The sequence below is a fragment of the Engystomops pustulosus genome, chromosome 1 (genome assembly GCF_040894005.1).
Source record: "Engystomops pustulosus chromosome 1, aEngPut4.maternal, whole genome shotgun sequence".
NCBI classification, from domain to species: domain Eukaryota; kingdom Metazoa; phylum Chordata; class Amphibia; order Anura; family Leptodactylidae; genus Engystomops; species Engystomops pustulosus.
The window spans coordinates 50,387,600-50,531,778 of NC_092411.1; positions in this window are offsets into that span (position 1 = coordinate 50,387,600).

Below are 144,179 nucleotides of genomic sequence, written 5' to 3' on the forward strand. Positions count from 1 at the left end.
CAATTTAAGAAAAAAAAGTACATCAGTATGATGGACGCAAATTACTCTACAGCAAAGGATGTTATTTTGATGTACCATTGTACGCTTCAGGCAAAAATAGAATGTCTTGTTTGTAAAACCACACGGAGATATTGAAGGAATCAAGCAGAAAAATATCCAGATATTATAAAGGTCATAGGAAAAAGGAAACAAATCAATCTGGGCCAGCTAAAGCTTTCATACGCTGTGTAGTACTCAAAGAAATTATTGCCACATCTTTTGAACACTTAGTCATTGACAGAATTCATAAAACTATACACATTACCCTAGAGACAAGGATAATGAAACTCCAAGACCTACAAATCATGGGTAATCTCTAGAGTACATTCACTCATGCTGTGCTCATAATATTAGTATATAACCTGAAGTTTTTCTTCACTCACTGGGTTGAACTGCATATGTGCCTGTAGAGTTCTGTATCAAAAGCAGGTTCTTCATTTAGGCTCTAGGACAATATTTGGAGGACTAGAGGGACTTGTAACCAATGGGTCAAATAGAATTCTCCTTAAAGAGAATATATCACCAATTTCCCTATGGACTCATTTAAACCAGATAACAAACTGTCTCAATTTTATTTTGATCTATTTTTCGAAATGTAGGGGCTGCTGTCTAGTAACTGGTGCGTTTAGTGTTGTAGTTTACAGCAGCCTCATGGCCATAGGTAGCAAAGGTCTAGAGCTGACTCACTGAGCTCTGTGAAGAGTGTTTTGGGTATGTTTTGTGCATATAGAAGGTGTACATTTGCTGTGACATTACCAATAGTCAGTGATAGAAGCAATGATGGTGTTACCTAAAACGCTACCTGCCTTGTTCGTAATGGAAATGAGGTGACTACTGCATTGAAATCTACTACAGAATTAACTTGTCAATCTGTTATTCAGTTTACAAAGACATTAACCATTCCTAAAAAATATGTTTGAATAAAATAGGTCACATTCTGATTACATTTTTGAACCTGTTTTTGTTTCTGAATGGTTTTCTGGAAGCTGTGACATTAATAACTTGGCACGCCTTAGAGGTAAATTTTCTTTATTTATACAAAAGTATGACAAACCAAATAGTATATGCAACATTTTGGTCTTAAAAGGGTTGTCCACTTTCAGCAAATATTTATTATTATTTTTTTTTGTAATGAAACTCTCTGCTTGCTGTCCTTCTTTAGGAAGCTTCTATGTTTACTCCAGTGGATAGAAATCTGTCCATTGTTATGTGATGGACAGGCAGGTGCAAGAGCCGTTATTATCACACAGCTCTGATGACTCAGTATGATAATAACGGCTTCTGCACCTGTGTGTCTGTTATATGACTATGGACAGATTTCTATCCACTGGAGTAAACGTAGAAGCTTTCTATGGAAGGACAGAAAGCTGAGATCCAGAAAATCTTGAGGAATTGATAAAGAAAGTATATTGGCAAATTGGATAACTTTTCCTTACACAAACAATATCAATTATTTGCTAAAAGTGGACAACCCCTTTAACAAATCAAACCTATGCCAGGCACTATAAAAGTATAAAAGTACAAATATAACATAAGTCAATAATAGTGTTTTTGCCCAGGCACACAATATATATAATGGTGACTATTGAAGATCGGCAAATTTTTAAAAAATTCAATTCACCGAGTTCGCTGAATTTTCTGGCAAACTTCGATTCGACCCAAATTGAATCATGTCGAATCATGTTGAAAAACAGGTATCAGAGTGCACTCTTTTTACATCGACATCAGATGATTCTATAGATTACGACAGAACCTGTTCTGTTAAACGCTGATACATGTAGAAACCACCCAAAATAGTGCAGAGAGTTTTAGTAGTAATTTAGTATTGACATCACTGATCATTTTGCCCTTCTTTTCATCCGTCAGGGTCCGCTTTCAATCGGTCAATAATCCATCAGTGTTGCTAAAGCCAAAAGCAAACAGGAGTTGATCCAAAACAGAGATACCAGTAAATGGGATACTTGCATGTCCTCTGTGTTCTGTGTCCACTCCTGCTTTTGGCTATCAATCCTGAGGCTTTTCATTCCTTCTGACAGATGAAATAAAGGGGAAAACCAAACATAGTAGCAACTTCATAGAGTGGTGGAGGGTGAAAAGGGGTGTTCCAGGGAGACAGCGGTCAGTTGGCAGCAGCCTGAATAGGTCGCAGAGTGGCACAATGACAAATTTTGGAGGTGACAGCAACATCATAGGCCACAAAGTGGCAGAATAACAGAGTGTGGAGGTGGCGGCAGCAGCATCATGAGGTCAGAGAGTGGCACAATGACAAATTCTGGTGGCGGCAGCAACATGGTAGGCCAAAGTATAGCACAATGACAGAGTGTGGAGGCGACAGCAGCATGTGGTCAGAGAGTGCAACAATGACAAATTCTGGCATTCTGGAGGTGGCAGCAACATGGTAGGCCACAGAGTGGTACAATGACAAAATGTAGAGATGCCGGCCGCAGCAGCAGCATGAGGTCAGAGAGATTGGCACACTCACAGTGTGTGTAGGTGGGCGGCAGCAGTAGCAGAAGCCTGAGACCAGAGAGTGGCACAATGACAAATTCTGGAGGTGGAAGCAACATGGTAGGCCACAGAGTGGCACAATGACAAAGTGCGGAGGTGGCAGCAGCAGCAGGAGGTCAGAGAGTGCCACAATCACAGTGTGTGTAGGTGGGCGGGAGCAGTAGCAGCAGCATGAGGCCAGAGAGTGGCACAATGACAAATTCTGGTGGTGGCAGCAACATGGTAGGCCACAGTATGGCACAACGTTTGGGAGAGGCGTCACGGCTGATCTAATCTGTTGAACAAGGCATTGGTGTGTTGAAATTCTTGCTGATCTATGCCTGATTCATCTTGACAATGATCAGTCTTTCCACATTACGGGTGGACAAGCGGGCTCTCCTTGGGGTAACGATGGCCCCTGCCTCATCTTCTTCCTCCTCTGGATGCTCCTGCTCCTCCTTTCCTGTCATCTGAGTAGAAAAAACACTAATTTTACCAGATTCTGCTTGTGTTCCAATGTCCTCCTCCAGTTAAGCCCCCACTGGACCACGTGGCCATGAGATGTAGTCGCCACTTCTCCAGTGCCCTAACCAGACATATTTAGAAGCATCTGTTCCAGGAAATGAAACAGTGGAATGATGTTATTCATCCCATAGTCCTGGCAACAAATAAAGTGGTCTCTTCAAAGGGCCCGAGCAAACGGTAGGTGTCACGCATGAGCTTCCAGTGGCTGACATCAAAGCTACACAGGGGAGTACTCCTGTCCGCTTGCATCATCAAAGGCTGGAATTCAGCCTATGTTATGGGGAGCTCGTTATGCCGCTGCAACTCAAGGAGGGTGGCTTGGCTTTGTAAGAATGGATGAAGTGCATGCACAGTTTTCTGCCAATTTTTCATTTTTAGCATGACACAGAGAAGTTCCTCCCATGTGTTCCCTGCACATGTGGTATGATTAGGCATCATTTCGACTTGTGGAGGCTGAGGTGGTGGTGGAGAAGGATGTGGACGTTGGTGCAGGAGCAGCAGTTTGACAACGTGGAGGAGAAAGCAGCATCTATTATTGTGGCTGGACACATACAGTTGTCTCTTTGTAATGTGGCCTCTCCCAGGACATTGGATGGTGATACTGCATGTTTTGACGCAGTGCCAATGTTAGCTCCCTGGCCCTGCTTCACTTTTTTCCTGCAGATTCTGCATATACACATGCTCAGCTCCTCGGTGTCTTAACAAAAAACTGCCACAGCGCCATGTTGGTGATTTTACCGCTAACACTTTGTACTGAGTGACTATTAACACTGATGCCTCGCTGAGTCCCTGTGTCACTGCTTACTTGGACCTGCAAAGCGGGTTTTGTACCCCGCGGCTGTTTGGCTCCTGTCCTAGCACTGCTGCCACCCTGCTGACTCGCAACCACACTAGTGACTTGTCGCCTGCTTTGCTGCCTGACGCACAAGCTGACACCCTCTTCTCCCGATGATCACCATCGATTTGTGTTTCCCTGTGACTGCTATTCTCCTCAACGGTCTCACTATGTACAGCCTTACTACTTGCAAGTGCAACATAACCCTCCGTGCCACTCTCCACATCTCTAGTTTCCCGCCTACTGCATGAAGCAGCGGATGTCTGCCCCACCTCTTCACTGCCAAGCAGCTGCTGACTGTCCTCAAAGAGTCCATCCTTGCTGTATAGTGGCGCTGAGCCCAGACCACCTAGTAGATCTCTGGCTGAGGAAAATGAACAGGACAGAGGCTGGTTGAGGACAAGTAAGGGCTGCTGACCGGCTCCTGGGCCATGCCATCAAAGGGTTGTATCTGATGGCTGTGGTTGTCAGATGTCATTGAGGAGGAAGTTGATGACCTAGTCAATCAATCAAGGACCTTTCGGTTGTTGATCAACACACTGCCGCTAGATGACACCGGCAATTCTGGCTTCACAGTCACCCCTGCTGCGACGTCCTCTTACTGTGCTGTGACCTGTGCCTGCTCCACCTTCCACATCTCTGCCTGACATATTGGTTAATCAACTATGTTGATTTGACACAAAATGTTTTGATATCTACTTTAGCAACTAAAAAGAATTGAAATTATGGAATACAGAACCCCAAAAACTGATACCCTGGACTTTGCAAAAATATCACTCCATCTACTATGCTGATTTGACAGAGATTTCTTGATATCATCTTTAGCAACAAAAAATAATTGAAATTTGGGGAATACAGAACCCCAAAACCTGACACCCTGGACTTTGAGCAAAAATCACTCCATCAGCTACTGAGTACAAGCAGCTGTACGCTAGAGACAGCACATGCAGTGTGAAATGACAGGTTTGCAAATGGCCGTCTGTTTTTATAGGGCTGTGACATCGCATAAGCCTTCCGGTCGCCGATTGGCTTACATGTCTGCACATGTGAATAGGGGTGTTCCTTTCTTCTTCCCAGAGTTCTCTTCCCCATGTAACACTTTGTGCTCATGGCCATTTTGCTAATAAAGGGGAAAAAAATTAGTTCCCATGAATCACTGTAAACTTCGGATTCATGCCGAACCAAAGTTTTCCTGAAATTCGAAACGAATTCCACTTTGTTCAAATCGACTTGCCCATCTCTAGTGACTATGATGCCAGGATATAGATGACAGTCACCATTATATATTGTTTGCCTGGGCAAAAACACTACTATTGTCTTATGTTGTATTTGTATCTTTGTTAGTGATGAGGAAGGAGTGACATCATAGCTAAACTGGAAATATGTAAATCTCCGTCTAAAATATAAATAGCTTGTATGTAGTAGCTAAGTTTACAGGTGTAAGTAGTTATTACTATTCTGAACCTAACACTATTTTAGTCCTTCTATTAGCTCATTCACACTGGTGACTTGTTTGCTGACTCTCACCCTGTGTTTCTAGTGCTTCTAGGAAGTGCTTCATCAGGGGTCACGATTCTGCCCAAAAATAATTTCTCAAGCCTGTGTACAACATGGCAGGATCACTGATGGTGTGATCCAGCAATACACTAAAGCAGCATGCAGCCCCTTTGATCAGAGCTATGGCAAATTGGGGGGTTGTAAATATTTAGTGAAACAGGCATGTAAGAAAAACTTGGGGTAATACATAGGAATATAAATTACTACTAATCATATCATGATTTTCGATGTTATAGCTCAAAATATGATTTGAAATGATTACTATTTCATGTGCTCTCACAAGGAAATATGGGAATGACAAGTAACTTTTTATTGCTGGACACTATAATAATTCCGCCAGCTCATCATATGGTAAATGGCGTATTTCCAAGTATTAATTACTGGAGATATGACATTTTCTAAAATTATTCCTTACATTCTGGGAAATGTCTCCAATTATCCCATTAAAATTTAGATACGATATTAATAACTATGTATTATTGCCTTTCTATCTTTAATGGTAATTTCTAATGATATATACAGTATATCTATATGTAGCCAATGAGATGTATATCTTGTCTTTATTTTTTCACTGGGCCATTGGAATACATGCCTGTATTTGCAAAGTAATAGATTGATGTCATTGTAATAGATTGATATAAGATGTATAGTCCAGAAAACAGGGATACCGCACTCCTGAGAAAATGTGGGTGGTGCTTACGTCGGGTCCTCAGCCCCAATATGCAGGAAAAGAAAACGTAGCACACATCCTATTTAGATTTTTATGCTTTCATTTTTATTTCTTATACATATGTTTAGTATTTGTAGCTCCACCAAAACGGTTTTACAAAAATCATATGATGCGATAATAGATCATAGGTTATTTCTAGCGACGTTTCGGTCTCAAACGACCTTTGTCAAGCGTGATCTAGGTTGAGGTCCGTGTGGGCTCAGGTGGAGTAAGCTCCCCCTGAGCCCACACGGACCTCAACCTAGATCACGCTTGACAAAGGTCGTTTGAGACCGAAACGTCGCTAGAAATAACCTATGATCTATTATCGCATCATATGATTTTTGTAAAACCGTTTTGGTGGAGCTACAAATACTAAACATATGTATAAGAAATAAAAATGAAAGCATAAAAATCTAAATAGGATGTGTGATATAAGATGTATGACATGTTTAAGCTTGCATGTGCTAAGATTTTATCTGTTGTGCCTTTTTGCTGCCCGTTTGGCCAATTTATCTAGATTAATCTGTGGAAGCTGAACATCCAGAACTCTGTAATGGACTGGGGGCAATGGATCCACTATGTCACTAGATCTGTTTGACTTTGAGCTAATTGAGATTCTATAGAGGTTATCCAAGTGATCCTGTGGGTTTTCAAACTGTAACACTTGTACACACACCAGGACACTGAATGATCACTCACCAGTATTGGTGGTACTGATGGAAGCAGGGACAGGTGGGAATGACGTCACCAAGCCATGGCACCAAGGTTCTGGAAAAGACATGTTAAGGAACAATCATGGAAAGTAGAGATTGAGACATTGATCATAGTCAAAGTCCAGGCAACTTGTCAGAGCGGGCAAGGCAGAAGATCCAGCCTCAAAACTGAGCATCACAAAACAGAAATAGAACACAAGCCAAGAGCCTTTGCTCAGGCTGTTTTCTGTGGGAGAATCTATAGGGTTGGAAATTGGTTTGAGAACAGAAGCAGAGTATATTAAACCAGAAATGATAGAATAGTCGGCAGTAGAAGACTGTAAGTGATCACATATAGATACAGTTATAGTCATCTGCAAAACAGTATTCACACTATACTTCACATATATAATGATTGCTCATTATTAACCGGTTAAGGACCGGGCCCTTTCCCGTTTTTTCATTTCCATTTTTCACTCCCCACCTTCAAAAATCTATAACTTTTTTATTTTTACACGTAAAAAGCTATGTGATGGCTTGTTTTTTTTGCGTAACAAATTGCACTTCATAGTGATCGCAATGAATATTCCATGCCGTGTACTGGGAAGCGGGAAAAAAATTCCAAATGCAGTGAAAATGGTGAAAAAACGCATTTTTGTTGTATTCTTGTGGGCTTGGATATTACGGCTTTCACTTCACGCCACAAATGGCGCATCTAATTTATTCTTTGGGTCAATATGATTACAGGGATACCAAATTTGTATAGGTTTTATAATGTTTTCATACATTTACAAAAATTAAAACCTCATGTACAAATTTTTTTTTTATTTTGCCGTCGTTGTATGGAGTTGAGGGTGGTATCATCTTTTGCAACTTTTGATGATGTTTTCAATGATATTATTTTTAGGACTATACGACCTTTTGATCACTTTTTATAGAATTTTAAATTTTTTTTTAAATGGCAAAAAAGTGCCAGTTTTGACTTTGGACGTGATTTTCCGTTACGGGGTTATTTTGATAGATCAGGCATTTTCGGACGAGGCGATACCTAATGTGTTTATGATTTTTACTGTTTATTTATATTTATATCAGTTCTAGGGAAAGGGGGGTGATTAGAATTTTTAGGTTTTTTTATTATAATTTTTTTTTTTTACTTTTTTTTTATTTTTATTTTTCCTATTTTTCAGACTCCCTAGGGTACTTTAACCCTAGGTTGTCTGATTGATCCTACCATATACTGCCATACTACAGTATGGCAGTATATAGGGATTTTACTCCTCATACATTACAATGTGCTGACAGCACATTGTAATGAATGGGTTAACCCGAAGTAGCTTCGGGTCTTCGTGAGACCCGAAGCTACCATGGCGACATGGTGCCGGCACCGATCGCGGGTGTTACCGGTAAGCCTTTGCTGCAATATGCAGCAGAGACTTACCGGCTATGGAGAGGGCTCGGCCCGCGAGCCCTCTCCATGCATCGGAACGCGACCATCGCCGTGAATACACGGCGGGTGGTCGCGAACCGGTTAAAGGGGTATTCCCATCTCAGCATTCAGTTATAATTTAATTCAATTGCCATATAGAAACATTTCAACTGCATGTTATTAATCAAAATGTTCCTGTGTGAAGATAATTTCCTATAAATCTTTTCATGTTGTCCCCTAGAAACGAGATAGCTGTCCTTGCATATGACTACCAACATATCCTGGCAGTGGTGGCCAGATATGCGCTACTGAGGCCGACCTCCCTGACTATCCAGATTCAGTGTTCACTAGCACAGGATTGCTGTGGGACATACAGTAGCTCACGGCCATTTCATATGAAAAAAAAAATGTTTCGTTGTACACTCATTCCTGCATCAGTGGTGGAATGCGAGGAAAACAGTGGCTGCATTTATGTTAAAATATCTTCACACATGCACATTTTTTTTATAACATCCAATTGAAGAAATGTATGACTATTGCAGATGAATTCAATTAAATGTGAATACCCAGATGAGAAATACCCATTTAATTCTAAAGAACTCTAAATATTTAGCTACTATAAAATCTTTGTGATCTCCATTCAATTCCATTTTCATACAGATACTGATAAAAATGTTCTCTTGTGACCACAATGGTGTTGAGACATCACATCAATGATTGGCTGCAGCAGCCACTTATCAGTATTGATGTGTTATAACTGGACTTACAGATAAAAATTCCAGGAGGCTAGAAATTTGAGTAACAGGAGATTACTAAGTTCACTACATATTGAATTTTTGTATTTTATTTGGCTATTAAATCCCTTTATATAAAATAAAATAATAATTCAAATACAATAATTTTCAATGTGTCAAAAACTTTCAAGGAACATAAAAGCTGCGGATCTTAAATAAACTATTCAATGGCCATGTGTTTCCTTGAGGTTTTGGTTGTTTAGGTAGTGGGCCATTTCTTGGTATTAGACAGCTGTTTGTAACTTTTTATTTAATTGTAAGCTATGTAGTGAATCTCTATTCCCAAAACACTCTGACATTTTTATAGAAAGTTGTGCTTTGAACTGCTTCGATCAAGTAACTATAGCCAAAGGAATTAATTAAACCCTATAGAGAGACAGATATTGATTAATGAGATCACAATTTTGACACATGTTGCAATTGCTCATAAGGTTAGTTCAGACTAGTGTGCTCTGTACCAGAAACAAGTACTCAAGGGTTCAAGTTTTTCACATCACTGTCATAAACAAACAATATCAAATCAATAATGGGACAAAGATACAGCTAAAAGTTTTCAGACAAACAAAAAAATTGGAAAAACTTTGATCACCTAGTAAGCTAAAAACATAGGACAAGTATATATGTGTATTTTCCATTATTTTTAAAAATAATAAAATAAATAAAACCCCCTAGAATAGATGGTAAAAGTGGTCACTAACTTTTCAACAGGCTTTGCAACAGTGAAAAGTGCAAATGAATATGATAAAGTTTGCAATAACAACATCTAGGACTCCCCCAGCACAGAGATGACTTTAAAGGGGTTATCCAGAAATGTAAAAAATGTACACACTACCGCTCAAAAGTTTGGGGTCATTTTCCCAGAAATGTCCTTATTTTTAAAAGAAAGGCATCTTTTCTGTTAATTAAGCTAACATTAAATTAATTATAAATATACTATATACATTGTTAATGTAGTAAATGGCTATTTAGCTACAAATGTCTGATTTTTAATGCAATATCTAGATAGGTGTATATATGCCCATTTCCAGCAAACCATTTCCAGTGGTTTAATGGTACATTGTGTTTGCTAACTGTGTAAGAAGGCTAATGGATGTTAAGAAAACCATTGAAAAGAGAAGCTATAAAACTGACCTTCCTTCAAGCAGGTTGAGAATCTGGAGAATCACATTTGTTTGTTCTATGAAACTATCACATTGGCCAGAAAAAAAGAACTTTCATGTGAAACTCGACAGTCTATTCTTATTCTTAGAAATGAAGAAAAGGAAAGCACAAACAGGCTTTAACCAGAGTATAAAGCAGAGTGGGAGCCCCAATGCTCAACTAAGCAACAGGACAAGTACATTAGAGTATCTAGTTTGAGGAACAGATGCCTCAACTCCTCTGATTCTCCCATTCAGCCACTGCACTGTCTGTCACTGCCAATCTCTGTTTGTATACAACCACATCTGCGTGTCTGCTACAGAATGACTTTCACACTGAAGCAGGTGTGTGCTATGGACAGGATGGCACTGTCTGCCTTCATATACAGAGACCAAAAAGTGACATACTGTGCAATAAGTGAACGGGAGCAGGGAGGGAGGTGAGTATGAAAGCTTTATTATTTTTTCAGTCCCCCACAGCTATATAAAAAATTACTTGTGAGCAACACCTTTAAACTAGCGATATGGGGCCAGCTGCATTACAGTTTGTGCGCACTTGTTCCATTTTTGTTTCATCTGTGATTAGTTGAGTTCCTGCCTCTGATTAATCACTTGAGGGATTGTGTGACTGCACTTTACTTTAGGCACACTTTAGTTGCAACTTACTCGTAATGTTTGATTCAGGCATTCACATGTAAGCCTCCTACAAGCTTTACTCTGCTTCTCTCCCACACCCCTGCATGAAAATAACACTCAGACCCCTAGTGTGTGGCAAGCTGCACCGAGAGACCCCCCGCCGAGCAGGGGCTTCTCCTGGAGAGGATCCTTCAGTACTGATCTTCTGCTGCCCCCTGTAATTCAGGCCAGTATTCCTCTAGTGTGGCCATCCTGCTACCGGACACTTCTCTGTACTATCTGTAAAATCCTACACACTTCTCCTCTATCCTGCTCTGAACTCCTGTTTTGCAGATTGGTTGTAAATAGAAGGTCATGAACTGTACACAGAGGCTGCATGTAGTGTAAACACTGGCTGCTGTACTATAAAGGGGATACACTGCTCTGCAGAAGTGTTTTTACGCTTAAATTACGCAAAAATGAAGTTGCTAATAATGAATCATTAGTAGGCACAGCAAAACATCTGGATTGATAGAATAAATGAGGAAAACATGGTTATTTTTGCTGAGTTGCTAGTTTGGTGTTTAGGTGTAAAACTGATACAAAAACACTGCAAAAAGGCATATGAAAAGGCACAAAAGTTACAAAAAATGTAACATCTGGACTAAGGGTGGCATTGGAAATGTGCTATATTTTTAATTGTGCTGTAAGTTTGTGGTGCAAGGGATTAATGATTTGGCGAGTAAACCAAAAAGATTTTAGCTGCTGTACTTGTGTGACAAAAATTGTGCCACAAAACAAAACAGTGAAGGACTCACAAGCAGTGCCATAATTTTGCGCCCAAAAACAGTAATGAGTGTAGGAAAACCGCAAAAATTGTGCCACAGACACTTCATAAATAAGGCACAAAAAAATTCTGCCTGTTTTCCATTTGAAAGGCGTTAATAAATACCCCCATTATGTTCCTTTCTGGCTTGACAACAGACTAACAAATGTAAACTTCATCTAAGCTTCTGCATGTTTTATGTAGTACGTATTGGGGGACATGTATTTTAGCTTTTCTTTGGTATATAATTTAGACTTTTGAAAGGTCTTTTTTGCGCTTTATGTATGAACATGTCTTTTTTCTTTCACGTTAAGATTTTCCTGTCCTGGCAGGTGCAACTTTTGGCTTTCTTTTAAGATTTTTGTTGCAAATGTCTCAAATCCACATGGACACATGTGAGGGGGTTACATACAGGAGTGGACATTACTGTAAATTTTGGAATCAAGACTGTGGCCTGCATTTTTAAGCATTGTAGTTGGACCCCGGGGAGATAAAAAGAAGTGAGGCTGTTAATACATGTTAACATTAATAAATGTGTGTTAACACAATGATAACTTATATTAAGATTGTGTTAACTCATGCTTTTTATAAATACAATGATAACACCAATGTAATTTGGCCAATCTCCTTTTTCAACTGTTCTGATGCGTTTGAAAACACATGTGTTAACACTAGAGATGAGCGAGCACTAAAATGCTCGGGTACTCGTTATTCGAGATGAACTTTTCCCAATGCTCGAGTGCTCGTCTCGAATAACGAGCCCCATTGAAGTCAATGGGAGACTCGAGCATTTTTCAAGGGGACCAAGGCTCTGCACAGGGAAGCTTGGCCAAACACCTGGGAACCTCAGAAAAGGATGGAAACACCACGGAAATGGACAGGAAACAGCAGGGGCAGCATGCATGGATGCCTCTGAGGCTGCTTAATCGCACCATTATGCCAAAACTATGGGCAACAGCATGGCCATGACAGAGTGACAGAATGAAGCTAGATAGCATCTAAAACATCCAATAATTGACCCTGACACTATAGGGGACGGCATGCAGAGGCAGCAGCGGCAGGCTAGAGAGTGGCATGGCGACATACCCTAAATGGACTCAGGCTTCAAACCAATGGGTGGCAGAGAGGAACCAAAGGAGGTGAGCAAGAAGCGCTCAAATAATATCGGTACATGATAAAAGTTTGCCAGTATATTTTGTGGATTACACAGCAGGGTGGCGACAAAGTTAACATGGAAGCCATGAAAACAACCCAAAATTCTGCCTGACACAGGTTGTTTGATAAGGGGACCATGTATGGAGGCAGTGAACTAGTAGTAGATTAAAGGTGCTGCAGTTAAAACTATGTTAGTTGGATCTTGGCATGGAGCTGGCGCTCCGCTGCCAGGCGAGCTTTCGCCAATCCAAGCCCGTGTCTCTAGGCTACTCCCCAAACAGCACTTCTAAGAACCTTTTGTATAAGATCAAGTGTAGTAGCGTTCTTATAAGTTTAGGATATGGCGGGTGAGGGGAATGTAAACAGATGCGCAAGAAGCGCTGAAATAATATCGGTAAATGATAAATCCATGAAAACAACCCAAATTTCTGCCTGACACACCTCGTTTGATAAAGGGACGATGTATGGAGGCAGCTATATGGACGACTTTTGGAGGTAGCAATGGAGACAACGTGTGGAGGCTGCTATGGAGACAATTTAATTTGGATAGTGCCTGTATGTGGCAGTCCAAAAAAGTTTTCAAACCAGAGGAGCAGGTAGGTGGCCCTCCAGAAAAATGAAATAGATTGAGTGCCTGTATGTGGCAGTCCAAAAAAGTTTTCAAACCAGAGGAGCAGGTAGGTGGCCCTCCAGAAAAATTGAATAGATTGAGTGCCTGTATGTGGCAGTCCAAAAAAGTTTTCAAACCAGAGGAGCAGGTAGGTGGCCCTCCAGAAAAATGGAATAGATTGAGTGCCTGTATGTGGCAGTCCAAAAAAGTTTTCAAACCAGAGGAGCAGGTAAGTGGCCCTCCAGAAAAATGGAATAGATTGAGTGCCTGTATGTGGCAGTCCAAAAAAGTTTTCAAACCAGAGGAGCAGGTAGGTGGCCCTCCAGAAAAATGGAATAGATTGAGTGCCTGTATGTGGCAGTCCAAAAAAGTTTTCAAACCAGAGGAGCAGGTAGGTGGCCCTCCAGAAAAATGGAATAGATTGAGTGCCTGTATGTGGCAGTCCAAAAAAGTTTTCAAACCAGAGGAGCAGGTAGGTGGCCCTCCAGAAAAATTTAATAGATTGAGTGCCTGTATGTGGCAGTCCAAAAAAGTTTTCAAACCAGAGGAGCAGGTAGGTGGCCCTCCAGAAAAATGAAATAGATTGAGTGCCTGTATGTGGCAGTCCAAAAAAGTTTTCAAACCAGAGGAGCAGGTAGGTGGCCCTCCAGAAAAATTGAATAGATTGAGTGCCTGTATGTGGCACTCCCAAAAATTGTTTAAAACAGAGGACCGGGTCGGTGGCCCTCCAGAAAAATTAAATGCATAAAGTACTATAGCTAGAGCCAGTGGGCCCTGTCAAAAAATAGCCAGTTTCCTCTGCTTTACTGTACAAAGAGGAGGAGAAAGAGGAAAATGAGGAGGAGGAGGAGTGGATAAATTATTCAAGTTGAGCTTCCTTCACCTGGTGGAGATTGGAAATTATGAGAAATCCAGGCTTTATTCATCTTAATAAGCGTCAGCCTGTCAGCGCTGTCAGTCGACAGGCGTGTACGCTTATCGGTGATGATGCCACCAGCTGCACTGAAAACCCGCTCGGACAAGACGCTAGCGGCAGGGCAGGCAAGGACCTCCAAGGCGTACAGCGCCAGTTCGTGCCACATGTCCAGCTTTGAAACCCAGTAGTTGTAGGGAGCTGTGTGATCATTTAGGACGATGGTATGGTCAGCTACGTACTCCCTCACCATCTTTCTGTAAAGATCAGCCCTACTCTGCCGAGACTGGGGACAGGTGACAGTGTCTTGCTGGGGTGACATAAAGCTGGCAAAAGCCTTGTAAAGCGTACCCTTGCCAGTGCTGGACAAGCTGCCTGCTCGCCTACTCTCCCTCGCTACTTGTCCCGCAGAACTACGCACTCTGCCGCTAGCGCTGTCAGAAGGGAAATACTGTTTCAGCTTGTGCACCAGGGCCTGCTGGTATTCATGCATTCTCACACTCCTTTCCTCTCCAGGGATGAGAGTGGAAAGATTTTGCTTGTACCGTGGGTCCAGGAGAGTGAACACCCAGTAATCGGTGCTGGAATAAATTCTTTGAACGCGAGGGTCACGGGATAGGCAGCCTAGCATGAAATCTGCCATATGCGCCAGAGTACCAACGCGTAAGAATTCACTCCCTTCACTGGCCTGACTGTCCATTTCCTCCTCCTCCAACTACTCCAACTCCTCTTCTTCTGCCCATACACGCTGAACAGTGAAGGACTCAACAATGGTCCCCTCTTGTGTCTCGACAACATTCTCCTCCTCTTCCTCCTCATCCTCCTCCACCTCCACCTCCTCCGATATGCGCTGAGAAACAGACCTAAGGGTGCTTTGGCTATCAACAAGGGAATCTTCTTCCCCCGTCTCTTGTGACGAGCGCAAAGCTTCCGACTTCATGCTGATCAGAGAGTTTTTCAACAGACCAAGCAGCGGGATGGTGAGGCTGATGATGGCGGCATCGCCACTGACCATCTGTGTTGACTCCTCAAAGTTACTCAGCACCTGACAGATATCAGACATCCACGTCCACTCCTCATTGTAGACTTGAGGAAGCTTACTGACCTGACTACCAGTTCTGGTGGAAGTTGACATCTGGCAGTCTACAATCGCTCGGCGCTGCTGGTAAACTCTGGATAACATGGTCAGTGTTGAATTCCACCTCGTGGGCACGTCGCACAACAGTCGGTGAGCGGGCAGTTGGAGGCGGCGCTGCGCTGCCCTGAGAGTGGCAGCATCTGTGCTGGACTTCCTGAAATGCGCACAGATGCGGCGCACCTTCGTGAGCAAATCAGACAGATTGGGGTATGTCTTGAGGAAACGCTGAACTATCAGATTTAACACATGGGCCAGGCATGGCACATGTGTCAGTCTGCCGAGTTGCAGAGCCGCCACCAGGTTACGGCCGTTGTCACACACAACCATGCCTGGCTTCAGGTTCAGCGGTGCCAGCCACAGATCAGTCTGCGCCGTGATGCCCTGTAATAGTTCTTGGGCGGTGTGCCTTTTATCGCCTAGGCTCAGCAGTTTGAGCACCGCCTGCTGTCGCTTAGCGACGGCACTGCTGCTGTGCCTAGAGCTACCGACTGATGGCGCCATGCCCACGGATGGTAGTTCGGAGGAGGAGGTGGAGGAGGGGTGGGAGGAGGAGGAGGCATAGTAGGCCTGAAACACCTGGACCGAGGTAGGCCCCGCAATCCTCGGCGTCGGCAGTATATGACCAGCCGCAGGGTCAGACTCGGTCCCAGCCTCCACCAAGTTAACCCAATGTGCCGTCAGCGATATATAGTGGCCCTGCCCGGCAGCACTCGTCCACGTGTCCGTGGTCAGGTGGACCTTGTCAGAAACGGCTTTGGTCAGGGCACGGATGATGTTGTCTGACACGTGCTGGTGCAGGGCTGGGACGGCACATCGGGAAAAGTAGTGGCGGCTGGGGACCGAATACCGAGGGGCGGCCGCCGCCATGAGGTTGCGAAAGGCCTCGGTCTCTACTAGCCTATAGGGCAGCATCTCCAGGCTAAGCAATCTGGAGATGTGGACATTAAGGGCTTGGGCGTGCGGGTGGGTTGCACTATATTTGCGTTTCCGCTCCAGCGTCTGGGGTATGGAGAGCTGAACGCTGGTGGATGCTGTGGAGGATCGTGGAGGCGACGATGGGGTTTTTGTGGCAGGGTCCTGGGCAGGGGGCTGACTATCAGCTGACACAGGGGAAGGAGCAGTGGTGTGCACGGCCGGAGGTGAACGGGCTTGTTGCCACTGAGTGGGGTGTTTAGCATTCATATGCCTGCGCATACTGGTGGTAGTTAAGCTATTAGTGGTGGAACCCCTGCTGATCCTGGTTTGGCAAATGTTGCACACCACAGTCCGTCGGTCATCCAGTGTTTCCTTAAAGAACCTCCAGACTTCTGAAAATCTAGCCCTCGCCGCAGGAGCCCTTGCCACGGGAGCTTCACTAGTTGACACATTTGGCGCTGATGCACCAGCTCTGGAAAATTGCTTAGCAGCAACCGGACAAGTGGTTTGTGACTGTGGGAAGGGTCCAGAAAACAGTTCCTCAGAGTATGCCGGTTCAAATGCCAAATTTTCCTGGGAGGGGGCAGACTGGGGGGGAGGAGGCTGAGGTGCAGGAGCTGGATGAGTGCCAATTTCGGTGACATGGGTGGACTGCGTGGAAGACTGACTGGTGGACAAATTGCTCGAAGCATTGTCGGCAATCCACGACATCACCTGTTCGCACTGTTCTGGCCTCAACAGTGCTCTACCACGAGTCCCAGTAACTTCAGACATGAACCTAGGGAGTGTAGCTCTGCGGCGTTCCCCTGCTCCCTCATAAGCAGGTGGTGTCTCACCCCGCCCAGGACCACGGCCTCTGACCCCTGCAGTAGTTGGACGCCCACGTCCCCGCCCTCGTCCTCTACCCCTAGCCCTAGGGTTAAACATTTTGAAAATGAGAGTTATAACTTTAATTTTTTTTTAACTTTTTTTTGTGTTTTTTTGTGTTTTTTAGTTTTTAAAACCAAACGATGCTATCCTATTGCTATGGCTATTTTCTAGCCAAGTATGAAAGCACACTGCTATGCCAGATGAGATGACGCTGAGTTATTAAAAAAATAAACGTAAAATAAAAAAGGAAATGGCAGACTGTGCCTAATTGAAATCCAACCCCTAATAAATTTTCCCACTTCGGTCTTTGCGATGGATATGTGCGTCACTAAGCGCAAAACACAGCGGTCGCAAGTCTCACTACAAATTGCTCACAATTTGCTAGTAGATGCACTGCAGCAAGGACAGCCACCAGCAGATCAACCAGAAATCAAATATATATAACGCTACTGTAGGCGTAAGTAAGCCGTTTGGATTCTCCGATGGCTATTTTCTAGCCAAGTATGAAAGCACACTGCTATGCCAGATGAGATGACGCTGAGTTATTAAAAAAATAAACGTAAAATAAAAAGGAAATGGCAGACTGTGCCTAATTGAAATCCAACCCCTAATAAATTTTCCCACTTCGGTCTTTGCGATGGATATGTGCGTCACTAAGCGCAAAACACAGTGGTCGCAAGTCTCACTACAAATTGCTCACAATTTGCTAGTAGATGCACTGCAGCAAGGACAGCCACCAGCAGATCAACCAGAAATCAAATATATATAACGCTACTGTAGGCGTAAGTAAGCCGTTTGGATTCTCCGATGGCTATTTTCTAGCCAAGTATGAAAGCACACTGCTATGCCAGATGAGATGACGCTGAGTTATTAAAAAAATAAACGTAAAATAAAAAGGAAATGGCAGACTGTGCCTAATTGAAATCCAACCCCTAATAAATTTTCCCACTTCGGTCTTTGCGATGGATATGTGCGTCACTAAGCGCAAAACACAGTGGTCGCAAGTCTCACTACAAATTGCTCACAATTTGCTAGTAGATGCACTGCAGCAAGGACAGCCACCAGCAGATCAACCAGAAATCAAATATATATAACGCTACTGTAGGCGTAAGTAAGCCGTTTGGATTCTCCGATGGCTATTTTCTAGCCAAGTATGAAAGCACACTGCTATGCCAGATGAGATGACGCTGAGTTATTAAAAAAATAAACGTAAAATAAAAAGTAAATGGCAGACTGTGCCTAATTGAAATCAAACCCCTAATAAATTTTCCCACTTTGGTGTTTGAGGTGGATATGTGTGTCACTAAGAGCTAAACAGAACGGTAGCAAGTCCCCCTGCAAATTCCTCACAATATGGTACTAGCTGCACTACTAGTGCCAGCAAGCCCAGCCACAAGCAAACAAAAAAAAAAAAGTATAACGTTATTGTAGCCCTAAGAAGGGCTGTTGGGTTCTTGTTGAATCACTCCTGCCTAACACTATTCTAATAGAACACCCTAACGCTTTCCCTGACCAGCAGCAGCTCTCTCCCTAGCGGCATCCAGACACAGAATGATCCGAGCAGCGCGGGCAGCGGCTAGTCTATCCCAGGGTCACCTGATCTGGCCAGCCAACCACTGCTATCAACGTGTAAGGGTACCACGTCATGCTGGGTGGAGTGCAGAGTCTCCTGGCTTGTGATTGGCTCTGTTTCTGGCCGCCAAAAAGCAAAACGGCAGGAGCTGCCATTTTCTCGAGCGGGCGAAGTATTCGTCCGAGCAACGAGCAGTTTCGAGTACGCTAATGCTCGAACGAGCATCAAGCTCGGACGAGTATGTTCGCTCATCTCTAGTTAACACCACATGTGACCACACCTTTAGATGTAAGCAGTAAATTTCAATAGAATGTGAATGTAAAATCTATACATTTAAAAAAACAACTGCCCAAACTTTTAATGTCCGACAGGTTTATGTGCAAAATTTAAAACATTTAAAGCATGTGAAACAATTTCAATTTACATGTTAAAAAGGCCCCCTGAAAACAAATTTTTCCTCTGCACCTGCCCTGGACCAGGTGCACATATTCACCTAAAAAGTCACAAAAATAAGCAAAAAAAGTGATACATAAGTGTAAAGTAGCATGGAACATCTGGAAAATAAAGATACACAGGGCACACCACCCTTCCCATAACCCAGAAAGAAAACCTAGGTGCTTAAGTGCGTTTAATTATATTATAGGTTTATATGGAGCTGTAACGGGGTTCTCTTGTAACACAGCACATTTATACACTGAGACAGTCAGAGGTTTTCTTTCATACAAATTGGACTGAATAAAACTTGTACAATTTATCTCTAGGCATATATCTCCATACACACAGACTGAGTCTCATAGACAGGTTGTACAGGCTTCATACAAATGCCGTAAGTTGTTAAGGATATGCTGGTCGTTGATTTTTATCAATTATGTTATTTCTATTATATATTCAATGTAAATTAAATACTCTGGAAAATAGATGGAAATGTTAAAATAATGAAATATTAACGCCATTAAAATATACTAAATTGTAATGACATTAATATAAATTATTATTAATTTTATTTGATAATGTACTAGCTTACATGAAGTCATTTAGCCAGAGATTCTAAGATATTATCACACAACGCAAAGTAAATATTTTTTAGGTTAGAGTATTATTTTTTTTGTACAACCCATATTTTGCTGTACACTTGTTGTAGACATTTTTTTCACTTGTTGTCTCGTGCAAATTCACGATAAGAAACATTGGGAGCTCTATTGAATATCACATTGTGAGTTATATTGGTAGGAGAGAACATGTGTAATATACTGTATATAGCTTCTAGTATTCTCCAGCCCACTGAGAAATAACAAATATCCAACATACTGGTCCAGATTCATCAAAAGTAATACAGTTTGCTTCACTAACATGCAAACACACTAAATGTAGGCCATTTTGTTGATAATTTTTAAACTTCAGATTATCACCAATATTTTGAGGATAGGACATCATCATTTATTTTCGGATAACTAGAGGTTCATTTTATTTTATTAATAGAATTCATTAAACAAATACTACTAGTATGCCAAAATAGATGATTACATTACAAACATTCTGAACTCTTAGCAAAAAATTACCCCAGATCCACTGAGAATGAACCCTATTCTGCAAGCCATATCATAAACATCGACTGCAATTTGTTACGGATGGCCCATAAAAAATTGAACTGTAGCATAATAGTAAGTACAACTTTTCAGGGTTTGTGGGCAACCAAACTAAGCATGGAATTTGAGTTGGAAAGCTTTACATGGCATATAAGTAAGGGGTTCAGACATAACTATACTTAAAGTATACTAAAATTTGACATGGAATATATGCAATGCATTGAAATATATGTAGTCTATAAGTAATTATAGAAGAAGATCTGTGTTTTCATATATTCTAATTAGAACAAAAACTATTTCCCAAAATGTCACAGTTTGGATCCATACAAAGAGGTCAGGGTTACGTGATGTAAGTGCTACAATATGTGATAAAATTAACAAAGAACCCACATTCCTGAAATACAGGCAGTCTCCGGGTTACGTACAAGATAGGAACTGTAGGTTTGTTCTTAAGTTGAATTTGTATGTAAGTCGGAACTGTATATTTTAACTTTGTAATTCCAGACAGAACTTTTTTGGTCTCTGTGATGTTGGGTTGTCATAAGAATCAATATTAACGCTAAAGCTTCATTACAGACACATTTGATAACTGTTACAGTTGTTTATTGTAGCCTAGGACTAAAGTACAATAAATTACCCATATCCAGAGGTCCGTTTGTAACTAGGGGTCGTATGTAAGTCGAGTGTTCTTAAGTAGGGGACCGCCTGTAATCAGTTTCACAATACAGGTGGTCCCCTACTTAAGGACACCCGACTTACAGACTCAGTTACAGACGGACCCCTCTGCCCACTGTGACCTCTGATGAAGCTCTCTGGATGTTACTATAGTCCCAGACTGCAATGTCCAGCTGTAAGGTGTCTGTAATGAAGCTTTATTGATAATCCTTGGTCCAATTACATCAAAAAAATTTTAACTCCAATTGTCACTTGGGCAAAAAAAAAAAATTTGTCTGGAGCTACAATTATAAAATATACAATTCCGACTTACATACAAATTCAACTTAAGAACAAACCTACCGAACCTATCTTGTACGTAACCCGGGGACTGCCTGTAGTAGTTATACGTAGCATATATAAGCAGGGGGTTAAAGGGGTTCTAATTAATTTTAAGGATTCACTAAATAGCAATTTTCTCACAAAAGGAAAAACAATCCGGCATAGGTTGTTTTCTTATATTTTCTTAAATTTGTATATCTTAGCCTACAAGAAAGTAACCAGCCTTTACTATTTGTAGTCATGTCATTGCCTCAACCAATTACTTCTCAGTTTCTTGTACACAACTTGTAACTGCAAGGAGCTACATTTTGGACAATCTATAAAATACAGACTTTCTCATCCCAATATCTAAGTATATTTGTGTTCTTGCATGGATGTTTGTAAGTAGTAAATAAGATTTGGGCAGCAAGTAGTAGCATTTCCAAATGTGTAATGCATGGGTGTGGACCCACTGGGGCAGATTTATCAAGCTGTCTGAAAGTCAGAATATTTCAGAGATCTGGACTTTGATTTAGGAAAACAATCCATTACCACCTCTTTGAAAAGACTTCATATAGTGACAGTTGACCCTGGTGGATATTGAGCGACATTGACATAAGGGACCAATGATACAAGATGACATGTGGTGAATGGGGAGTCCAAGGTTGGAGCAGGCATAATTACTGTATTTAATTTAGATACTCAAGTATGGTACCAGGATAGGCAGGACAGATTCAGAGCAATAGAAACAAATTTGCAGAAACTAGCAAGTTTCTCAGACAAATGTCTGTGGTGGGCGTTGTGGCTCTGAAGGGGAAGATTTTCTTGCAGTAAATTAATTTTTTGTGTAGACTGAACAGTCATAAATTGAAACAATTTAAACATAGACACATGTATCATTCAACATTAGGCCATAGGACTTAGTTTGGGGCTGTCTATCTTCCACAATGTTTCGCATTTGAAAGTTGATGGAGTAATATGAAGGATATCAGCCTTTGTGCTAACTCCCATATTTATTCTGAAAGGCAATAACAATGCTGCACAATACTTCTCAATACTTCCAAATACTTCCAAATACTTCCAATTCCAGCATGACTGTATTTCATTGCATAAATGGTCCATAGAAATATTTTTGGTCAGATTGAGAACCATATTAGAACGGAGGACAAAACTCCATCCTAATTAATTAAATCAACTTAATTTGATTAAAGCAAATCCAAGCACATCAATTGAGTTGTTTGCCAAGTGATGCTTTTATGGGGCCCAAGACACGTGGCATTTTGGCTTGCTCTAAGTCAAACACGAAAGCCACGCTCTATTCTCTGCTCTTAGCCCAGTGGTGTTCTGTGTTTGACAAAGACCTAGAGCAGTGATGGCAAACCTTTTAGAGACCGAGTGCCCAAACTACAACAAAGACCCACTTATTTATCGCAAAGTGCCAACACAGAAATTTAATTTATGATTTATACTCCCTGCTCTGTCACAGTTTTCATTGATTCCAGCACCCTGAGGACACCAATAAAGCAGAAAATAGTCCCAGGTAGCACTGTCACTTTAAAATAACTCTGTGCACAGCAAGTCCTGGGCTGTCTGGGACTGCAGGAAGATACCTGGAGTCATCTCTGGTGATGGCCTGAGTGCCCATAGAAAGAGCTCTGAGTGCCACCTCTGGCACCAGTGCCATAGGTTAGCCATCACTGACCTAGAGTAAGTCGAGACGTAACATGTTTTTGGTGTGCTTGGATATCCTCTGAATATTTATCCTTGCATTCTCCATAATTTTTTATTATTATTTGTGCCATTATGAAATTACAGAAATGCATGATGGATAAAGGGACTGGGAGTTAGTTATGTACTGGAAAATGCAGTGCACAATATGGAGTAGGGAAGCTCAGTACATTTTATTCAGTGGAGTATAAATTTGGCAATTATTGCTCTCAACAACTCCAATCACTTTATGTTCGATAATTATCGGGGAGAGTAAATTATGGATTTTGTACATTATTTTTGAGGCTTGAAAGAGCATAAACTTTCTCTGTGATTGGGTGATAATAATTAAGAAAATACATTTCCTTTGCTGCAGTTTGCAATGAAGTGACATTTGGCAGTGAACAACCTTTTTAAAGTTCAAGAGCTGCATTAAAAGAGGAATGATAAAGGGCATCATTAGGTGAAAACTGTTACTCACTATTTCAATTACTTAGCTACACGAGTGCTTGTGAGAAATAATAGACACAAATCATTGCTATTGACTAAGTATCTATTCAGCTGCCTGAAAAAGCAATTTAGATCCAGATCCTTGTCATAAATTTGGGGATGTTAAAACAAGTGTATATGTAAGAGCATCTCTGCATGTTGCACATTACATATTCCAGAGAACTTCCTCTAATCCAATCAGAAAATGATGGACCTGGTATATTCACCTTATTAGCCTGATTGGTGTCTCATTAGTTTTGCCGCAACCTTTTCCAAAGATTTAGGTATAAATAATGCATTTAATATTTCCTAATATAGGTTCTCAATGTTTCTTTCTATATAATGGGCAATGTTTAATTAGCCCATAGTGACTGTTGTTACTCTATCAGATCATGTTTAATGCAGTTTGTAGCATTGTGATTTGTGCTGATTATTTTACAGAAGATAATGGCCACTAATGCAGTTCCGAACAGACATCAGTAGGAATATAGGTGCAGATTAGCAATCTTTCCAAACAATTTGTGCAGATTTTAATATGTGCTTAGTTCCATTATTCATTGGTTATGACGGTTAAGATGTTAAATGTTGTAGTTTTACACTTGTTTCTAAATACTTGTTCAACACACTGGAAGAAGACATTTGGATAAAGCAGTACAGTACTTCAAGGACTTTAGGTTCTCCCTATGTTATGTAGATATCATCCAAAACCTAATTCTGGTGTGAAAACTCTATAGTAAAGCAGGAATCCATTTTCCATTTTTCTTGAAGTTTCCATTTAATCAGTTATTGCAATTGACATATTGAACCATGTGTCATAGAAGACAATTTTTATGGGGGCAATGTGTGCCTGTCATAGGAGGGTTGTGGAATAGTAATAAGCCAAACATACGTAGGTGTCCCCCTTAGGGGGGAGTCAGTACCTGCAATTATGAGCTGTAGATATGAATGTTCATCTTTGCATGTTTTTGTATATTCTGCCTTTTACGATTATATATTACCTTGATTCTATTTTACTAACTTATAGATATTCCATACATATTTAATATAAACAAACTATTTTTGAGTGTGGCTAATGATTTGATTTATCTTTTAGGGGGGATAAATCTGGCATTTAAATCGGCGGGGCTTTTGCAAGTTGAAAAGTTGAATTATTGAGCTACCCCTTCTAAACTTTTTCCTATGATGGCAACTTTTTGCTGCATGAAATGCCTACCTCTGGATTCTAAAGATATATCACCAGGGGCATAACTTGAGGGGGTGCAGAGGGAGCGGCCGCAACCGGGCCCAAGAGGTTTAGGGGGGCCATAAGGTGTCACTTTCCCATATGAGAAGTCTAGTGCTATATACCATACATTGTAGTCAGGGACCCCACATTCACAGCCAAAAAATATGTTTCCTTCTGATATTTAATATATAAGATTCTTATATTTTGACAATTAGCATTTTTAAAAAATCCTTGTTCTCGCAAACTTTTTAGAACATTTTTTAATAATTGTTTTTCATTCTGCACTACCATTGTTTTACTTTTTTTGATAGAAGCATCTATTGTACCACTAGGACACATCCTATTCCTCCTGGTTCAGTTTGAGGGAGGCTCTCTAAAGCATAATAGAAAATTCGGGTATTAAGTGACTTACCCTAGACACTTGTATGTCATACTCTCAAATAATCAGGCACCTTCTCATTGGCTCCTTATTGCAAAATTGTATCTTTTTTGCTTAGACTGGCTAAACCTGCTCAGTAACTGAGATCTATAAACGAAACTGACAGCTAACCAATACCTTACTGTTCAAGCAGCCACAATGATAGGCTCTCAAGACCTATCTTGTCTAAAAAAAATCAATTTCAGTCAAATATGCCCAGTGCGAGCTATCATAAAGTTATAACTTTAGCCAATTCGGGACAGATATCCCTATCAAGGGAAAGGGATGCATCAACTCAATAATAATGCAGTGCAGTGTACAGTCATATAATGATTTCCACTCTAGTATTACTTCTCAACACTCCAAAACTACGTATGAGATAAGTAATAATTCTTCATTGAAATACCACGTCCACCATCTTCTTAAATCCTAAATCAGTTTTAGCAACAAACAGCTCATCTTTAGGGACAAAATGATGTCTATCGCATTAAAAGAGTTATTGCTCTATTGATTTGCATAGTACTTAGCTGCCACATTTACTCACATGAACTGATAAATTTGCAATAGGTGACAGACAGAAAAAGACAGAAATTGATTTATAAGTTTGTGTAGAATAGAGGCACTGAAATGCCTCTATTAAAAATCTGCAATTTTTCACAAGGCCTCGCTTGCCTTAATAAATGTGAGAATGGGTTTGATTTCATTCAGAATTAATGTAGTTTGAAATTGAAATGAGTCGCTCTTCCTGCCTTTAGGAGATCTGCTGACATTTCCAGTGTGATCATTGCTGCCTGGGAAACAAAAAATATGAAGAAAAAGGAAAATAAGATAAATTCTCCATAATTTGCAAAGTGAGTGCTTAAGATCAATTTTATGAGGTCAAAAACAATTATATTTCCAAAATGTCAGTTCACTATGGGCAATCACTAATGCAATATATGGAATATCAATAATTATTAACCTAGCTTGCAGCTGTGTATTAGTGGCAGAATTATATACCTGGGAATTATGGCAGGTTCATTCCAATTTTCATTTAAAATTTAGTTTTTCCAAAGGAAAAGATTGTAGTAAAAACAAAACAGAAAAACGAAAGAAAACAAGTAAAAAAACTTTAAAGTTTTTTGTAATAACCTTGAGGAACTAATGGGTGGCAATTGAAATTTCTTTCTCCTAGATATATATTTTATTAAATCTTTCTATTTTTCTTCAGTTATGTAGTTTACAATTACTAATGCATTTTAGTAATATCATGCCACACTGAAAATCCTCTTTATTGCAATACTTATAAGTTTTATTTTAAAATACAAAACTACATAATAGAGTAAAAATCACTGAAAATACATATATAATATTCCCTGAAGTTCTACAGGCGGTCCCCTGCTTAAGGACACCCGACTTACAGACAGCCCCTAGTTAAAGACAGACCCCTCTGCCCCTGTGACCTCTGGTGAAGCTCTCTGGATGCTTTAATATAGTCCCAGACTGCAATGACCAGCTGTGAGGTGTCTGTAATGAAGCTTTATTGATAATTCTTGGTCCCACTATGGCAAAAAATTTTGAAACTCTGATTGTCACTGGGGCAAAAAAAAAATTGTCTGGATCTACAATTATAAAATATACAGTTTCCACTTACATACGAACATAAGAACAAACCTATGGACCCCATCTTGTATGTAACCAGGGGACTGCCTGTATATAGTTCTATGGCGGGGCCCACACACAAGTATAAACATGTAGAGTAACATAAAATATATGAAAACAGTATATATAATACATACTCAATAAACACAGAGGTATTAAACCGTTTGCATTATGATCAAAGTTGCCTTCATATAAAAAAAGGAAGCTTTGTGTATATTCTCAATAATGAAAAGTCACCTGCATATGCATATAAGTATTAGCAGCAAAAATTGGTCCCGATATGTGTTTTCAATAAGAAACAATCCCAATATGTTTTTTCAGTAAGAGTCAATCCTAATAAGCTGGTAAAAGTGCTTATATAATAGATCCCACAGAAAATTATGTTCATATGATGCCACTCTCTGTAGTCATATGTAGATCTTTTAAAGCCGCCTTTGGATCTCCGTGTGTAGCCGTCGGTATATGCCTCTCCCTCCTCCTATTCCTTGTTGGTACTTACAGTTGAGGCTTAGTATCTTGGTACTAATGCATTTTGTGGTTAATATTTGATCACCTAAAAAAAAGACTTCTAATATGTGCAGGGGCATGATGTCCGGTCCTCCATGCTGCTAATTATTCACAAATAATTAGCAGTAGCCGTGTGCTCCAGGCTGCTTTTTATAAGTCTTTATTTCAGGTGATCCTGGCATTGGGAACAAAACTATAGTTTTTCTAAGATTATACAAAAAAAGTGATACAGCTGATACCTACCCTTTATGGAGAGGTCTCAGCTTTTCAGCTCTCTGTATACATTCCCTAGCACATGACAACGTACCGCAGAGTCGTAATGCGCCTACAGGTTTAGGGCACATTTACACGACCATTGGGGCAACATATGTACGGCCACAAGCTTGTATAGGTTTTTGTATAGGTTTTATAATGTTTTCATACATTTACAAAAATTAAAACCTGTACAAAAAGGACTGTATGGCCTTTTGATCACTTTTTGTGGAATTTTTTTACATTTTTCAAAATGGCAAAAAAGTGGCACTTTTGACTTTAGGCACTATTTTCCGTCACGGGTTAAACACAGGGAATAATTGCTATTATATTTTGATAGGCTGATTGAGGGTTGGTATTTAGAATAATTACATTTTGGGACGCGGCGATACCAAACATGTTTATGATTCTTACTGTTTATTTACTTTTATATGTGATATAGGAAAAGTAGAGTGATTTAATTTAATTAAAAAAAAAAAATCAGCATTATTTCAGACCCTCCAGGGTACTTTATCCCTGCAGGGTCCTATTGCTAATACTATATGCTGCAATACTACTGTTTTGCAGTATATAGCAATATTGCTGATGGTTTTTAATGGCATGACATCTGCTGGCTATAAGAGATCATTACACATATCAAGCCTTTGCGCATTGGCACACAGGATTATCTGGGAATGTCAAACTTTAATGTACTTAATTTTTTTGAATACTTGTACATGCAAAATGACGATGCTGTTATAATGCAAAAAGTGTAGATATTGCATTGATTTTACTCAAATTATTTTGACACATTATTTGGTTTGTCTGTAAGAATTCTAGTATAAAGAAATCTATCCTGCAGTTGTGCTGTTCTCAAACGTAAAGTTAATCCAGATTTGTAATGTCTTGAAAGTATATACATTGGTCACCAGTGGATTGGAAGTTTACCTATTCCAATTCTAGAGACCATCATGTTTACAAGGCTTGGAATTAACTCTACAGCAGCTTGAGAGCAGCTTGTATTGTGTTTGCTGTGTTTTTCCTAAGTGACAGTGTATGGTTAATGTTTAGAGATGAGCGAGCACTAAAATGCTCGGGTGCTCGTTATTCGGTACGAACTTTTCCCGATGCTCGAGTGCTCGTACCGAATAACGAGCCCCATTAAAGTCAATGGGAGACCCGAGCATTTTTTCACTAACACAACACATTAAAAGAACAGTAAATAATAACACATTCCACATGTTTCCAGATGTTTTAATTGTAAGAATACATTAAAAAAACACTATTCTTCACTTTACAGGTGTTCGCGCGTGTCTCCCGCTAAGTTAGGAGATGTGCGCCGAACATCTGGATGTGAAGAATAGTGTTCTTTCAATGTGTTCTGCAATTAAATGGTCCTGTGTTCACTGTTTTCACTGTTTTAACTGTTTTTATTCTATTCTTCACTTTGCAGATGTTAGCACAAGTCTTCCGATAATGTCGGAGATGTGCGCGCACATCAACAATGTGAAGAATAGTGTTATTTGAATGTGTTCTGCACTTAAATGCTCTTGTTTTCACAGTTTGCACTATTTTTATTCTATTCTTCACTTTGCAGATGTTCGCGCATGTCTCCCGCTAAGTTTGGAGATACGCGCTAACATCAGCAATGTGAAGAATAGAATAAAAACAGTGAAAACACGAGCATTTAAGTGCACATTGCAGAACACATTCAAATAACACTATTCTTTACATTGCTGATGTTCGGCGCACATCTCCGAACTTAGCGGGAGACACGCGCGAACACCTGTAAAGTGAAGAATAGTGTTTTATTAATGTATTCTTACAATTACATCTGGAAACATGTGTTATGTGTTGAAGAACAGTGTAAACACTGTTCTTCTGTGTCTTTTATTAATTTAATGCTCGAACTCGAGCCGGCGAGATACTCGTCCGAGTAACGAGCCGGTCCGAGTATGCTAATACTCGACCGAGCAGTATACTCGGACGAGTATACTCGCTCATCTCTATTAATGTTACATCGGATAAAAACCTTCTATAAAGATTGAAAACCTTCTTAAAAATAGCCATGTAGCCACAGTAATGAGATGCATGATATAGGACATTGTAAGTAGTAACAACTGTGTTTGAATGTTTTATTTTTATCATTATATAGCATATTCCCATAGGTAAAACATTGCCCCCGGACACCTTCATCCCGTAGCCCATTCACACATCATTCAGAGCACAAATCGCCTCTCGCTGTAACAATGCTATATTATATATGTATTATTTTGCTGCAGATTGACACATGAGAAGTAATCTTCCCTTTCCCTCGTACTCTCATTTCTCTGCTCTCTGCTTGGCTATACCTTTTCATGCTTTCTCATCTCCATAATTTTCTATTTTCTCACCATAAGAAAGCATGAGAATATATTCTAATTTTGGCTTGAGTGAATAGAACCTGATAACAAATGCATTGTGTAACAAGATTTGGGAAAGAGGCATTTAAGGACCTCTCCGAAATCACCACTTCTCTCCGACAGTCCTACATTTCATTGAAGTATCCTTATACAGACATTTTCCTTTCATTGAAACAAAGTACTAGAGTTTACAGTATATGTCTATGATGGGAAATGAAACAAAAGGCTTTATATTGTTTAGCTTTGTCTTCTCAAATTAAAATACAGTACATAGATTCACGGAATGTGTGAATGATGCATACTGAAATATGTTAACCCCCTATTTTTGCTTCTTTATGCCTTACCATCATAACTTTAAGAAGAATTATTCTCTATGTGACACAAATGGGTATATATTCAAATAAGTTCCTTAACAAAAAACAAAGCAAAGCACCATCTAAGTGGCAACTGTTGGACAGCTACAGTCCACTTTGTCAATAATGGACCTCCAAAGCAGGTCTTGTAAATGGTGTATGTATGCCAAACCAGGAGATTGTCTATAGGGATTGGGTAATTGCTGTTTATCAGTGCTGGGCTCTGCTTTGTCGGATGAGAGAACTTTGATAGGGCTCTGAAGAAGAATGATATCCTTTTATGGTAAGTCCCAAGCAGGCTTCAAGAGTAATGTACATCTTGTATTGGGCCAAGGCTTTAACAAAATAATAGCCCCAGAGCTATTATTTAGAAGAAGATAACCTAATTTGGAGGCTTCTAGGAAGCGCCGGATTAAAGTAGGTGGAGGCCCCTGAAAGCAAAATCTGGTGGGGGCCTCCATAGAATGTAGCCCAAACTGTGGTACACATTACTATTCTAAATTATCATTAATATTCTAAACTTTTTCTACTTACATGTTAGCCTAGCTAACATGGTGCTAGCCTTGATGGTGCAGTGGGAGTAGTACTGACTACATGTTCCAGTCCCTTGCATCACTGATTCCCTGAGAGTTCTCCATCCTCCACTCACAGTTCAGGCCCAGTGATCTGTGAGGAAGTAAACCTACCACTGATTGGCTAGGACTTGGCTGGCAACCAGTTTAGCTAACCAGTGTTAGGTTCTGGGGGAGGGGGTGTTAGGTGTCACTCTGCATGTAGAACAGCTCTGGAAAAGCACACTGCCTATGTGAGGGCTGGTTGGGCAAGCTCCCACTGACAGAGCCCACAGAGAGTTCACAGCTGTCAGACATTGCTGGTGGGTGCCCCTTATAAGTAAAGTGGTGGGGGTTTGGGGCAGTCGTCTCTGGTGCACCCTTATAATCTGGCCCTGCTTCTAGGTTTTATTTCCAATGGGCTGATTGAGGGTTGGTATTTAGAATAATTTTATTTTGTTGTAACAGTACACCCAGGTCTGACACTCGAGAGAGAGAGATAGCTAAGTTTCAAAGTCTTTGACCATATAAACATAATATTAGGCATTGGTCCTGTATGTTCTGTATAGATGCTGAATATTATTTACAGTATATTGTATAGTACCATAAACCTTATGCATTTATACAGACTAAAAGAAAAGGTTTCCTTCTCAAGAATCCATTCTTTCATGACATATTCTTCATCATAATTACAGTATATTATAAAGCAAAGGGAAGGTCATACTTTACACCTATCTGGGATATAAGAGCACATTATCCTGTTCAATCTGGCAGTAATAGCGGTTTATACCAGTGATAAAATGATAGCTATTGACAAAGTAATCTTCCTGTTTCTCCTCATCATTTCAATTACTGTAATTTTCACAACTTTCCAGAGAGATTTACCACCAGATTTTATCTAAGAGTAGGTTCTGGTGACATCTCATGCAGAGGATGTGTTGAGATGACCAAACACAGTGGAAATGGGTTGGCAAAATCTGATCATTCTTGTGGGATTGGCTGATTTCCTTATGTGTTGGGGGTTCCTAATACTACTCCGATAGTAAGGGGTGTTGGATTTCAATACAATAAATTCTTTGTTTCTATATAAGAAAACTCACTTCCAGACAGCTGCCTGTGAGAGGTACTTCCCTTGATAATGGTTAAATAATTTAAAGGGGTATTCCAACGAATACAAGATTTTTAAATATACTCAGGATAACAAAATAACACATTCTCTAATTCACCGTTATTAACAAAATTACATTTCACAGATGATTTCAACCTTTCTCTTTTATTCCTGGTGTACACAATTTCAGTTTCCCCAGGATTTGACCCTAAATCAGGAGTCTAGGGTCATGCAGGACATTTTGTTCTCCTATCCTGCCTCATACCCACACACACAGAGACTTCCTGCTGGCAGCTTGAGAAGAGTAAAGCTACAAGTTACAGACATATAAGGTCTTTATTCAGGGGAGGGAGGCACAGCAGAGTTGACAGTTTTATGGCTGTGATAGCAGAGTTGAGAATGTCATGTGTTATTTGCATCTCATTGATCTCCTCCCATCTCTGATCTGTCTCATTTTTTCCTTTTATGTGTCACATACAAGTGAATGTTCAGAAGGTAAATGAAAGTGTAGATAAACGAGTACCCTGATAATCTAAGCACATTGTCAGCACACAGCATCTCATAGCACAGAGGAATCACAATGTATGTGCTTAGAGAGTCCCCACCAACACTCTGGAATCTTACACAGACCATCACTGAGTTATTTTTTTCATGGGCAAATCTTAGGTACTTACATTCTAAAGCTTACCATGTGGCATTGTGGTGCTGCACCAGTTATTTATTTGGATAATACTCTCAATGCCTCTGTGTTTCAGTGAGGCCACTACAATACTACTTGTAATAAATTTACAATTAACAGTCCATAACTGTGAATACTCATTGTGCACACACAAGGGTATGATTCCTAGGTTACATAGAAGACATCAAAGTTGTGGTTTCTTGGACCTGTCACCGCACTTTAAGCTTGTACTGCCTCACTGCCTCTCCCCATGTCTATTTACACTGTTCAATTTGGATGCATAGAACACTAACAGGCCTTTGGGCAGTTTATCTATCAGTGACTGCTGAGCTGTTCCACATGCTGGGTGCTATGTATGGCGTTCACTAACTCTCCTTACTTTTTCCCTTACAAATAATAATGACCCCCGGCATCCTCTTCTCCGAGCAGCACCTCTTCGGGTTCCAGGCCACGTCACCAGATGCACGTCTATGAGAACTATGACATCAGTAGGTGGCGACACTGCCGCGTCATAGCTTCTGTGCTGGCATATTGAATAGGTGTGTTCCTGCTGGCGCGGCTGGCAACCTGAAGAGGTGCTGCAGGGAGAAGAGGATGCCGGGGGTCAGCCCCGCAGGGTGAGTACTAAGGATTTTTATATACTCGAGTATAAGCCGAGCGGGGCTTTTTCAGCACAAAAATGGTGCTGAAAAACTCGGCTTATACCCGACTAAGTAAGGTACTATCCACATGAAACAAACAATGAAGATGTCTGTTCAATGCACAGATCTAGAAAACTGTGAGGAACTGACACAGAAAGTATTTTAGAAAATTGTATAACTTTTCATTACACAAACAACATCAATTCCTTACTGAAAAAGGACAACTCTTGGTGATTCAAAACCTGGCATTCTCACTGAGAAAATGTTTTGAAGCGGTCACAATGGCAGTGGGCACTGCCTCTATTTCATGGGTCAGCATTGTCATCCATTCATTATGGGTAGATGCTGGGTTCGAGTGTGTCCTCTCGGGTATGGCTGGGTGGACCACGAAACAGAGAAGAAACAAAGCGCAAAAGAGACTCAAGTGGTTCTTTGATATATTGGATATAGAGATAAATGATGACTCTCACCTGGTGGTAGAAGAATCTGAGCATGTCAGCGAGCAGTTATGCTCTTGAGTATTTATGGGCATCAGGAGGCGCTGGCAGCCACGAGATACTGTTTTGGTCCGTTCTCCCAGGAAGATGGACCAACAAGCTGATACAATGCACGTGGAATGGAAGATCTCGTCAGTAACGGCTCTGCGACCCCCATTACTATCACAGAGGAAGAGCCGCACAGAACCTGACCAAGGTGGAAACTGAACAATGTGAACTGAGCCATAACACTCCACAGCCACAATTATCTCCAGACCTGGTAGCCGCCCCCCGGACTACTACTCCCACTGTACAATTTTGCTAGTGGCTTTTGGATGTCGCAGCGCCGTTACTGACGAGATCTTCATTTCACGTGCATTGTATCCATTCATTATGGGGACTGTTTGTCGCTTAGCCCCATTAAAGTTATTGGAGCTGTGGTGAAAGATCATGCACAGAAACTATACAATGTTATGATGGTGAAGTGAAGAAACCACACCCACTAAATGCTTGCGTCTTGTTACCTTCTTACAGGAATTGTAGAATTCTGAGTGTTGGACCACACCAATTATTTTTATATTATTTTACCAGTTCTAGGTAAAGGGGGGTTTCATAGTTTCATAGTTTATACGGTTGAAAAAAGACACTTGTCCATCAAGTTCAACCAAGGAAGGGTAGGGATTGGATGAGGAAGGGATTTAGGGGAAACAATCCTATATAGCATAACAATCAATGTTATATAGGTGTAAAAAGGCATCTAGACCCTTCTTGAAGCTCTCCGCTGTCCCTGCTGTGACCAGCGCCTGAGGCAGGCTATTCCACAGATTGACAGTTCTCATAGTAAAAAAGCCCTGTCGCCTCCGGTGATTAAACCTTGGTTTCTCCAAACGGAGACAGTGCCCCCTCGTCTTTTGATTTGATTTAATCTGGAACAACTTATCACCATATTTTTTGTATGGACCATTCATATATTTATATAAATTAATCATGTCCCCTCGTAGTCGTCTCTTTTCCAGACTAAATAAATCTAGTTGTTTTAATCTTTCCTCATAACTAAGACCCTCCATACCCCTTATCAGTTTTGTGGCTCTACGTTGAACCCTCTCCAGCTCCAGGGCATCCTTTTTATGGACCGGTGCCCAGAACTGGACAGCATATTCCAGGTGAGGCCGAACCAATGCCTTGTATAGTGGTAATATTACATCCCTATCACGAGAGTCCATTCCACTTTTGATACATGACATGATCCTACTAGCTTTAGAGGCAGCTGATTGACATTGCATGCTGTTATTCAATTTATGATCTACTAGTACCCCCAGGTCCTTCTCAACAAGGGACTCTACCAGATTTACTCCCCCAAGGACATATTTTGCCTTTGGATTATTGGCCCCCAGGTGCATAACATTACATTTATCCACATTAAACCTCATTTGGCAAGTGGATGACCAAACATTCAGTTTGTCCAAGTCACCCTGCAGCCTATGAACATCCTCCATAGACTGTATTACACTTCACAGTTTGGTGTCATCTGCAAAAATAGACACAGTGCTATTAATTCCTACCTCTATATCATTAATAAATATATTAAATAGTAGTGGGCCAAGCACAGAACCCTGGGGTACACCACTCATAACTGGTGACCATTCCGAGTAGGAATCATTGACCACAACTCTCTGGATACGATCCTTCAACCAGTTTTCAATCCAATTGCAAATGATTTCTGCCGAACCAATAGCCCTAATTTTACCCATCAGGCGTCTATGAGGGACAGTGTCAAATGCCTTTGCAAAGTCCAAGAACACAATATCCACAGCTGCTCCTCCATCCAGGCACCTGCTCACCTCTTCATAGAAGCAGATAAGGTTAGTTTGACAACTTCTATTCTTAGTAAACCCATGCTGGCTGTCACTTATTATTCTATTTGATGTCACATACTCCAGTATATAGTCTTTTACTAACCCTTCCAACATTTTCCCCACAATGGAAGTTAAGCTTACAGGCCTGTAATTGCCTGGCGAAGTTCTAGAGCCCTTTTTATATATTGGCACCACATTTGCCTTGCGCCAGTCACTTGGCACCACAATAGACATTACGGAATCCCTGAAGATTATAGACAGTGGTACAGCAATAACAGAACTGAGTTCTTTAAGAATTCTGGGGTGTAACCCATCTGGTCCATGAGCTTTGTACAAATTGATTTTATTGAGCTTAAATTGGATAATGCCTACATTCAGCCAGTCTACTATATTACAGGGTGCATGACCCGCACTGGCACCACCCTCGTCAGAATTTCTCTCTTCTATTGTATAAACGGAGTTAAAAAACCTATTAAGTATCTCCGCCTTCTCTTGGTCTCCAGTCACCGATGCCCCATTTTCAAAATAAAGGGGTCCAACCTGTTGTGACCCATTTTTTTTTGCATTGATATACCTAAAAAATTTCTTGGGATTTGTTTTGCTATCTTTAGCCACCTGTCTTTCATTTTGTATTTTGGCTGATTTGATTTCCTTTTTACAGATTTTGGTAAGTTTTTTGTAAGCATTGAAAGCCTCAGGTGACCCGTCAAATTTATATTTTTTAAATGCCCTCTTTTTCTCATTAATTGCCCTTTTAACTGTAGCTGTAAGCCACGAGGGGTGTAATCTAGCCCGCTTATACTTGTTACCTATTGGAATAAATTTAGAAGTATAAAAACCCAGGATAGATTTGAATTTCTCCCATTTAACATTAGTATCACCATGTGACAGTATCTGATCCCAGTCTATATCCTGTATTGCAGCCCTGAATTTTTGGAAATTAGCCCTCTTAAAATTCAAAGTTTTCGATTTTCCCACCTGTTTCTGTTTTTTAAAGTTTAAGAGGAACATAATTATATTATGATCGCTGTTCCCAAGGGGTTCCCGGATACTGACATTTTGGACAATCTCCGCATTGTTAGAAATCACAAGGTCCAACAATGCGTCACCTCTTGTGGGATCTTCTACAAGCTGCACCATAAAATTATCCTGAAGAATGTTCATAAATTGTCTCCCCTTCACAGATGAAGATGAGCCCTGACCCCAATTTATATTTGGTAAGTTAAAGTCTCCCATTATCACTACGGTCCCCTCCTGTGCAGCCCGCTCCATCTGTTTATATAGGTGACCCTTTATTTCCTCAGAGATGTTAGGGGGTCTATAAATTACACCAAAAATAATTTTCTCAAAGCTCTCTTGGCTTTGAATTTCAACCCACAAAGTTTCAGCCTCCTCACACTCTGAGACCACTGACTCATTCACAATCGCTTTTAAGTCTCTTCTGACATACTGACATACACCACCTCCCCTCCTATTTGCCCTGTCTTTCCGAAAGAGTGTAAAACCTTGAATATTAACAACCCAATCATGCGATGCATCAAGCCATGTCTCTGCTACACCAACAACATCTAACTGTTCTTCTAATATCAACTATGAACTTTTAGGTTTTATTAATTAAAAAAAAAATCTACATTTTTTTTCCAGACCCTAAGTTTACTTTTACCCTACTTTAACCATAAGTTGTCTGATTGAACCTATATATACTGCTGTACTACAGTAGGGCAGTATATGTGGATTTTCCACATTATCTTTAACACTGTGCAAATCGCCTAGGGTCTTATAAAGAACCAAGGTTGTCATGGCGACAAATCATCGCTCATCAATGACGTCACGGGAGGTGACCATCAAAACAAAGATCTTTTAAAAGCGGCCTCTTCATATTTTTTTAATGCTCCATGACATAAAAGAGAGGTAGAGCATACACCCTGCCCTTTTTTTCTCTATAGAGCTGCTGGAAATGCAGAATGTTGTACTAGGCAATTGGGAGTGGATCTGCTGATCCAGTCTCTTTATTCACAAAGATGGATTGGCTCACGTGATTGGAAGATCACATTTTAATTTGGAACAATACCTGTAACAATGTTCTTGATGAAGTTAACTGGCCAAAGAAGTACCTTGCAGTAGACAATAATACTGAGAAATAAAATGTCATATTATTGGTTAGGGTTTATTTGGATCTTTCAACAAAATTGATAAATAACATCAGTGTCATTCCCAATCAGAATTCACCAAGATAAGCACTTAGCTGACAACGAATCAATGGGACAAAGATTATAGAGTGCTACCTCATGTTTACAACTATGCAATTGGAAAACAACAGCCACAGTATCTATACTTGAAAACTGACATTTTCTGTAAAACGAGAGACCCATTAAAACTTACCTATTCCAATATAGCGCCAATTGGTTAAATGTTTGTTGTGAAAGGAAAACTTTTCTTTTTTGGAATAGTTACATTCTGGCGTTAAACTTTAAACAATTTCTCTACAGCTTTGTCATTCCTTTTTCTTCAATAGTGTTTTAAAGCTCCTGTCATAATCACAGAAGTTGTCACCGTGATGGATGACATAATTGCCGTGGTATTCATGTTGATGGATGTCTCCATGACTCCACACTTCCACTTCTCCTCATGGACAATACAGGGAAGCAGCTTTCTAAAACTGAAAACTTCACTAGACTTGTGGGCTTTATCATGGTCTGTAGTAGTACTGTCCCTGAAGTATAGGCTAGGACTGGTCACTGGAGACCAGAAATGCCACTTACCACTGGCTAATTTCCAACTCAAAAGATTAGTCAAAATAATTATTTCCTTGTTTAATATAAGTAAGAATAATAATGCCTCATCCCTTTAACATTAGTTGTTATAAAGGGGTATTCCCATCCGAGCTTTTACATTTAATTTAATGCATTTGCTATATGTAAACATTTCTTCAATTGGATGTTATTTAAAAATAATAATTTATTTATCATAAATGTCGCCATGTTGTCCCTTAGAAACGAGATAGCTTCCTCGGATACGACCACCTCACATTTTGGCAGCAGTGGCCAGACATGTGCTACTGAGCTCTGCCTGACCACCTGGCTTCAGCAATCATTACCACAGGACGGCTGTGGGACATGCTGTAACTGCTGGACATTTTATATACAAACACCCTTTGTGTCTTTGCACAATCACTCCAGCAGAGGTGGCTGTATCCAAGAACACCGTTTTGTTACTAAGGAACCATATTTCTACATTTCTAAGAAATTATCTTCACACAGGTAAAAAATTTTTAATAACATATAATTGAAGAAATGTTTATATATGGAAGATTAATGAAATTGAATGTGAATGCCCAGACGCGAATACCCCTTTAAGTTGTCTTGCAAAAATCCGGACATTAAAAATGTATGTGTGATTGTTAATTGTATAATAAGTGTTCCGTTTTCACATGGGTCAAGTACAAATGTTCAGAAGAGGGACTGGAAAGTAGAAAGGAGGTTTAGTTGTACTTCAGCAAGATCTGTTGAAGAGTCAGTGGTTAAATGCACTATAAATATTAAATACACTGATATCAAAAACTTTATTGGTCTGACCAATAATACCAAGTAAAGACCATCTAAAAATAAAATACAGAAGTAAAAATAATAAAGTCTGGATGCCTTTGCTCCCACAAATTTACCCAAACTCTATCATTAAAATAATAAATAATAAACATGGCAACATGGCAAATATATCAGTAAGAACCAAGAGTTCATCCCGGGAAGATTATTTATAACTTAACAACTCATCATAATAGTGAATATTGTATAAAATTTACAATTTCACAGATGTTGATATTGGTAATCTATCTTTAGGATACAGTAGAAATGTCACATCTCCCCAAACAGCTGTATATGACTTCCCTAAGTCCTAAAATTACTTCAATGTTGAGACCAAAAGAGATTTTGGGAGCAAATACAGTACAGAAAATGTACTGTACATAGAGACTAGGATTCGGAAAATTGTTTATTGTGTCTTGTGTCCCAAAATATTAAGTAAAGGCTTTTAGAAATGGTGATAATACCACTGAGAAAATAATGATGGACAATATATTTACCAGGAAAATAATTAAGTGCAAAATCCATTAAACCACTGAGTGGTCTAAAGAGATCCAATTAATTTCAGAATCTTGTTAACCAAGTGGGATGTCTGCAAACAGTGTGAATTCTCAGTAACTTAATTTGTGTAGTATGGAAATGTTAATCTTGTTAATGAACTTGGCTCCCTTTGTTTACTTTATATTATCGTTCATTATTGTTCTCTAACATTGGCTACTTTTCGGATCTGTGTGCCCATTACTCATTGTGTAAGGGGGGGGGGGTGGTATTGTAGTATTATGGACCTGGATCCATTCCTTCATTACGCCCACCTCAATTTTTTTTAAAACTTACCTTATATCAAAAACTACATGTGGCACCATCCTAAAATGATGTCTATGCTGGGTGGTCTGATAAGATACCCTTGAAGGTCTTGGAGTAACCAACCTGATGTAAATTGCTTCAAATGGTGTGATGTGACACCTGGGTGGCCCTCATCTTCCTTAAATGTTCCCAGAGTTTTTTGTGGCTTTTATTATCTTGTTCTGCAGGGCTTTTTTTGCAATAAAGCCGCCAATCACTGTGGGTTGTGGCTGAGGGATGTCCACTTTTATGTCTTTATATTTTTAACCCATGGCTGTAAGTCCTTCATTTCTGTGCACTTCACTTTAAGGTCTCATGCAACTGAAATCTCATATATCATTTGCTGGTAGAAGTCTATAACACAGTGGTGCTCATTTACTTACCCGTCCGCTGGAGTTCAACGAAAGTGCATTGTCGGAGAATAATGCACTGTGCCGCGATTCTGCATGTTTCGCATCCCCAACAGGTCCGACAAAGTTCACCATCTGTTAAGTGGTGCATGTAAGGTCTTGGGCTTGCGACACAATTTAAAAGTTAAATCCTGCGCTCTGTCTGAATCAGTCGGATCATCTGACGGCACACGCCCCCCAATTTTTGTCACAAAGAAGCCTGCGCAATTGCCCCAATAAATGATTGTGTGCGCCCAAATCCCATTGCAGACCCCAGTTAAATACCTGTCAAAGCCGTGCAATCCCCATGAAAGGCGAACAGTCCAACAAAAGTGAGTAGCGCAAGCCTTAGTAAATGAACCCTTGTGTGTAGTGCATCTGTGCAATACAGGCAGTCCCCAGGGTTACATACAAGATAGATTCTGTAGGTTTGTTCTTAAGTTGAGTTTGTATGTAAGTCGGAACCGTATACCTTGTTATTGTAACCCCAGTCAAAACTCTTTTGGTCTCTGTGATAATTGGATTTTAAAAAATTTGGATTGTTATAAGAACCAGGATAAACAATAAATCTTAATTATAGACAGCTGTGATAACTGTTATAGCTGTTTATTGTAGCCTAGGGCTAAAGTACAGTAAATTACCCACATCCAGAGGGTCGTTTGTAACTAGGGGTCGTATGTAAGTCAGGTGTTCTTAAGTAGGGGACCGCCTGTATTTTCTATCCACATTCAGATCTTCTTGATCACAAAATGTAATGCTTGAGGGAGATCTAAGCCAATATCATTTTTTAACTATAGGATTACAATATCTTTCATTTTCTTTACTGATGCCCTGGTGTCTCCTGTTCCACTTCCTGTGTGTCAAAAAGAAGACTTATGATGAGACTTAAGAACCATCCACACATTTTATTGGGAAACGGCTATGTGGGTAACAAATTTTACACTGTTCTCAACTTATTTTTTGTGTAATGTGCTGTACAAGCACTTTAATCATCTCTATGGTGATTAGAGCTAGAAGATATGAAGCTCCCGATACCAGTAATAGTTGGGGTTCAATGATAACATTCGCCCACTATTAGGGAGCACTTTTTAACATGAATTAAACTGTAAATACACAGTATGGTGGCAGAATGTTATCATGTATCAGGGAATTCGGAGCCCTAAACATTTAAAATTTTCCACTCCAAAAAAATGTTGTGGTAAAATGGGACCTAATGGACTATATAATACAAGACTTAGTGAGCAATTATGGTTTTGTGCAGCAGATTCTTTAAAATTCTAAGAGTTCCTAGAAACTGTTCCATCAAGGTTAATGGATTTGAGGATATTTAACTATAATACAGCAAATTATGTTTTATGGTTGATTATATTTGCGTAAAAAAATAGACTTTGCTGTAAAAAGCTGGAAATAATGAATTTCCGTTTCTATCTGTTTGCTGTTGTCTTTATGGCAAGGCTGTGATTCACATATGTGATTATGAATATTTTCCATTGGAATAACCTTTTAGTCAAGATAAAAGCAGAACATGTTTTCAAATGAAGGAACAGATGAACATATTTCTAAGGGTCACCTCTCAAGTCAAGTGTCTGTTGTAAATTGTTTCTTAATTAAAATGTTGCTATAGCTGACTGGACTTCTTCAATTATCTGTAATTTTTCATGTACATAATGTACACTCATTTATCAGTTTAATAATACTGGCAGCCCGGGTCCACAATTATGCAGTGATATAATTAAAAAATAGACTTTTAAGTGTTGTTGCCTGGATTCTTTGTCTGTATAGTTAAGAATAGAGAGATTGACTAGCAATTCTCAAAGTCATCTGTCATCTTTCTGGAGAAATCATATAAAAGATGACAGGCCTGCTCCCCTGACAGGCTTGAATTAGAAAATAGCATAAAATAACTATATTAGATGATCTTTTCCTAAAACTATACACTGTGTTGTTTCTTTGGGATTCCTCGTGGAAATGTATTAATGAATTGATAACTGGAGTCTCCCAATGGTCTGATATGGTCAGCCCTCATTAGACAGCGTCAGACCATGAGGGACATCTCCCATGGGAATAATTACAATAATGGGGCTCATTTAGTAAGGGTCCGTGGAGTGCATTTTCTTCGAGTTTCCCGTCGATTTCCGTTTTGCGCTGAATTGCCTCGGGATTTTGGCACAAGCAATTGGTTTTTGGCACATCAGCGCTGGCTTGCACGCAACAGAAATGGGGGGGAAGGCCCGCGGACAACCCGACGGATTCAGACAACGCGCGTAAATTAAAATTTAGAAATGAGTTGCAAGACACGCACTTACAAGCACCGGGAAGAAGCAGGTGAACTCTGGCGGACTTCGGCGCAGAAGCGACAGATCCAGGAACTCGGCGCACGTGAATTGCGGCAGACCCGAATCCTCATCCAATCAGAAAGGCTTCTGAACCTTTGACTCTTTTCACCTTTTGTTGTTGTAGCCTTGTGCTTTAATAAAGAAGATTAAAGTACATTTACCATCAGGTTCAAGGATTGTAAACCAAGCACACTTACATGCAGGTGTGTGCCCCTCTATCAGAATCTGCTCTTCTTTTTGCATCTTAAAAATTATGCAAATGAGCCTGAGGGGCTCAGGGCTCTATAGATGTTAGTGCAGCCCAGTGCAGCATAATTGTAAAGAGAAGAGCAGATTCTGAGAGAGGGCGTACACACCGGCATGTAAGTCTGCTTGATTTAGATTCCCTGATCCTGATGCTAGATTTCATTTAAGTTTTCACCATTAATCTGTGCTCAAACAACATGTTACCAAACATTGTTAATTTCTTTAAAACCAAACTGTAAAGTTTTCATAGTCTTTACTCAGAACTTAGTTGGAGCACTCTTGGAGAGATTGCTTCCTTCCACCTTCTTGGGGATGATGACACAAAGTTTGCAAACCTTGATTTGACAATTTTTTTTTAAATTCTTCTCTGTAGATTTTCTCAAGCCCTGCCAAGTCGAATGGGGATTCTCAACTTGATAACATTCAGGCCAAGGCTATGGCTGAGCCTTTCAGAGAGTTGTTCCTTGGCCATTTGCATGAGGTCCAATCCCCCATCCAACAGCATGATGCTGCCACACCATACTGCACTAAAGGAATGGTATTCAGAAGCTGCAGGGGTGAACCTAGACTCTCTGAGGTGAACTATAAAAAGATGCCCCCTGCTGTCGGTCCAATAGTTAGATTTTTAGAGTTGTGCGATTCTACATTTATACCCATTTATTTACTCTTCAACTTCTAAAAGCAAGGATTTTTCATTTTTTTGTGCAAAAAACAAATACAACAACATACATGTTGATGAATTCAGATAAGAGAAAAAAGGAATTGAACATAGACCACAGACAAATTGTAACAATGAATTCCCCCCATTAACTTTGTTATCCTTAATCCACTTTGTAACCAGTTGGTCAGTATACTTCGGGTCATTGTCCATTTGGAAGATGAATTTCCGCCCAAACTTTAACTTCCTGGCTGATGTCTTGAGATGGTGCTGATGTATAAGCACATAGAGGCAGATTTACTTACCAGTCCCTGCACGATCCCTGAGGTGCGTTCCCCGATGAGAATGCATAGCTGCGGCAATTCACTACCAGCGTGCGCCCGATATCTTGCATGTGTCGCTTCCCCAGTTGAGGTCTGACGGAGTTCACCTTCTTCTTCCCGGTGCATGTAAGTGCTATGTTTGCGACACAATTTAAATGTTTAATCCTGCGGTTTGTCCGAATCCATCGGATTGTCCGACAGCCCGTCCCCCAATTTCCAGCTCATGAAAGCCGACGCTGATGCGTCAAAATCCGATCGCGTGCGACAAAATCCCTGGTGCGATCCTCGAAAAGTCAGGAAACCCAACGAAAATGCGTCCGCGGGACCCTTAGTAAACAAGCCCCATAATGTTCTTTCTTTGATGTCATCTATTTTGTGAATTGCACCAGTCCCTCCTGTGGCAAAGCAACCCCAAAACCTGATGCTGCTACCTGAATTTTTCACAGTTGGGATGGTGTTTTCAGGCTGACATATCTCCAAAATATTAAGGCTTATGTTCCTTTGGGAATTAGCATTTTACATTAATCAGCTTTTTCATGTTGCTTGGAGTAATGGCTTCTTCATACGTTACAATGTGTTTTGCTTTTGTTCTTGGGTTGATATGGAGATTTCACACCAAAGCATATACCTCTTAGGAGCTCAGAACCTTTCTCCTTCCTGAGCAGCATAATGGCTGGCCATTGTTTGTACTTCAATATAATTGTTTGTTAAGATGAACAAGGTACACTCAGGTTTCTGGACATTGCACTTAAGGTTGAACCAGACTTCTGCAGTTCTACAATTCTTTTCATGATATCTTGGGTGATTTCTCTAAACATTCCAATGATGTTACGCAAAGAAGCAGTGTGCTTCAAGTGTGCCTTCAAATACATCCACCAGTGTGTCTCTAAAGTTTTTTCCAAAAAAGCTGTTAGAAGTTTCCAAAGAGATGGCATTATCATATTGGCTGACCCAAATTGTTTAAGGGCATAGTAATCTTAGTGTATGTAGACATTTGACTTTTCAGAAAGTAATACAATATCTTAAAAATTCACTATTTCATTATTCTGGCATTTTGGCAAATAATTACCGTATATACGCATGTACAAGCCAAGTTTTTCAGCACAAAAAATGTGCTGAAAAACGTCCCCTCGGCTTATACACGAGTCTATTACAAAAAAAAAATTGCACACTTAAAAAAATAAACTTAAATACTCACCCTCCAATGTCAGCGCGGCTCCCCGATGTCGGCGTGGCTTACCGATGTCCCCAATGTCAGCGTGTTCCGTTTTCTTTCTTCTCCGTGGCTCTTCTTCTTTCTTCTTTCTTCCGGCATGGTAGTATGCGCATGCTAGAAGAAAACATGGCCGCGTCCATGCCGGAAGAAAGAAGAGAGAAGAGGAGCCGCGGAGAAGAAAGAAGACAAGTCGCCCTGACATCGGGGACATCGGTAAGCCGCGCCGACATTGGGGAGCCGCGCTGACATCGGAGGGTGAGTATTTAAGTTTATTTTTTTAAGGGCCGTGGGGGCAGGCTGCTGTATACTACTAGGAGCTGCTGTATACTACTAGGAGCTGCTGTATACCACTAGGGGCTGCTGTATACTACTAGGGGCTGCTGTATACTACTAGGGGCTTGCTGTATACTACTAGGGGCTTGCTGCATACTACTAGGGGCTGCTATATACTACTAGGGGCTTGGTGTATACTACTAAGGGCTGCTGTATACTACTAAGGGCTGCTGTAGACTACTAGGGGCTTGCTGTATTCCCACCCTCGGCTTATACTCGAGTCAGTAGTTTTTAGCAGTTTTTGGTGGTAAAATTAGGGGTCTCGGCTTATACTCGGGTCGGCTTATACTTGAGTATATACGGTAATAATAATTTTGGTAATCCTAATTGACCTAACATGGGATTTCATATCAGTGAGAAGTAACTGCATGTGTGTCTTTTGATATAGTGTATGTAAACTGCTGGTCACTACTATTCATTGTGACAAGTATTACACATTGCCAAATCATTTGTTTAGCTAAATAGCAACAGCCCTCGATGGGGATCATCTTTCGGTAGGTTTTATTAATGTAAAGACTGGTGCTGCCAATGACCCTATACCTGCTGCAACAAGTTACAGATTTGCCAATGTAGCCACTGACAACATTGTGAACTTAATATCATTTGTGAATGACATGGTGGTTAATTGACGATTTAGCCTTTAATTTAAATTGTAATATTATTATCAAATATGTGTCTTGATTTTTCTGAGACTTTTTCTCCTCTGGTTGTTGTCAGAATTCTATGTTTTGTCCTGGAACTTGATAAACTTCTTCATAATTCTCAAGGCCAAAATTAGTTACAAGAAATACGACCTGTGTTTTTTGTAGAAGATCTAACTTAATACTTCTTCATAACTTCAGCCTCCAAAAGTCTGTATTCAATCTGTTTCAATGGTGTGAGATGTTTTCTCCCCTTTGAGAGCAATTAAGTCTTTTCGGAGATATATAATGGTGACAAATATTGGACATAGTGGTAGAGGTGAAGCCCGTCCAGTGCCTTACATATCAATAATATCAGGCGTTTGATTTATACCTTGGTCCCCCAGCTATGTATCTCAGTATGTGTTGTATTGTCTGAAGAATAGTGGCTATAAGCTGAGGAAGTAATGACTTTTCCTGCAACCCCTATCATTTCATGTATCATTTAAGTGAAATATCTGCAGATGAAGAAAAGCGCCTTTAATATTCACTATTGAATGCTGAGTAGGTATTGACTGTACATCATAATTAACTTAAATTATTGCTATATTGTTCACTTGCCACTAATTACTTTGCTAATATCAATCAGCTTTAATGAAGGGATATGTAATCATCTGGAATGTCAGGCTACTGTATCATATCTCTGTATATGTGATCTACATGTGTTTCCATTAGAACAGATACACTCAAAGGCCACAGTACAATTGATATCGATGTTACACACCTCCTATTATTAGGCAAATTCTTTTAGAATTTTATAATTTACATGTTTTTATTTGTGGTTTATTTTATTTTTTTGTGGTTTAACTGGGGTATACAATTAAAATGTTAACATTTGATATAAATTGTAGTATTTTGATAGTCTGACCAGTATAAAATATAGGGGAAATTAATCTTAGTCTGATGCACCTTTTTTCGGTTGTATTTTAGTGACTTTTTGAGTGCATTAGGGTATTTGTACAATTTTTTGCGCCTTTTGCCAGCAGTTCGCCAGAGTTTGCCATGTAGCAGTAATACTGGTTTGTGCATAATTTGTCTTTGTATTTCTCCTGCTTCCAGATGTTTGCGCCTTATTGAACATTGATTTGTGCTTATATAAATATAATATATAAATGTGCAATAACACTCCAGTCCAGACCATGCTTTGGAAAAGCAAGGGTATGATTTGAAAAAAAGGCGTAAAATTTTTTTTATTTGAAGAAGACAAATGACATGCAAAAATACTCACAAAAGGTGCAAAAAGCGCTCAGGGAAGGGCAAATTATGAAAATTGAGTGGCATTCGGTGCTAACAGTAACACATCTAAAGGAATGAATCCGTTCCAAAATACACAAGGAATATTGTCTCAAACTCCTAGGGAATACAGAGGGTATAAATGTGGCTTTCAGTCCTTGTTATGCAGGCAAAGTATTGTGTAGTAGTATAAGAATGTCACTCGATAATAGGCCCAAAATAAGGGTATTCTAGCACAAAAGGGCCATTGCCTCTAGACAAGGACCTGCTATGTCCTCCCTCCACACATATTATGGCGCTATCACTTGTGGTTTCTGAGTATTCTCTGAATTATTAAGAAGAAGATTATACTTGTTCAAGAATAGATGGTGCCCTTCTTTTACCTTGTTTTTCCCTTATTTAACCTTTACTGCACCCAATCCCTTGCCTTAGAGGGTCCTTTACATAAATGGTTTATAACTACGGAAAGCAGTCAGTGACATAATGGGGCACATTTACTTACCCGGTCGGAGGAGTTCGCCGAAAGTGCCTTGTCTGACGATAATGCATTTTGCTGCGATTCCCTAAGATTGTGCTTCCGATATCCTGCATGTGTCGCTTCCCTGCACGTCCGATAGAGTTCACCTTCTTCTTCCTGGTGCATGTAAGTGCATTGTCTTGCACTTGAAAGTTAAATCCTGCGCTCAGTCCGAATCAGTCGGATTGTCCGGTGGCATGCCCCCAATTTCTGTTGCATGAAAGCCAGCGCAGCTGCGCCAAAAACCGATCGTATATGACACAATCCCAGTGCAGACTCTTGTTAAATACCTGTCCAAGCCGTAAAAATACCAAAAACAGCGTTAGCGCGTCAAAAGTGACCAGCGCGACCCTTAGTAAATAAGCCCCAATGTTTCTGTACAGGGCACCAGTAAAGCAGTTATTAAGCCTTAAAAAATTATTTCTATCCTTAAAATAATTTCTGGTCTGACAATGTTCAAAACTGTAGCGACTGACATAAGGAAATGGGAAGCAGTCAATTCTTCATTAGATCTTCATAACAATCTTATATGGACATGCCCTAATGGTATTGATATGATCCATGGATGGGGAGATATATTTTGTCGGATCAGGTAGCAAAATCCAATATGTACGGGAATTCTGGTACTGAAATGGTGAAGGGGGATTTTTCACCAAATTGGCCCATATTTATCAAAAGTGAGAAAGACTCAGTGGCTGTGTGGTCTAATCCGACACCAAAGAAAAAATAGGGGCACTATCTATTTAAACCACAATTTGGATTAGAGGCAGACACATCAACTTAATAGTGTAGTGCTCAGCAGTATAGCAATAGAAATAGAAGTTATCTCATTAGGATAAGTGTATGAAGTATAAAGAAAACTGTGGCACTGATAATCTTTATTCAAAAGTCCTCCATAAAAAGAGTGCAGCCAATCAGATGGAGTAGGAGCAGACGGAGCGTCCCATGAGCAACAGCCTGTTTAGCTCCAAAGCTTATGGACTTTTAGTCGGTGAGTGAGTATCCTCTGTATTCGTTAAAGATAGGTATATATTTGCAAAAAGACAAGTGTTTTAAATATGGAATGGCCTTCAATAAATAACAATTTTCATGAAAGGTATTTGAAAATGGGATTTCTAAACTAGGCAATCCACTTAAGAATATTTATTGTAGTTTGATTATGGTATATTAATGCTTACTTTAAAAATAAAGAAAGCCGGATCGAAATAGTATTTATCATTTAAGTTGTCAATTTGAAGTGTACGTAATGTAGCAAATATACTAGAGATTACCACAAAAGCAGAGCACAAAGGTGATAGTATTCAAGGCTAACTCCTGTTCTTGTGAAAGCTCTTAGGACATTGTATCTATTTCTGTAGGCTGTAGATTGTATTGTGAGGTGCCATTCTGCTTGTCTGAACATACTTATAACTCCACTCCTTCCATAAACTAGAAAAGCCTTTATATAGTTACTTACTTTTGTGTTCTGCTACTGTACTTCAGACATTTTCAATGCACACGCATTTTGAGTACAGAAATGAGGATTACCGAGCATTATGCTCTTAGGATCTTCTCTCGGCTGTGAAAAACATTCCACATTACAAGGAACAAGAAACTTCTGCACTGATATTTTTATATCTTCTTGCTTTATTATATAGAGATGTCATGCAGGCCTGTCTCTGTAATTATTACCAAAAAAGAAACGGAGTTGTAGCGTTCGTTAAAATCAGTACATATAAATCTTTATTCTTTAACGTAAGACAACACAAAATTGTACTGTCATTTCAAATGATTTAATTAACAAACTTTATGCAAAGGAAATCCAACACAAAAGGTCCAGTGAGGCAAGAAACCCTCATGACCACATGCCAGGGTATATTGCTGAATACTACAATAAATGTGTCAGTACAAAATAGTAGACAAGTGTCCTACCCATCGTGTGTCGTCTGTGGCTGCCTCCCGGACACCCCAACGCGCGTTTCGCCCACGCTTCCTCAGGGGGTACGAAACTGACGCTGGGAGGCCGGTTTTGTCTCTGTAATGTTGCATCTCTATGTGTGCTGACTTGTAATAAAGAAGACTATACCAAAACAATGAGTGCCGCTATCCCTTCATAGTCTTTTACAATTATGCAGACCGCTAGTGCCTGTCTGCTCCACATCCGGCTGTGGCCTGTCTCCAGATTTACTGTGACCTTTTTCCAGTTCTTTGAATGTAGTAATCACTGGGTGCCTCTATTTTGGTTATTTAGGTAGATAAATATAAATTGATTATGGGGGCACTGTATCTATATTCCAGAAGGTGTGTATGGTATCATGAAGAGAGCGCTTTACATGAATTTATTAAGGGGATGCTCTATACATTTTTAGGTGGGGGCCATAAACCTGGCTATTGCTATGGTGCCCAATGATTTCTATACTTTTCCCTGCCAGAGTGTATTCAAAGTATTGAAAGATTGAATGCTAAACACATTATAATACGGCAGTGGTTAGCATTAGAGCCTTGCAGCACCGAGGTTCAATGTCCCAAAGAGTTTGTATGTTCTCTTCATGTTTGCGTGGGTTTCTTCTGGGTCCTCCTGTTTCCTCCCATACTTCAAAACATACTGGTAGTTTGATTAGATTATGAGTCCCATTGGGGATAGGGACTGATCTGGCAATCTATCTTGTAATCTGTGTGCGCTATATAAATAAAGAATGATTATTATTACTACATGTGCCATAAACTGATTGTAAGAGAATAGGAAATAAGGTAATTTTCTGCATATAATCTGTTGTTTTCATGAATCTCTAGAACCAAGTTAATAACATAAGAGAGCTAAATGTGACAATGCCTTTTGCTTCATGAACCCTGTCTTGTCACATATTATTTATTATATTTGTCTCCAACCATTCTTTTTCCTTCTTTTGTCTATTTATTTAATACAAAAATATTTTTTATTAATATTTTATACTGAATTAGTTGTACAATGAGTAACCAGTAGACAGCCTGGCAGAGTGGAGAGGCAAAGGAGAACTGAGGAGACAGATAGATCACCGGGGAAGAGTAAGAGAGTTAGCTGGGAGACCACAGAGAAGAATATTGCAGTAGCCCAAGTGGGAAATGTTTAGGGCATGGACCAGCAATTTTGTACACTCTGGGTTTAGGAAGGATCAGATTCAAGACAGAGTCAAAGAGGACTTCAAGGCAGTAGACTTTTTGAATTGGTGACAGTGTAGAGCCATGGATTGGGACTGTTAGGTCTGGTGGGAGGGATGCGTTAGGTGGAGGAAAGATTATTAGTTCCCTTTTTTCAATGTTGAGTTTTGGAAAACAGGAAGAGAAGAAAGAGGATATGGCTGACACTATGTAGAGTTGAAGGGGTATTCCCATTACAGCAAATTAATGTCCTTCTTTATATGATAAAAAGTTATACAGTACAATTTTTCAATATAATATCTATATCAATACTTTACAGTTTTCTACATCTCTTGTTGTCATTCTATGGAAAGCTTCCATGTTTACCACTAGTGGACAGAAATCTGACCACGGTCACACAGATGCACAGCTCATTATATTACACAGCTCTGATTATGCTCTGTGATATAACGAGCCGTGCACCTGTGTGACCGTGGTCATATATCTGTCCACTAGTGGTAAACATAGAAGCGTTCCATAGAATGAAAGCAAGCAAAAATCTACAGAACTGTAAGGAATTGATACAGAAAGTATATTGGAAAATTAACTAACTTTTCATTATAAAAAAAATAACAATAATTTTCAGAAATGGGAAACCCCTTAAGGAAAGCTAGGGGACCCCAAACATACATGAGAATACTGTGTACTGGAAAAAGGCTGCTCAAAAATAGTCTCAAATAAGGGCAAGTTTTTCTCACTATTAGGGAACTGACAAAATTTTACAAGTCTATCAGTCCCATCATACATGAGCACCACCATACCTTTAAGATGAAAACTCAGGGTCCTCAGTTCTTGTGATTGGTATGATAAATAGCATTCAAACACTTATTCTCAATCATGGTATTAGAGTAAAATCCGTGGAACAACCCCTTTAACAGTTATATTAACTGCTTTAATCTATATTACATGCTGCTGCATTTCTAAATACATGACATCTTCTTCCTTGATAACAGTTTGCACTCCAGAAAAGCCTAAAGTTACTTGTCAAAAATCCAAAGAGAAAGAAAGTTAGACACATCATAACATCTTATCTGCCTAAGAAAGGAAATTGCCAGGAGATTTTCTGGTAGAAATGTGAAAAAATACTGTCAATATGTTAGAACAATAAAAATCTCCTGGGTGGCTATAAAATTAAATGGAGCCTGTTTCACCTTGCATCCTGTCTCAATGTTGAAAAATAGTTTTGATCAGCCTCGCTGGTCACTTGTGTCATCTCTATCTGAGCCGTCTTCTTTATGAGAAATATCTCACTGATATAAATGATTGCTGCCTCCTTTATAAAGAAGTGAGGGGGAAATTAACATGCAAAGGTGGGTTTTAAGCTGCGTAATATGCAAGATAAAGTCATCGCATGCCTAGTAGCCATAGAATAAGCTCAAAAACTATCCCTCAAAATGATTATTCAGCAGTGTATCATTGAAAGGATTCTGCATGCAGCAATTAGACCAATGGAGTCTAATAAAACTTATGAGTGTAGCCTGCAAATGACTATTGATATTTCCAGAAATTAATATTTTAAATGATGATGCTTTGTTTACACATACACATTGTCTATATGAACCGAGTATTAGATGCAATTATATAAATTTATCATAACCATAACATCAATAATACAGTTAAGATAATAGAAGCGGCAATAATGACTATGATAAGCAATCGCTGACCTTGTGCCAAAGCAACAACATAAAAAAGATGAGTAAAGATGACTGAGAGTATATCCATAAAATAAACATGGGGTAAGGATGCAGTTTATGGCCGACTTGCCAGTTCTGTTTTACTGTCATACAAATGGGGTTTAGCTTTATTTGTCATGTGATACAACTCTTATACTACTGTGATTATCCTCATAAAGTGTGGCCATCTTTGAAGAAAAATACAGTACATTGAACATACTGGGGCAGATTTACTTACCCGGACCATTCGCGATCCAGCAGCGCATTCTCTGCAGTGGATTCGGGTCTTCCGGCGATTCACTAAGGCAGTTCCTCCGACGTCCACCATGTGTCGCTGCTGCTCTGGAGTCCGCCGAGGTCCGCCGGTGTTCACGATCCGTTGCTGGGTGCAGGTAAGCGCGTGTCCAGCGACACTTTTTTTAAAAAAATGCGGCAGTTTCTCCAAATCCGTCGGGTTTTCGTTTGGCTACGCCCCCGATCGGCTTAAATCGGAAATATTCGGGTAACCCGCCGTAAAAAACGCGGGTCCTTAGTAAATGACCCCCACTGTTTTTATTAAATGATATCTACCATTTCTTTTTATGCATTATGAACCAAACATACCTTGAGAATTCTGTAACTACACTGATGCAGAAACATATCTTTTTTAATCCCTGAACTGAGTGGTTTTGCTGTAAAAGCTATTATAAAATTATTATAATGAGGCTCTGGCACTCCTGTGGCTGCCCCCGTGCTCTCCTCACCCTAATTATGCACTGCTACAGCCTTATCCTGCCCAGCATAAGCCGAAACACGTCATCACTCTGTTGTCCCTGACAGGCAGAAGTAATCAATCACTGCACTATCCCCCAGCTGCTGTGTATGAGGCATCCAGCTCAGGTTGAATTTTATAATAGTTGTTTTGAGCAAAACCCACTCAGTTCAGGAATACTACAGCATTCTCCAGGTATGTTTGGTTATGCATAAAAGGAAATGGTCAATTTCCTTTAAATAAACATGAGTATCTCTTTAACATTTGAACTATTTTTATTCTGTAGCATACTTTTCATACACCACACCGCTTATTTCTCTGCGCAAATCTTTGAGTGAAACCCTTACTTGTGCTTTTTCTGAATTGCATCTGGTATTTATTCTGTGCATGATATCTGTTCAGGATCTCCCCAAAGATCTTTTTATACATCAGCTTGTGGCTAAGACAAGGGGGCATCCTCTACTTCTAAAGCAGAGGAAGTTCTACCATCGCCATAGACATGGGGCATCCTCTATACCTAGAGGAGAGGCTAGTTATATCATCGCCATAGACATGGGGCATCCTCTATACCTAGAGGAGAGGCTAGTTATATCATCGCCATAGACAAGGGTATCCTCTATACCTAGAGGAGATGCGGTTCTACCAATACCATAGACAGGGGCATCCTCTATACCTAGAGTAGAGGCAGTTCTACCAATACCATCGACAGGGGCATCCTCTATACCTAGGAAAGAGGAGGTTCTACCATTGCCATAGACATGAGCATCCTCTATACCTAGAGGAGAGGCGGTTCTACCATTTCCATAGACAGGGGCATCCTCTATACGTAGAGGAGAGGCTGGTTATATCATTGCCATAGACAGGGGCATCCTCTATACCTAGAGGAGAGGTGGTTCTACCATTGCCATAGACAGGGGCATCCTCTATACGTAGAGGAGAGGCTGGTTGTATAATTGCCATAGACAGGGGCATCCTCTATACCTAGAGCACAGGTGGTTCTACCATTGCCATAGACAGGGGGCATCCTCTATACCTAGAGGAGAGGCTGGTTATATCATCGCCATATACAGGGGCATCCTCTATACCTAGAGGAGAGGTGGTTCTACCATTGCCATAGACAGGGACATCCTCTATACCTAGAGGAGAGGCTGATTATATCATTGCCATAGACATGAGCATCCTCTATACCTGGAGGACAGGTGGTTCTACCATTGCCATAGACAGGGGCATCCTCTATACATAGAGGAGAGGCTGGTTATATCATCGCCAAAGACAGGGGCATCCTCTATGCCTAGAGGAGAGACTGGTTATATCATCGACATAGACAGGGGCATCCTCTATACCTAGAGGAGAGGCTGATTATATAATCGCCATAGACAGGGGCATCCTTTATACCTAGAGAAGAGGCTGGTTATATCATTGCAATAGACAGGGGGCATCCCCTACAGTTAGAGGAGAGGCGGCTCTACCATCACTATAGACATGCTGCATTCTCTATACCTAGAGGAGAGACTGGTTATATCATCGACATAGACAGGGGCATCCTCTATACCTAGAGGAGAGACTGGTTATATCATCGCCATAGACATGGGCATCCTCTATACCTAGAGGAGAGGCTGGTTATATCATCGACATAGACACGGGCATCCTCTATACCTAGAGGAGAGGCTGGTTATATCAACGACATAGACAGGGGCATCCTCTATACCTAGAGGAGAGGCGGTTCTACCATTGCCATAGACAGGGGCATCCTTTATACCTAGAGGAGAGGCTGGTTATATCATTGCCATAGACAGGGGCATCCTCTATACCTAGAGGAGAGGCTGGTTATATCATCGCCATAGACAGGGGCATCCTCTATACCTAGAGGAGAGGCTGGTTATATCATCGACATAGACAGGGGCATTCTCTATACCTAGAGGAGAGGCGGTTCTACCATTGCCATAGACAGGGATTCTATCCACTGAAAGTAAACATAGAAGCTTTCTATAGCAGGACAGCAAGCAGAGATCTAGAAAAACATGAGGAATTAATACAAAAAATGTATTAGAAAATAGTATAACTTTTCATTACACCAACCATATCAACTATTTTCTGAAAGTGGACAAACCTTTTAAATACGAGTGAACGCAGTAATGATTCTGTTCGGTAATGTAAATGTTTTACATGTTTACATTTTTTTGTTGTAATATGACAGCATTAGTTTCATTAGGTGCACTATATAAAGTGTGACATGTTACATAGCCCTGCGAATAGAATTCTTGCTATTTATAATATTTATTAAGTCATTGCTATTAGTATTATTTATGACATCAGCCTGTATTTATATAAATTATACTAATTAATTTTTACTGGATTCCAATATTTTAAGACTGAGGAAACAAAGAAAGTTTCCCATTTCAGAATTTTCATCTCTTAGTGTCTGCATTTGTCCGTGAATTTATATTACCTAGGAATCATCCAGCCCTGGCTTATTATGGAAACATTGCTGCCGCTGAAGACTAAGCACATAGCTGGACTAGTAAAATGCATATTATTTTTTTTAAAAAGAAAGAAAAATATGCTCAACCATGAAAATGTAGGTATATATTTGCTTGTTCTTGGAATGCTTGCCCTTCATGTTATCCAATTTGGTGTTTTAACTTTACCTGACAATATTTGTGACCATATATTCTGGGCCGAAGCCTCACGATAACGATAAGATAGCTAAAAGGATTGAATGAGGTCATGTGACATTACTCAAATACTTGTTGACACAAAATATGGTGCTTTATATTTTCTAAATTATTAATAGCGCAATTATCTGCTTATATTACTCAGCACCGATGTGACATTTGGAAAATTAGATTTTCTGTAGTTGTAATGAAAATTGGCCATTGAATGTTAATTTTCCAGCCAAACCCAAATAGAAGTTAACTACAGTAATCTACAACAAGCAATGGCCATGGAACAAATTGTTATACAGTATTTGATGAGATGTTAAGTGATTTCAATCAGTTACTTGTCACAGATAACATAGCTATCTATTTCCCCCCCTAAATTATTAATAGCCCAATTATCTGCTTGCACTAGTATGAAATTGAGAAAGAAATGGTTTCGGAAATTCTACAAAAAGAAGATGATTGAATTGTTAACCAACCAAACCCAAAAAAAAGTTACCGACATAAGTTAGTCAATTTATAACTCAATTGACACATCTGGCCCTATGCTGATAGAATACAGTACAGTGAGCGTGCTGAAGGCATGCCAACATTTAATAGCAAATGTGTTGCTTTAAATGTGAGGTGATAAAATGAGGTGTCCATCTTGTAAGCCTGGAAAAATAAAAATAATATGTTTTCACTGAAATCGGGAAATAAATGCCTAAATAATAATAATAATAATAATAATAATAATAATAATAATAATAATAATAATCACAAGAATCATTATTAATTTTATTATTATATACATTGTTGCTATTGCTAATATTACAATTTATATTATGTGAAGTGGCTCAGTATTGCAGATTTTTTATTAGGTTGATTAGACCTGTCTGGACAGTTCAGGAAGCTCAGTGAAACACAGCAGCCAGCATTTCCAAAGTCCTGAATTTTATCACAGTTTTTTTGAGCAAAACCAAATGGTAGATTTCCTTTAAGAACATCCGACTTACAGATGCCTCTGAGTTACAGACATTGTGACCTGTGTGACCTCTGGTGCAGCTCTCTGGATGATTTACTTTAGTCCCATACTACAATGATCAGCTGTAGCTGTAATGAAACTTTATTGATAATCTTTGTTCCCATGACAGCATAAAATTGTGAAATTCCAAATGTCACCGAGGCAATTTTTTTTTCTGGAGTTACAATTATAAAATATACCAGTTCCAACTTACATAGAAACTCAACTTATCCTTAACAACCTACTTTGCACGTAACCCGGGGACTGACAGTATTTATAGAATAACAGAGGAAATTTATATTTCAGATTTGTAAAATATTTACAAATTGACAAAAATAGACATATTAAGAGAAATTATAGGTGTCCTATAAGTTTATTTTTTTCCCTTTGGTTTTCAAAGGTTTTAACTGTTTGTAGACAGATCCATGATGACTACACTCTTTGTGAATAGGAGATGGCAGTTGTTTCATGTTATATTCATCATGTGGTGCACACAGACACTGACTATGTCCATGAGATCAGGACTGGGGCACTTGGCTGTGACACTGCTCTAACGGTGAAGATGAAATAAATCTCACATCTCTTTGTAACTTGTATGTCATACACAGAGGTGATCGTGTCATACAGTAGTATGGATTAAATGAGAATCCCTGTGATGCGATCCAGCACTTGCCATAACTGACAAACAGTCTGGGAGCCATTGGAGGAGCCCAAGGCTATCTGCCAATATTTCCTATATAAAATTTTAAATCCTATCTGAAAATTTCCTTTTAGGATTGAAATAAAAATGTAAGAGTAATAATAATGTGTGAAAACAACAGTAAATGACTATACATTTATAAATGTATACCTGCATGTAATACTTCTCATGTAAGTGATTAATACATAGTACTCTTATTGCCAATAGTCCAAGAACATTTCAATTAGATGGAAATTCTAAAAGTGTCTTCTTGGCCTGTTCTTTTCTGGTATCTGGATATTAGGAATGTACAGGAGTTGGGGACATTTATGTTTTTTTTAATTATGTTTTATGTAGACAGATATATAAGGTGAGTAAAGATTTACATATTTTGTACATGTATGGTAATCATGTTCTATGATTTACACTGAGCAGGATTTATTACAGTGGGTAACCTGATGACAAGGCTTCATTCATGTGAGCTGTGCATTTTGCAGGAACATCATCCCCCACTTGCAGCCTGTCTGACATTAGTGTCGCTCACCCCGCTGATGTCCATAGGAAATGACTACCTGGGCCGAAAGCCTGGTACAGATATGGGACCTGTCTTACCTTTGCGTCCACAGTGTGGTGATGCACCGTACATTATGGTGCAAGGACCGCACCGGGGAAGTGCCCTATAGAAAACAAAGGGCCTGTGAGTTAGCAGGTGCTGTGCGGCTAGCCCACAGCCAAAGCACACATTCATTTGCATGAAGCCTTAATTTTAGGCAATTTTTACTGTGTAGTCCTAAATTCTATCTCCTATTACTCAATTTATAATTTTTGTAAGCAAAACTACAAAATCCTGGTGAATTTTTTGGAGAATGGTGTTAGATTTTAATCCACACTCCTTATTGTCTTAGCCCTGCCCTTTTGCTGGGCAGGAGCAAGAATTTTGTAAAACAATTAAGAATAAATACTTTAGAATTTTTTAAGTTAATTTTTTGGCACATCTTCAGTCAATATACCTCTTTCTTTGTACTGTACAAATCTGGCAGCAACTGGTGTCCCATGCACGGTTCTTAAAAAAATCTCCCTCTTGCTCATCTAAACTCTTCTTATTCATGTATTAGAAAATTATTTATTGCATTTATCAATCTAAATTATTACTGAGTTAAATGCATTGTGTAAAAAGAAAATTCCCCTTATAACCCCTTATTTTACAATGTTACTCAGTGTTATCGCTGTTTTAGCTCCTATAACTCCCTCTGCTGCTGAGTGCAAAATTCCAGGGTGTGGGCGGGGCCTCTTCAAGCAGGCACATTATTATCCATCTAGTTCTATGGGGTGACAATGTTGTTACATTATCAGGGTACAGGTGTATATGCACTTTCATCTGGCTTCTGGCATTGTGTTAACACACTGACACATAGAAAGAGACGAGGCAGATCAGAGATGCATGAGATTACACATAGGCTGTCAGACAGAGGCTGATAGACTTTTACACTGTTAGGCTACATTCACACTAACGTATGGGGGACGTATATACGGCCGACGTATATACGGCCGATATACGTCCCCCATAGGCAGCAATGGGCGCACGGCACTCTACGGGAGCGGTACGTTCCGTTCACGGGAAAAAGATAGGACCTCCTCCTCCTCTCCCCGTACACTGGGTCGTGTCTAGAGGCAACTGAAATTGTGTACACCAGGACTGATAGAGTCAGGTTGGACTTATATCTGTGAAATGCTGCATTTTTGTTAATAACAGTGAATTAGAGAATTTGTTATTTTGTTATCCTTGTCTTCTGAAACTTGTCCTCATGGGAATACTCCATTAACATTATCCATTTTTCAATGGTGTAATTCATGAGCAGGAAATACTGGTATAACCTAAGTTGTGCTCGGTCAAAGTAACCTTTAAATATCAGCTCCCTTACACCAGAATGATTTCTTTTCATGATTTTTATGAGAAGGTGCAAAATACACTTTAATATTTAGCTGGCTAAATGAAACCTCGTCCCAAAACCATGTGGTTACACTCTCGTAACCATGAAAGTTGCAGTCTTCCCAAAACGTCCATGTCACCGTGACTTTTGCTTATTGTCTTGCTAGATAAATCATACCTACACATGTAGTCAAAGAACAAATACAACATGTCCATTTTTTTTAGCTTGTGGCTTTTCTATTTTGTAATGCTTCAAATCCTCTCAGATCGGTGAAGTAAGAAATGAAGCAGGTAACAGATAAGGCCAGATAAAAAACTGGCTAGCATGTCCTGAGGTCACATAAGGTGATCAAAGTCCTTAACCAATTCCTTACTGCTGTACTACTATATACGTCATACAGCAGTAAGGGGAGTATGGAGAGGGCTCACAGGCTGAGCCCTCTCCATAAGCGGTGGGTGTCAGATGTATTACACAGCTGACACCTGCTGGTAACTCCTGGGGTCAGAGGTTGGCTTCATCATTCTTTCCCATAAGTAATGTAAATAACGCTCTTTTAATGTACCAAAAAATTGTAAGGACATATATAAAAGACATGTCTCACCATGACCATTTCAGAACAAGCACCTTTTTATAGGATATGGAGGGAAAAAGGAGGTCTCCCACCTTGGACCAGGGCAAATGCTCCTCACCAAAGGTAATAGCCATCCAGGTGGATCAAACATTTTATCTTTAAGAAGATTTAAGTGATTATCTACATGAAGCAGAAATAAAGCAGAAACCATGCGAAGGTCTGAACAGAGATGTAACAAAGCATGCAGTGAAAGTTAGGAATAGGGTTAAACTCCAGTAGTGAAAGCCATTAAATAAAGGAAAGTACAGGGGAATTATAAGGACAGGAGATAGAGTTCAGGAAAGTCACCAACAAATATTGAGTAAAACACAAAAGAAATTAGAAAATGGAACAAATAAAATATAAATTTGCGGTTTGGGTTTGTACTGAAATTTGTGGGTTCAGGTCACTTGGATCCAGCCGTGAATGTTATTAGAAGATTAGGACCCGGTCTGGGTTTTGCTTTCACCCCTCTTACTGTTAATGACCACGATCAGTGTTGGCACTAATCATGGGCATTAACTCTTTAAATACTGTTACAAACAGACCTCTGGATATTGGTAATATATTGTACTTTAGTCCTAGGCTACAATCATCAGCTATAACAGTTATCAAATGTGTCTGTAATGAAGCTTTAGTGTTAATCTTGATTCTTATGACAACCCAACATTTTTAAAATCCAATTGTCACAGAGACCAAAAAAGTTCTGTCTGGGATTACAAAGATAAAATATACAGTTCCGACTTACATACAAATTCAACTTAGGAACAAACCTACAGACCCTATCTTGTATGTAACCCGGGGACTGCCTGTATTCAGTACTGCATTGTAACCACACATGCAGGGAAGGAGCAGTAGTACTCTGCAGTGCCCACATATGCACGATAAGAGTAGTTCTTGTGCTGTATTTAAATCCACCAGAAAATAGTAGTATTTCTGTACTGTGCCCATACAAGCAGGACAGAAGCAGTAGTACTTTGCAGTGCCCACACATGCAGGGTAAGATAGCTAATGTTGTAATATGGAGATTAATGCAGGATAAAAGGAATAGCGGTATTGATCAGATGGACACATATAAACGCGACATATCCTCTTTAAGACTAAATACAATGGCGAGTTCTTTTATAGGCTGGATATTACAGTATTTTTCAGACTATAAGGCACACCGGAGTATAAGGTGCACCATCTATAAATGCCTGCTAAACCGTCTAGGTTCATATTTAAGGCGCACTGGATTATAAGGCGCACCTGATTATAAGGATGAATGACCAGCAGGTGGCAGACCTGTGCACAGTTCAAGGCAGCTGTTATCTGTCAGTAAGGTTCATAAATAAGGCGCACTGGACTATAAGGCGCACCGTTGATTTCTGAGAAAATCAAAGGATTTTTTGTGCGCTTTATAGTCCGAAAAATACGGTACCTACTCAGCATCACAATCAATGTTTCCACAAAACTCAGATAAGTACCAGCCAGGACCTACAAAGATTGTACAGGCAGATTTTTGGCAGTGAAGCATCTGTTTGTCTGTGAGCACCTGATAAGGAATGTACACATAAGGCCTTTTGCATTTCTTGCTGTTTTGGAAGTTTCAGGGGACGACCCAGCATGAAATACTGTACTTATTTAGGCTGACACCCAGTCTGTATTTTCTTTCTCTTCTGCATTTTATGATCTTATAAATGTTTAATAAAGGACATCGTTTTTAAGATCTCAGTGAGTGCAGCATTGCTGGTGTTTGCTGTTTTATCATCTGCAAGGATGGTGGAAGGTATAATTACTGTTTTCTGAGATCAGAAAATGCTAATGATATAATATTACCTCATTTAAATGGAAATGTACTATATAATTTAGGGAAGTAATATTATTCCACCTTTGTATTTTAATCTCCAGAACATTCCCTCCATTATGTTCCGGATTCTGAATTTCTGAAAGGTTACCAACGAATGGGTGGTCAGAGGCACGTATGGCACGTCTGCTTTCTTAGGAAGTCACTAATGCCTCTGTCATGCTTTCTTACTAATATGTGAATTCATGCATCTTTATCTTTTGCGGAATTGTCAGAGAAGATAAACCTTGAGAAGACAGGTGCATCAAGAAGAAAAGCAGCCTTTCATGTCATCAGATATAGTAAGGCAGTAAAACTAATAAGCAGAAAGGAAGGTGAAATTGAAACAGATTTAGAAATGACAGTTTAATGAAAGTTTTGCAAAGTATTAATCTGACAGAAAACATGTATTGTCAACCCAGCTGAAATGATTGAGCCGTATAACGCACGGGCGGGGAAGAGAGGTCAAGCTGAAATCTGCGCAGCAAAGACCCGACACATGACTGTAAACGGGAATATTGCTATAATAATTTACATAAAAGCAGAAAAACATAACTGATACCTATGGACTTTTGACAGAAACAAAAGCTGACACTTGTCACTGGGATTTTAAAGGAAATTCTTATCACAAACCAGCAAAAGCCATGGTAAAAATTCTTAGAGTTTACCTTAAAGGGGCTGTCCTGTTTAGGGCTCTGTCAATTCCTTTTTAACATTTTTGGTCTTGCATTATATTTCTATACATTAAGTATATGGGTTCTTCCTGACATTTTATAGATTTCTTTTGAGAAATTAGAAAAAATGGCAGGAACACACCAAATTGTATCGATTTACTTACCATATACTATCTAGCAGTTAGTACAAACTTAATCTAGACTATTTTAAAGATTTATCAGTGTCTGATGTTGAAAGATGAATCTGTCAATATATCAGACAGTCTACATCAACATTTTGCCTCCTACTAGATTATGCCAGGAAAATGCACCTAAATAATTACACAGTGGTACATCTCAAAGAACACCCACTTTTAGCAAATGTTTGCTTTACATGGCCCTTTCTTTACAAGTTGTAATATGTCTTAGCACTTTATACATCAGGTGAAATGTAAGTTTGTTAGCACAAATGACCAACAGGGTGTGGAGACTGTAGAGCTATGGCACAGAAAAACAGTCTGTAACCTGGCCAGAACCTATTTCACCAACCACAACAAATCAAAAAAGTAAAACAGGTTATAAGACTTAAATTTTAATACTACATTGAAAATACATGCCAGACCATTCCTCAATGTCAATGAATAGGCAAAACCCATTAGACCATGTCACAGATGCCAGTGATGGCGTACAATAAACCAAACAATAATGGTTTGATCTTACCGGTCTCTAGGGCTGGGGATAAGGAGAGGTAAATCCGCGGTGAGGAGCCAGATGGCAGCCAGGTCAGGAGATGATGACACTGCCCCTAGTATACCCTATGCCTACACAAACCCTGATACCCACTAATTTTCACCTTTGTTTTCAGATTACAGCTACAGTTTTTGCAGACCATTCTAATAGGAATAAAAAGTCTAAAATAGACAATTCCTGGGGGTAAACTGTTAACACTGCAATAACTGAACAAAACATTTAAAAATGCATATTTATACCTATTGAAAATATTGTAATAGACAAATGCAACAGAAATCTAATCTATATGAAAATGAGGCAGTTGGTGCACTATGGTCACATCCTAAGCAACTGCAGCAGTTCTATTCCACTATCTACGCCATCAGATAAGTAGTAGCTTGTTATGTGAGAAGCATAAGGTGACACTTGAATAAATAGGGAACTATATATTCAGAATCCATGACTTTTGACATTGAAATATTAATTTGGGTTGGAGATGCACAAAGGTAGGGATTAGAGATGGGCGAACACACTCGTCCGAGCTTGATGCTCGTTCGAGCATTAACGTACTCGAAACTGCTCGTTGCTCGGACGAGTATTTCTCCAGCTCGAGAAAATCTCCCGTCGTTTTGATTTTTGCCGGCCAGAAACAGGGCCAATCACAAGCCAGGAGACTCTGCACTCCACCCAGCATGACGTGGTACCCTTACACGTCGATAGCAGTGGTTGGCTGGCCTGATCAGGTGACCCTGGAATAGACAAGCCCCTGCCCGCGCTGCTCGTATCATTCTCTGTCTGGATGCCGCAAGGGAGAGAGCTGCTGCTGGTCAGGGAAAGCGTTAGGGTGTTCTATTAGAATAGTGTTAGGCAGGAGTGATTCTACAAGAACCCAACAGCCCTTCTTAGGGCTACAATAACGTTATATATTTTTTTTTTATTTGCTTGTGGCTGGGCTTGCTGGAACTAATAGTGCAGCTAGTACCATATTGTGAGGAATTTGCAGGGAGACTTGCGACCGTTGTGTTTAGCTCTTAGTGACACACATATCCATCTCAAACACCTAAGTGGGACAATTTATTAGGGGTTTGATTTGAATTAGGCACAGTCTGCTGATTTATTTTTTTTACGTTAATTTTTTTTTTATAACTCAAAGTCATCAGGCACAGCACAAAATCCAGTTGTGTGCTGTCAGTGTAGGTTAGAAACTAGCCATAGCAATAGAATAGCATCGTTTTGTAAAAAAAAAAAAAAAAAAACACAAAAAAAGAAACAAATTTACAGTTTACACTTTAATTTTGAAAATGTTTAACCCGAGGGCTAGGGGTAGAGGATGAGGGCGTGGACGTGGGCGTCCAACTACTGCAGGGGTCAGAGGCCGTGGTCCTGGGCGGGGTGAGACACCACCTGCTGATGAGGGAGCAGGGGAACACCGTAGAGCTACACTCCCTAGGTTCATGTCTCAAGTTACTGGGACTCGTGGTAGAGCACTGTTGAGGCCAGAACAGTGCGAACAGGTGATGTCGTGGATTGCGGACAATGCTTCTAGCCATTTGTCCACCAGTCAGTCTTCCACGCAGTCCACCCATGTCACTGAAAACAGCACTCCTCCAGCTCCTCCACCTCAGCCTCCTTCCCCCCAGTCTGCCCCCTCCCAGCAAAATTTTGCATTTGAACCGGCATACTCTGAGGAACTGTTTTCTGGACCCTTCCCACAGTCACAAACCACTTGTCCGGTTGCTGCTGAGCTATTTTCCGATGCCCAGGTTTTCCACAGGTCGCAGTCTGTGGGTGATGATGACATTTTTGACGTAGTGGCAGAAGTGTGTAAAGAGGTGTCGGACGATGAGGAGACACGGTTGTCAGACAGTGGTGAAGTTGTTGTCAGGGCAGGAAGTCCGAGGGGGGAGCAGACTGAGGGATCGGAGGATGATGAGGTGACAGACCCAAGCTGGGTTGATAGGCCGGGTGAACACAGTGCTTCTGAGACGGAGGCGAGTCCTATATCAGAACAGGTTGGAAGAGGCAGTGGTGGGGCCAGACGGAGTGGCAGGGCCAGAGCCGGTGCATCAGCCCCAAATGTTTCACGTAGTCAAGCTCCCGTGGCGAGGGCTAGATTTTCAGAAGTCTGGAGGTTCTTTAAAGAAACACCGGATGACCGACGGACTGTGGTGTGCAACCTGTGCCAAACCGGGATCAGCAGGGGTTCCACCACTACTAGCTTAACTACCATCAGTATGCGCAGGCATATGAATGCTAAACACCCCACTCAATGGCACCAAGCCCGTTCACCTCCGGCCGGGCACACCACTGCTCCTTCCCCTGTGTCATCTGCTAGTCAGCCCCCTGCGCAGGACCCCAGCCCAAACACCTCCCATGTGAAAACCCCATCTTCGCCTCCACGATCCTCCACAGCATCCACCAGCGTTCAGCTCTCCATACCCCAGATGCTGGAGCGCAAAAGGAAGTATAGTGCAACCCACCCACACGCCCAAGCCCTCAACGTCCAAATCTCCAAACTACTTAGCCTGGAGATGCTGCCATATAGGCTGGTAGAGACCGAGGCCTTTCGAAACCTCATGGCAGCGGCCGCCCCTCGGTATTCGGTCCCCAGCCGCCACTACTTTTCCACATTGGGTTAACTTGGTGGAGGCTGGGACCGAGTCTGACCCTGGGGCTGGTCATATACTGCCGACACCGAGGATTGCGGGGCCTACCTCGGTCCAGGTCGCTCAGGCCTACTATACCTCCTCCTCCTCCCACCCCTCCTCCACCTCCTCCGAATTACCATCCGTGGGCACGGCGCCATCAGACGGTAGCTCTAGGCACAGCAGCAGTACCGTCGCTAAGCGACAGCAGGCGGTGCTCAAACTGCTGAGCCTAGGCGATAAAAGGCACACCGCCCAAGAGCTATTACAGGGCATCACGACGCAGACTGATCTGTGGCTGGCACCGCTGAACCTGAAGCCAGGCATGGTTGTGTGTGACAACGGCCATAACCTTTTGGCGGCTCTGCAACTCGGCAGACTGACACATGTGCCATGCCTGGCCCATGTGTTAAATCTCATAGTTCAGCGGTTCCTCAAGACATACCCCAATCTGTCTGATTTGCTCAAAAAGGTGCGCCGCATCTGTGCGCATTTCAGGTAGTCCAGCACAGATGCTGCCGCTCTCAGGGCAGTGCAGCGCCGCCTCCTAATGCCCGCTCTCCGACTGTTGTGCGACGTGCCCACGAGGTGGAATTCAACATTAACCGTGTTATCCAGAGTTTACCAGCAGCGCAGAGCGATTGTAGACTGCCAGATGTCAACTTCCACCAGAACTGGTAGTCAGGTCAGTCAGCTTCCTCAAGTCTACAATGAGGAGTGGACGTGGATGTCTGATATCTGTCAGGTGCTGAGTAACTTTGAGGAGTCAACACAGATGGTTAGTGGTGATGCCGCCATCATCAGCCTCACCATCCCGCTGCTTGGCCTGTTGAAAAACTCTCTGGTCAGCATGAAGTCGGAGTTGGAGGAGGAGGAAATGGAGAGTCAGGCCAGTGAGGGGAGTGAATTCTTGCGCGTTGGGACTCTGGCGCATATGGCAGATTTCATGCTAGGCTGCCTATCCCGTGACCCTCGCGTTCAAAGAATTTATTCCAGCACCGATTACTGGGTATTCACTCTCCTGGACCCAAGGTACAAGCAAAATCTTTCCACTCTCATCCCTGGAGAGGAAAGGAGTGTGAGAATGCATGAATACCAGCAGGCCCTGGTGCACAAGCTGAAACAGTATTTCCCTTCTGACAGCACTGGCAGGGGTACGCTTTACAAGGCCTTTGCCAGTTTTATGTCACCCCAGCAAGACACTGTCACCTGTCCCCAGTCTCGGCAGAGTAGGGCTGATCTTTACAGAAAGATGGTGAGGGAGTACGTAGCTGACCATACCATCGTCCTAAATGATCACACAGCTACAACTACTGGGTTTCAAAGCTGGACATGTGGTACGAACTGGCGCTGTACACCTTGGAGGTTCTTGCCTGCCCTGCCACTAGCGTGTTGTCCGAGTGGGTTTTCAGTGCAGCTGGTGGCATCATCACCGAAAAGCGTACACGCCTGTCGAAAGACAGCGCTGACAGGCTGACGCTTATCAAGATGAATAAAGCCTGGATTTCTCAGGATTTCCATTCTCCACCAGGTGAAGGAAGCTCAACCTGAATAATTTATGCACTCCTCCTCCTCTTTGTACACTAAAGCAGAGGAAACTGGCTATTTTTTGCCAGGCCCAACTGGCTCTAGCTATAGTACTCTATGTATTTAATTTTTCTGGAGGGCCACCTACCTGCTCCTCTGGTTTGAAAACTTTTTTGGACTGCCACATACAGGCACTCAATCTATTTAATTTTTCTGGAGGACCACCTACCTGCTCCTCTGGTTTGAAAACTTTTTTGGACTGCCACATGCAGGCACTCAATCTATTTAATTTTTCTGGAGGACCACCTACCTGCTCCTCTGGTTTGACAACTTTTTTTGGACTGCCACATACAGGCACTTAATCTATTTAATTTTTCTGGAGGACCACCTACCTGCTCCTCTGGTTTGAAAACTTTTTTGGACTGCCACATAAAGGCACTATCCAAATTAAATTGTCTCCATAGCAGCCTCCACACGTCGTCTTTTTAGCTGCCTCCATACATCGTCCCCTTATCAAACGAGCTGTGTCAGGCAGAATTTTGGGTTGTTTTTATGGCTTCCACATCAAACTTGTTAACTTTGTCGCCACCCTGCTGTGTTATCCATAAAATATACTGGCAAACTTTTATCATTTACCGATATTATTACAGCGCTTCTTGCGCATCTGTTTACATTCCCCTCACCCGCCATAACCCAAACTTATAAGAACACTACTACACTTGATCTTATACAAAAGGTTCTTAGAAGTGCTGTTTGGGGAGGAGCCGAGAGACAGGGGCTTCGACAGGCGAAAGCTCGCCTGGCAGCGGAGTGCCAGCTCCATCCCAAGATCCAACTAACATAGTTTTAACTGCAGCACCTTTAATCTACTACTACTTCACTGCCTCCATACATCGTCCCCTTATAAAACGAGCTGTGTCAGGCAGAATTTCCAGGTGTTTCACCAGATACATAATGGAACTCGGCGCATCTGTCGCCACCATGCTGGAGACCTGAAGTTTCAATCATAGCAGCGCAATATGGATGCACCATACTGTCACTCTTAATCATGGAAGTCGTCTCCATGGCTGCCTCCACATGTCGTCCCCTTATCAAGGCTCATTTTTCGGGTGTTTCACCAGATACGTTATGGAACTTGGTCACTATGTCGCCACCATACTGTGTTATCGACTAAATATACCGTCAACCTTTTGTTCACATAGGAAATCATATCAGCGCTTCTTGCTCACCTCCTTTGGTGAAGCCTGAGTCCATTTAGGGTATGTCGCCATGACACTCTCTAGCCTGCCGCTGCTGCCGCTGCCTCTGCATGCCGTCCCCTATAGTGTCAGGGTCAATTATTGAATGTTTTAGATGCTATCTAGCCTCATTCGGTCACTCTGTCATGGCCATGCTGTTGCCCATAATTTTGGCATAATGGTACGATTAAGCAGCATCAGAGGTATCCATGCATGCTGCCCCTGCTGTTTCCTGTCCATTTCCGTGGTGTTTCCATCCTTTTCTGAGGTTCCCAGGTGTTTGGCCAAGCTTCCCTGTGCAGAGCCTTGGTCCCCTTGAAAAATGCTCGAGTCTCCCATTGACTTCAATGGGGCCCGTTATTCGAGACGAGCACTCGAGCATCGGGAAAAGTTTGTCTCGAATAACGAGCACCCGAGCATTTTAGTGCTTGCTCATCTCTAGTAGGGATTTATTATTCCTGCACACCAGAAATGATCCTTCAAAAAGTGACAAAATAGGGCAATGCGGGCATTAAGCGTCACTTGTAAATTCATTTTGCCACATTTTGTATATTTATACTATTTACTCCAGTTTTGAGAAACAGATGGTAAAAAATAATGGGGCTGTTGGCTAATTTGATTTACTACTTTTCGAGACTTATTTGTCTCAGTGAAGTTGGGGACGAATAAGTCTCACCTGGGACAAATATGGGGCAAGTAAATCTCGACTGGGACAATGGGGGTCATTTACTAAGGGCCCGATTCGTGATTTCCCTACGTGTTACCCGAATATTTCCGATTTGCGCCGATTTCCCCTGAATTGCCCCGGGATTTTTGCGCATGCGATCCAATTGTGGCGCGTCGGTGCTGGCATGCACATGACGGAAGTCCAGTGGCGTGGCCGAACGTAAATCCGACGGATTCGGAAAAACCGCCGCATTTTTTTAAAAAAACTTTTTTTTTTTTGTGAGTATACTAATTAAAAAGAAAAAGGTTTCCGCAAAACCATATTGCACCATTGTTTGTTCTTTCTCTCCTTATTGGTGAATGGACTTGAAGTGTTCCCTTTCCGGACTGTAGTGGAACCAACATTGGAGGAGTTTGAGTTTCTGAGTTGGAAGACCGGACACTCGCACCGCATCTCCAGTGGGAGCCGCAGGATCCACGGACGCATAGAGCTTAAAAACAACACTACACCAAGGAGTGATAATGCACAAATAAGGTTTTTTGCCTCTACTCGGGTACATATGTTTGAAAATGGAGAGGTCCTGTGTCTTTTCTTATTGATTATTTTTTAATTATTTTTTATCTAATATTTACGGAGGACATTGATGCAGAGGGACTGCATCAATTTTTTGTATTTCTATGTTTGGATATCTGGACTTTTATCAGTTTTTTGTCTCTCTTGCGCCGTTACGCCGTTCCCTACAGTGGATTTGGTTTTCCTTGTTTTTGTTTTTTCTATACAAAAAAAAAATCTGTCGCGGAGCTTGCACTTACCTTCACTCAGCCCGGCTCGGTGAACTCCAGCGCGTTCCGATGCTTTTCAGCGCAGCAGCACCACCTGGTGGATGGCGGAGGAACTACCTTAATGAATCCCGGCCGGACCCGAATCCACCGCAGAGAACGCGCCCCTGGATCGCGAATGGACCGAGTAAGTAAATCTGCCCCAATATGTCTTAAAAAGTAGGAAAATAAACCTGACCATAACTCATATAAGGCTCACCTGTCATTTCACCAGTGCTTGCTGCAAGTCTTATTTTGAGATTGTTTAACTTTATGTGACTTTATATGTATTTTGGATTCCTTGACCCTATGCCTGTTTTCTGACCATGCATTTTCCTCTTGTCCTCTTTGTCGACTACTCTTGTATCTTGGTATTGTGCAATCTTTGTGGTGAAAAGTCACCACCAATGTCGTGTTACATAAAACCCCCTCACAGGATGTGACATAAATAGATGATAGATACAGGTCCTTCTTCTGGCATGGGGGTCCACTGACATATTGTGTGCCGTGCATGTGCGGCCATCCTCCATTAAACTAAATGAGAGCATAGCATATAGTCTTGGCTATTTTCATTGCTCCCCTGAAGCTGAATGTAGAGTACACTATCCATTTAGCCCCACTTAGCCCCATTCAGCCTCTTTGTGGGAAAGGGCAATCCCTTTTCAGAAGGCAGTTGTGGACCTTAGGGGTAGGATATGCATTTATCATCCTGTGGATACGTCATAAATAATATAGATGGGGAACCCTTTATAGATTTGCAAGATGTGACAGAAGTAAATGCAGGTTCCAGCTCAAAAAACTACAAATAACTGTATGCCGTCAGCACTTCTCGTATAGAAGAATTTCTAAAGAGTTCTCATTTATGGTGATAGTATGATTGATTTTTATGCTTCAGACTCTTTACTAACTGTGATGTTTTGCATTTCTGAGATTAAAAGGAGAAGCAGAAGAATGAAATATTTGCTCATCACTAATAGTAGACTGACAATACCAATTTATAAGTATGAAGGAATGCATGTACACTGATTGTGCCATAATATGATTGGTTATTACATATGGTAAAGCTTAATACCATTACTCAATGCGTCCTCATTTATTCAGTGATGTTCTCGGAGATATGAACTCGTTTTGTATATTATACCATGTGCTTCCTTGACATCCAGTCATTTGGGACTTCATTTGACTGTATCAAACAAAACAAATAACCCTTCACTTTTACTGGTAGAGACGAATGAGGAAGCTTCCACACCATCACCCACATTAAAGAGCCAAAATAAATGCAAGCGTTCCACCTTTGTAATAAAGTGAATGAGCTGCTTTTCCCGGCATAAAATAATCCATCTTTGTCAGAGGTTTCCTTTTTTCCATAGTTCTGAGACAGCAGTTGTGCATGCATAAGCCAAGCAACTAGAACATTTCCCATTTAAGTCAGTAACACATGATTATGTTTGCAAAATATGGGAAATGAGAGTTTTGTAGTAATGTAATAAATGGAAGAAAGAGGGATGCAGACAGTTTTGCTTTGTTAGCTGATACCTGCTCGACAAGATCAAGGAGGAGGAAATGGGTATCAAGCGGAGGTGTATGAAACCCCAAAAATTTAAAGTGAAATAGCAAACCACAGAGAAGATAAAATGTCAAATGTTTTCTTTATAAATCCTGATGACAAAACTGTCAAAAAGTGTCGCAGCGTGTTGTGAAGGAAGGAGGTGGTTACAATGTATATCTGGACTTCTCAAAGGCATTTGACACCGTGCCACATAAAAGGTTGGTATATAAAATGAGACTGCTGGGAATAGGAGAAAATCTGTGTATTTGGGTAAGTAATTGGCTTAGTGATAGAAAACAGAGGGTAGTCATTAATGGCACTGGGTTGATGTTACCAGTGGAGTGCCACAGGGGTCAGTATTGGGGCCACTTCTTTTTAATATTTTTATTAATGACCTTGTAGTGGGTTTACACAGTCAAGTTTCAATATTTGCAGATGATACTAAGCTGTGTAAAGTAATAAATACTGAGGTCGATAGTCTAGCATTACAGAGGGATTTGTGGAAGCTTGAGGAGTGGGCAGAGAAATGGTTGATGAGGTTTAATGTAGATAAATGTAAAGTTATGCACTTGGGCCATGGAAACAAAAAGTATAATTATGTTCTAAACGGTCAATTACTTAGTAAAACTGAAGCTGAAAAGGACTTGGGGGTATTGGTGGATGGTAAACTTAATTTTAGTGACCAGAGCCAGGAGGCTGCTGCTAAAGCAAATAAAATAATGGGATGTATCAAGAGAGGAATAGATTCTCATGATAAAGACATAGTTTTGCCCTTATACAAATCCCTGGTCAGACCACACATGGAATATTGTGTACAGTTTTGGGCACCAGTGTATAAAAAGGATATAGTAGAGCTGGAACGGGTGCAGAGGAGAGCAACCAGGATTATTAGGGGAATGGGGGAACTAGAATACACTGACAGATTAAAAAATTTGGGATTATTCAGTTTAGAAAAAGGACGACTGAGGGGAGACCTCATTACAATGTACAAATACCTGAACGGACAGTACAAGGATCTCTCCAAAGATCTTTTTAAACCTCGGGCTGTGACCAGGACAAGGGGGCATCCTCTACGCCTAGAGGAGAGGCGATTCTACCATCAACATAGACAAAGGTTCTTTACTGTACGAGCAGTGAGACTGTGGAACTCTCTGCCGCAGGAGGTTGTTATGGCAGACTCTATGTACATGTTCAAGAGAGGCCTGGATGCCTTTCAGGAGAGAAAAAATATCACGGGTTATGGGGATAAAACATTTATTTAATTCTTAAAGGTTGGACTTGATGGACTTGCGTCTCCTTCCAGCCTTATATACTATGATACTATGATACTATGAATGTGGGGTATATGATAGGTAGATGGCTCCCTGATGTCATAGGGACAAGCGCACATGCACCCTTTGTACTTCTGAACGCCGAGGGAGATAATATTATTGTCACCAAGTTACAAAAGGTACAGAAATGGGGTTATTACACATGGCTATTTACTGATGTTTCTTGATATATCAATGGAAGCTGTTCAATGTGTCACATATATGAATGTTTTGAAGTGTAATTTTGTTGTATAAATGCACCTGATATGATCACATGACTTATGATGTTGTCCATATATATGGAGTGTTGGATTTATCACATTGCTTGGAAAAGGCTCCTGAACAGGGTCTGAAACGTTGCACTTGGGCTAATAAAGCTCCCATCCGTTTTTTTCACATTTACCTTGGAGTGCAGTCTCATTTTTTTCTTGGATATATTCGTCTGGTGTGTCAAGACCAGGATATTGGGGTTTGCACCCACAAAGTTATTTGGCAATCTTGGTGCTGCTGGACTTCTCAAATGTTGTGTATATATATATATTTTATATATATATATATATATATATACATACAGTATATATATATATACATACAGTATATATATATATATATATATATATATATTACACATATATATACACTCACCGGCCACTTTATTAGGTACACCTGTCCAACTGCTCGTTAACACTTAATTTCTAATCAGCCAATCACATGGCGGCAACTCAGTGCATTTAGGCATGTAGACATGGTCAAGACAATCTCCTGCAGTTCAAACCGAGCATCAGTATGGGGAAGAAAGGTGATTTGAGTGCCTTTGAACGTGGCATGGTTGTTGGTGCCAGAAGGGCTGGTCTGAGTATTTCAGAAACTGCTGATCTACTGGGATTTTCACGCACAACCATCTCTAGGGTTTACAGAGAATGGTCCGAAAAAGAAAAAACATCCAGTGAGCGGCAGTTCTGTGGGCGGAAATGCCTTGTTGATGCCAGAGGTCAGAGGAGAATGGGCAGACTGGTTCGAGCTGATAGAAAGGCAACAGTGACTCAAATCCCCACCTGTTACAACCAAGGTAGGCAGAACGCACAGTACGTCGAACTTTGAGGCAGATGGGCTACAGCAGCAGAAGACCACACCGGGTGCCACTCCTTTCAGCTAAGAACAGGAAACTGAGGCTACAATTTGCACAAGCTCATCGAAACAGTAGAAGATTGGAAAAACGTTGCCTGCTCTGATGAGTCTCGATTTCTGCTGCGACATTCGGATGGTAGGGTCAGAATTTGGCGTCAACAACATGAAAGCATGGATCCATCCTGCCTTGTATCAACGGTTCAGGCTGGTGGTGGTGGTGTCATGGTGTGGGGAATATTTTTGGGCCCCTTGGTACCAATTGAGCATCGTTGCAACGCCACAGCCTACCTGAGTATTGTTGCTGACCATGTCCTTCCCTTTATAACCACAATGTACCCAACATCTGATGGCTACTTTCAGCAGGATAATGCGCCATGTCATAAAGCTGGAATCATCTCAGACTGGTTTCTTGAACATGACAATGAGGTCACTGTACTCAAATGGCCTCCACAGTCACCAGATCTCAATCCAATAGAGCATCTTTGGGATGTGGTGGAACGGGAGATTGGCATCATGGATGTGCAACCGACAAATCTGCGGCAACTATGTGATGCCATCATGTCAATATGGACCAAAATCTCTGAGGAATGCTTCCAGCACCTTGTTGAATCTATGCCACGAAGAATTGAGGCAGTTTTGAAGGCAAAAGGGGGTCCAACCCGTTACTAGCATGGTGTACCTAATAAAGTGGCCGGTGAGTGTATATATTTTATATCCTGCTTCTATATAAATTAATTCCTGCGCTATAAGCTAATGCTCTAGTACCAAGGCCTAACGTTTCCATTTTCTCCATGAAAGTTGTAATGTACAAATACTGTATATCAGTCATCATAACTATTCTAATGATTATTTTAAGCTTATAAATATAGCCATTGAAATTATTCAGTTGTCAGATTTAGATGATATCAATACATTACTGCATAGACATAGTTAAATAATCAAGCTCAGATTTGGAAATGTCAATTACAATAGCAATTCCATTTCATTTGACAAAATCATATGTTACTTTGTACATAAAGTGAACAACATAATTTTGTCAAAAGATCATTGCATTATAATATAAAGTAAATTTACAATGTTTATACATTATGTTCTGCCTCATATATCTGTATAATGAAAACACATCTTGTAAAGGGAAAAAAAAACACAAAGCAATAAAATCGGGTAATTAGAATGTCTAAAGTAAGTAGAGCTGCAGTCTGCCTTTAAGGTGTTTGTAAAGAATGATAATTTGTATATGTAATGATGCTGTGATTGTTAGGATTGGTACACAAAAGACAGGGGATAGTGTGCCCTGAGCTTGCCCCAACCTCTGTCCCTTCCTATAGCCCCCCCACGCTAAACCGTGGGGCGACTACTTGAAGACTCGAAATATTCTGGGTAAGTGTGGGAAGGGGAACACAAACAGACTGACAAACATAAAACATAAAAGAATCGTAAACAAGCCGGAGTCACAACTAGAGGGTACGTCAAAAGCAGAATCAGTAAGCAAGAGTCAAAGTCCAAAACTAGCCGAGTTAGCAACAATATAGATACAGATACAGAGCAATACAAACTAGCAGCAACCAGGTGGAGAAAGGGATTTACAAACACTGGCACTGGTGACTAGTGAAGCTGCAATTTATGCAGCCAGAACTCCACCTCCAGAACCTGATAGGTGCTGGACAGCATCTGGGAATTAACCCCTCATGGTGCAGAAACAACCAAGCACCAAGCAGAGGTTCAAAGTCCCAGCCACTCCTAGACAGCGCGAGATCTTAGCAGCCGCTGCCCAGGACGAGAGGTGGAGTTTGCGCGGATACGCGCCGGGGTTCGGAGAACGCTGCTGGTACCACCAGAAGAACCAGAAGTCCCAGCAATCTCCCTAGCGAACCTGACAGTACCCCCCCCCTGACGGGGGGCCTTCGGACCCCTAGATCTTAAAGATGGCTTCTGAGGGTAGGTCTGATGAAATAACCTGAGTAACCGTGGAGCATGAACATCTCTAGCCGGAACCCAAGACCTATCCTCAGGACCAAAACCTTTCCAATGGACCAGGTACTGCAGGGAGTTACCTACCCATCTGGAATTCACCACCTTTTCCACCTCAAATTCCAGATTCCCCTCCACAATAGATGGAGAAGGAGGGTCAGAAAGAGGCAAAACAGGCTCAACATAGCGCTTCAGAAGACTCTTATGGAAGGTGTTATGGACCAGCCACCCTGCTGGAAGTGTAATCTTGAAGGAAACCGGGTTAACAATATGAGTAACAACAAACGGACCCACAAACCTGGGCGCAAACTTCAAAGAGGGGACCTTCAATTTAAGGTTTTTTGTTGATAACCACACTTTATCCCCCACCACAAACGTATCAGATTTAGTGCGCCTTCTTTCAGTTTGTTGGACCATAGAATTTTGTGCCCTCTGAATATTCTCCCGAACTTGTGACCAGAGCGAGCGCAACTTGGATGTAATGGCTTCCGCTCGAGGAATATTAGAGACGGGCACAGATGAAAAAGAGAAACGTGGATGAAAACCATAATTGCAGAAAAACGGAGATACCTGTGTGGACGAACTACAGTGGTTATTAATAGCAAATTCTGCCAACGGAAGGAATTTCACCCACTGGTCCTGACTGTCCGAGACAAAGAGTCGCAGATATTGAATCATCTCCTGATTCATTCTCTCGGACTGACCATTAGACTCAGGATGAAACGCTGAGGAGAACGACAGATTAACTTCCAGTCTAGAACAAAATGCTCGCCAAAATTTGGAAACAAATTGTACGCCCCTATCAGACACAATATCATCTGGTATACCATGGAGGCGTACAATGTTCTGTATAAACAAATCAGCCAATTCTTCAGCTGAAGGTAACTTTTTTAATGGAACAAAGTGTCCCATCTTGGAGAAACGGTCCACTACCACCCAAATCACTGTATAGCCTTGAGATGCTGGCAGATCAGTGACAAAATCCATTGACACTTTAGACCATGGCCTGGTGGGAACTGGAAGCGGAAGAAGAGGCCCCTCAGGACGTCTCCTGGGAGTCTTTCCTCGCGCACAGACCTGACAGGCTTGGACAAATGCGTGCACATCATTAGTCATGTGAGGCCACCAGTAACTTCTCTTTAAGAGATCCAAGGTACTCCGCATTCCCGGATGACCTGCCAATACTGAGCAATGCGTCTCCTCCAACACTCTCAAACGACAAGAAAGAGGAACAAATAATTTGCCTTCCGGAAGGTCTTTGGGTGCAGATTTTTGTCCTGCTAAAATTTGAGAGGAGAGGTGGGAGGAGACAGCTGCCAACACAACACCTGGAGACAAAATATTACTGTCCGTAGTCGCTGGAAGCTCAGGAGTCCCGAAGCTACGGGACAAGGCATCAGCCTTCACATTTTTTGACCCAGGTCGGTAGGTGACCACAAAATTAAAGCGAGAGAAAAACAAGGCCCACCTAGCCTGACGTGAGTTCAAACGCTTAGCAGTATCCAAATATACTAAGTTCTTATGATCTGTGAGCACAGTTATCGGATGAAGAGCTCCTTCCAAAAAGTGTCGCCAGACTTCAAATGCCCACTTAATGGCAAGGAGCTCTCGATTACCAATATCATAATTCCTCTCACAAGAGGAAAACTTTCTAGAGAAATATGCACAGGGCCTAAGTCTGGTGAGAGTGGAGGACCCCTGAGACAACACTGCACCTACTCCTACCTCGGAGGCATCAACCTCCACAACAAACGGTAGAGAGAGGTCAGGTTGAACCAAAACTGGGGCTGACGAGAATGCCGCTTTTAAAGTTTCAAACGCTGAGCAAGCGGCAGGGGACCAGTTGTTTGGATCAGCACCCTTACGGGTTAGATCCGTGAGGGGTTTGGCGATCACAGAAAAGTTCTTTATAAAGTTCCGATAATAGTTAGCGAAACCTAAAAATCGTTGTAGGGCCTTAAGATTGGTAGGCCGAACCCAGTCCGTGAGCGCCTGAACCTTACTCGGATCCATCTGTACATCAGAGGGAGTCACAACATAACCTAAGAAGGAAACCTTCTGGACGCAAAAAACACACTTTTCCAGCTTAGAGAAGAGGTGGTTTTTGCGCAACCTGGTAAGTACTTGGCGGAGATGTTGCTGGTGAGAAACCATATCAGGAGAAAAAATCAAAATATCGTCTAGATACACCACCATAAACACACCGATGTAATCATGAAAAATGGAGTTCATAAAGCCTTGAAAAACCGCTGGGGCATTACTCAAACCAAAGGGCATAACCAGGTATTCAAAGTGCCCCAAAGGTGTATTAAATGCGGTTTTCCACTCATCCCCTTCTCGGACCCGAATCAGGTTATAAGCCCCTCTGAGATCTAATTTAGAGAAAACTTGGGCCCCAGAAACCTGATTTAAGAGATCCGGGATCAAGGGGAGGGGACCTGAGTTTTTTACCGTTATCTTATTTAATTCTCGATAGTCAATACACGGCCGTAAACCACCATCTTTTTTCTCAACAAAAAAGAACCCGGCCCCAGTGGGCGACTCAGAGGGACGAATATGTCCGATTGCCAAACTCTCATCAATATAACTCTTCAGTGCCTCCCGTTCTGGTACCGACAAGTTATATATACGACCCTTTGGCAATCTAGCATCAGGAAGAAGGTCAATTTTACAATCAAACTCCCTGTGAGGAGGAAGGACTTGGGACAAGGGTTTTGAAAACACATCTGAGTAGTCCGAGAGAAAACCTGGAAGACCCTGATCTTCCGTCACTACTGTACATAGTGAAACTCTGGTCAGGTGCTCCTTACAGAGAGGACCCCAATGAACCAGCTCCAGAGTTTCCCAATTAATTACCGGATTATGGATCCGGAGCCAGGGTAGACCAAGAATGACATTTTCAGACAGGTTTTCCATAACTAGAAAAGAACACCATTCTTCATGCATAGCTCCTACCATAAGCTTTATCTGCGGGGTTCGGAATTTGATCAACCCTGCCTGTAGAGGGGTCAAATCCGCACCCGACATCTGGATAGGAGTGGACAATGGAATCAATGACATGCAAAACTGAGAGACAAAATTATAATCGATTAAATTAGTCGCAGCACCTGAATCCAAAAAGGCGCGACCAGTGCAGGAAACAGACTGAAACTTAACCGTACAAGGTAAATACATTCTAGACACAATAGGGAGTACCTGAGCTCCTAAGCAGTCCCCCCGACTACTGCTTAGGAGCGGAAGTTTTCCTGCTGCTGCCTCTTGGAACAGGTGTTGATCTGATGATCAGGACTTCCACAGTAGAAACAAAGATGGCGTCTTATTCGATGTTGCTTCCGCTGTGCAGGAGAGATGCTATCCAGCTCCATGGATTCCAATTCTGGACTACCTGGAGACGGACTGGCCGCTGGCTGACAGTCCGAGGACACCCGAGGTGATCGCCTGGATCTTAGGCGACGATCAACTCGGATGACCAGAGTCATAGCATCATCTAATGTCTGAGGCTCGGCATAAGCTAAGACTAAGTCCTGTACTCGGTCTGACAGTCCGGACATAAATTGGTCTTTTAGGGCGCAGTCATTCCATTGAGAGTCAGTCACATACTGTCTGAACTGGGCACAATAATCTTCTGCTGTCCGTTTTCCCTGACACAGAGATCTAAGGTGGGAAACTGCAAGTGCTCGGCGGTCAGGTTCGTCATAAATCTGGCCTAAAGCAGAAAAAAAAGCGTCAAGAGAAGAACGGGATGGGGAGTCAGGTGGGAGAGAAAAAGCCCAATTTTGCGGATCCCCACGCAACAGGGAAATTACCACGCCCACCCTTTGAATCTCTGTGCCCGATGAACGAGGGCGTAAAGAAAAGTAAAGTTTACAGCCCTCCCGAAATGAAAAAAATTTCTTACGGTCACCAAAAAACACGTCAGGGAGAGGAACCTTAGGTTCAGGCGTGGGTGGCAGTGGATCCTGCGGTGATGTCTGCCGTGGAACCTGCATAGATTCCTGAATTTGGAGACGGGAAGCTAGATCCTGAACAAGCTGAGTTAGGGTCTGGACCTGAGCGACCACAGCTGACAAAGGCTCCATGGAAGGAGAGAATGTAGCAGGTCGGATACAGGATGCAGACCTATGTGTGGCCAGTGTTTCTGTTAGGATTGGTACACAAAAGACAGGGGATAGTGTGCCCTGAGCTTGCCCCAACCTCTGTCCCTTCCTATAGCCCCCCCACGCTAAACCGTGGGGCGACTACTTGAAGACTCGAAATATTCTGGGTAAGTGTGGGAAGGGGAACACAAACAGACTGACAAACATAAAACATAAAAGAATCGTAAACAAGCCGGAGTCACAACTAGAGGGTACGTCAAAAGCAGAATCAGTAAGCAAGAGTCAAAGTCCAAAACTAGCCGAGTTAGCAACAATATAGATACAGATACAGAGCAATACAAACTAGCAGCAACCAGGTGGAGAAAGGGATTTACAAACACTGGCACTGGTGACTAGTGAAGCTGCAATTTATGCAGCCAGAACTCCACCTCCAGAACCTGATAGGTGCTGGACAGCATCTGGGAATTAACCCCTCATGGTGCAGAAACAACCAAGCACCAAGCAGAGGTTCAAAGTCCCAGCCACTCCTAGACAGCGCGAGATCTTAGCAGCCGCTGCCCAGGACGAGAGGTGGAGTTTGCGCGGATACGCGCCGGGGTTCGGAGAACGCTGCTGGTACCACCAGAAGAACCAGAAGTCCCAGCAATCTCCCTAGCGAACCTGACAGTGATGTTATAGAGGGAAGGGCAGTTCAACGTGTGGTATGCTGGTCAGGCTAAATTTCATAATATATAACCCGCATTGCTAAAAAGATAAGTAATACAGCATTTATAGTAAATCTCCTGCTACTCCCATTTTCTTGTCTATTACCCACTAGAGGTCAGGCACTAAAACATATACAGTAAAAAAGAAGTGCTGCAGGATTTTCTTCTCTCCATGCTATCCTTCCTTCCTGGAAAATGTTTGGCACTTATGTAGTGTGCATTGTTGTTTATATGCATTAATTCCGGTATGACTTATTTAAACACAGGAAGATACTATGATCATTGTGAACCAGTGTCCAGTTTTTTTTTATAGCAGTGTCACGTACAGCTAGGGCTGTGTTAATGCCTTCTATTGGTACTGTCAAGAATATGTCCTTCTTTTATGTTGTGAAAGAAAAATGACTGAAAGTTGCTTGGTCGATAAGGTGCATAAGTGCTCTACATTTCAGTTGAGCGTGTGAACACTGGTCTATTCTCAGCAAGTCTCTCAACACTTGCAACATAACATCATTCTTTAAAATAGATCGAGAAGACCGAGCATGTATAATCCAAAATCTTTATATTTATTTTTTCATCATAACAGAGACATAAAGGCAAAAGTACATCACCAAACTTCAGAGTGTGTTGCCAAAGTCCATGGAGTGGTTCACACGTTCTCAGCAAACATCTATACATCAAGTACAAAACAATTAACTCTTTAAAATCTGTTTAAACAATGATGTCTCAGCATGCAAATAGAAGAGTCTATCTTATCCTAAAAATACATTGAAATTGTCTACTCCAGACAACTGACCATACATGAACAGAGTGTCATCAATAAAGGACTAGGCTTTGTTCCAAGAAATGATATGGACCCGTTTACATTTACAATAGATTTTTACAAATTTTGTCGCAGCCTTAGAATGAAAATGTTTTTTCATGGCCAAAAGAAGAAGAAAGATCTGCTCCCGCCGACTTTGAAAAAGAAGAGTACATTTGATCCGCAGATATCCTCTACATTTTTAAAGACGTTTCAAAAAAATGTTACGGATGAAGTCACCAACAATTGGGACTCATGTAAGAACTATATACCTAATAATTTGTCTATTGAAGAACAGAAGGCACTTATTTCATTGAAAAATTACCAAACAATTATTATAAAGAAAGCCGACAAAGGCGGAGCAACCGTGATTATGGATAAAATTGATTATTGTAAAGAAGCCAATAACCAACTGTCTGAGACTTCGGTATATCAAAAAGGACTTTAAAGGACCTACAAAGGACTTTAAAGTTTATATTGATAACATCTTGCATGAAGCTTCCCTATGTGGCGTTATCTCCGAAAATATATGTAGAGCTCTAAAGGTTGAACTCCCTCGGGTTCCTATTTTATATCTTCTTCCGAAGATTCATAAAGGGGTAAACCCCCCGCCAGGACGTCCAATAGTGTCCAGCGTCGGTTCCCTACTTCAACCCTTGTCTTCATATGTGGACTCTTTTTTGCAAAAAATTGTAAATAAGTTGCCTAACTGTCTCAAAGATACTAATAGCTTTCTCACTAAATTGGGGACTATCGATTGCTCAGAAGTTACGTGGCTATGTTCCTTGGACATTAAAAGTTAATATACCAATATTCCCTACGAAGAGGGCACTAAGGCAGTCCATGAAGCTCTGAACAATGATTGTTCTTTAAATAACAACGATATTTCTTTCCTCATGACACTACTCGAAATAATATTGAAGAAAAATTATTTTAGGTTTGGCGAAGAATATTACTTGCAGCTGCAGGGGTCCTCTATGGGGGCTCCTGTAGCTCCAAGTTACGCCAATATATATGGCTTACTTTGAAATTATGTTTATTCATAATAGTCCATGATCAGAGTCTGTGATACTTTGGACCAGATATGTGGACGCCGTCTGCTTGCTCTGGAAAGATACTGAACAGAAATTAGACGAATTTGTTGAATATTCGAACCATTGTCACGAGCTTATTACATTTTCGGCAGAAAAAGATACACTGCTATTACATTACTTAGATGTTAAAAATTAAGAAGGTTGATAACCAGTTTATCACTACACTGTATTCGAAAGATACTGATCGTAACAATTTATTGAGTTTTTATAGTTTCCATGCACCACACACTTTTAAAGGCATTCCAAAAAGTCAATTTGTACGAGCTCGCAGAATTTGTAGTAATGAAGAGGAGTATGAGATTCAATGAAAGAAACTAGTCAGTAAATTTGTTGAACGGGGCTATCCTAGGAATATAGTAGAGAAAGTTGGCCACGAAGTAGCCACAATACCAAGAGGTGAAAATAGGTCTAATAATACTAAAAAACCCCGTAGATCAGGCATCGTTTATTTCCCAATATGACAAACATTCCAATATGATTAAAAAAAGTCATCCTGCGTAATTGGTCTATTTTGACGCATTATCCGAAATATGGGGCAGTATTTAAAGACCCCCCTAAGTTTGTGTACAGAAAAGGACGGTCGATTGCTAACAAACTAATTAGCTCGGATATGCAAGTTAAAAAAAAAAATGCGACAAACATTCTTAGCTACTAAAAGAAAAGGCACATTCCCGTGCTTATCATGTCAAAACTGTAATGGGATCATTAAAAGGGATACAGTTAACCACCCCCGACAAGGGACTAAAATTCCCATTAAATGTTTATCTACATGCAACACACAAAGTGTTGTGTATATGTTAAAATGCCCGTGTGGGTTGGCATACGTTGGACAGACTAGTAGAGCTATTAAAATTAGACTAAATGAACATAAATCCAGCATTAGACAATATCACAATAAGACCTTAGAGGAACACAGCACCAGCACTGGAAAGGTTAAGTATGAGACGGGCGTTGCAAAACATTTCCATGAGTTTAAACATAACGCTAGTGATCTACGTTGGTTGGTGTTAGAGAATGTTAACCATGAGAATGAAGTAAGTAGGAAAAAGAAACTACTCCAACGTGAAGTATTTTGGATTACTCAGTTAAATACTTTACAACCGCTTGGTTTGAACAAACAATGCAATTTCAATGTATTTTTAGGATAAGATAGTCTCTTCTATTTGCATGCTGAGACAGCATTGTTTGAACAGATTTTAAAGAGTTAATTGTTTTGTACTTGATGTATAGATGTTTGAATACGTGAACTAGTTTGCATATAAGGCATATCCTGTTACTCCGGCGCATGTCTGAGGAAGGAGGGTTTCTCTCCGAAACGTCACGGCACACCGGACGTTCATTGTCTCAGTAAGGAGCCACCGCTGAGAACGTGTGTACCACTCCATGGACTTTGGCAACACACTCTGAAGTTTGGTGATGTACTTTTGCCTTTATGTCTCTGTTATGATGAAAATATAAATATAAAGATTTTGGATTATACATGCTCGGTCTTCTCGATCTATTTTAAAGAATGAAAGTTGCTTGGGGCTGGGACTTACTGTTAGCCAGTAAAAAAGGCAAACAGTTCCCCATCCCCTTACCATTATTCCAGTACCAACCACCAGCATGGGAGCTGGGAAAAGTCTGATACAATTCAGTACCCATTCATCTATAGATGGTTAAGACCTCATCCAGGCTAGTATTATTGGGCTGGGGAAACCCATGAGTCTTTCTACTCCAGTAATGTCAGGCTGCTTCTGCTTTATGTATCTGGTTGCTTATAGCAAAAGGATGGCGAGTAGAAATGGGCGAATTTTTCAAATATTTGATTCGACGAGTTTGCCGAATTTTGTGACAAAATTTGCTTCGACCCGAATTGAGTCATGGTGAATCACGTTAAAAAGCCGGTTCCTGGCTGCAGAGAGCCTGTAGGGTGTTGTAGAACATTGTGCCATGCTAAAATATGCATAGGGAGCATGGTTTGATCTTCAAACAATACTGTGTTTTAGTTTGACATGCACATGACAGCCACCGCTTTTAAGAATGGCTTCACTCTTTATTCACTCATTCCATGGGCACTTACAGGGGCAACTTTACCAAATAAGAGAAGCGGGAATGCTGCCTGACAAGGTAAGGTCTGTGCCAACTCGAAAGGACTGAGCTGATGGCCAAGATCTCACTATAACATCAAATAGTGCACTCTTTTTACACTGACATCAGATGATTCCATAGATTACAACAGAACCTGTTCTGTTAAACGCTGATACATGTACCCCCCAAAAGAGTGGAGAGGTAGTCGGCAGTAATTTTGCATTGATGGCACTGATCCTTTTTCCCTTCTTTTCATCCCTCAGTGTCCGCTTTCAATTGGTCAATAATCCATCAGTATTGCTAAAGCCAAAAACAAACAGAAGTTGATCCAAAACAGAGATGACCAGTAAATGGGATATTTGCATGTCCTATGTGTTCTGTATCCACTCCTGCTTTTGGCTATCAATCCTGAAGCTTTTCATTCCTTCTGACAGATGAAATTAAGTGGAAAACCAAACATAGTGGCAACGTCATAGAGTGGTGGAGGGTAATAACAGCATTATGGAAATCACAGGGTTTTCCAGGGAGACAGCGGTCAGTTGGCAGAATTGAGTGGCACAATGACAAATTATGGAGGTGGCAGCAACATCGTAGGCCACAGAGTGGCAGAATGACAGAGAATGGAGGTGGTGGCAGCAGCATCATGAGGTCAGAGAGTGGCACAATGACAAATTCTGGAGCTGGCAGCAACATGGTAGGCCACAGTGTTGCACAATGGCAGGGTGTGGAGGTGGCGGCAGCAGTATGAGGTCAGAGAGTGGCACAATGACAAATTCTGGAGGTGGCAGCAACATGGTAGGCCACAGAGTGACACAATGACAAACTGTGGACGTGTCGGCAGCAGCAGCAGGAGGTCAGAAAGTGGCACAATAACAGTGTAGGTGGGAGGCAGCAGTAGCAGCAGCATGAGGCCAGAGATTGGCACAATGACAAGTTCTGGAGGTGGCAGCAACATGGTAGGCCACAGTGTGTCAGAATTACAGAGTGTGGAGGTGCTGGCAGCAGGAGGTCAGAAAGTGGACGAGTGTGGAGGTGGGTGACAATTCCAGTCCCTGGTAAAGATGGTGGGAGGCAGATGGAGCATCAGGCCGGTTGCATCATCCAAATAGTGGCTGAGGCAGGTAGTTAGAATCCAGACTCATTTCTCAACATTTGGGGAAGGCGTTATGGCTGATCTAATCTGATGCATAAGGAATTGGTGTGTTGAAATGCTGGCTGATCCACGCCTGATTCATCTTGACAAAAGTCAGTTTCTCCACATTATGGGTGGACAAGCAGGTTCTCCTTGGGGTAACGATGACCTCCGCCATACTGAACACCTGCTCTGATGTCAAACTACTGGCCGGACAGCTTCTCTACTGCAAACTCCACAAGTTGCGACCCACATCAAGTTTGGCTGCCCAGTAGTCCAGGGGATCCTCTACCTGGGGTGGTAGAGTGGTGTCCAAGTAGGCCTACACCTGCTGGTGCAGGGTCTGTTCCATGTCCTGCTGCTGCTGGTGGCAGCTACCCTCCTCACTAGTGATTACAATGGATGTTAAATGGAAGATATCCAATAATATTGGTCTGTGGTAGCTGCCCACCTCACTAACACAAAGGGTATATACACCATAAACCTATCACAGTTAGTGCTTTTTTTCTGTAAATTTCAAAAGTGCATAATTCCCTGGAATCCACCTACTGTGTATGGTAATTAACCTTGGTGAAAATTCCTTGAATTTTCACCAAGGTTTTGAAATTTACAGAAAAAAAGCACTAACTGTGATAGGTTTATGGTGTATATACCCTTTGTGTTAGTGAGGTGGGCAGCTACCACAGACCAATATTATTGGATATCTTCCATTTAACATCCATTGTAATCATTTTTAACATGTTAATGAAATAAAAATTCTATGTAATTTTATATTGGAGAATTGAGTGACTCCTTGTTTTTTCCTTTGGTATTGAATATGTTTGGGAGCAATTCCGTATTCAGAGGGTGGAGGGCTTGATGCCCGGCCCCATTGTGTAGCAATATGAAGATGTGGTTTTTGATTACCCTTCTCACTAGGCAGGTGAAGGAAGCTACTCATTAAGGACTTCAGACTTAACCTGTTACTGATGGAGCTGCTACTGCTCCTAACCCCCATCTCCCCACAGCAGCCATGGCAGTACTATGTTAGTGATCACTGCCAAGGTCAGACCTGACAGAGGATGGATAATGACGCACATAGGCAGCGGCCAACTGTGTGCACAGTATTTCTCTATAGTATGCCAGTTGTCCTCCCTCTCGGCAGCTGGAAAAAAGGCACCCATTTTGGACCAGTAGCTAGGGTACAAAAGGGTGGAGAGACAAAAGTCATCTCTATGCCAGATGTTGACTATTCAGCTGTCACTAGTTAACCAAAGCAGCATGCTGCGGGACATCTGCGCAAGTGACTCTGAGGGACCCCCGGGCTCCATCTCCACTCTATACTGCCACGGTGCTTCTGGGTCATCTGCCTTGTCTTTTACTTCCTCCAGATGCTCCTGCTCCTCCTCTCCAGTCACCTGAATAGAAAAACCACTAATTTCACCAGACTCTGCTTGTGCTCCAATGTCCTCCTCCTCCGCCAGTTTATCCCCCACTGGACTCATGTGGCCATGATATGTAGTCACCATTTCTCCAGTGACCTGACCAGACAGATTTTGCACCATCTGTTCCAGGACATAAAGCAGTGGAATAATGTTATTTATCCTGTAGTCCTGGTGACTGACAAATATCGTGGCCTCTTCAAAGGGCCTGAACAAACGGCAGGTGTCACGCGTGAGCTGCCAGTGGCTGACATCATAGTTACACAGCGGAGTACTCCTGTCCGCTTGCATAATCAAAAAATCATTACTGGCTTTTCTCTGTTCATACAGACGGTCTAATATACGTAGTCTGGAATTCCAATGGGTGGAAACATTGTATATTAGCCTTTGTTGGGGGAAGCTGTTCTGCAGCTGCAACTTGAGGAGGGTGTGCTTGGCTTTGTAAGAATGGATGAAGTTCATGCACTGGTTCCTGGTCATTTTTAGAATGTCTTGCAGATGGGTGAAAGACTGCAGGAACCTTTTGACAACCATATTGTTAGGAAAACTCACGTCTGAAATACTGTACACAAAACTACCACACAGTCTGAGTACAGGCTGACAGAACGGAGCAACAGGGCGAACTAACCCTGCCCTGATCTACCAACTAGACCCTACCAAGGCAGAAAACCTTTTGAAGGTAGGGAGTCTCTGCCGCAGGATCCTCCTAACTACCCTTCAAGGCCCTGGGAGGTGAAAGGAACCCAAATGGGTCTGTCAGCCGCAGTGAGGTGATACAGACAGAAAAACTGCAGTGTGGGCGTTAGGACAGTATTCAGACAGAGGGAAAAAACAGGACGAACAAGGATGAAACAAGCGGGGATCAAGACAGCATAAGACACCAAAGCAGACACGAGGAAAGAGAACTAAAGATGTACAGACACTGAACATAGAAGGGTAAGCAAAACCGCCAGGTCACACCAGAGGGTACGTCATGGTCAAACCACTAGACAAGGAAGAGTAACCTAACTGGTGAACACAATACCAGGGTGAAGCAAACAATGCTACAGGAGACCAGGAATCCAGCTAGGCTGTAAGTCCCAGAAGGACAAACACTGGCACAGGTGGAAGGTCCAGATCCAATTTATGCAGCCTGAGATCTGCCCCCAGAATCCCATAGGAGCAGGAACCCAGGTTGATTCAGAAGACAGCTTAAATTTCCTTAAAGGACACGCATCCTGGATGCCCGCTGCCCTGCGCGTGCAGCAGGGTTAACTCACTGCGCGCCGGGGGCGGAGCCAGTGCGGAGACGCGCAGAAACTCAGGGAGGACCGCTAGCATTGTCAGCATGGAGGGTAGAAGGACCAGCAGACGTGGTGTCCCTTCCAGCGGATCTGACACATATTGAACACGTGCGCCATGCAGGGCGCATGGACCATCCCTCCTCGGTGCAGCGCAGACACCATGTTCCTCCCATTGTCTCCACCTCAGTTCGGCACAAGTCATTAGTTCTCTGAAGGGTGCAGGGTCCACGACTTGGAAAGGGAGGAACTGCAGTACCAACAACTTGGACAGGAGCACGATCAGCTTCTGCACCTTAGGATGGCTGGACGCATACAGTTGACTACTTGCAAGTGCAACATAACCTCCCATGCCACTCTCCATATATCTACTTTCCCGCCTACTGCACGAAGTAGTGGATGTCTGCCCCACCTCTTCACTGCCAAGCAGCTGCTGACTGTTCTCAAAGAGTTTGTCATCGATGTATAGGGCCCAGACCACCTATAGATCTCTGCCTGAGGGAAATGAACGGGATAGAGGCTGTTGAGGACAGCTGAGGGCCCCTGACCGGCTACTGGGCCATGCCAACTAAGGGTTGTATCTGATAAACCCACGGGCTCTTGGCTAAGGTTGTCAGGTGTAATTTGTGAGGAAGTGTATGACCTAGTTCTAGCCTTTGGGTTGTTCATCAACACACTCCCGCTAGATGACTACGGCAGTTCTGGCCTTACAGAGTCACCTCTGCTGTGATGTCCCCTTACTGTGCTGTGACCTGTGCCTGCTTCACCTTCCACCTCTCTGTCTGACATATTGGTTAATAAACTATGTTGATTTGACACGGATTTCTTAATATCAACTTTAGCAACAAAAAATAATTGAAATTTGGAGAATACAGAACCACAAGAACTGACACCCTGGACTTTGAGAAAAAAATCACTCCAGCAACTCTGTGGATTTGACATGGATTTCTTGATATCTACTTTAGCAACAAAAAAGAATTGAAATTATTGAAATTTGGGGAATACAGAACCCCAAAAACTGACACCCTGGACTTTGAGCAAAAATCCCTCCATCAACTATGTGGATTTGACACAGATTTCTTGATATCTACTTTAGCAACAAAAAAGAATTGAAATTTGGGGAGTATGGGGCTTTATAGGGTTTATAGGCTTTATGTTTTTATAGGGCTGTGACATCACATAAGCTTGCCGCTCGCTTATTGGCTTACATGTCTGCACATGTGATCGATTGTGTTTCTTTCTTCTTCCCAGAGTTCTCTGCCCCATGTAAAAAGTTGTGCTCGTGGGCATAAGCAACACGTAGAAAAAAGTAACGGCACTCACCCACTTGTTAGAAAAGTGTAATGTCCTTTATTCAGGTGAAGAAGCATAAAATCACATGCAGGGAGAAGCAAGCCTTGCGCTCAGCGGCGCTTTCTCAAGCCAATGTGCTCGTGGGCATTTTGCTAATAAAAGTGGGAAAAAAGTAGTATGTCCTGCTGTATTAGAGTAGGTAAAGGCCGAAGTGCACAGCACCCACTCCATCAACATCTGAACCAGGTTACCCCCTTCTTTGCCGACAGGAGGAGAGCTTCTCAGGTTATTTGTCTACTTGCTGCTGCCCAGCCACCTCCCTTCAGCTACCCTAAGCCCTGTGCTGCGTCAATTGTGCATAGTGCTAAAAATGGACCTTTGTACAGTACTGTATGTTGGGAGCTGTAATAAATTATGGATCAGTGAAAGGGTATGACTGTTTAAAAAACCTCTGACACCTCATTTGGGAAGGGTAGCCATGACCCTGTAATATACTTTTATAATAATGTGCTGAAGGGACTGACCAGAAAACTAATTTTGCTAATTTATTCCATGGCATACCAAGGCTTAATACTTAGCTTGGAAACACATATTCCCACATTTATGAAAAATCAGTGTAAACTGCACTATGTGCAGTTTCCCTGTGGAGTGTATAGTGGGCGCCAGATTTATGAATTGTGATGCACGGTCTTCATGAATCTGTGGCTCCCTGCACTGCTTTGGAAGTGTGCACCATTTTTTTGGTGCACTTTGTTCATGCTGCAGAATTGCATGTCAGACAGAATTGTGGCCCATTGTCCGATTAAGCACTAAAAGTCCCTTTAGGTGCACATTTTTTCAGTCTTGTCGGACAAAGTGCAATCACAGCGCAAAACTTTATAAATACATGTGCAAGCAGTTTGCACATTCTTTCTAGTGCAAAGTCAGACAGAAAACTGGTGTAAACACTTTAAAGGGGTTGTCTGAGACTTTACATAAAAAACTAAGTGGCCAGGAGGGGGCTACTTACAAAAAATTAACATGTACTTACCTCCCGGCGCTCTCCGCGTGTCCTGTGCCGTTGTGGTTTCGGTACATTCCCCATGTAAACAAACATGGCCACGGAAGCAGCACTGCATTCAGTTTCCGGACCCGACACCCATCTGTCGCGCATATACAATGCTGTGAATAGGGACGGTTGGGCATGACCGGTTACCTGGGCCGGCTGGAAGCTGAATGCATGTCTGCTGAGGCCATGTTTGTTTACATGAAACAAAGACCAGAGCGACAGCAGCGCTGGACACCTGGAGTGTGCCAGGAGGTAAATACATGTTTATTTTTTTAAGCAGCCCCTAACGGCCACCTTTGTTTTTTTGTAAGGACAACCCCTTTAATAAATGTGGGCCCTAGTGTGCCACCAAATCCAGCCTCAGACTTTCTGTAGGTTAAATTTCCAGATGAGTTCCTGCAATAATTCCTTTATCTGGCAATATATTATCCCCACATAAAAAGTTTTCAATGCTTTTGCAGTACATGAATTTCAGATATTACTTGTACTTTTATAAGATGCTAAAAGCTATTCGCTTACTAAATCTCAATATGGCACAACAAAAGCAGTATTGCTTTATAATCAGTTTGATTGGGAATGTAATGAGAAACAATATATATCTACATTATAACATCACTTGTTTATCACATTAAGCTTAATGTAAATTTGATTAAAATGTGATTGGATCCGTAATGGTATCCATTACATTAATGCTACAAGAAATAAAACAAAGTGAAAAGGTATCCAATTAAAAATACAGAACTGATACAAAGTATTAATTTAACCATACTTTGTTCAGGATAATATTATATCAGCAAACACATTGCCTTAAATAAAATCAACCTTAATGAGACTCCTTCTCTATATCCGCTGCTGTAGCAGAATATAATGGAAATGGTTTATGGTACCACAATAATATTTATAGCTCTAATTGGTAAAAATAGTTTTACAGAATGATCAACTATTATCATTCCCAACTTGATGTCTGAAATTTCTTTAAATGGGGTTGGACACTCTTTTATATAGGTTGATGATATAAAAATAATGCCTGAATGTTCATCAAGTGATTGAGCATCCCTGCTACTTACTTTAGTGCTGACTAATACTGCTCTCCCCCGTCCCCTCTCCCTGTGTCAGTGAGGTCGACTGTGAGAGAAAGAGGCACAGTGGGTGACGCCATTAGGATAAAGGGAAGTAATGAAAAAACAGGGTGTTCTATATATTCTCAGAGGGCAGCATGGTGATAACAGGGTACAGTAGCTCCCTAAAGAGGCAAAGGTACAGGTAAATATACATGCAGAGACATGCCTAATGGAATAGATATATTGAAAAGTGGCCGACCCCTTTAACCATTTAGCATGATGCAAACATGTATCTGTCACGGGTGTCCCCGTGACACACGCGCCGGTGCTCGAAGATTTAAAGGGCCAGCGCACCCTTAATTGGTGCTGACCATTTCAAGGGATTCTATAAAAGCCGGCCTCCACCAGCATTTCCAGCCAGATCTTTGTGCTATATGCCTCAAAAAAAGTTTGTTTTATTGCCTAGTGCCTGTCTGCTGATTTCCCGTTGTGACCCCAGTTCCATTCCTGACTTTGACTCCGTGCTGCCCACCCTGACCTCCTGCTTGGCTCCTGACGTTGATCCTGTGCTGCCTGTCTCGACCTCCTGCCTGTCCTCGACCATGATTCCGCTTCACGAATTTGTACTATGCCTTGTCCACCACCGCGGGCAAAGTCACACCACAGCGAGTCCATTCTGCTTTGCAGCGGGCTCTGGTGAAAACCAGGTTCCACTTAGACTCCGCTCCCAAGTGTCGGCTTAAGCCATCACTCGCGCTGATACAGAGGATCCACTACCTCAGATCCTGACAGTATCGATTATTATCATGATTGCTTATCACAATACCTGCCGCATATAATGGAATTACTGTATCTGGAGTTCCATATTATATGAGTGTAGGTTCATCATGTCATAATCTTACCCAAAGAAGGCGCTGCATCAAAAAAGCCTATTATCTTGGATGGGATTTCTTGTACCAAGGACAAAGATTCTGTTTGCATCTCTAAATGGTTAATTAATCAAAGCAGAGTGATTATGTTGTGTCTCCAGACACCTACCATAGCAATGAGCATAGTTGTAGGAATATATGCCTCTATCATAACTACAGTGCATAGGCTATAAAGCAGATGGTTTCAATATTTAGTCCAGGCTAAAATTATTGATAACAAAATCTTCACCTGTTGTTGAGATGTAATGAACAGAGTATGGGATGAAAATTAGACAGTTCTGTTCTCTGTGTACACATCAGACCAACCAACTGCCGATCAACTTCTATTTATTTCAATGGGCTTCAAGCTGCAGTGACCAGGCTCGGCCACTACAAAGGGTAGAGAGCTGTCTGCTTTGTGTTCTTTTCTCTCTTTATAAGTTGCTGAGACCATCTGATATTTGGTGGTGCTGGGTGTTGGACCACCACCAGCTTGATATTCATGAACCATCCTTAGGGTGGTGCAATAGGTCATGTTTTTAGACCGGTTTAAAGCATGCGTTTTTGAATGTTTACCATGTTTGGATGCTTTGAACCCGTTTATCCTCATTTCTAGAAGTGTAGGCAGATGTGAAAAAGATTCAAACCAGCCAAACACATGGTAAACATTCAATAACGCATTCGTTTTGTCTATGTGCAATCATCAAATTCTGTTTCTGTAATCTCTTTAGTCTTCCTTTGTTTGGTTCTTTTGTAACTGTAACGTGTACTGTTGCTAATTCATAATAAAACATTATGGGGGAGATGTATTAACATGCTTGTCATTAGACCAGTGCAGAGTAGAACAAGTCAGTTCTCTGGTGTGCCAGATTAATTACTGGAGGAGATGTATCAATCTGTCTATGCCAGAAAACTGGAGTAATTTGCACTTACTTACTTACTGAGGATTTTAGACCATTTTTAGGCTGTTTTCTGACTCCTCCAAAACAGGTGCGTGTACTCTGTAACTAGTGGACAGGACAGAAAATAACCAGGTGGCCAAAATTCAGTCCGTGCACCTGGGTGCAGCCAACTGGACCAACTAGTAGGAGGTGCAAAGTACGACTCACCAGTCTTATACTGCACCAGATGAATCATCCAGCATCAAACACACTGAAGGAGATGTATGAATGTGTTGGTCTTTAGACCAGTGCAGAGTAGAACAATTACTGGGGGAAATATATCAATCTGGTTAATTACTGGGGGAAATGTATCAATCTGTCTATGTCAGAAAACTGGAATAATTTGCACCTACTTACTGAAGGTTTTAGACCATTTTTAGGCTGTTTTCCGTCTCCTCAAAAAAGGGGCATGTTCTCTGTAACTAGAGGGAGTGACTGGACAGAAAATAACCAGTGTGCAAGGAAATTGTGAAGCAGCAAACTAGAACAACTAGTGCAAAGGTGCGAAGTACGACTCGCCCGTCTTATACTGCACCAGATTGATCATCCAGTATCAGGCACAATGATTAATCTGGGGCAGCAGAAATATGTCTAATTCTTCTCTGCAGATCTGTCTAATTCTATCTCTGTTTTGACCTCACTAAGAAGGATTATGGCACATTGGGGGTGATTCGACAATGTGTCTCAGGTTCCGCCAGTTTGTGGCTGGAAAACACTTGTCTTTTGCTGCACCAGATTTATCACTGTGATGATGAATTCTGGTGCAGTATTAATTAATTAATTGGTCTAAACTGTTTGCCAAAATTTAGGTCACACAGAGGATTTCCCACAAGCCCCAACCCTTTCTCACGAGGACACACCCGCCTCCAAGAAGGCCATGCCCCCTTATTCGGACAAGTTGGGAAAGTGCCAAAAAATGGTCTAAAAGTCTTGATAACTGTGGTGCAAGGCATTTCAGACAGGGGAGCACATTTACTAAGGGGCCGCGGACCGCAATTCTGTTGGGTTTCCTGAGTGTTTCCTTTTTGCTGCCATTTGCCCCGTTTTTTTGAATTTAAAAACAAAATAGTTTTGCAAGATCATGCACTTATATGCACCAGGAAGAAGAAGGTGAACTCTGGTGGACTTGTGCGGGGAAGCGACACATGAAGGAAATTGGACACAAGACCTTAGTGAATCGCGGCAGACCCAAATCCTCGTTGGACAACGCAAAGCAGGTATCGCGACAGGACCGGGTAAGTAAATCTACCCCAGTGTTTTGGCGCTCAAGAGCGCTTATAAATCCCCCCCATTGATTGAGCTTCATGGGGACATTTTGGGCTTAATAGTAAATGTCATCAATAGGAAAAGCTATTTAAATGTGGATACCATTCAGTAATGTATTCAAAATACAAATTGTTAAATAAAAACATAAAAAAATATTGTCAAAATATATTTTGAAGTGAAATATATATTTACAGTGGATTACTCTCATTATCTAATAAAAGACATACACCATCAATGTCTGGATGTAGAAAAATACTATAATATGTCCAGATTTAAATTTGGCGTAAAATGCAACAATGCACAATGTATATTAAGAATATCTTTTTGAAAAATGCAGTCATCTTGAGAAATTCATCTTTGACTGTGTAGAGCCAAGAAGAAAGGTGAGGACACCCCACGCATAGCGTACATCAAAATGTAAAATGTTTACAAATGTGCGTGTTTTCTCTAAATACTAAAAATAAGTAAATAATTAGGAGATTTGGCACATTTTTGCCCACTTTTACATGAAGCCATTTTTACTTTTTATTCAAGTTATAAAAGTGCCCAATAACTCTCTAATAGAGATGAGCGAACATGCTCGTCCGAGCTTGATGCTCGGTCGAGCATTAGGGTACTCGAAACTGCTCGTTACTCGGACGAATACTTCGCCCGCTCGAGAAAATGGCAGCTCCCGCCGTTTTGCTTTTTGGCGGCCAGAAACAGAGCCAATCACAAGCCAGGAGACTCTGCACTCCACCCAGCATGACGTGGTACCCTTACACGTCAATAGCAGTGGTTGGCTGGCCAGATCAGGTGACCCTGGGATAGACTAGCCGCTGGCCGCGCTGCTCGGATCATTCTGTCTCTGGATGCCGCTAGGGAGAGAGCTGCTGCTGGTCAGGGAAAGCGTTAGGGTGTTCTATTAGCTTACTGTTAGGCAGGAGTGATTCTCAAAGAACCCAACAGCCCTTCTTAGGGCTACAATAACGTTCTACTTTTTTTATTTTAATTTGCATCTTTTACCATTTTGTGAGGAATTAGCAGGGGGACTTGCTACCGTTGTGTTTAGCTCTTAGTGGCACACATATCCATAGCAAAGACCGAAGTGGGAAAATTCAGTAGGGGTTGGATTTCTATTAGGCAATAACTCAGTGTCATCTCATCTGGCATAGTAGTGTGCTTCCTTTGATACTTGGCTAGAAAATAGCCATAGGAGAATACAAACAGCTTCTTGAAGCCTACAGTAGCGTTCTATATATTTGATTTCTGGTTGATCTGCTGGTGGCTGTAGTTTCTGCAGTGCATGTACTTGCCAATTCTGAGCAATTTGTAGTGAGACTTGCGACCGCTGTGTTCTGCGCTTAGTGGCGCACATATCCATAGCAAAGGCCGAAGTGGGAAAATTCAGTAGGGGTTGGATTTCTATTAGGCAATAACTCAGTGTCATCTCATCTGGCATAGTAGTGTGCTTCCTTTGATACTTGGCTAGAAAATAGCCATAGGAGAATACAAACAGCTTCTTGAAGCCTACAGTAGCGTTCTATATATTTGATTTCTGGTTGATCTGCTGGTGGCTGTAGTTTCTGCAGTGCATGTACTTGCCAATTCTGAGCAATTTGTAGTGAGACTTGCGACCGCTGTGTTCTGCGCTTAGTGGCGCACATATCCATAGCAAAGGCCGAAGTGGGAAAATTCAGTAGGGGTTGGATTTCTATTAGGCAATAACTCAGTGTCATCTCATCTGGCATAGTAGTGTGCTTCCTTTGATACTTGGCTAGAAAATAGCCATAGGAGAATACAAACAGCTTCTTGAAGCCTACAGTAGCGTTCTATATATTTGATTTCTGGTTGATCTGCTGGTGGCTGTAGTTTCTGCAGTGCATGTACTTGCCAATTCTGAGCAATTTGTAGTGAGACTTGCGACCGCTGTGTTCTGCGCTTAGTGGCGCACATATCCATAGCAAAGGCCGAAGTGGCAAAATTCAGTAGGGGTTGGATTTCTATTAGGCAATAACTCAGTGTCATCTCATCTGGCATAGTAGTGTGCTTCCTTTGATACTTGGCTAGAAAATAGCCATAGGAGAATACAAACAGCTTCTTGAAGCCTACAGTAGCGTTCTATATATTTGATTTCTGGTTGATCTGCTGGTGGCTGTAGTTTCTGCAGTGCATGTACTTGCCAATTCTGAGCAATTTGTAGTGAGACTTGCGACCGCTGTGTTCTGCGCTTAGTGGCGCACATATCCATAGCAAAGGCCGAAGTGGGAAAATTCAGTAGGGGTTGGATTTCTATTAGGCAATAACTCAGTGTCATCTCATCTGGCATAGTAGTGTGCTTCCTTTGATACTTGGCTAGAAAATAGCCATAGGAGAATACAAACAGCTTCTTGAAGCCTACAGTAGCGTTCTATATATTTGATTTCTGGTTGATCTGCTGGTGGCTGTAGTTTCTGCAGTGCATGTACTTGCCAATTCTGAGCAATTTGTAGTGAGACTTGCGACCGCTGTGTTCTGCGCTTAGTGGCGCACATATCCATAGCAAAGGCCGAAGTGGGAAAATTCAGTAGGGGTTGGATTTCTATTAGGCAATAACTCAGTGTCATCTCATCTGGCATAGTAGTGTGCTTCCTTTGATACTTGGCTAGAAAATAGCCATAGGAGAATACAAACAGCTTCTTGAAGCCTACAGTAGCGTTCTATATATTTGATTTCTGGTTGATCTGCTGGTGGCTGTAGTTTCTGCAGTGCATGTACTTGCCAATTCTGAGCAATTTGTAGTGAGACTTGCGACCGCTGTGTTCTGCGCTTAGTGGCGCACATATCCATAGCAAAGGCCGAAGTGGGAAAATTCAGTAGGGGTTGGATTTCTATTAGGCAATAACTCAGTGTCATCTCATCTGGCATAGTAGTGTGCTTCCTTTGATACTTGGCTAGAAAATAGCCATAGGAGAATACAAACAGCTTCTTGAAGCCTACAGTAGCGTTCTATATATTTGATTTCTGGTTGATCTGCTGGTGGCTGTAGTTTCTGCAGTGCATGTACTTGCCAATTCTGAGCAATTTGTAGTGAGACTTGCGACCGCTGTGTTCTGCGCTTAGTGGCGCACATATCCATAGCAAAGGCCGAAGTGGGAAAATTCAGTAGGGGTTGGATTTCTATTAGGCAATAACTCAGTGTCATCTCATCTGGCATAGTAGTGTGCTTCCTTTGATACTTGGCTAGAAAATAGCCATAGGAGAATACAAACAGCTTCTTGAAGCCTACAGTAGCGTTCTATATATTTGATTTCTGGTTGATCTGCTGGTGGCTGTAGTTTCTGCAGTGCATGTACTTGCCAATTCTGAGCAATTTGTAGTGAGACTTGCGACCGCTGTGTTCTGCGCTTAGTGGCGCACATATCCATAGCAAAGGCCGAAGTGGCAAAATTCAGTAGGGGTTGGATTTCTATTAGGCAATAACTCAGTGTCATCTCATCTGGCATAGTAGTGTGCTTCCTTTGATACTTGGCTAGAAAATAGCCATAGGAGAATACAAACAGCTTCTTGAAGCCTACAGTAGCGTTCTATATATTTGATTTCTGGTTGATCTGCTGGTGGCTGTAGTTTCTGCAGTGCATGTACTTGCCAATTCTGAGCAATTTGTAGTGAGACTTGCGACCGCTGTGTTCTGCGCTTAGTGGCGCACATATCCATAGCAAAGGCCGAAGTGGGAAAATTCAGTAGGGGTTGGATTTCTATTAGGCAATAACTCAGTGTCATCTCATCTGGCATAGTAGTGTGCTTCCTTTGATACTTGGCTAGAAAATAGCCATAGGAGAATACAAACAGCTTCTTGAAGCCTACAGTAGCGTTCTATATATTTGATTTCTGGTTGATCTGCTGGTGGCTGTAGTTTCTGCAGTGCATGTACTTGCCAATTCTGAGCAATTTGTAGTGAGACTTGCGACCGCTGTGTTCTGCGCTTAGTGGCGCACATATCCATAGCAAAGGCCGAAGTGGCAAAATTCAGTAGGGGTTGGATTTCTATTAGGCAATAACTCAGTGTCATCTCATCTGGCATAGTAGTGTGCTTCCTTTGATACTTGGCTAGAAAATAGCCATAGGAGAATACAAACAGCTTCTTGAAGCCTACAGTAGCGTTCTATATATTTGATTTCTGGTTGATCTGCTGGTGGCTGTAGTTTCTGCAGTGCATGTACTTGCCAATTCTGAGCAATTTGTAGTGAGACTTGCGACCGCTGTGTTCTGCGCTTAGTGGCGCACATATCCATAGCAAAGGCCGAAGTGGGAAAATTCAGTAGGGGTTGGATTTCTATTAGGCAATAACTCAGTGTCATCTCATCTGGCATAGTAGTGTGCTTCCTTTGATACTTGGCTAGAAAATAGCCATAGGAGAATACAAACAGCTTCTTGAAGCCTACAGTAGCGTTCTATATATTTGATTTCTGGTTGATCTGCTGGTGGCTGTAGTTTCTGCAGTGCATGTACTTGCCAATTCTGAGCAATTTGTAGTGAGACTTGCGACCGCTGTGTTCTGCGCTTAGTGGCGCACATATCCATAGCAAAGGCCGAAGTGGGAAAATTCAGTAGGGGTTGGATTTCTATTAGGCAATAACTCAGTGTCATCTCATCTGGCATAGTAGTGTGCTTCCTTTGATACTTGGCTAGAAAATAGCCATAGGAGAATACAAACAGCTTCTTGAAGCCTACAGTAGCGTTCTATATATTTGATTTCTGGTTGATCTGCTGGTGGCTGTAGTTTCTGCAGTGCATGTACTTGCCAATTCTGAGCAATTTGTAGTGAGACTTGCGACCGCTGTGTTCTGCGCTTAGTGGCGCACATATCCATAGCAAAGGCCGAAGTGGCAAAATTCAGTAGGGGTTGGATTTCTATTAGGCAATAACTCAGTGTCATCTCATCTGGCATAGTAGTGTGCTTCCTTTGATACTTGGCTAGAAAATAGCCATAGGAGAATACAAACAGCTTCTTGAAGCCTACAGTAGCGTTCTATATATTTGATTTCTGGTTGATCTGCTGGTGGCTGTAGTTTCTGCAGTGCATGTACTTGCCAATTCTGAGCAATTTGTAGTGAGACTTGCGACCGCTGTGTTCTGCGCTTAGTGGCGCACATATCCATAGCAAAGGCCGAAGTGGCAAAATTCAGTAGGGGTTGGATTTCTATTAGGCAATAACTCAGTGTCATCTCATCTGGCATAGTAGTGTGCTTCCTTTGATACTTGGCTAGAAAATAGCCATAGGAGAATACAAACAGCTTCTTGAAGCCTACAGTAGCGTTCTATATATTTGATTTCTGGTTGATCTGCTGGTGGCTGTAGTTTCTGCAGTGCATGTACTTGCCAATTCTGAGCAATTTGTAGTGAGACTTGCGACCGCTGTGTTCTGCGCTTAGTGGCGCACATATCCATAGCAAAGGCCGAAGTGGGAAAATTCAGTAGGGGTTGGATTTCTATTAGGCAATAACTCAGTGTCATCTCATCTGGCATAGTAGTGTGCTTCCTTTGATACTTGGCTAGAAAATAGCCATAGGAGAATACAAACAGCTTCTTGAAGCCTACAGTAGCGTTCTATATATTTGATTTCTGGTTGATCTGCTGGTGGCTGTAGTTTCTGCAGTGCATGTACTTGCCAATTCTGAGCAATTTGTAGTGAGACTTGCGACCGCTGTGTTCTGCGCTTAGTGGCGCACATATCCATAGCAAAGGCCGAAGTGGGAAAATTCAGTAGGGGTTGGATTTCTATTAGGCAATAACTCAGTGTCATCTCATCTGGCATAGTAGTGTGCTTCCTTTGATACTTGGCTAGAAAATAGCCATAGGAGAATACAAACAGCTTCTTGAAGCCTACAGTAGCGTTCTATATATTTGATTTCTGGTTGATCTGCTGGTGGCTGTAGTTTCTGCAGTGCATGTACTTGCCAATTCTGAGCAATTTGTAGTGAGACTTGCGACCGCTGTGTTCTGCGCTTAGTGGCGCACATATCCATAGCAAAGGCCGAAGTGGCAAAATTCAGTAGGGGTTGGATTTCTATTAGGCAATAACTCAGTGTCATCTCATCTGGCATAGTAGTGTGCTTCCTTTGATACTTGGCTAGAAAATAGCCATAGCAATAGGATAGGATTGTTTGGTTTTAAAAACTCAAAAAAAAACAAAAAACACAAAAAAAAAAAAAAAAAAAAAACACCAAAAAAAACAAAAAGAAGTAAAAAAAACAAAAAAGTTATAACTCTCATTTTAAAAATGTTTAACCCGAGGGCTAGGGGTAGAGGACGAGGGCGGGGACGAGGGCGTCCAACTACTGCAGGGGTCAGAGGCCGTGGTCCTGGGCGGGGTGAGACACCACCTGCTGATGAGGGAGCAGGGGAACGCCGCAGAGCTACACTCCCTAGGTTCATGTCTGAAGTTACTGGGACTCGTGGTAGAGCACTGTTGAGGCCAGAACAGTGCGAACAGGTGATGTCGTGGATTGCTGACAATGCTTCGAGCAATTTGTCCACCACCAGTCAGTCTTCCACGCAGTCCACCCATGTCACCGAAATCCCCACTCCTCCAGCTCCTGCACCTCAGCCTCCTCCCCCCCAGTCTGCCCCCTCCCAGGAAAATTTGGCATTTGAACCGGCATACTCTGAGGAACTGTTTTCTGGACCCTTCCCACAGTCACAAACCACTTGTCCGGTTGCTGCTGAGCAATTTTCCGATGCCCAGGTTTTCCACCAGTCACAGTCTGTGGGTGATGATGACCTTCTTGACGTAGTGGAAGTGTGTAAAGAGGTGTCCGACGATGAGGAGACACGGTTGTCAGACAGTGGGGAAGTTGTTGTCAGGGCAGGAAGTCCGAGGGGGGAGCAGACTGAGGGATCGGAGGATGATGAGGTGACAGACCCAAGCTGGGTTGAGAGGCCGGGTGAACACAGTGCTTCTGAGACGGAGGAGAGTCCTCGACCTGAACAGGTTGGAAGAGGCAGTGGTGGGGCCAGACGGAGAGGCAGGGCCAGAGCTGGTGCATCAGCGCCACTGTCAACTAGTGAAGCTCCCGTGGTGAGGGCTCTTGCGGCGAGGGCTAGATCTTCAGAAGTGTGGAGGTTCTTTAAGGAAACACCGGATGACCGACGGACTGTGGTGTGCAACATTTGCCAAACCAGGCTCAGCAGGGGTTCCACCATACTAGCTTAACTACCACCAGTATGCGCAGGCATATGAATGCTAAGCACCCCACTCAGTGGCAACAAGCCCGTTCACCTCCGGCCGTGCACACCACTGCTCCTTCCCCTGTGTCAGCTGCTAGTCAGCCCCCTGCCCAGGACCCTGGCACAAAAACCCCATCGTCGCCTCCACGATCCTCCACAGCATCCACCAGCGTTCAGCTCTCCATACCCCAGACGCTGGAGCGGAAACGCAAATATAGTGCAACCCACCCGCACGCCCAAGCCCTTAATGTGCACATCTCCAGATTGCTTAGCCTGGAGATGCTGCCCTATAGGCTAGTAGAGACCGAGGCCTTTCGCAACCTCATGGCGGCGACCGCCCCTCGGTATTCGGTCCCCAGCCGCCACTACTTTTCCCGATGTGCCGTCCCAGCCCTGCACCAGCACGTGTCAGACAACATAATCCGTGCCCTGACCAACGCCGTTTCTGACAAGGTCCACCTGACCACGGACACGTGGACGAGTGCTGCCGGGCAGGGCCACTATATATCTCTGACGGCACATTGGGTTAACTTGGTGGAGGCTGGGACCGAGTCTGACCCTGGGGCTGCTCATATACTGCCGACGCCGAGGATTGCGGGGCCTACCTCGGTCCAGGTGTTTCAGGCCTACTATGCCTCCTCCTCCTCCCACCCCTCCTCCACCTCCTCCTCCGAACTACCATCCGTGGGCACGGCGCCATCAGTCGGTAGCTCTAGGCACAGCAGCAGTGCCGTCGCTAAGCGACAGCAGGCGGTGCTCAAACTGCTGAGCCTAGGCGACAAAAGGCACACCGCCCAAGAGCTATTACAGGGCATCACGGCGCAGACTGATCTGTGGCTGGCACCGCTGAACCTCAAGCCGGGAATGGTTGTGTGTGACAACGGCCGTAACCTGGTGGCGGCTCTGCAACTCGGCAGACTGACACATGTGCCATGCCTGGCCCATGTGTTAAATCTGATAGTTCAGCGTTTCCTCAAGACATACCCCAATCTGTCTGATTTGCTCACGAAGGTGCGCCGCATCTGTGCGCATTTCAGGAAGTCCAGCCCAGATGCTGCCACTCTCAGGGCAGCGCAGCGCCGCCTCCAACTGCCCGCTCACCGACTGTTGTGCGACGTGCCCACGAGGTGGAATTCAACACTGACCATGTTATCCAGAGTTTACCAGCAGCGCCGAGCGATTGTAGACTGCCAGATGTCAACTTCCACCAGAACTGGTAGTCAGGTCAGTCAGCTTCCTCAAGTCTACAATGAGGAGTGGACGTGGATGTCTGATATCTGTCAGGTGCTGAGTAACTTTGAGGAGTCAACACAGATGGTCAGTGGCGATGCCGCCATCATCAGCCTCACCATCCCGCTGCTTGGCCTGTTGAAAAACTCTCTGGTCAGCATGAAGTCGGAAGCTTTGCGCTCGTCACAAGAGACAGGGGAAGAATATTCCCTTGTTGATAGCCAAAGCACCCTCAGGTCTGTTTCTCAGCGCATATCGGAGGAGGTGGAGGTGGAGGAGGATGAGGAGGAAGAGGAGGAGAATGTTGGCGAGACACAAGAGGGGACCATTGTTGAGTCCTTTACTGTTCAGCGTGTATGGGCAGAAGAAGAGGAGTTGGAGGAGTTGGAGGAGGAGGAAATGGACAGTCAGGCCAGTGAGGGGAGTGAATTCTTACGCGTTGGTACTCTGGCGCATATGGCAGATTTCATGCTAGGCTGCCTATCCCGTGACCCTCGCGTTCAAAGAATTTATTCCAGCACCGATTACTGGGTGTTCACTCTCCTGGACCCACGGTACAAGCAAAATCTTTCCACTCTCATCCCTGCAGAGGAAAGGAGTGTGAGAATGCATGAATACCAGCAGGCCCTGGTGCACAAGCTGAAACAGTATTTCCCTTCTGACAGCGCTAGCGGCAGAGTGCGTAGTTCTGCGGGACAAGTAGCGAGGGAGAGTAGGCGAGCAGGCAGCTTGTCCAGCACTGGCAAGGGTACGCTTTACAAGGCTTTTGCCAGCTTTATGTCACCCCAGCAAGACACTGTCACCTGTCCCCAGTCTCGGCAGAGTAGGGCTGATCTTTACAGAAAGATGGTGAGGGAGTACGTAGCTGACCATACCATCGTCCTAAATGATCACACAGCTCCCTACAACTACTGGGTTTCAAAGCTGGACATGTGGCACGAACTGGCGCTGTACGCCTTGGAGGTTCTTGCCTGCCCTGCCGCTAGCGTCTTGTCCGAGCGGGTTTTCAGTGCAGCTGGTGGCATCATCACCGATAAGCGTACACGCCTGTCGACTGACAGCGCTGACAGGCTGACGCTTATTAAAATGAATAAAGGCTGGATTTCTCAGAATTTCCAATCTCCACCAGGTGAAGGAAGCTCAACCTGAATAATTGATCCACTCCTCCTCCTCCTCATTTTCCTCCTTCTCCTCCTCTTTGTACAGTAAAGCAGAGGAAAATGGCTATTTTTTGACAGGGCCCACTGGCTCTTGCTATAGTACTTCATGCATTTAATTTTTCTGGAGGGCCACCTACCCGGTCCTCTGTTTGAAACAATTTTTGTGAGTGCCACATACAGGCACTCAATCTATTCCATTTTACTGCAGGGCCACCTACCTGCTCCTCTGGTTTGAAACATTTTTGGGACTGCCACATACAGGCACTCAATCTATTCCATTTTACTGGAGGGCCACCTACCTGCTCCTCTGGTTTGAAAAATTTTTGGGACTGCCACATACAGGCACTCAATCTATTCCATTTTACTGCAGGGCCACCTACCTGCTCCTCTGGTTTGAAACATTTTTGGGACTGCCACATACAGGCACTCAATCTATTCCATTTTACTGGAGGGCCACCTACCTGCTCCTCTGGTTTGAAAAATTTTTGGGACTGCCACATACAGGCACTCAATCTATTCCATTTTACTGCAGGGCCACCTACCTGCTCCTCTGGTTTGAAACATTTTTGGGACTGCCACATACAGGCACTCAATCTATTCCATTTTACTGCAGGGCCACCTACCTGCTCCTCTGGTTTGAAACATTTTTGGGACTGCCACATACAGGCACTCAATCTATTCCATTTTACTGGAGGGCCACCTACCTGCTCCTCTGGTTTGAAAAATGTTTGGGACTGCCACATACAGGCACTATCCAAATTAAATTGTCTCCATAGCAGCCTCCACACGTTGTCTCCATTGCTACCTCCAAAAGTCGTCCATATAGCTGCCTCCATACATCGTCCCTTTATCAAACGAGGTGTGTCAGGCAGAAATTTGGGTTGTTTTCATGGATTCCACATCAAAGTTGTTAACTTTGTCGCCACCCTGCTGTGTTATCCACAAAATATACTGGCAAACTTTTACCATTTAGGGATATTATTTCAGCGCTTCTTGCGCATCTGTTTACATTCCCCTCACCCGGCATATCCTAAACTTATAAGAACGCTACTACACTTGATCTTATACAAAAGGTTCTTAGAAGTGCTGTTTGGGGAGTAGCCTAGAGACAGGGGCTTGAATTGGCGAAAGCTCGCCTGGCAGCGGAGCGCCAGCTCCATGCGCATCATGCGCTTCTTGCGCATCTGTTTACATTCCCCTCACCCGGCATATCCTAAACTTATAAGAACGCTACTACACTTGATCTTATACAAAAGGTTCTTAGAAGTGCTGTTTGGGGAGTAGCCTAGAGACAGGGGCTTGAATTGGCGAAAGCTCGCCTGGCAGCGGAGCGCCAGCTCCATGCGCATCATGCGCTTCTTGCGCATCTGTTTACATTCCCCTCACCCGCCATATCCCAAACTTATAAGAACGCTACTACACTTAACTTGGTGCAGGCTGGGACCGAGTCTGACCCTGGGGCTGGTCATATACTGCCGACGCAGAGAATTGCGGGGCCTACCTCGGTCCAGGTCTCAAAGGCCTACTATACCTCCTCCCACCCCTCCTCCACCTCCTCCTCCTCCGAATTACCATCCGTGGGCATGGCGCCATCAGTCGGTAGCTCTAGGCACAGCAGCAGTGCCGTCGCTAAGCGACAGCAGGCGGTGCTGAAACTGCTGAGCCTAGGCGATAAAAGGCACACCGCCCAAGAGCTATTACAGGGCATTCCACATCAAAGTTGTTAACTTTGTCGCCACCCTGCTGTGTAATCCCCAAAATATACTTGCAAACTTTTACCATTTAGGGATATTATTTCAGCGCTTCTTGCGCATCTGTTTACATTCCCCTCACCCGCCATATCCTAAACTTATAAGAACGCCAGCTCCATGCCAAGATCCAACTAACATAGTTTTAACTGCAGCACCTTTAATCTACTACTAGTTCACTGCCTCCATACATGGTCCCCTTATCAAACGAGCTGTGTCAGGCAGAATTTTGGGTTGTTTTCATGGCTTCCATGTTAACTTTGTCGCCACCCTGCTGTGTAATCCACAAAATATACTGGCAAACTTTTATCATGTACCGATATTATTTGAGCGCTTCTTGCTCACCTCCTTTGGTTCCTCTCTGCCACCCATTGGTTTGAAGCCTGAGTCCATTTAGGGTATGTTGCCATGCCACTCTCTAGCCTGCTGCCGCTGCCTCTGCTTCTGCATGCCGTCCCCTATAGTGTCAGGGTCAATTATTGGATGTTTTACATGCTATCTAGCTTCATTCTGTCACTCTGTCATGGCCATGCTGTTGCCCATAATTTTGGCATAATGGTGCGATTAAGCAGCCTCAGAGGCATCCATGCATGCTGCCCCTGCTGTTTCCTGTCCATTTCCGTGGTGTTTCCATCCTTTTCTGAGGTTCCCAGGTGTTTGGCCAAGCTTCCCTGTGCAGAGCCTTGGTCCCCTTGAAAAATGCTCGAGTCTCCCATTGACTTCAATGGGGTTCGTTATTCGAGACGAGCACTCGAGCATCGGGAAAAGTTCGTCTCGAATAACGAGTACCCGAGCATTTTAGTGTTCGCTCATCTCTACTCTCTAACATCATTTTGGACAGTTTTTATGCCATACTATGCATCAGAATTTTGGTGCATTTTGCTTAGTATATTACTCCATAGTTTTATAGCACTTGAACACTGAACATCAAAATATCTGTAAGGGGAGTTTCATATTTTTCAGATTTCTTTCACTGACATACAGTTTAAATGACTTCTCAGGTTAATCCAGTCTACTATCTCAGAACATAGATGTGCTTCATTCAATTTGCAGAGTACATCCTCCGTAGCCTATTACAGAAGAATAAAGAGGAGTTTATCCAGAAAATGCATTATACTTATTTTTATGTTCATAAATTTTAACCTGGCTGAACTCTTGCTTGTTATTTAAGAGCTTATACTGTAGTCATCAGGAAGGAAATAAACAATCTTGTTATAGATTGCATTGCATGTATTAGTTTCTGGATGTGACTGTTCTTCTGTTTTAGATATCTGAACTAGTTTTACTATTTTGTAAAAAAAAAGGATGTGATTCTGTAGAAAAACAAGATACAGTCCCCTACTTAAGAACACCTGACTTACAGACAACCCCTAGTTACAAACTGACCTCTGGATGTTGCTAAATTACAGTACTTTAGCCTTAGGCTAAAATAAACAGGTATAACAGTTATCAAAGTTGTCTACAATTAAGCTTTATTGTTAATCCTGGTTCTTATGACAACCCAACATTCTTAAAATCCAATTGTCACAGAATCCTAAAATAATTTGTCAGTTATAAAATATACAGTTTCAGCTTACATACAAATTCAACTTAAGAACACACCTACAGAACCTATCAAGTACGTAACCCGGGGACTGCCTGTACCAGTAAAAGACACATCAAGGGAAATTGTTTTGCTAGGGGCCCATGCACATGGCACAGTTGCTTTGGTCTGATCTCTGGCAACAACTCCGAACTCCGCGGTGCACTGAGATGAAAATACTGTACATGGGGAACCAGATATCAACCATGACCAACATCGTTATTATACTAAATTTACAGCCATTGGGGGTTATCTATCGTACTCGTGTACCTGGCGTAGAAATAAATACAAGCGGCAAATTTTCACGTATGAAAATTCGCTAGCTGCAGGGAGTGTGCAGGTGTGGGACAGGAATGCCCAATGCCAGCCTGCTACCCTCCAGTCACGCTCACCCCCCTGCTTGCCATCCCCCTTCACACCCCTCTATGCCCCCTGGCGAGAAGGTGGTGGATCTTATTATTGCTATTTATAAGATAGCATTCGCCATTATTTCACTGACATGGCGCAGAAGCCCTGATAAATATCCTGCTGTGACTCTATGTAATATAAAGGTCCAACATCTCTCCACAAAAAGTTTATATTCTAGGACAGAGCTAAAGGAAGGGATACCTATTTTTAAGCAGATGACCCAGCTCACCTGGAGATACTTAGTCCTATGGCTGAAGTGCCAACAGCAAACATAGCCAATATTTATTCAAAGGAGGTGGATCAGCAAAGCCACAGAGGTAGGTATAACATGGTAACTTATTTATTCAACCATGATAAAATCACATGACCATTAAGACAAAGAAAGTTGAATCCACCATCATCAACTTTCTCTGTCTTGATGGTCATGCGATTTTTTCATGATCCAATAAATAAGTTACTGTTTATACCTACCTTTGTGGATTTGTTGGTCCGCCTCCTTTGAATATATCTAAGAGATATTTTTTACTGTTTCAAATTTAATTTTGGTGAACTAGTATGTGCCAATATCTTATCTCAGGCCGCACTGAAGAAGCTAAGGGCTTTCAGGCCTAGGCTTGGCCAAGATTAGGATCAAGATATCAGTTTTTCCCCTAAGCAGATGTATTGTAAAAATCATAGATGTAATATCACTGCTATATGACCATGCCCATAATAACCCATAGATAGAAAATAATGATGTCAGTCAAAAATATACATGCAAATTCAGAATGTCATCATCTATCGACAAAAAAGTCTCCATGTCTTGTACTTTTACGTGTGCACGATTGGTTCCTACTACAGATAGACTGTAAATCAGAAAAAGAATGATCAGAAAACCTAATGATCAAATGAGGACTGCAATCTCTGGCAGCCAGGGACAGATTGAGACTGGCAGGGTCCTAGGACTGTATGTGAATTTTGGCTTTCCCAATTTAATGGTTTGACACTTACTGCTATTATCAAATGAACTTTTAAGCAGTTAGGGATACAGGTAGTCCCTGGGTTACATACAAGATAGGTTCTGCAGGTTTGTTCTTAAGTTGAATTTCTATGCAAGTCCGAACTGTATATTTCATATTTGTAACCCCAGCTAAAAATTTTTGGTCTCCCTGACAATTAGATTTTAAAACTTTTGAGTTGTCAAGAACGAGGATAAACAATAAATAAGTTGCAGACACCTTTGATAACCATTACAGCTGATCATTGTAGTGTGGGACTAAAGTACATTAAATTACCAACATCCAGAGGCCCATTTGTAAATAGGGGTCATCTGTAAGTAAGGGGCCGCCTGTATCAGCTTTCTGAATGGGTATGCCACTGAAAGCTACTGATGAAGAAGCCTGATGGGCAGATGGATACACACATATATAATTTAAATCTTACAGAGGCCCTGTATATACTCTTTGGTTCAATTTACAGTTAAAGATCATTTGGTGGACTTTCAAAATATTTCGATAGATATATCTGTGTCACACATGAATGAGGAATACAGAGCAGGAGTCTCTTCTCCTTATTATCTTATGTCTTTACAAGGTAAATTTGGTGAGTCTCTTGGTTGACCATGGACCACCTGAAGCATTGAGCCTGGATGGCCACCCAAGATGCCCTTCTGACTTCTATCTCTTTTCCTGTGGATTGACAATGAATGTCTGCGGTGAGACATCTTTAAAGGGCACCTACCACCACGAATCTACCTATAAAGGTAGATCGGGTGGTAGGTGGATGTATGGGACGTGAGGATAGCCCTTTTTAGAGCTAATCCTCACGTCCCCGCTAGCCTAGCATAAACTTTATTGCCCTAATATGTTAATTTAATTAAGCGGCTACCGGGGCGTGGAGTAGCCGGACACGAGGCTACACGGCGCGGCTACCGAGATCGCGCATCTTGGCCGGAGTTACTGCGCATGCGCAGAACTCCGGCTTCTCGGACGAGGGCGCGCAGCTGCCAGGAGCTGCGCGCCGAAGATCACAGGGTAGGCGGGGGAAAGCAGCTACTGGGGCGTGGAGTAGCCGCGCCGTGTAGCCTCGTGTCCGGCTACTCCACGCCCCGGTAGCCGCTTAATTAAATTAACATATTAGGGCAATAAAGTTTATGCTAGGCTAGCGGGGACGTGAGGATTAGCTCTAAAAAGGGCTATCCTCACGTCCCATACATCCACCTACCACCCGATCTACCTTTATAGGTAGATTCGTGGTGGTAGGTTCCCTTTAAACGGGTTAGTCACTTCTGTACATAAGTTGCCCATGTGCCTTTAGTACCTTGTAGATAATACCTGAATCTTCATCAAGGGATTCACCAGTCTTGCTCTTTACTTTTGTACTGTGTGTAGACCCTTCATGCTTCTTTCTTTACATTTCTGAGCACAGCTGAATAGAAGTAGTTGCAATAGTAGAGTTATGGCTCGGTCTGCTCCTTCTGTCCCCTCTTCCTGTCTCTGCCAGTGTAGACAGACTGTCAGGAGAAAGAGAGAGTGACCTAACAGAGACTAATAGAAGAGATTTATTAAAAAGTGGCCAACACCTTTAAGTGTCAGCTTCTTTTACTTTCTACACAGTTGTCAGGTTACCTATAGATGAACAAATACTTTTCATGGGCCTGTGAGTCATTGGCATGTAAGGTCCATTTGGAAAAAAGGACAGAAATAGTACTTGCACTAAAAAGCTCATACAAAAACATGTATGAAAGTCATTGAAAGCCATTGAAAGAACCGCTGTCACATGTCCAAAAACATCAGCCTGCAAATGTCCCTGTGTTATTCTATGGGCTCACATGCATGGCTATTGATTCTATGCCCCTGTGTGGGAGCAAAACTCATAACAAATCTCCTTTTGCTGCCCAAATTCAGGACATGGCCGTCTTTTCTCTTGACATATGAGGAGTCCCTGATAACACATGGGCTGTAAACAACGGAGGTATCCTATAAGATCTGTACATGAATGTATAACCAGCCACTAGAAGACCATTAGTGATTGTCAAGTATGGCTCCATGTGGTCACATTTTAAACAATTACTATCACAATGATATCAAGTCCATTGATATTGCACCGAAAAAAGGAAATTCTCATTCAAATCATGAAATAAGCTCAGTTAAGAAACAGAAATTCAGAAAAAGTTTCATAAATGTTTCAAAAACATATTTTAACTCAATCTATATTGTTCTCATAGAGTAACATTTATATGTTATTATTTATATAAGAGCAGCACACAAGGAAAATTAAAGCCGTAAATAATTGTGTTCTCCTTAAACAGCTGCTTTTGCTTGTAAAGCATTAGGTGGCAGCAAAACATTACAGAGAGTTTGGAGAGCCAGTTTTACTTTATTATAGCATCTCCGTGCATGGTATCTCCAGCTTTTTCTAGATTTAATGGAAATGCATTAGTGATTATTTTTCACAGGGTTTTTATAGATATAATGTCCAGTTCATAGATTGTACAATCAAGATGGAACAATGAAAGCTTGGTATACTCTCAAACTAAGCGGATATGTAATTTATAGTCTGTAGAAATAAAATACAGTTTTTTAGTAAACACATTTTGAAATAGAAGAGATGTATACAATAAAATCTAGATGTATACATGTTAATGTTTGTACACCTACATACAGTAAATATTCGGGGTGAGCCAAAAGTTCCAAAACAACCATTTTTTTTTTTTAGAAATGAATAAGGGTTAAAGGAAACCTACCACCACAAATCTACCTATAAAGGTAGATCGGGTGGTAGGTGAATCAATGGGACGTGAGGATAGCCCTTTTAAGGGCTAATCCTCACGTCCCCGCACTGTTTTACGAGCAGCTGCGCGCCGAACATGGTGAGTAGGAGGGGTAATGTGGCTACTGGGGCGTGGAGTAGCCGCCTCGTGTAACCTCAGATGCGGCTACTCCACGCCCCAGTAGCCGCATAAGTAAATTAACATATTAATGTAATAAAAGTTTATAAAACAGTGCGGGGACGTGAGGATTAGCCCTTAAAAGGGCTATCCTTACGTCCCATTGATTCACCTACCACCCGATCTACCTTTATAGGTAGATTTGTGGTGGTAGGTGCCCTTTAAGTAGCACATCAAAGGATTGTTTAAAAAATGAATCGCCTCAATCACATTTGAAAAGCTCTACTGGTTCATGAATTATCTACATAGAGGTTCTCTATCAATTCTCTATTGATTTGATCCAGAGCCTTCAGCTCTGTGTTCAGAACCATGGACAACACATTAAACCAATACAGTAGCTGTTAGTGTTCCACTTTGTACCCACTTTAAGGATTCTAACCCCGAACTTCATAAGAAAGTTTCAGGTACCAAACAGGTTTTTAAAATTTTAACGGATCCGCTCATCACAAGTAGAAGGTTCCCGGTAGTAACAATCTGTGTTGATTCCCATTGAATCACATTATTGCTAATCTGATTGTAGCAGTCAACACAAGCATTGTTCTTCTTTGATTTGATACATGACCACTTTTCTGTTGGACAATCCAGCTGTTGATTCAATATGGCAGAGGGACAAGAGTGTCCTGGGACTTGTGATTTATATATATATATATATAGACTTAGAGATGACACCTAGTTACTAGTTATAAACGGACCTCTGTGCCCACTGTGTCCTCCTCTGAAGTTCTCTGGGTATCAGTTATTTACTGTGCTTTAGTCCCAAGCGGCAATGTAAGATTTCAGGTCTCTGAAATCTTTATTGTTAATCCTTGTTCCCCTGACAAGCCAACATTTTCAAAATCCAATTGTCACAGAGACGAAAGAAAAATGTGTCTGGAATTACACATACAAATAATATACTTGTTCCAAATTACATACAGATTTAACTTAAAGGAAACCTACCATGAGGAATCTCATGGAACCTACGGTACTTCTGATGGTAGATTCCTCCTGTTTGCCTCTGCCCTAATTTGTAATTTAATAATCCTGGAACCCAACCTAACTTGTTATAAACTTTATTTCAGAAATATGTAAATTAACTGCAGAGGCCACTGGGGCATGCACTAGCTTGCCCAGGCACTGGGAGCTAAGGCTAGTACACACCTCAGTAGCCTATGCTAATAATTTACATATTACTAAAACAAATTTTTTAACAAGTTAGGTTCCAGGATTATTACATTTCTTGTTAGGGAAGGAGGAATCTACTATCAGATGTACTTCTGAGGGTAGATTCCTCATGGTAGGTTTCCTATAAGAACAATGCTGTAGAACCTATCCTGTAGGTGACTGCCTGTTTATTAATTGTATGTATATACTAACATTTAGTTTTATATCTGTGTGAAATGAATCAGAGGATAAAAACACAGAGTAAAAAAAGAGGAGAAATAATGAAAATATGCTACCGCAAAAACTGGACAAAAATGTAAGATTTAACAATTATTATTTTGGAACCTGATTTACAAATATGGCAGGCATTGGAATAACACTCTACACCTGCTATCAATGCACCAGCTGCTTGGAAGTTCCTGATCACAGCATGTTCTTTTTATTTTACTTCTGTGAGTTTTAGCTATCTTTGTGCTCTGACATTAACCTTTAGAAGCTTGCCAGTAGTACATCTAAATGTGCTGGCTAATAAGAGTGAAATGCTTGTTCTTTTGCAACTACTCAACTCCAGCTTGTTCCTAAGGCCCTCAATACTGGTAGCTACATCCAAGAACACATGTGGTCCTCTTGTATAGCTATAAGGCTGCTGCCATTCTTATAATATAAAGAGATACAAGGATACCAATATATACTCTGAGCACAGCTGCCTGGCAACTGTTACTTGTTGTCCACCAGATATTCATAATCTTGTATGTCAGAAGGCTTCATTCCAGAGTCTACATCTGCCTGTAATCCAGACATGGGGGATTCTTGAAGTTTTTAAGTGCCTTTCATTACAATCCAGCCATGGTGGTTTAGTAATGTTTTAGTTCACATTATTATTTTTTGTTATTGAGAAACATTATGGGGCACATTAACTTACCCGGTTCGGAGGAGATCCCGAAAGTGCAATTGCTTCCCCGATCAGGACTGCCGGAGTTCACCATCTTCCTCCCGGTGTATTTAAGTCCATGGCTTGCGACACAATTTTTAAGTTAAATCTCGCGGTTTGTCCGATTCCGTTGGATCGTCCGATGGCCACCCCACGATTTCTGTTGCATGAAAGCCGGCACCGATGCGCCAAAATCTGATTGCGTGCGACACATTCCCCTTCTAAATACCTGTCCCGACAGCATGATCCCCGAAAAGTCGGAAAACCTGACGGAAATGCGGCTGCGTGACCCTTAGTAAATAAGCCCCCATGTATCTATTTATTGGTGGACTAATTCTTCTAAAGACAAATCTTAATGGGGGCTCTCCAGAGGATAGCGCCTAATTTGTTGATCAGTGGGGGGTCTCATGCATGGCCATTCTGCTTTGTTAATCTCTATGGAGCTGACGGAGATTGGTGAGCACGGCGCTGAGCAATTTCCGTCAGCTCCATGCAGACTAATGCACCAAAACTGTTATGCACGGCCATCTGCTCTAATACCCTGACAGTATTGGACCCATTGGACCCCTCGTTTTTGTGATATGTGGGGGTCTCATCACTGGGATCCCTACTGATGAGCAAGTTAGGCCCTATTCTGTGGATCATGCATTTTGTGCAGGGGTCAGGAACCTTTTTGGCCGAGAGAGCCATGAACGCCACATATTTTAAAATGTTATTCCGGAAGAGCTGTACCATGTGCACATGCCCCCCAATAGATAGGTAGTCCCAGTGTCACGGGTGCCCCTGCGATCTAGGTCTTGCAGGCACACCTGTGCCCCTCTCTATGGTGGCAGCCCTTTCCGAGCTCACTCAACCCACCACTTTCCGTCTCCCGTCCCGGCTAGCCAGTGCGTGCACCAGCACTTGCAGATTTAAAGGGGCACTGCCCACTTTCTGGGTTCCTATAAGGACCGGGGGCTACCAAATAGGTAGCCATAGCACATTTCCCCCGGTATATAGGTAGCCACAGCACATACCCACAAGTAGACAGGTATCCACAGCACACGCCCCCAGTATATAGGTATCTGCAGCACATACTCCCATTAGATAGGTAGCCACAGCACATACTCCCAGTAGATAGGTAGCCACAGCACATGCCCCCAAGTAGACAGGTAGCCACAGCACACACACCCAGTATATAGGTATCCGCAGCACATAATCCCGTTAGATAGGTAGCCACAGCACATACTCCCAGTAGAAAGGTAACCACTGCACATAATCCAGGTTGATAGGTAGCCACAGCACATACTCCAGGTTGATAGGTAGCCACAGCACATGCCCCCAAATAGATAGGTAGCCACAGCATATGCCCCCCAGTAGATAGGTAGTCACAGCAAAAAAAAAAAAAAGAATATTCACTTACCAGCACTCCCTGCACCCAGCTCCTCATCGCTCCCATGCTCTTCTCTTTGACCTAGGCGATGGTGCCTGGGTCAAAACAAAGGACGAAGGCAGCGGTAACATCGCTGCCTGTGTCCAGTGATCAGTCTAAGAGACACACAGCAGCCATCACTATTTATTAAAGATCTGTCTGAGAGCCAGAGGCAGCCAACAAAAGAGCCATATCTGGCTCCCAAGCTATAGGTTCCCTACCCCTGATCTAGTGGTATTCATGTATACAGTTAAGCACTTACTGTATAGCTCCAGTATTGGCAATGCTTGGGGCTAAAGTAGCCAAAAATATTAACAAAAACTTTATGGGGCATATTTACTAAGGGTCACGCTGCTCACTTTCGTCGGGGAAATGACACAGCAGGATATTGAGTGCACTATCTTAGTGAATCGTGACAATGCACTCTCTGTGAACGCCCAGGAATGGGTAAGTAAATGTGCCCCTATATGTCTGAAGTGTTCATCCAGTAGTTCATCTGGGTCACTTTTTGTTCAACTATTGCCTGTCAATGCTGTACTTGAGCAGCTGAATACAGATTTACAATATCCACTTCCAAAATATATGATCCTTGGGCACATAATGTGTTAATGAACATAGTTATGTGTATATGATCAAACTGATCCAATTATAACCATTTGAGTTAAATATTTGTTTTTTACATTTGATGATGTGTTATGCTTCAACTGCAGGTTTTTGTGAGAACTTGTATTGTTTTTTGGCAGTTTCAGTCAGATCTATTTCTTTGCTGTGAGCATATTATTCGTGATACTCTTTTTAGCAGCTGTGTATGTTTTGCATGTATACTTTGAGTGATGGACAACTGAACCAATCAGCAACTGGGGCGGTGTCCAGGAACTCCACATATACCTGCTCCTTACTTCACCCAGGTGCTAGTTAATAGTCTCCTGATACTTGTGCTAATATTGTTATTACTGTGTTTTCTGATATTTGCAACTTTTTTTGCCTAACGATTCTGTACTTTCCTGCCATTTTGGTTATGATCCACTATCCTGACTACAATCATGTGTGTAACTTTGTTTTGTCTTCAATTGGACATATACACACACTTCATAATAAGCCAAAAAACTCTCTTTATTTTCTTTACATTGACACATCCTTATGCCGAAAGCATTGTAACTCACTCTTTATCAATGTGCTTTGTCCATGTTTAGTAAACATGAGTTTGGAAAAGCAATAAATGTTCTCAAAGTCTCTCACGTGTACCAGTGTACAGCGTTCAGATGAGCGGTGCACAGTGAGTGCTAAGGTTTGGAGGCGGGGCTCCTTCTTCAGGCATTGGTGTGCACTATGGATTTTTCTTTAATCTGAACATGCATGAACAAAAAATGTTTGTTTGTTTGGTTTTCCAAGATAAATGTCGAAAACGTCCTCGAGAAGTGAAAGGATTGCAGTTGTAGCTTCCACACCTAAGCTACTTTCACTAAGGTCACTCACAGTCCCCAGTTCATCCCAGTGGTCATAGCCCCAGTAGTCATATATGTAACGTCTATCTATTTGATATAACCATTTTAACTTGAATTGAAGCTGGTTTACCTATACAGCCCACTAAAAGACTAATAACAGTTTTACAATGTGTAGGAAAAATACATTTTGGGAAAAGATGTTTATCATGAAAACTGCAATTTCCATGCAGTTTTTAAATAGCCCCTTCTGGCCCCAAAATACTTGTATATTTGTATACGAAGATCAACGGTGATGTTGTAATTTCATGACATTTTTCATGGTAAAAGCTGGTAAAAAGGCAAGGAATATATAATGCAATTATCATCTGCTGATCCAATACAATTATACTGTTCAGAATATTATCCGTCCATAACACAGTCAATGACTACGAACTCCTTTGATGGGGAGCTAAATGTAAATTCAAATCTATAATGTACCATCTTTGATGATATTATGCTTCTATGACACATTTGCATTAAAATAACTTTCTTGATAGGGTTTAGAAAAGCATAAAGTATTTTAATCACAAGCTGCTACCCTGTGTTTCCAAGGGATCTTGCTTTTTTTTCTGAGTGTTAGGGAAAAAAAATACTCTGAATTTGGCAAACAATACTGGCAAACACAGTGAAATGTCACACTGAAGTGATTTATTTCTTGTTATTTCTTTCCAAATTATCCCACTTTCTGAGAGACGAAGAGAGAAAAGATGAGAATCTATATGCCAACCAGTTTCCCTTAAACAGACTAAATTGCTCTATTAAAGTATCTTGGAAAACACCGATGGTGATATTAAAGGCAAAACAATTATGTGCATTTGAGCTATAATGTAATAGAAAGATAATATTACATTTCCTTTTAGGCAAATATATTAGCATCTCCGTTTTATTGACAGCCATTTCTGATCCTATTTTCGTATTATTAAATGATCGGTGTAATGCCAGTCTGTTCGGAGAACAGGGGCAAAGGGACTTGTTTTATTCTGCTTTAAGGCCTCTCGAATAATTGCTTTGCTACAATATCAATGATCTCCTCATGATAGTTTTACAAATAAACTGAAGACTTAGCTATAAGAAATTGTAATAAGTGTTTGTAGATTAGTCGGGAGAAGGAGTTTTTAGCCTTATCTATCTCCTAGCAGCATGATCTTCTTTTTTTATAGAAAATTCTTACAAGGGATACAAGAACCTATATTCTTGTGCTTTTATGATAACCTCAAGGTGAGTTTATGATGACATCTTACTTGCTAGCTTTACTGTTATTTTTTTCAACTGTGTGCTAGACACATCCATTGGTTGAAAAATAAAACCTCCATCAATTCTAATAGTGTAGTTTTATACAGAATGTGGGTCTCAAATTGTTTGTCCAGTACATGATCCATCAAAACCCACTAAAACGAAGGTAGTTTTCAGCACTTAGGTAATGGATGTGTAACGCTTCCATTTGCTGGTAGAGGTATATACAAAGTAATAATGTAGTAAAGTGGCAAATGTCATAATATTCAGGGATGCCATGTCTTAAAAAATATGGTCATATATCCTAGATAGAATGAAAATTAGCAGACACTGCCTATTTACTGGTGTAGTTATAGATTTTATTTCCTTCTATTCAACTAAATCTCTTGATTAAGATATCCTACAGATGTTCCACTTTGGCACGCAATGGCACGCTAATATGACAATGCTATAGTTACCTTGAAGAATATGGTGATAACATTCTTTTTTATACATGCTGATCATATGACCTAATTTGCATACAAATACCTCTAGAAATGTTATAAATGAAGTACAAGGTAATTAAAATTTAAACACCATACACAAGCAATAATGGGAACTATAAATGTGCACATATCACATGTGGCATCTGCAAATACATAATCAAAACTACAAATACATTATTAAAATTACCAACTTTATGAGTTTCAATACAGGCAAGACCTACAGTATCAGAAAATGGGCAAACTGTGATAGTCCTGGGGCACCCCCTTAGTGTCCGTAGTATATGTCCCCGGGTAATGGATGGGGAGCCCGAGGTGGTGATACAGCCGTATCTAGGGAACAGACGGAGGGAACGTTGTACAAAGATAACTCACGGTTCTTTATTGGAACTGCAGACAATGAGCCAAATGATAACAGAACAGAAGCCGGATTGTTGGAGATTCTGGATTACTGGAGTGGTCATGGAGAGTGATCCTCAGGAGAAGATTCACCAGCCTGGTAGTAGGTGCAGGCTGGGATGTAGCTGTGTCCAGTACTGGATGCTGCAGCTTTATCCTGGGTGTTTTGTGTGTCTGTGCTAGTGGTGCACAGACACTGTCTCTGGTCACTCACTGTGTTTTAGAAGGTGTCCTCTCTAGGAGAGCTGGATTCCCAGAGCCGGTGCTCTAAGAGGGTTCTGGAACTCAAGAGCTGCTCTTGTGTCAGGAGCTAGGGCCTAAGAGGACTTGACCCTTCCTGTCCTAGGGTTTTGTCATTCTCTGATCAGGTGGTGTCTCACTCTCCAATCACACTCCAGCTCACATGGAGGGATATCATTGGATAACAAACATTACATGCCTTGCTATACAGGTAGGGTCAAAAACTACTGAGGCCTAACACTGACTGCATTCTCCCTGAGGCGAGTTGCACAGGCTCACCTGTTGAGGAGATACAGATAGAGGGCCTCATTCGCAACACTCCACTGTCCATACGTTGGCAGGGGTATTGCACAATGTTAACTCGTGAAGCGAATTGGATTTTAATTCTCAATACTAGTGTCCCGCATGGTCTAAATCTCAGTTCAGATATTCTGTACTTTTATTGATAAATCTTTAGCTGAAGGGCTTGGCCACTCTTTAACATAAATTGCCCATATGTTTTTACTGTCTTTATAACATTCCCTGAATGTTCACCAATTTATTTATGACCCCTGATGCTTCCTTTAGTGTTGTGTTTACATGTCTGTGCACTCATAAATAGAAGGGACCTGTTGCAGGAGATTATGACTCATTCTGCTCTCCCCCTCAAACCTCCCTGTGAATGTCAGTGAGACGGACTGAGAGAAAAAAGACATATTGGAGGTTGCCATTAGGATGGACTGAAGTAGTGAGAAACAGGAAGCTGGGTAAAGATGCAAAGTGCAGCATGTGGATAACAGGGAAGGCTGAGGATATATACAGTCCAGAAAATGCACACTCTCAGCAATGGTACAGCCATTGAAGAATTATACCTGATGTCACATCATTGGGATAAAGTTCATCGAGATATCAAAGCTTGTGCAGTCAAAATCATCTGGATTGCAGATGCAATAGAAATTCAAAACAATCCACACCGATGTCAAGTTTTGACTTGTTTGAAAGGATATATGTATAATACTTAGTGCTCATGGACATTAACATGATAAGGGGACATGTTTCTCATGTCCCCTTTTACCTCTATGGGCTCACTGAGCATGAGCTGCTCAACAGCACTCACTTGCTGATGACAGTATGCCTACAAAAAATGGTCCATGGGACCTATGTTTTCGGCCTGTGGAACAAGTCATGTCCAGGAAGAAGGGACAAAGTAAGACTGCCGTGGGCCCTAGGCTGTATGAATATTAGAAACCACTTCCTACATACGGTACTAGAATCAAGCTTTATGTCTGGAATGCAGGATACATCCCTTCTGCCTGTTTTCGTTCTGCGGTTTCAGGAACTTTGAAGAACCTAAAATGGCTGCTAGGGATATGTGAATTGATAGCAGGAACAGATGTACAAGGATTTTATGGGTGAAGCTTCTTCTGAGTACCTGAGAAGGCTAGAGCCCCGGGCTACCAGATAAACCACTTATGTAATAACCCACTACTGCCAGCAAGCCACGGAACTGTAGTACTTCTTTTATTGTAAAATGTTGGTTCTAACCAGTTCTATAGATACAAATATGGTGGTCTGTAATGTGATTATTTCCTACTTAATTACTTTTCCCCCAGGACTTTCTTTACCTAATGCCACTTATTTTATTTTTCGATCTGTCAAATTAAAACATATTTTATCTCAATGTTAGAATTTGATTTGTTATCTACATGTTTTTCATATCAAAGTTTCTTTTGCAAGATAACATTTTCTTTTACGGAATATTATACACCTACCTCATCTGACAAAATGTACTGAGTTTCAGCATTTTCTGAAAAACCTTTTCTATTGACAAGCGGCAGCAAGTTCTGGCAACCCTTTCATTCTTGTCTGTTATCTTAAAATCAATTGCACAGCCTGGTGCACTGATTAATGACTGGAGAGTGTTCTGCGGAGTTTGACCCATCTGGTCACTGAGGAAACCCACCCCATGGGCTTCTCATCGATTTACCAAGAACTTTCTTCTACACAAAGTTGACCTCAAAGATTTCACCTGGCCTGGTATTTTCAGAAATGGTTGTCTGTATTGTAGTCCAACAGGAATAAAAGTAACCTTAAGACTAGTATATACTCAGCTTTATTTTTAATTTAGATCTGATAGTTCAAGTGAATATACCTTGCAATCAAAGAAAAGATCACCAGCTTTATAGGTCACAGACAATATTATCCAAGAGCATCACTTGCTTTCGATGGTATGTACTTAGATCTAAAATTTTATATTAAAGAATTAAATGTATTTTGGGAGAAAACATACAGAAAACAGTTGGAGAACAAAGGCAAAGTGTTTCGTTGCTTTTATTTGGAAACATTTCTCTTTTGTTTCTGAAACTTTAGGTTGAAAATACTGTTTTTTATATATACGGTAAATTACTTATTTTTACCATTTGAAATACTATACTGACAAAAATAATATCATAATATTTTTTAATCTGTTTATATTTTCTAATAATATTTTTATTTATTTCCATGTTACATGATTGTGGGTGCAAAAAAGTTTTCAAATCTAGATTTGGGAATTCTATACCAGTCTTGTTAGGAAATGAACCTTAATGAACTCTCTGTCTTGGGGTGTGCACATGACATGTGTTCCAGAAACAACAGGAGGGTTGCAAGGGGAAACCAATTTAGGGGAAAGAGGGCTATGATCCAGATCACTTCTCCAACGGGCTCTCGCCGGAGGTGGTGCCCATGCTGTTCGGGCAGACAACGGCTCACAGTACAGGAATAAGTAGGGAGGGATTAGGGAGGGAGTGCGCCACTATCTGGTCACCCAGAAACTGTGGGGCTTACTTACTAAGGGTCGCGGATCACACTTTCGACTGTTTGCCGTTTGCGATATTTGTGCTGCTTTGACAGGTATTTAAAGGGTGTCAGCAATGGGATTGTGTCTCACGCAACCAGCTTTTGGCGCAGCTGCGCTGGCTTTCATGCAACAGAAATCGGGGGAAGGGGTCGTCGGACGATCCTACTGATTCAGACTGAGCACGAGATTTGAGATTCAAATTGTGTCGCAAGACAATGCACTTACATGCTCCAGGAAGAAGAAGGTGAACTCCATCAGGGAAGCGACACATGCATGATATTGGGCGCAAGATCTTAGTGAATTATGGCCGAGTGCTTTATTGTCCGCCAATGGTCTTTTGGTGAACTCCGCGGACCGGGTAAGTAAATGTGCCCCTGTGTGTTTACAGAACGACAAAGTTGAAGGCATGGCAAGTGAAGAGATTTGGGCAGATCATAGAGATCTTTCAGTTGCTTAAATGAGCTAAGCAAACCTCCTCACAACTATCACATGTACATTACCAATTTGCCAGCCAGCCCAACTGGGTACCGTAGAGAGTTCAGGAAGGGCAGGGTTATTTCACAGGGAAGAAAATTTGTCAAGGCCTTTGGTATAATAGTAAGAGTGTACACTTGCCCACAGTAATAATAGTTGCCGCAGTAAGGAAGACGCTCCTCTAATGTTCCCATCTTCAACAAAGAAAAGGTATTTGGGGGAGGAAAGAATGAGGAATATGCAGGGCCATGGTACGCAACTTTTCTAGGTGGATCATCCCGGGGAAATGGGACAACTGGTCAACCCAATAATATAACTTAAAATCAAGGAGCGGAACCACTCCCCAATCCCAGGAGCAGCAAGTGGGTGGCCATTCTAGCCCGTCTGCCTCCCCTTATAAACGACGCCACCCTGCTGTGCAAACTTTGAAGAAAGTAGCAACCATGCTTTGACAATGCCCCATTGTGGTGGCTCAATTTTCTTGCAGATTTTCATGTTAAGAGCTTTGTAGGTTTCTGTCGTTACCCTTGAAGAATGCTTTACTTTCCTTCTCCCAATAGTTGTGTGGGGGCATTCATTATTGGCTGTGTACCATTCTTTTGTTTCTTTTTTGTAGAATGTCTCCATATTTATGATGTGTCAGTGATAGCTTCTTTTCTGACTCAATATTAATCACTCAATATTGGTACAGATCTTTTCCTACACTTGTAGTTTTCCAACACTTTTGTGATGCATGAAGAGACCAAAAAAAGGCAAGTCTACCAACATTTCTGAAACTTATTTGTTCTTCTTATGGTGCACCAAACACATAAATGTGTACCGGAACATAACCGGAATATAACATCACAGGGCAAATCACTGCTGAAACCAGGCACCAAAAAAGCCATTAATGTTTAGTTGCCTTTCGATGTTGGCCCAGGATATCCTATTGTTTTACTCTATCTGGCACTGTAACATAAACATTTTTTCTCAAGCTGGTAAGCTGATACCTATTTGAGGATGTTCATACTGTATTTAAATTATACTATCTCAGAGGCAAAGGTAAAGTAGATTTTCCCAAGTCCTTTGAATATGAAATTTACAACTATTTAACTAGTTGAGTTGCCATCGCCCTTATCCACAACAGTGCACAGAGACTGGCATATAACCTGCGTGTGCACACAGAGACTGCCATATAACCTGCGTGTGCACACAGAGACTTCCATATAACCTGCGTGTGCACACAGAGACTGCCATATAACCTGCGTGTGCAGTCAGGTATAGTACAGGAATTACTATAATAGAAGCCTTTTACAATATATAACTGTAATGGAGTAATTTGCTTACAAAACCTACTATGTGTTTTAGATTGTATTTAATTGTATTCTTTCTCTCATAACTTTCTATATTATGTGTCATTGCATATGTTTACACGGCCAGGGACAGCTCCCATGTACTGTAAATCATTGGGAACCCTGCAATATATGCAATAAATTAAACATATTTCCAAGTCATGTCTTACGATGGAATCTTACGACATCACTGATTCAAAATAAAGCAGTTCCAAGATTTATACAAAGGACCATGGACCTTTGCAGGCATAATTGTAAAGCGCTTAATGTCACGACTAAAATAATAGTTTGTAAATGAGGAGGCTACATCAGGATAAAACCAGTCTGTTAAATAATTTATATCACAGTATATAAAAAAGATATATCAAAATGAAGGGCTGTGCTCATAAGGAAATGTTTACAAGTTTAATAAATGCTGTTTATTCTACCCCTGGGCTAAGCTGTCACATATACATAGTAAACACTTGTGTGTCTTTGGAAAATAATTAAAATAATAAATTAAGAAGAACTTAAAACTGATGTTGATTTATGTCACGCTCTCAATAGCAGCAGTGAAATATCAAGCACAGGGAATAAAGGCTGCACAGTTTTGTTAGTTTCCAAACATATTCCATTTTAATGACTAGCAAGAAGCACACAAAAAAAAAAGGAAAAAAACTTTTGCTTTGTTTTAATTGACTATGGACAATTTCGTAAAGAGATGCTGTCACTTCTTTCTATATAGTAATACTAAATACCCTTTTCCTTTGCATAGTATATACTTTAATACAACAAGGAATCACTAGTGTGAAAATGATGCCCCCCTTACATGTCACAATGGTTTAAAAGGTTGTGCAATGGAACCTTATGTTCTTTCCATTGTGACGGGATGTGCACTTCTTTCCTTGGATGATCCAGCTACGATACATTAGCAAAAAAAAAAGGATTATTTTTGGCGCTGTGTTATAAATAAAGATTTAGAAAAAAAATACATTTTTGGTCCACTAAGATTGCTGTTCAAAAAACTTCCACGTAAAAGATCAGTTAGGATTATCAAAATTATTTGTATTTGCCAAATTCCTGAATATTGAGAGAGAAAAGTTTATTTGTTTATTTATATTTAAAGCTTTGACTTTTAAGAAAGTCATAAAAATGCCTTAAAAATTCCCTCTCGCATTATTCTGGCATTTGGCAAATATAAATAATTTTGGTAATCCTAATGGACCTAAAATGGTAAAGCCTACAACCTCCATACAACCTATTAGTAACACACTCATAACATCACAGGTGTTAACCCTTTGACTGCAGAAAGCAGTCCTTGAAGGCGGTCAAAAGCCAGTGGGAGCCATATTGACTTTTGTTGATTCTTGCTGTTACGTCATTAGGGAGCAATGATCAGTTGCCATGACAGTCTGAAGTCTTTATAAAACTCCAGGAGATGCCATTGCCACAGATCTCTAACAGTGTGCCAGTCCTCCAGGCAACACTATCAAGGTTAATTTGATACTGCCAGCCCTGCTTTTTTCTTTTGAAATGGTAAAATACCATTAAACTTGTATAAATTTTCTATCCATGTGATCGCACTGACCCAAAGAATAAAAGAGATTTCTCAGTTGGAGCACACAATGAAAGCCGAAAAAAACCAAGCACACAAGATAACGAAGCTGATGCTTTTTTCACCAATTTTTCCACATTTGGAATTTTCTCCTTCCAATGTAAATGACACAAAATATTAAATGCTTTCATTAGAAAGTACAATTTGTTATGCAGAAAACAAGCTCTAATAAAGCTCTGTACCTGGAAAAATTTAAAAGTTATGGATTTTTAAAGGAGAGCAGAAAAACATAGAAATGCAACACCTAAAAAGGGCATCAGCATGAGGGAGTTAATTTCTGTGGGGAACATTATATACTGGGTGCTGTGGAGGACATTACCGGGGGCTGTGGGTGACATTGTATACTGGGGGCTCTGGGGGACATCATTGACCAGGGCTGTGGGAGCCATTATTTACTGGTGGCTATGGGGGAAATTAGTTACTAAGGGCTGTGGGGGACATTATGTACTGACAGCTGTGGCGAATATTACGTGGTATGGGGGATATTAATATGGGGCTATGCTTGACCTACTGGGCACTATGGCGACTATGGCTATGTGGGACGTTATGATGCGGGTGGCTGTGGATGACATTACTCAGTGGGGGCTGTGAGAGATATTACTTAGTAGGCATTATGGGAACATTACTTGGTTGAAGCAGTGAGACATCACTTACTGGGGCTGTGGAGGACATTACTTAGTGGGGGCTGTGAGGGACATTACTTACTGGGCACTATTGGGACACTGTTTAGTTGAGGCAGTGAGGCATTAATTACTAGTGGCTTTAGGGACATTACATACTGAGGTCTATGGGGGACATTACTGGAAGCTGTGGAGGTCATTACATACTGGGGTTTGTTGGGGACGTTACTTACTGGTGAAATGTATTCAGTGTGGAAGAATTATTCACTGCAGGAGGCTTTATTATTTAGTGTAGGGGCATTTAGCAGAGGCCACAGGTATTGAGTTTGGATTGCATTATTACATGTTAGGCCACACACAATGTAGAGCCTAGAATGTGAGGCTCTTAAAACATGTTATTCTAGGAAGCATTTTTGTGGACTTTCTGTGTAGCTGTATTACAGCATTTGTGGGTTATTTGAGTGTTTGGGGTAGTAGCAGGATAACCGTGCTTGGGGGATTTAGATGTAGGGACAATGAAGAACATAAAATATCTGTCTGGTAAACTCCACAGGGATTACACATCGAAGAGGAGACGTTTTGAAGCTGGAGCTAATGGAGAAGATCAAGCAGGGATTTCTTTTGTGCTTTCTGTATCTGTATGTCATAGGTACAGTTGTTTTTGGTGCACGCACATGTGAGGGGGATTATGTACGAGAGTGAAAATTCTGTACATATGCATTGGGGCCAGTGCTCCTGACCCCAACAATGGCCCTGTTTCTTTAGATTAAAGAAGCTGAAAAGCTTTTTTATCATTCAGGAACCATCACTTAGAAGAATATATTTTTACTTCATGTATGACTATGGGCTGACAGGGTCCCTGCCCTCAATGCCTGGTATTATAAACATTTTAGGACTATTAAAGCTAAAGACATCTGGCTATGTTGTTCTAAATATAGTGTTTGGGTCCTTAGCAATAATTAGCAACCACTCAGTAGATTATATAAATAATATTAATACTATTTTACAGATCACCGGTCTCCTCTACTCTCTTACATATGACATTCTATATAACTTATACTACCCACCTGGGGCATCCAGTAACGTGCCAGGCACTGCCTAGCTTCAGCTGACACATAAGAACACATATGAAAGAATAAATAACAAGAACATGAACAGTTTGACATTAAGGGTGGCATTTACAATCTTCAGGACACGTTTCTACCCCTTGTCAAAATACTCTCTCTCTCAGTAGGATAAGCTTGTGCATCCTGTGGGGGAATAAGAACAACATGATAACCTTTCTAGTGTATATATGATTCAAAATCTCATGTTTTGACTGAAGAGAAAAGCAATTTAATTCAAGATAAAATACTCACATATCCGTCCATGTGTTCTACAAACAACTGCTGAGCAGCTGATCTGTATCTGCATTTAAGAGCGTCGCTTCCCTTTCTTTAAGATACAGGATGTCTTTACACTCAAGGAAAAATTCAGTACAGGAAGCAAAGTACCACTTTTTGACATGTTTTAATTTTAATAGAAATATTGAAAACAATAATTATACCTCTCATGATCTTATTGCATATGAGTTTGTAAGAACTCCAGTTGCACAAAGATAAATAAATGGGACAGCCACAAGTAAAAAGATGCAACCAGGCACATCTTGATGCTGTTTAGCAGTGGAATTGCCATGTTATATGTTTTTCATTGAAACTACAGTCTAGTAATGTTCTGTCAAAATTGGTTATGACTGGGACATGCTCTACTTCTTAATGGATCGGTCACACAGCCCATTGAAGTAATGGGGCACATTTACTTACACGGTCCTGCGAATCCGGAATGTCCGCAGGAATGCACATCTGCCGCGATTCAAGAAGATCGTGAGCCTGATTTCCTGCTTGTGTCACTTCCCCGATCAGGTCCACCGGAGTTCACCATCTTCTTCCCGGTGTATGTGAGTGCATTGGAGGCGACACAAATTTAGATGTTAAACCCCGAACTTAGTCCGAATCCGCCCGATCCTCCGACGGCCCGCCCCCCGATTTCTGCCACCGGCAACAATGCGCCGAAGTCTGATGCGCATGACACAATCCACGGCGCGATCCCTGAAAAGTCGTAAAACCCAACGAAAATGCGGCCGCGGGACCCTTAGTAAATAAACCCCAATGTCTCCGGTCAATGATCTGTTAAAGAACAGTCTGGGGTGTAACCACAGTGGTAGCCGCCATAGTAGCTGCTATGGGGCCCGCAGTGGCAGGGGGCCTCGTCAACTGACCTGACACTAAAAAATGGAGGTTGTGCACATTATATACATATAATGCTTCACATTGTATGGGACAGATATGTGTATATATGCTGTATATGTATCTGTGATGTGTATATGATGTGTATATATTGTATGTGTGTATATCTGTTATACATCTGTACATGGCACTGTATGTGTGTTTAAGAGTGTATAAATGTGTGTGCATGAGTGAAGAACTGTATGTTTATGTATATAGGTATATAAATGTGTGTGTATATGAGTGTAATATGTATATTTTTAAGGGAGAAGAAGGACCAAATTCGGAAGTCTGTTATGGGGCCCTGCCTCTACTAGTTATACCAGAGCAGCTTTGAGCCAAACATTCAAATAATGGATGGCACATGGACGATTTTCATCAACATGTGCCACTGTCCTAAACCTAATCCACAGTGCAAACACAGATCTTAAAGCTGCATCTGCTACAGAACTAATCCACAGTGCAAACATAAATCTTAAAACTGCATCTGCTACAGAACTATGGGGACTAAACACAGCCTAAACAATGGATCCAAGCTCATTTGTCTGCACATACCCTAAGGGTAGCTGTAAATCATGTGGATCTTCATTCAAGAAAACTACATGTAGATCCACCTCAACATGCACACTTATCTAGATTTTCAAAGTCATAACTCCCTTAGTGAAACCTTTTTTAGGCCTTTGAGTCTTTGATCCTGCAGCAATGAAAGTGTAATGGCATATGTGGTCATGTGGATATGTATATGGAAGTCATTATCAGAAATGGATTATTAACACAAAAGATATACAACTCGTTCCTTTTTGGGATACACTCCTGGTTTTTGCTTGCAAATATTGATACCAAATGCTACATACTGTGAAGCTGTCCCAAATGAAACTTTTTTATGTGGTGTCTAAGAAATCCCTTAAAGGGGTTTACATATAAAAGAAAATCCTCAAATTTTATTCCCCTAATGATGCTAACACAATAAAGATCATTTTTAATCCCTTACTTTACAATTTTACTCAGTTTTATTGCTGTTTTAGCTCCTACAACTCTCTAAGCAGACACATAATTGCTCTGTGCTATGAGATCCTCTGTGCTATCAGGATACAGGTTTATATACACTTTTTGGTATTCATCCTTTGGTTGGTATAGGGATTACACTTGATTGTAGTGGGTATCTTTATTGGTATTCATTATATAGACTTTCATTTACCTTCTGAACAGTGTACCAGTATCTGACACATAGAAAGAGAGAAGAAACGGATCAGAGATGGTGAGATCCATGGAAAGGATGTTACACTTAATGAAATTTTCCAGCTCTTGCTACATGTCAGCTACACACACACTGTTAGATATGATGTTCCGGCCTCCCCCTCATTAAATAAAGAACTTATCTGCCTGTAGCTTGTATTTCTACTCTGGATACTGCTGCTGGTATTTGTGTGTATCAATGAGAGCTCCGTCCTGGACTGCAGGAGGGTGGGGGGGTCTAGAGGCAGAGAGAAGCTCGAAGCTCTGCTCATGCACCGTCAGACAGAAAAGCAAGATGACTTTCCCAATCCTAAGTCAATAGTTACAGGGTCGTGGCTAGAGGCAAGTGAAATTGTGTAATCCGGGACTGATCTGTGAAATGCTGTATTTTTATTAATAACAGTGAATCAGAGAATGTCTTATTTTGTTATCCTGAGTACATTTAAGAAACTGGGAATACCCCTTTAATTTACTTACTTCACAGAACACGAATACTGACAACCTTAATTGTTCATAAGGAAATATCAATTTATATACACAGCTCATAAACTTTATATTGGTTGTGCATTCCTTCATGTAATAAATCCACTTTAATACCTGCAATACCTGAACAAGATGCAAATGGAATTTTAAAGGATAAGAAAGTATTATATTCTCAAAAGTGTTGGCAGTTAAAATTTGCAAAGAAACTTAAAAACACAAAATATCAGGGTAAAACATCAGTAATTTCCCCAGCCGAAAATTGTTTTGTTATTCTAGTGTCAATGAGCTCTTATAATTATACAAATAAATACTGTATAATTGCTTCATTTGTGACAGTTTTCCCTCTCCATTGTAAATAATTGGGATGAACCCCCACTTTCATGTCATGTCACAGGGCATACTCACGCTAGAGAGCCTCACGATTTATCACAAAAAACCCTGCCCGCCTATCCATGATGATGTATGTACACTAAATTCTACTCACCTAGTGCCTAGCACCCAGTTAAACCTTCGCAAAAATAGTGCTGCCAACACTTAACTTATTTACTAAGGAGGCAATAGGCAATATTTTACCAGAATTTTTACTCAATTTGATAGTCCAAAATATAGTTAAACCAATTATCTATAAGATTTCTTGAGGATAATAATAGTAGCGTTAACCCTGCGGAAAGTTAAGTTCTTTAACACTACAAGTAGAGACTAATTTCATTTTAGAGATTTAATACACCGTTGTTCAGTGCAAACATAAAAATAATTGCCAGAAAAAATTGTTACAAAGAATATATATACCATACAGATACAAAGGGTTATAAAATAAAAGGCTAAAAACTAATAAACCTTACTAATGAATAGTGCATATGAGCTATGTGAGAATAAATTCCCCAAAAGACTGACAAGAATGGAGTGTTCTGCCGGCTAATTTATACCCAGTGGATTTTTGCTTCCACCCCTGGCTTGTGATGTGACCTCGAGGGGCTGTTCATATGCTAATGTGGCTGATCCATCCTCTCACTGAAGTACCCTTTTGCAAGTATTGTTTATGAAACCTTAAAACTTTTGAAAGAAAAATGTTAAGATTGCACAATCGCTTTCAATGAACTGGGTACCCTATTACCTCTCACCCTATACCAGACTTGAGTGATTAAGTGAGGTTCCTGGAGGGGTACAGTCTCATAATTTGCCATTGAAATAGGGCCAACCTTCCCCCCCATGCCTGACCATATCCCCTTAATGGGTGAACCTAATAATGGTTTGTGTCCATTTTATTTAAATAGATATGTGTGGTTTAAATTTCTCTCCAAAATAAAGGACATAGCCCCCTCGCATACTAAAGAGCCTTCTTCTTTATTCCAGAATAAGAGTCAAGCCATCTTCTGTGAAAGATTGAAAACCCTCACTTACACCGTTTACAGGATCTGCCATTACTGTTTTGAATCTAGGTCCCCTGTTGGGTTGCAAAGAGCCTTAAAAAGATTTTATGTCAACCTATTCCTAAAATGTAATTTAGTATTTGTAAATTATGATAGGAATTTATTCAGAAAATTAAACTACAAAGAATCAAATATGGCAATATTCTTGTACTACACACTCAGGTATAGTATGAAAGCCCTTTCAAAAATTCCCTCTTTCATTTGAATTCTCACTTGCTTACCCATGAAGAATCTCCTGCAAAGTCTTGTGAAAATGATCAGAAAACGAATTGTTTGAGAAAGGCTCACAGACTGAAGGTAGAAAATTAATTTAGATGCCTATATCTTGGGTTTTTCAGCAACTGAAGCAACTGTTGGTATTGTATTAGAGAAGATACTTTCATCTTTCAAATTGCATCAGGTTTGTGGTTATGTGAGCCACAGAGATATAGACAGATAGACTCATAGATGGGAAGATACAAATCCAATTAACTTCTTGTATCTCTGGTTCTGAAGCTCACACAACCATAGTCTGAAACTATTTAAAAGTTGAGACTCAGGCAAAAATGAGTCAGGCTGAATGTTAAAACTGCTGAACCGCCATTAGAATCTGTATCATCTATGAGCTACATAATTGGAGATACAGGCTGTCAAACAAAACAGAGTGAGTTAAATCTTTATCTGCAGCTTGCATGCTCATCTACAAGTTTACCTGCTCATACCTTCAGCCTGATGTGGTTTGAAAGATAAAATCATTTGATCTGATACAAGAACCAGTGTTCTAGCCAGTAGAGAACCCAAAATATAGCCATCTAAATTAATGCTCCCCTTCCAGTCCCTGACATAAATCTTTGGCAAAAGATTTTCACATGATATTAGTGGAGATTTTTTTGGTAAAATGTGGGGATTTCAGTGCTAGAAAGGATATATCACAACCGTCTTGAGGGTGCTGCTAGTTAAGAGGAATAACATTAGGTTAGAGGATCCCTTTTAATCTCAGGTAGTTCTGGTTCTATCAGAGTGAAAATGTTAACATCACATTTTCACATAATCCTAATTTTTTAAATAAATATTGTCATAAAAATTTTCTAACTAAATTTAAAACTAAGCCAAATATGGGCTGGAAATTGATCTGCCCTGAGATTTGTGGCTCGGACATTTGGCTCACACACCGGGCCGTGGAAACCATAAAAAAGTATATTAGCCCATAAAATGTGTGCTATCAGTGGAATCAATGGATAACATATTGACCAAATCAATAACAGGCCTTTATGGGAAGTAAAAAAAATGCACAAACCAAATTTTTCTTTGTGTTCTTTATTTGCTTTCTTCAACACTTTCCAAAAGAAAGGCGGGAAAGGGGTCGGAAGCAAACGGGGCCTCCAGCCTCTGTCGTATTTATCATCAGGAAAAAGTGCACAATACTGTACACGTCATCCATAAATCTTTCTGGTTAATTTATTGTTCCATATACATTGTAGACTTCTAGGGTTAATGTTTTCCACCACCACCAACTGGTTCCATTGTTTTTCTTTTTTAATACTACACTACAGTTCTGCTAACCTAACCAGGCCCAGTGAACCATCTTAGCCAAACCAAAGTGAAAAAATAAAATAACTCATACTTAAACCTTTATCTCTTGATACAGTCCTCCTAGCTCCAGCTTTCTACAATGATTAATGTTACAGAGAACAATTTCTAATTATCTGGCTGTTATGTGCTATCAAATGATTAATTATCAAGATGTGCAGTGATGTGTGAATGGCAAAGCAGTGACTGATTATGGCATTGTCTATGATTTCAGGCCAAGATGTTGTATTAGCTAAAAGCATTTATGCTATTAGTCTTATGACTTGAATGATTTGTACATATTTAGATGTGTGGCCCTATGTATAATACAGCAATTCCATGTGTTACTGTTTGTACACGTGATACATCATATGATCTGCATGTGCACAATAATTTTTGAATCTGACCATATTTTTTGAAGATTTGTTTATGTTAGATTTTGTGCACTCTAGAATGTCCATTTGGTGCAGATGGTTTACTGAATTGGGGGTTGAGGCCACCAAGTTTTCATGAATAGAATGAAACTTTTCTAGTATTTTACAAAATGCAACACATTTACTTACCTGGTCCTGTCGTGATCCCTGATGTGCATTGTCCGTCGAGGATGAAGTCCGGCGCGATTCACTAAGATCGGAGTTCACCTTCTTCTTCCTGGTGTAAGTGAGTGCATATCTTGCAACACAATTTTAATTTAAAATCCCGCGCTTAGTCCGAATCAGTCGGGTTGTCCGATGGCCACGCCCCCCGATTTGTGTCCCATGAAAGTCGTCGTGTTTGCTCCAAAATCCGATCGCGTGTACCAAAAACCCCTGTTAAATGCGGCGCAAATCGGAAATAGTTGGGAACCCCGTGCGGACCCTTAGTAAATTTGCCCCAATGTTTCCTGTATTCGTAAGGGTAGATATTATAGCGGGTCAGTTAAAAAAAATCTGTATTCTTTGCACCATCGCACTCATCGCAGAGACCTTTGATAACTCTTAGATTTGATCATTGCAACTCGGGGCAAAGGTTCAATAAATTACCAGCATCCAGGAAACTTCACCAGAGGTCACAGTGAAAGGTCACAGAGAGGTCCGTCTGTAACTAGTCCGTTGGGTGTTCTTAATTCAAGGATTGTCTGTATATGGCTGAATTTAATATCTTTTTTTAGACAATTTTTCTTTAATTTTCTAAATATATTATAACGACAGGTAGTAAAGATGACTATAAACCGTAGTCCACAGAGAATTGAAAATACTATACATTTAAATACCTTCACAGGTTATATAGGTCCTATAAAGAGTGTTTTAGAACAGGGTTTTATCTTTTCCTTTTCCAAACTATAAAAAAAAAACTTTTTTAATGGCTACACTTAGTTGTAAATATTTTAAAAGTTTTTTTTGTCTGCACCAAACTTTGTGCGATATTTATATTTCAAAATGCTTTTCTGTCATTTGCTGTTTTACACGTACAAAAGTCACAGACTGATTGTAATTCTGTGCTAGCAAACATGAATAATGCAGCAAATAAACTAGGAGCTTTAGAAGTCACAAATTATATATAGAATTTGCCTATGCTTTCTGGCCTTTGCTTAGTGACCTTGCATAAAGCTTTGCTTATAGTACTTCCCTTCAAGATAACTGAATAAATCTCTAATCCTAATAAGTCTAGTGTACTCTACAAAGAGAAAGGTTACCAGATTTATTGAATAGTTCAGCAAGGGGACATTTGTTTTCAACATATTTTATCCAAGACATTTATATTGAAACACATGCTTATCAAAATCACCTTACTCAAAGTAAATCATTAAGATACGTATAAACTGTTTTTATACACATTCCAGAAGCTTGGCGAAAAATGACTATAAGTGTGAAATAAATTCGCCAATCAAAAAGGTTAATAAAAGAAAATACATTGTTTCCTATGAGAGGTTTTATTTAATTAAATCTTGGGTGTGAAAAGAGCCCGTACACTTCATGTAAGGCGCCTTTCACACCACTGTATATAGCGGCCGTATACTATGAGTACAAATGTCAGCTAGCATATGGCCATCATATAAGTACATAGGACCACATCTCTGAGGTGAATTTTAGAGACATTTGGCGGCTCTTTTTTGCTCCTTATGTATGATCCTGTCTTTTTACTTGTGATATATGTCCAGTCTTTCCTATCCTGGCAGGCGCAAATTTTGGCTTCTTTTTGAGACTTTTTGTTGCAAGTGTCTCAAATCCACATGGACACAAGCCATGTGAGGGGGTTATATACAGGAGAGGACACAAGCCATGTGAGGGGGTTATATGCAGAAGAGGACACAAGCCATGTGAGAGGGTTATATATAGGAGAGGACACAAGCCATGTGAGAGGGTTATATATAGGAGAGGATACAAGCCATGTGAGGGGGTTATATACAGGAGAGGATACAAGCCATGTGATGGGGTTATATACAGGAGTGGACACAAGCCACGTGAGGGGGTTATATGCAGGAGTGGACATAAGCCACGTGAGGGGGTTATATGCAGGAGTGGACATAAGCCACGTGAGGGGGTTATATGCAGGAGTGGACATAAGCCACGTGAGGGGGTTATATGCAGGAGTGGACGCAACTGTTAATTTGGGATTAAATATGTTGCATTTTTAATGCATTTTGAAACTAATTACAACAGCTGTGGAGAGGTGATTTCCCTTATTTCATTAATTTTAACATTTGAATTTACAAAACGCATAGTAAAAGAAATGTAAACACACGCATTAATGCGGCGTTTATATTGCATTTTGTAAACACAAATGTTAACAGTAGTGAAATAAAGCAAATCACCTCTCCTCAGCTGTTGTAATTCGTTTAGCATCAAAAAACGCATTTAAACAGCTACATGTGACCTTATAAGTAACCAATAAAAAAAAAATTCAAAAATGTAAGAATTTTGACAAAAGAGGTTACTGTGCAAAATGTTATACAGTTAAAGCATGTGAAATAATTCCAATTTACATGTTTAAACCGGGTCTATGAAAAAAAAAATTCCTTTGCACCTGCACTGAACCAGGTGCAGATTTGCAACTAAAACATCGCAAAAAAGGGGCTAAAAAATGAAACCTAAATGAAAAGTCGCACGGAACATCGGGAAAACAAAGATACATAAGGCACACTGCACAAAAGTGCAGCCAAGGCATACTTGAAAAAGGACAGAGTTAAAAGTCGCAAAAATGGCGCAAAAATGGCAAAAGTCGCTAAAATTAGACAATTTGGCTAGCTGAAACTATGATAGATGTGCCCGATTGTGTAGGGCTTGGTATCATAGTTTCAGCTAGCCAAATTGCCTTAAACAAGATACAGAGTGCACTACCTTTTTCAGTCCATAGAACCGGCAGCACGCCTCCCTATGCAGAGGGGATGGGGTCGGAGAGCTTACCCCTCTGCCACTCCAGCCGAAAGTATGTTCTGCCCGGGTGCCAGCCTGGGCATAGCCTACGTTTGTGTGAAAGTGGTAAAGGGTACATGCACACAAATGTATTCTAGGTGCTAGTGATTGTTTTAACAACACAGACCTATGTATTTTAATTGGCTCACACATGGCGGTGGTTTCCACGACCCCAAGTGTAAGCCAACTACCTGACCTGCAAATTTATGAGTAGCTTCTATTCTTGCCCATGTTTGTGGCTTGAGCAGTATTTTCTACTGTCATTGGCGTATATTATTTGCAAACTACAGACCGTTGTTTTCAGCCCAATATCGCACATTTAAGTGCAGATAGCTTGAAATGTAATAATTCTGTAGGGGTTTTACATGACATAAACTATGAATTTGGCATAAACTACCTGTATGTATTTCAATGGGCTGACACGTGGCTTTGGTATCCAAACCCCCTTGTGTAAGCCAACTACCTGACCTGAAAATTTTGGAGTAGCTCCTATTCCTGCAAATGTTTGCAGCATGAGCAGTACTTTTATACTGTCATTGGACCTTACATACCGATGACACACTGGCCCCAAGCTACAGACCATAGGTCCATTGTTTGCAGCCCAATATTGCACATTCAAATGCAGGTAGCCTAAAACGTTATAATTCTGTAGGGTTTTCTATACAGTTGACAAAAACAATGCAATACTTTTATGGAAAACATGATTGTATCCACTATAAATGATGTCCCACTTGTCTACTTGCACAGAGCACATGTCTAGAAAACCCTCCATAGACCAAAATCTGTTCTATAGTGGACATCCAAATGGACATGCTTTATTATATAAGTGTAACTTATTGAATTAATTCTGATATTTTAAATTGTAAAATATTCATAGTTTGGTACCATGATAAAGCTATGTTCATAGCTGCAACCCTCTACTGTAACTGCAATTTTCTTATTCTATTTTTTGAAAGATTCTGCTGGACTCTGTTAATATTCTCTGTTTGTAATTTTTCTTCCGTCCTTGATTATATGGACAGTCATTTGCATAAACATTTAGAGATAGACAGCATTTCGCTACATACGTTACAGTAGCCACATGAACCATCTATACAATAGTAATTAGAAGTTTATTGACATACATAGGAGAGTTTCAATCTCTTAGCAGAGGTTATTCTGTAGGTAGGGGGAGTAGATTAAGGAATGGTGGTCCCTATCTTATCAATAATACTTGTTAGGGTGATCCTGCCAGTAATATTAATGAGTTTATGGCTGCTACTGCACAGAAATATTAGCCTAGTACAGGCAGTCACCGGGTTACGTACAAGATAGGTTTGTTCTTAAGTTGAATTTGTATGCAAGTTGAAACTGTATCATTGTAACCCCAGCCAAATTTTTATTGGACTCAGTTACAATTAAATTTTAAAAATGTTGGGTTGTCATAGCAACCTGGATTAACAATAAAGCTTCATTGCACACACCTTTAACCCCTTCCCGACATTTGACGTAATAGTACTGCATCGCGGGAGGTGCGTTCCCGCAAAATGCAGTACTATTACGTCATGCTTCTGGCACCGGCTCCTGAACGGAGCCGGCGCCAGAAGCTGCAGGTGTCAGCTATATATTATAGCCGACACCTGCCTCTAACACCCGCGATCGGAGATTTCTCCGATCGCGGGTGTTAACCCCTGACACGCCGCGGTCGCGCTGACCGCGGCGTGCAAGGGGCACTGCAGAAGAATCGGACCCCCCCCCCCGCGGCGCTTACCGGGGGGGGGGGGTCCGCTGCTCCGATCGCAGCCCCGGGACTGCCGGTGCCCGGGGCTGCGCGATCCTCCTTCCTGTAGCCGGGTCCTGCCTTCTGACAGGACCCGGCTGTAACACACTGAGCATGCGCAGCATGCTCAGTGTGTTACATTGCACAGTGTAATACATCTGTATTACACTGTGTAATGTGAAGAAGAGCTTGAACAAGTGATCAGTGGATCACTTGTTCAAGCTAACCTGTAAAAGTTAATAAAAATGTTAAAAACACTACATAAAATAATTTTTTAATAAACATAATTAATTAAATAAAGTTAGAGTCCCCTAAACACAAATATTCCCTATACACATGCAATAAAGTGAAAAAAACACAAAATCGCCAAAAACCCCACATATTTGGTATCGCCGCGTCCGTAACAATCCGTACAATAACTCAGAAACATTATTGGACCCGCTCGGTGAACGCCGTAAAAACAAAACCCGAAAAACACGCCAAAAATGTACATTTTTCATAAAATCTCTACACAAAAATGTTCTAAAAAGTGATCAAAAAAAGTTATGTGCGCAAAAATGGTACCACTGAAAAGAACAACTCAACACGTAAAAAATAAGCCCTAAACTAGCTCTGTCAACCAAAAAATATTAAAGTTACGTCTCCGAAAAGATGGCGATGCAAAAACAAATGAGATTTCCTCTATATTAGTTTTTATCCAGTAAAATTGTAAAAATAAATGAAAAACTATATAAATGAGATATCACCGTAATCGTAGTGACCTATAGAATGAAGATAATATAATATTTTTAGTGTACGGTGTACAACCCCCAAAAAATACGAAAAGAAAGTAAACCAAAATTGACAATTTTCTTTTCACCCATACATTCAAGAGTTAATAAAATCTCATCAATAAGCTAATGACCCACTAAAATGAAGTATTTGTAAAGTGCATCTCATGTCGCAGAAAATAAGCCCTTATATGTCCAAATTGTCAAAAAAATAAAGATTGTATAGCCAATAAAAATTGACAATGCATAATCTGTTCTGAATGGCGCAGCTCCCTTCGATGCCCTGGCGTGTGTCCATACAGCAGGTTACCACCACATATGGGGTATTATTATATACGGAAGAGATTGGGTATCAAATTTTGTGGAGCGTTTTGGTATTTTATCCACTGAGAATTTGTACATTTTTTGAAAAACATATTAATTTAGCCCAAAAAATTTTACTTTCAAAATTGCATCCGATTTTGTTTTAACCCCTGTAAAACAATTAAAGGGTTAACAAACTTCATAAAAGTTGTTTCACGTACGTTGAGGGGCGTAGTTTCTATAATGGGGTAATTTATGGGGTTTACTTTTATTTAGGTCTCTCAAAGTGATTTGAAACCTGAGCAGGTCCCTCAATAGCAGGATTTTGCGTTTTTTATGAAAATGTGAAAAATCGCACCTAACGTTCAAAGGCCCATAACATCCTACAAAAATAGGAGTATGCATAAGAAACCATGTCCACATAAATTAGACATTTAGTGAATGTTAGTTATTACATTTTTTTGCGGTTATGACTATGTATGGAAAAAGTAGAACATTTTGAAGTTCAAAAATCAAAAATTTTTCCAAATTTTCACCAAATATCTGATTTTCTCATAAATAAATGCAAAACATACCACCAAAATTATTCAAATAACCTGAAGTACGATGTGTCACGAGAAAACAATTTTAAAATCACTTGGATATGTTAAAGCGTTCCGAAGTTATAACCACTTATAGTGACACAGGGCAGATTTGAAAAAATGGGCCGTGTCAGGAAGGTGAAAAGTGGCTTCAGCGTTAAGGGGATAATAACTGTTACAGCTGTTTATTGTAGCCCAAGGCTATAGTACAGTAAATTACCAACATCCAGAGGTATGTTTTTAACTAGGGGTCGTCTGTGATGTTAGAGATCTGTGACTCAAACCCCCGTTGCAAGGTGACTTTCAAATTAACTCTTTCATGGCTCCCCATACCAGGAGGAGAGAACAAACCCAAAACACAGACACGGTCTTCAGCTGCACTCAAATCACACTGTTTATTTCAAAACCACAGACCCGTTCAGGTTCAATTTCAGCTGGACTTCAGCTGAACCTTGAACAAAAATGTGGGTACCCAAACCGGAAAGGCCTTACTCCCACTGGTAACACTGGTGATCGTTGCAGGCAAAGTGGCGAACTACCACTTTACCCAGGATTGACGTCACAGAAGAACGATGATCCCCTGGAAAGTGATGGCATGAATGCACCACCACCATTTAAATGCCACGGACGATAAAAGTGGTAGCACCAATCATGTGTTACCAGTCGTCTGAATGAAGTCCAGGTTTAGAGACACAACTCAACCCTAGTTATCAGTAGACTGATCCATGTACCTGATCCAAGTTTGTTCCTCTGTGAAGACACAGACGGTTTTTGCTCCTTCTGTATCAGCAAATCTAGAGGCAAGATAGGAAATGTTGGTAGCATTAGAGGGACAATATTAAAGGGAAAGAAATCCCAAATCACAGAGAACACATCTATGGCAAATGTACAGAAACGATCAACATATAACACTTTAGTGTTAACTTTTCATTAACAACATTCCGATGCCTTGTCCTCTGACATAAAAAGTTTGTTACATCTGTGCATGTTACAGTACTATTCTTTATTAGTAACCATACTAACTAGTAAAAGATGAGATAAGTCTGGCGTCTTTAAAAATCTAGTTTTAGTATGTATATAAATAGTATATGAAAACTAAACAGGATGCTTTTCAGTTTACTTTGGCTGTTTGAGGTTTTTGGTACGATGACCTGGATTTGATAGTGACACACTTTCTTTTTACCATATTTATCTCTTGAAATTTTTACCGGCATGTAATCTCAGGTGCTCTACCGGAACAGAATAGATCATTTCTGATTAATTGTCACACGATTGGCATTCTTACTCCTGATATTTCCATCTGTTCTCTTTGCTACTGGGTATTTGGCAGTGTAGCATAGAAAATATGGGATGCATCAGTTAACTTCAACCTACTTAGCTTCTTACTGTGACTCAGCTGTATGCTGATTTAAACCCTGACCTTTTCAAACTGTGCAGCTGTGGCCCAATACTCGTCCTGGCACTTCTATAACATTTGCATACAGTCAGTTCAGGTCAGGTTAATATGTGATATTGTGCAAGTGCAATGAACCAAGCTGAAGTATTTGACACAATGAAGCGAATAAACTGTCTTATGATACTTTGCAATAAAATTTGGCAAATGCTAATCAACCAGAAAGTAAACTAGAAATAATTAGATTCCATATTAAAACTGGAATGGGCACCCTCTCAATTAAAGAGTGACTGTATGGTGGAGCACCAAAGGAAGATTCTGTTGCTGTCTTAGGAGGTACATGACAGATGCAGAATGTTGCAGAAAAATAGATCAGGGGGAAGAAGGAAGAATGAGAAGAGTCAATTTATGTAGATAGATACTTTCTTGAAATGCTACAATAGGAACCATTTAAATAAGTAATCTTATTAAAAATGATAATAAATATATAATTCATCTCATTTTTATTTCATTAACACTACTTTTACATTAAGCAAAAGCTAACATCGCTCTACTCTAGTCTCTGAATTTGCCTTACACTTTAAGTGTCTAGGACATTGGTGTTAAGCTCAATTCCACATCAGCCTTATGGATACCTTCCAAGGACTGTCACGGGTGCTCCTAGATATGGGTCGCGGGCTCATGCGTGTCCCATCTGCGCTGCTCACCTGTCCCCGCTCTGGATTCCCATCCACAGCTCGTGCGTGCGCGGCCTCATCTCCTAGAATGCACGCGCCAGCTTCAAGGAATTTAAAGGGCCAGCGTACGACCATTTCCCAGAGGGCTATTTAAACCTGCCTCTCCCATCACACCCTGCCAGATGTTCGTGCCTCATGCCTTAGAGAAAGCTTTGTCTGATGCCCTGCGCTGTTATTGTGATTTCCCGTTGTGACCCTGGCTCCGTTCCTGACTACACTCATCCACTTCCTGCCTTGACTTATTGCTATATCTCCGACTCTGATCCCATGCTGCCTGTCCTGACTTCCTGCTTGTCACCGACTACAAGATTGCCTGCTGTTCCTGTACCTCGACCTTAACTGCCACCGCGGACAAGTCTCACCTGTGGAATGACCATCCTGCTAAGCGGCGGGCTCTGGTGAAGACCGGGTGCCACTTAGACTCCGGTCCCAGGTGTCGGCTTGTGTCATCTTTCACGGTGGTTCAGAGGATCCACTGCCGCCTATCCTGACAAGGACCAATGATACCTGATAGACTGTATAACATTTTTCGCACATCTTAAAAGACCTCCCTCTCAGTAATGCTCTCCTCTCAACCAAGTGACACACAACAAGGCCATTTTCCCCACTGTGGCATTTACATTTCATGTCATAAGCCCAACCAACCTCCCCCACCATTGGCAGGAACATTTATAGAATGGGCTGGAAAATTAGATGGCAGCCTTTTACCTTTATGTGCTAGGGCCAACGTTTGAGCTGGAGCCCGTAGAAGATCTGGCCATGGCTGTTGTGGTGTAGCATGTAAAATCTGATTCAGGTTTTTATATGCTGAAGACCTTGGGGGGCCAGATAAAAAGAAGTAGAGGGGCAGATTTGCTTTAAAGGCCTTTTTTTATCTGTGATCGGTGTCACCAGTCTTTTGCTGCTTGCAGTGACTCTTTTGTGAGCTGACAAATTTTTGAACCAATGTCCATTTTACTAGCAAAATCATTGAAGATGTTAGAAGGAAGTATAAAGGAAAGGATTAATAGCCAAAATGAATGGTGAAAGAAGCACTTTGCCCCAATAAAATATATTTAAAGAATTATTATATCCTCTCCTTAGCCGGTAAGTCTTTCCTGCATATTGTAGCAAAGACTTACCGGTAACAACCGCAAGCCTTCAAAAGGATCTTGCCAAGGGTCGCCGCTCCCATTGATATCATCGGGGAGCGGCGATCCGTCGCCCTTCATTACGATGTGT